Raw genomic sequence first — 126,671 nt, 5'->3', positions numbered from 1 at the left:
GATGTCTAATATGTCAGTGGTCAAGCCGTGACTAAGGCTAGTGAGAGCTTATTACAAAGCCTCATAATTCTAGATCGTTTGTGAAATATCTTATAATGGACTTCATCACAGAACTCCCCTCAAATGAGAGGTTTGATGCAATATTCGTAGTGATTGATTGATTTTTGAAAATGGCATACCCATCACAACAGAAGTGGATGTAGAAAGTGTGGTGAAGTTGTTCTTTAAACAAGTGGTTCAAGTGCAAAGAAGGCCAAAAGAGATTATCTCAAATCTAGATAAGATCTTCACCAGTAGGTTCTAAAGAACTCTCCTAAAACAATATCGCACCAAGTTGAAATTTAGCATAGTCTATCATCCACAGACAGGTAATGGGTATTAAGTCAAGTTTGATGGCACTAACACTTCTTGACAGATGAAAAAATAGAAAGTGTAAATAGGTAGCTGGAGGATTATTTGCGATGGTATGTCTTTGGAAACCAAATTGATTGGGTAAGTCATTTGGGACTTGCAAAAATGTGCTATAATAGCTCACCACATTCGAGTATTGGGGTGAGTCCATGAGAAGTCATCAATGGGCGAGTTATTGAAGGTCCTGTGAAATTCAATATGGCTGAGTATCATGGAGAGTTACCTGTAGTGGAGGCGTTCACAGTAGAAAGACTCAACATTTAGAATTTAGTGAGGGATTCCTTAGAACGGACTCAACAAATGTAAATTAAATATGTGAATCAAAAGCACCTAGATGTAGAGTTTTAACCTAGGGATAAAGTGTGGCTAAATACCAAGAACCTAAGGTTATCAAGTGGGATTAGGTAGAAGTTGACCCAAAGGTAAAATGCATGCATTTTTGGAAATGAATTGATCTTGAGTTCTTTAAACAGGTTCGTGGGGTCTTATGATATTGAGGCTCGAATTGGTAAGGCAGCTTATCGCCTTCGACTTCCTCGGGAGATGGGGAAGATGCACCTTGTGTTCCACATGAACTTACTCAAGCTATACTTTAAGGATCCATTTCGCAAGGACCAAATAAAACCTTTAGCTGAGGTTATCTAAGGGAAAAAAAAAAACGAAGTTGAAGGCATCCTCAATGCACGTAAGAGCAAGTAATAAGGACGCAAGGTTTTAAAGGTATGTTGATGCAAGAAAGCTTAAGTGTGCCTAGTCAATACCATTTTATTGTATATATCAACCGTACATTACAACTAGTGGAGATGAACTACTCTACAATAAAAAAAGAGTGTTTAACAATAGTTTGGGGTTTCAAGAAACTTTATACATATCTATATAGTTCTTGGACATTATTACAAAATGATCATATCGCAATTACTTTGTTATTGGTTGGTCATACTGCTTTGTGGGCATTAAAGCTTCAGATATATGATTTTGATATTTTCATCACCCAAGGAGTTTTATGACTAATGTTAATGCCCTTTCCTAAGCTCCTATTCCTTTTTCACTTCTCATATTTTTATAAGTTTATTATTCTAGCATTTGTAAATTTTTTGGATAAGGATTCAATGCTATTAGCATTTGTTGTACTTGATGTTTAGTGTCCATAAAGTGCGGAGCTAGAGTTACCTTCTCTTGACAAGGTTCGTGAGGCTCAAAAGATTAAACTGTTGATCTAAAGGCTTCACAATAAGTTTAAAAATTTTATATCACTTGCTAATAACTTGCTATGTTAGCATTTACATTCTTAAAATCACCTTAAAAATGACCTTTTTAATTTTGTAAAGACGGATTCTGATAATCATTTACAGCTGGTGGTGCCTTTAATCATTATTCCACACTTTTTTCATATGTACCATGATTTTCTTATTCTATGTGGGCATATAGAACATCGTTGTATGACTAAGAAGTTGCACAAGTTTTTCTATTAGTTAGATATGTGACATAATGTTATCTAATATATGTGTAGTTGTATTTGGTACTAAACTCATAATACTACCCTTCGTGTTATAGAAGGACAATTAGAGTCAATTGTAATTTTTTGTCCATTTAAGTTAGTGGCGTTTAACTTGATAGGGCCTTTTCCACATTTGACTATTAGCAATAAGTATGTTAATATTACTTCTGACTACTTACCTCACTAGGTGAAGTTGGTGCTTTTACTAGTGTGTTTGCAATTGTTGTTAAATACTTCTTCCTCAATCGAATAGTGTTTCAGCATTATTGTCCGGAGTGGATTCTTTTGGAGATCTCTACTATCGCCTGGATGTGGATCTTGTGGGAGACAATGATAGAGGCTTGAGCTAGGTTGAACTTTGCCATTCTAGGTTCTCTGAATAATAGTCTTGCATTTATAGATTAAGCATTTTATGTTTTAATATCTTGGTTGGGGATATGCCACCTATTTACAAGTGTTTATCATCCATAGTCAAATGGTTTGGTGGAACAACTTATACAAACCTTCAAAAAGATAATTGCAAAATACATGAACTTTTAACATTCGAATTGAGATGGTTATTTGCTATCCTTTTGGTATGCATATATTACAGTGGTGCAAAGTTCTATTAAGTTTTCACTATATAAACTTTTATATGGTCATGATATGATATTGTTAACAAAGTTGAGTTTACTTTCGCAATTGCCACGAACTGTTGATATTATATCTTAAGATCAGTATTTGATGAGCATTCTTCCACTAGTCTGAGCAGAGTCTACCAAACATTTGAGCCACATATAAATGGAACAATAACGGTGCTATAACTCCCATCATCATCCATCTATAAATTACAAAGTGGATGTTTTGGTGTTAATCTATTTCCAATCTTACAGTATACAGTTTATCTAAAGCGCTCCTTACTTAATAGAAAGGACCATATCAGGTGTTACAAGTTTATAAGGTTCAACATAACGTTAAACAAGTTGATCCTTTAAAAATTATGTATATGCAGCGATTAAAATGCTTTGTACAAAGGGATCAAGAACAATTGACACCACTTATAGATCCATAAATGCTTGCTTTTGATATTCTTCTAAATCCCGGCCCATCCACCAAAAGACTTTAACTGTCTTCTATCCTTCTAAAAGGAGGCAATGCTTTGAAGTCCAAATGTACAACTACAATGCCATATACTATTATTAACATATTGGGATTTTGATATCCATTAGATTGGTTTCAATCTTGACCACCCGCTATTATATTTAAATTAGTGTTTTTGGGTTAATTGATATGCATATTTCTATATTCTATTTTCATATTCCACACACTCACATATATATTATTACACCTTTACTCTAAAATCTAATCTATACTCTAGTGGAAGATTGAGGATGTTTTGGAGCTCTAGCAGCCTGGAATGGCCAAAGTTGAGCAGTGGATTCAGCCACAAGAAGGAGAGTTGGCTCCAGAATCCTGCAGTTGCTAGTGGCTTCACATTCTTCTCAGGGATCTGTTGTTTGGATATTATAATGTTATAAATAGTATAATGAATAATAATACATGTTTTTCTGCCAAAGGGTAGATGAATTTCTTCTGTTTTGCATAGGTAGAGAGGTGGTGGGAAACCCCTTGGTTGGCAGGGAAATCTCTCTCACTCCAAGGGTCCTGGGGAACTGGTCCCATCTCAAGACAGCTCTTGGGTGGTGCTAGAAGTTTGAGTGGAGCTGGCGTGTGGACATAGGCCATGTTCCAAGGATACCTCATTGTTGGATCTACTAGAGCTTGTAGCCACACGCATGAATCTCTGTGAAGGCACAGCACTCCTGCCCCGAGCGGTGCAGCTCGCAGGAGGCAGCTCTCCAAAGCTGGAGCCTGCAGTGAGACGAGCTGCAGCTTGCAGCAAGTCCACTCCAGCTCACGCTGGATTTGCCATTGTATGCAGTGCAATTGCCTAAGATCTCAGCAATAACACCGCTCACATTGAGAATCCTTGCACCCTGATCTAGGCCGCGCTGAGCTCCTCATCCAGAGTTTCTGAGGCAGCACACAGTATGAGACCATGTAAGCCTTGCAAGGATCCATGCCTCACAAGTGTAGCCTCCCAGTGTGTGTCCAGGCCACTGACATTCCTATACTGCATAGCAGAAGGACAAAAGTTTTTCTCCAACAGCATTGAGAGTGTTGTCTGTGGCATGAGGTCAAGCATACTGGGGGCCCCAGTCCTCAATGCAAACGAGGCCACTCCTCATGTCCCTGGGAAGCCCCACTTGACTTTTGATTCCACATTGAGTGCTTCACATACCTGGCATCTTGATGACACAAAATGTCTGCTATTTCCATGGAAATCCAGTCATGGGTGTTTAGCACAGCCATACGTTACAACCCCCAGGTTGCTTTCAAGGTATATTCATAGTAATTTAATATAAGCCACACAAACAAAACCATGTGAATGTTTATGAATAAAATTGTTAATCATGAGGAGGTACATGATGTACGGCCAAGAAAAAGAATGAACAGGTTAGCCATTGGCAGCGGCATGACTTTACCTAGTATGCAGTCATTCGAATTTTGGTTAGCGAGTGGTCTGAGTTGTACAACGATGGAGCTGAATGCAAGGGTGAAGCACTGGTATGATGGAGGCAATGGTGGCAAAGCACGGGCCTACAGTACATATCTCGCTCTGATAGTTTGCACTGGAACTCCTTTACCATGGTAATGTATACTTGAACTATGTAAGTCAACAAAGAAGAAAACAAATACCAGGGAAGCAAGCTCCATAAAAAGAAGAGAATCTGATGTGAATCCAAACTTGCCATAGAAAGTCAGGCCATCTAATTCTGACAAGAACCATAGTTACATTTTATATATCAGACGGTTGAGACTTTGCATAAAGAAAACAGGTAGCTTCTTGCTGCTTTCCTGCTCTTAAAACACGTGTTTAAAATGATGCATAAATACCGTATAACGCAAAACGAGTAGCAAACATTCTTTGACCACAAATTCCACTTGACTATAGATGACGTATGACATTGTCCTGCAAAAACCTTTGTTTCAAAAAGAAGGCTTGTCAAACACATCCTAAAGTTCTCAAGTTGCCAAAGACCACGTCTCGTCCTTATGGAGACAGGATGGCCTACGCTGGAGCGAAGCATGTAACGTGTTGTGCAGCTTGAGCCGCTTACAAAATTGGACTGAAATATACACAGCGTAAAACTTAGGCGGTGAATAGTGTCGGTATTGAGGAATTTTCAATCCAGGGCTTCTTCTTCACAACATTGATCCAGAGAAGGAGCGGAAGTAAAAGATTGTCAAAGTTAGTAGTGACCCCTATACTGCTGTAATGGTATTCATATATTTGTAGTAACAGAGGAAGCACTATACAGTCAACAATATGTTCTCTATTTCTTCTGTTTGTACGGTTCATTTTTAGAATTCCAGATGGAGACAAAGAAGTGAGAGAGAAAATGGTATTTACTCTTTTTAAAATTTACAAAAAAATGGGCCTGAGGGAATTTACCCAGAATCAAAACCGTCTATCACATATTAGCAGACACTGACCTGCCTGTAGTGGCTGGGTCTGCCGTCTGGATATGTCACCAGCGTCATTCTGTAGCCTTGACGCTTGAGAACCAACTGTTGACTCAACTCGAGCTGCTCACAGGCCATTTCTGTGGCCTGCATACTCGAACCTCGGATGACTTTGGAGTGCAGCAGCATGAACTTGCCATCTGCCAGCTCCACCACCGCGTTGTGCCATGGTGTTGGGATGTGGAAGTTCTTCTCCTCGGAAGAACGCTGCGCTGCCACTAGAGAGGAATGGATGATGTTGATGCCATACTTGGGACCTCTGTTTGGATGCGGGTGGATGGAAATGCGCAGCTGCAAAGGGAAGAGCCACTCCACCATGGCCGAGTATGCACGGTTCCTGAGGATCATGAGGAAGGCAACCTGGCTGCACAGCTTCTTCTTGGCCGACTTTGACGGGAGATTCTTGCAGCTCTTGTGTTCGTACAAGTCCTCGAGCATGAACCTGGAGAAGCCACGATATAGATTGCGTGTCTCCGGGTCCTCCTTGATCTCCTTGGTGACGGTTGACTCGTCACATCCAAACAAGCACATGAGAGCTCGCCTGGCATTCTCTGCATTGGCGGTGAGCTCAGTCGCAACGGGATGCTCCACGGTGGTGTTGGAGATAAGCTTTGCAATGTCTTTGTCACTGTGGTTGTCCAGCAGAAACTCATCCAGGCGAAAGAAATTGACAAGGCCGGGATACAGATTGTGTGCCATCTCCCAAAACATCTCGCCGTAAGAATCCACAGCAGCGTCGTCCGAGCCGACGAGATCAGAGAAGACATGGCCATCCGAGGCGACGTTGTAGTGCACGCCTGGAGCATACACGGCCTTGATGAGATCCGCAACAATCTTCATGGAATGGATGGCCAGCTCCTCGGCCTTGTCCGGGCACTTTCCCAGAGTCTTGTCGGGATTGCACGACTTGACTGGAAATGCGGGCAAGACGAACTCGAGTGGAATGTTTCTTGCGACGTGGTACCTCACCTTGTCCGCAAACCTCTGCTTGCCCCCACTTGTGAACCACTGGTCGTGCTTTGGGAAGTGGATGTAATTCTTCTCGATGATGTCCACAACTTGGGAGGTGATGTCGTCCACCTCTTGAGGTGTGTGCGAGCTGGAGGGCTCCAGAAGGCAATCTCTGGTCATGACGCCGTTGTCCAGCAGCAGAGAGGCCAGATAGCTCATGCTCTCGCTGTCCTCCTCCTGGAGATTGGGATCCTGGATGAAAACCACGCCCTCGAACCCGTTCCCAATGTATCTCTCGTAGACGGTGGCTGTCCACTCCTGGTCAGCTGCTGCTCCAAGCATGGAAATGGTGTACTTGTTCATCTCTGGAGCAACTGAGCGTGTGGCCTGCTTAGCAGCCTCTAAATCTTCCGCCTTGTCACTCGCGACCATGGAGGAGAACAAGAAATCACACTTTGCTGCTAGTACTGGGACATGCCTGGACGCAGATTGTGAGACGAAGCCAATCTCACCACTCTCTCTGTGGATGTACAGGAATGCAATCTTGTCCTTTGGATATGAACTTGCCATGGGTGTTATGAAGAAAAAGAGAAAATCTCAAATTTCAGGCTAGAGGATGGAAGATTGCAGACTGGGATCGATGAATTGTCTGGGTTTCCCTGGTTGGGCTTTTATACCAGGAAGCCGCCCGCCTTCCCGGTACCTACGCGCTTGACTGGAAAATTCTCAAACGTGGGCTGGGAAAATAGAACGCGATTGACAAAGTCACACAACTGACCATGAAGCTTCACACGTAGTTTCTTGTTTGTTTCTTTTGACAACGTTTGATTCTTTTGACAACCATGTAGAACAAGGAACTTTTGTGTACAAATGCTAGTCTCTAGAGAATGGTGTCCCAAAGAATCTCTATATTTCCTTTCTTACCTTCGCATGAATGCCTCTAGTATGATACAGCAATCGTTTGTTGCATCTTCAAACTGGAGCAGCTGCTGCCTTGCCTCTAAAATTGATCAAAGGATTTGCATTTGCCCACACTGCAGCATCCTTGTAGCCCAGGACATAGAGCTCATCTAATACTGCATCTCCAGCCGGTTCTAAAGCCCAGTTTAAAAGCTGCAAAACAGTCGAGAAATTTACTAAATACCTTTATTATTTCTGTACCTGTCTTGGAGAGGCTCGGTTGTCGGGATTACAGTCCGGGCTGATACCCACTGTGTCTTGAAGACCGAGGCGCTTGGCAGAAAAGGCACACACTCGTACCTGTGTAAAAGCAAAGCGAAAGTTTCAGAAGCCAACTCGAATCTTAGCAAGTGACACGAAAGAACCGTTGTTTCAGCAGCTGAAGGGGGCATGAAGAGCGTGAACCCGCCGTCGATGCACAGTCTGTTCTTGAAGACGGTAACAGGTCGTGGTGCTAGATAACTAAAAACCAGTCAAGCTCCCATCTTAATGGAACGCAAGAGCAAACTACTTACCCGGGAATGAAACACGACGTAAGCAACGCGTTGATCAGATCTTCTTTGGAATCAAACTGGTCAACGAGCAGGCCTCTTGGTACTCGAAAGAGTTGCGTGATTGCAACTGCAGAGAGAAGTAGTGAACTTAGCATGACACAAGGGAGAGAGAAAAGAGACAGCTCCATACCTCTGATCCTCCCGCTCGCCTTAACGTGCGCGTCATCGGGCATAACTTTGTACAAAACTCTCCTCAGCACAGCCTAGTGACGGAGACAATAAAGAGGAGCTCTGAGCAAACTAGACACAGACTCAGTACCTCGAGAGATCTCTCTTACCCCGAGCCTGAAAGCGGTCCCGTTGGCACGACAATCTTGTGCTAGATCCTTGGTTGCGACCAGTGCGTCTTGCATGCTCATCCCTGCCGCTACAACAGCGCAAACGAGCGCTCCAGCCGACGATCCAGCTAAAGGAGTATCCTCCTGCGAAGATAGAAAAGCAGAAAATGGAGAAGAGTTGGAGCTCGATCGTACCGTGATATAGTTCCGCTCCATGAGGCACTGGCACACGCCCAGGTGGTAAGGGAACAAAAGCCCAGCAGCTGAGAAGCTAAATCCCGGGTTGAGCAGCGCTCGACGCCGCTTCTCGGCTTCCACGTCTTTGACCCTTTGCTCCCAAGCGACCGAAGGGTCGGCTTGGTCGGCTACCACTGCCGCAATCTTGTCCTCCTGCTTCTCATCGCTCTTGCTCCTCTTGTCCGCGACAATTGTGACGCTCGACGAAGTTGGCTGCCCCCGGAAGTGGATGATCCTCTTCCAGATGGTGTCGGAGATCTTGTAGACCGACAGCCATGAAGTTCGCGGACGACTTGTCACCGCCATGCTACCACTTTCCCTAATTCTCCCCTTATCTCCATTTGCGTAAACACGAGGAAAGCTCGTCGTTCCTACAATCGCCATAGCACTGCCAATGGAAAAATCAGTCGAGCTAGCACCTCTTCATATCAAAAACTATCAAACCCTACCGACCTGGGAAGGCAGTACGATCTTTTTTCCTTGCGAATAAAATCCCGTTGACTTAAAAAACTAACATGAGTGTTGTCACTTCCTGGAGAGTAGTATCCTTGCACTGGAAAAAGGGAGAAAAAACAATTGAGAAGCCTTCCATGAATCGATCTCTACCTCGACTAGTGCTCCATGGTACAAGAACTTTTGGACCTGCCAGGCAAGCTAAAACCAAAATGAGAACCAGCCAAGTCAAGCTGTAATGACTAAAAATTGTTCGAATTGAAAAGGCTATGTCATTAGAAATCTCTCTTCAGCTTTGCAGATTGGTACTAGGACGCGCTGCTTCATCCTGAACAATAAACAAACCATAAGAATGAATAAAGACAGCGAAAGAAATTCAAGAACCTGTACACGCTTGATCGCGTTTGAGTTTCCGAATCACCAGCGTTTAACTGTCGAAACAAAACTTCATTCCAGGCAGAACCATCTATGAAGAGAGCTCCAATTTCCTGATTTCTTCCCTCAATAACGCCTCCTGCTGAAGCTTGCTCTTCTGTTCTTGAGATGGCGTCTGCCCACTTAACTTGTTCTTGAGTTCCTCTATCTGCCGCAGCTTCTTGTTCAGAGCTCGAATTTTCTTCGCAAACTCATCTCCTGTAAGCTAAATTTCTGAGCACAGCAAAAGGCAGTTTAAACGACTCTCAGTCTCACCTGAAGATGTCTCACTGTTGACCTCCTTCACGACTTCCTAGAACCAGGGATGAAAGGAGTTAGCTGCAGAAAAAGAATGAACTACTACTCACTGGTGCGTCGGGAAGTGTTTCAGACTTTTCTTTCTGTTTCTCACGTCGCTTTTTGTTCTTAAGAGCCGATTTGCTCAACCCACTGGGTTCGCAAAAAAAAAAAAAGTTAGAAAAAGTTCAGACAAAAGGATTTGCTCCAAACCTTCCAGCATTGGAGTCCTCTTCACCAAATAGCTGCAACAGAGTTTTCCATCACGTAATACAGCCCGATTTGTTCTGATTACTTACCTGAGCACGCACTGACGCCGACATGCTTGAATGAGGTGGACGGTAAGCTGCAGGTTTGGCTATAGCAGCCGCTAAAAAGCATAGAACAAACCGAGTAAAGAATTTTATTTTTTTTTATAATCAAAAACATACCAGATGGTTGTTTTTCTTTTTGTGAACTCTTGGCAGAAACTGGCGAAGCTGGCCTCTCAACATACTGTCCAGGCAGCCAGTCCGCCTGATGAAACAAACGAGGAAATATTACATCTAAAGCAAAATATAACCAAGCACTCACTTGATAAAGATCGTTGATCTTTTGTTCCTCCAACAGAGCTCCCGTGTACTTGAAGATCCTTATCCTGATGTTGCAAGTCGAGGTAATCGCCACTCACGTAAAATAGCAAACATATACCCGTTATCGACTCGCATTCGAGGAGCGGTCGTGGCCGTCATCAGTAGCCGGCCATCGGGTGCCCATTCACACGTTACTGAGCAGGGAGATTTCGTGTTTCCAATCGATTTTAGCGTGTTCCGGTCCCAAAACACCTGAAGAAGAAGTGGCAAAGATAAGCAGTGTATCATAAAACACTTATTGCTTACCATATCACCCGGAAGATTCCCGAACCCAGCCAAACAGATAACTTGAACCTGTCAGGAAGAACTAGCCAAAGTACAAAAAAGAAAAGAAACGCCACAAGGATACAGCTTCCAAAGGGATTCCACCGCACGGTGTTATAAGGTCCAGATCCAAAATCAAAAACCTGCCGGCATTGTGTATCGAAGAGAGCAGCTTTAGCAGGCATGTCTGGACGTCTCGTTAAGTGATACAGTATAGATATAAAACGGTTGAAAGGATACAGCCATAGACGACAATAAACTCTTTGCCGGTCGGGGACCACTGAGCGTCATGGATAGGCCCCTCTTTGTCTGCACAAGATTCATCACATTAAAGAGCTAGAACAAACATGAACTTACTCAGAGGAACCGTCCCTTCACAAGTCCCATCGCTTTTCAAGTAATACAATTTGGTGTCGCCGTAGTAGCTTTGGTTGGATTTATCGTCGTCAGTGACCGCTAGCACAAGCAATCCGGTCGAGCCCGCGTTCCAAGTCATGGTGACGCTACTCGACTTAAAGAAGCTACGTCGAGCCAGTGCTTGACATTTGCTAGCCTCTTTACGATCATATATTTGCACCACGGCCGGTTGTCCCTGATAAAACCAGAAAACCATGTAAGATATGAGAAAGATCGTCGTAAGTTAAAACCTTGCTCTCCGGAATAAACGTTGCGAGATAGGACGGAGAAGCTGGAGAAAGTTTCACAGCTTGAATTCCAGGCAAACGCAAATGATCGACAGCACCCTTTGCAAAGTTTTTGGCATCGTAGATCTGGACCGAGTTGGTTGCAAGCCGGCAAGCCACAGAATCGTCGTCGCTGAACTGGAGAATCGGCCTGTAAACACAACCAAAAGAATTCAAGACTATAAACAAGAAGAAAGGAAGAAAAAAGTTTTCTTACCAGCTTGACTTTGAAAAGTTTTTCTGATAGAAGAGAACCACTGCCTCCCCAGTTTTCACGTCCCAGATGCCAACATTCTTGTCTTCCGGACCGGTTGCCTTTCGAAAGATCTGTAGAAACGATCCGGCCGACGAGAAGACAGCAGCAACAACAACGTCCAACCGAAAAGATTGGATTTTGTTGCAAGTCACTGGATCAAAGACATCCACTCCATCGCCAGTGATCACAGCTAGCTCGCTTCCATCCTTGCTAACCGATGCTCCAGCGCAAGCAAGCCTTCGCAAATGGAAGAATGCGAAGAATGTGTGAGAGCTAAGAAACGTCAAGAAACCAAAATTCTACCTCTGCAGCTTCTCGCTCTCGCCGCCTAGCAGCGTCAGCCCTTCGGCGCTCCGCACTGCGATCGCCGCGACGAATCAACTTAACCTCGAGAAATCTGCGAAGAAACTCACCGATAAGTGGGAGAGGCGCCATCACGACCGCCAGAGAGAGCGCTCGTCAAATGGCCGCCATAGCTAGGGTTTTAGGAAAATTAACTAGAGTTTACTTTTAATCCTTGACAAGAGTTAACTTCAACCATGGTTCCTACATTTGGTGCCTACCATTGGAAGAGAAAGAAGGTAGCGAGACGTGATCTTCGGGATGAAGACCAACGATGGCTACAAGCATTCCCAGCAATGGTAGAACCACGAACCATTTGAGGAGTCGATAGTAGTGCATATGGAACGTTAGCGAGAATTCGTCGGTGAAAGCGAGGCCGTGCCTGTCCACCATCTCCAGCGTCACTGTTCCAGTGCTCCGGATTGGCACGCACGGGACTTTGAGCTTCTGGACCCCCGGTTGATCGTAGCGATGCCACTGCGTGATCCTTCGAGGCTCGTGGTAGTTCCCCGGGACCAAGAGCGTCAGCTGTGCGAGAGAAACAAAGGATAAGTTTTGGAGAAATGGAAAGGCCGAGCTTCGAGGAGGAACTTACAGTCACGTTGTAAGGCCCGTGCAAGTTGTGCTGATCCACGATTTTAAACACCACCCAGAAGCTCTCGCCGGCTTCGTCTCGAAACTTTCTGGACGAAGGTAGAGCATAAACGCCTTCGCGATTGTAGCGAGGTGACAGGACGTTCCTCCCCTGGTTTGCTGTCGGCCATGCCTGCAAATGGAGATAAGATCACTTTGAATACACGAGGCAATGCACATTCATACCTTCAAGGGGTGGTGTTTCACTGGGGTTTGGAAACAGTAGACGTTTCCATTCATGGTTGTAACTATCAGATCGAGATCGTCGCCTCCGTCAACATTCTCCACTAAAACCATGGTATATCTGTAACGAAAAAAAGAAACAGTACGTAATCACGAGCAGCTCTCGAGGCTTACGATGTTTCTCCAATATCTGTTGCGTCGGCACAGCCAGTTTTCCCATCGATAATGTACAGGTAGCCATCGAACGAAGTTGCAACCAAGACCACGTCGGCTTGCTCCGATTCCTTGTTACCAAAATCAAGTAGCAACACCGAAGCCATGATCCGGCCGTGCGTACGGAACGGAAACGGGGGAACATATGAGCCGTCGGTGCCCTTCAAAACGTAGATGTTGCCTGAAGCAGTCGGAACAACCACGTCAGTTATTCCATCGCCATTCACATCGCCCACAGTCGGCGCCTGCAAAGACAAGTTTGTTTCAAAAACTAGAGAAACGAATCAAAAACTTACTTGAGCTATCATACTCTTGAGATGAACTTCCCACAATAGCTTGCCATCGGTCTCCCAGGCAACAACATTGCCTCTTGTGTCAGCGGTGACAATCTCGACTTTCCCATCGTCGTTTACGTCAGCCGCAACAACCTGGGCGTGAATCTCTCCCATTTGTAGCGGGAAGTTTTTCCTTACAATACCTGGATTGCAAACAAAACAAGTTAAGGAAAAGTTTCTGAGGCCTGCGAGAGAACAGAAAAAAAAACCAAGTATTACCGTTGTAATGCAGAGCATAAACGAATCCGAAGGATGTCCCAACTACGATACTGAGGTATCCATCGCCATCCAGGTCGACTACCGTCGGCGATGAATAGATATACGCACGGAACGCCACAGAATCGGTACTAAGGTCGAAATGTATTTTCCACTTGACTTGTTTCGTGTCCAAACTAAAAACGAAGATGGCTCCAGCAACGTATTTGCTAATATCGACATCCTTGCTGAGCAAGTCAGGATTTGCTTCGTAATACCTGCAAAGAAAGAATGAATACCTGTGCTACCAAATGCAAGGTTGAAAAGCGGCAGGAGAGCTTACTCACGATCAAAGAAAAAGGAAGCAGCAACAATAAGTTCGTCGACTCCATCCTTGTCAATGTCTGCAATCACCTGGAGACAGTGGCAATATTAGCCATCTGCCAAAAACCAAACAAGACACACTTACCGGTGTGCAAAGAATATGTGCGTCTATGTCGATAAAGTCTTCTTCCCTTTCGTGGACAGCCTGAACCCAGTGATCATCGGTCCACATCGATTCGTCTACGTAGTCGTCATAATCGTAAGCATACTCGTCACTCAGCCCTCCCTTATCACGGAAAACATCAAACGTGGCCTCTGCATCCGCTTCCAGTTTCTCTCGGTTGTCACCGGCTGTGGCTTCCTGTTGGAGAAGCCGTCTCTGTGTTCCCTGCGTGTTATTCGGACTTGTAGTACCCATGCGAAGTTCTGACCCAGCTTCAGCGACGTCACTAACTTTCAAAGTAGCCGATCCATTCCCTGCAGTTGCAGTTGCTGAAACGTTCAATGTCTCCGGAGTGTTGCTTAAGGTTGAGTTGTCCAGTTTTCCCGAAACATTGCCGGGAGAGCTACCGTTCTGTCCATCCTTCGTCTCGATAGTACTAGAACCGTTCTGTCCATCCTTCGTGGCGATGGTACTAGAAGCATTCGCTACCGCGTGGTCACTTGACACGCCTGCAAGCCGCAAGAGCTAAACAAGAGCGAATGGATTTTACACAGAGACATTGATACGTACCAGGAGGAGAAGGAATCACTAAACCATCATCGTGAACATCAGGATGAGATCGGTCCACATGGTCAGGACTCAATCCAACATACCAGTCCTTTCGAACCCGTAACCTTGGAACTGTGATCTTCTCATTTATCGGATAGCCCGACGAACTTGACAAAGCAAAAAAGAGCAAAACTTGTTTTGAGCTTCAAACTTTTGCTTCAAGTTACCGGAACATAAGAACTTCTCCGTTGTAAGTCGGCAAAAGAATTTCCTTATATCCATCCTTGTCAATATCGTAAAGCAAGGGACTGGAATGCACTGTGGATTGGTGATAAGCCGGCCATCCTAAGCAGCGAGGACAAGCATAAATCAGTAGCACCATCAAGCTCCACGACTCAACACACCTTGCATTTTTTCCCCATCTGCTCCTTCAAGAACATCGAGGTAGTGAACGAAAGACGGCACAACAATGTCCAGTTTCCCATCCCTTGTATCAAATCAATCCACAGTTTTCTTCGCATCAAGAGAAAGAAACAAGGATACTCACCCGTTGATGTCTGCGATGAGAGGAGCAGCGTAGATGCTTGCGCTCGCTTCTGCCTGCCATCGCAATTCTAAGTTCCTCGGACACTGCGTGTTCGCCAAAGCTTCTTCGTCTCTAGATGGGAAAAAAAAAAAACTATTGGTAAGAGGAAAATTTCCAATCGATCAAGGAATGCAGCTAAGCAAGAAAGCGAGGTAAAAAAGTACTCACAGGTTTGGATAGCCGAGAAGATCGTCGCTGGCCTCGCGGCTGCGGAATTTGTTCTGCTTGACGCTCTCCTCCACATTGGAGTCGTGAGCAATCGGCTTGGAGATCTGCGCGTCGATCGATCCCAGAAGCAGCAGCACGAGCAGCGTGAGGAGCAGCATCCGCTTCTCCATCGCCCGCAAGAACCCTAATTAGGGTTCTACACGTTAGGGCTTTGTAGCATCGTCCCGAGCTGCAGCCACTCGCCCGGCTCACGGCAGCGCTCATGGCTCCTTCTACTCTGCCGCCCCAGCAGATCCAGCACAGCCAACCCCGAAATTGCCCGCCATGGACCGCAGCAGCTCCACGCCTCGATCGACCAGACCCGTGTGACCGCAGCACGGGAGAAGCGCCAAGAATGTGACACCATCAGAGGCAATGCCCAGCGCGATCGATTTGTGGAACGGACCACAGCGCCGGATTGGGATGGATGGATTGCAGTCGCTGGAAGAGCTGTGGATCTGGCCCAGGGCATTGCCGTGGCGACCTGTGATCCAAACCCATGCTCGTCGAGAATCAAGCCGCCGGTGGCGTGATCGGCCGAGCAGCACGGCCACGAAGCTTCATCCACATGCCCTCGAGTGATGATGATCTCCATCGCTGGCAAGTGCTGCCAGGACAGTGTTCCACGAGATCTCGTCGCGATCGCGATCATCCCAGCGCTTCCACACGCGTGGATCATCGCGTTCCAGATTGTACTCGGGCATTTGCTCGAAGCAATCTCTCGCTCGATGCAAATCCCCTCGATTGGCAAAGGCTTGGATCATTGCTGTCCACGGCACGACGCTCCTCTGCGGCATCTTCTCGAAGATCGATTGCGCCAAGGCCGTAGTGATCAAAACGGTCCAGGAGATCACGTCTCTCTGTGGCATCGAATCGAACATCGTCGTCATCCTCTCGCCCGATGCCCCGAGCATCGTGTTCCAGGTCACAAGACCCCACATTGGAGCTCCTCCGAAGATCGCCACTCTCGGTCCACGCGTTGGTGATCGCACAGCGCCATCAGTATCGTGTTCCACGATATCAAATCTCTGGCAGGAAGCAGCTCCTTGAAAATCCTCTCGGGAAGATCTGGAACAAGATGCCCTCTACTGGCACTTGCTGGAAGAAACGAGTTCCAGGAAGAACTTGTCCACAGCGGCGAACAGTCCATCCAAGATCTATGCGTTCGAAACGAAACAGTGCGACAGCCATGGTCATCCACAGCATCACGCTCCGCTGGATGATCGCCCAAAACATTGCGCAAGCGCTATCCATTTGCCCCTTGGCGGCAATGCTGTGATTGCAGCGCTGCCTGAGATTTCATTCACAATTGGCATTTTTTTCAAGAGATCAAGCGCTGAGTCGTAATTGCAGTGCGCAACACAAGAGTGGAGGATCGTGTTGAAAGCAATCAAACTCCACATTGTCATCGTAAAAAGGAAAGAAACGCTTGCAGAAATTTGCCCATTAATGGCAACTGCTGCGATTGCTAGATTCCAGGACAGTTCGCTACGATCTGGCATCCCCAAAAGAATTCCATCGCCTCCGCGATTCCGGATCATTGCCACAATCCTGAGGAAGAGATTAGCAATGAAATCCGGGCTGGAGCTCCTAATCATCCCGTTCCAACACACCGGATCCCGGTGGGGCATTCCCGCGAACAGGATAATCGCCTCTTCCAAGAGACCGGAGAAGACGTTCCTTTGCCACATCGCCAGGAAGATATGGAAAGCATCGTCGGCGTAGGCTTGGAGGAGGAGATTGGCAACGACCACATCGTGGTCTCGATCGATGATGAGCGCGGCGTGGATCTAGTTGAGCTGTGGAAGAGTTCGGCACCGGCGAAGGACGATGGACGACTTATTCACTAAACACGTGCGGACGCTTTAGGCTACAGCAAATGCCATGCATGGCCATCTTTCAAGTTGGCACGTACACATGAGTTTTAGGCTACAGCAAATGCTAGCCTTGCAAGTTGTAGCATTGGATTGACACTTAGCACGTAAAAAGCTCTGACCTTTCTCCAATCTTGACTTCCAAACAATCTAGATCCAAACCACGTGTTGAGAATGACCGAAGCCATGCGCAAGCGAATGCTCGCGATTCAACTTTGGAATGGGAGACTTTCGTTTGTCCGCGGATATTGCTTTGATTCGTAAGCCTTTGATCGTGTTTGACACAGCTAGACATGGACCCTGGGGGATCAAGGCCCACTAGCCGATCGGTGATCGTGGAGAAACAAAAGCATTGGACTTTTTCACTCCTTTCCAATGGAATCCACAAGAGTCGTGTGTCGATCGACGGCTTAAACTTAGCAGGCCTATGGATGCGGAGTCAATGTTGGGGGGGGGCGGGGGCAAACGTACAGCGTGATCAACTCGAACTGCGGAGGAACTTCCTCAAAACGCCGCTAAAACGTTGCTCTTTCAGGGGTCCGTACCTACGTACGGGACGATTCCATGGCGGGATGACTTCTTTGTTGTTCCGGGTACGTAACATTAAGCCATTGTGTGTGTAAGAAAAAGTTTGGCACTGGTGAGTTTGCTGAGTTTCAAAGGCGTGATTCCTTAGTTCTCTGCACGTCGGCTTTCGGCCGTCGACATGCAGGACCACCGTACTCTCCTCGACGCCATCAAGGCGAAGAAAGTGAGGGAGCACAGCACAAATTTACTCCTCCCCTCTCACATCGTTTTCGTGCGCGCCCAGAAGTTTCGAGCCCGAATGGATCGATGTGCTCGGTTCGGATCAAACAAGGGCAGCTCACATCAACCTGGAAAGAAAAAGAAAGAAAAAAACGACCAACTTTAAGGCTCTCAAGTAGCCAGCACAGGAACTTAGAAAGAGAAGAGAATTCGTCGCAATAGAAGATCCAGAGTTCCAAGCAACCGCCAAGCGCGAAAACTCAAAGATTCTCCCCTCCGCAAGAGGTGATTTGCGAATCGACGAAGCTGTACAAGATCACGGGGTCAAAGAGACAGGACAACACACAAGTTACTGCGCCATCTACATGTTTCTCTGTGCTTGCTTGCTCCTCCACCAGCAAATTGCGCCCCCGCGGAATCTCAACAATGTCCACAGGGGGTTGACCCGCATTAGAACAAAAGGTGGCGGAGGCGACGAGGGCGCGAATAGGGTTCATGGGCGAGCGAGGGGGTCCATTGCCCGGGGCCTGCCCTGCCAGACCAGCTGGGCACGTTGGGTACACACCCGACAAGCCCCGTCTTTTCTGCCGGCACAGCCAGACATTTCCCCCACTTCCAAATGCGTAAAAGACATCGCTTTGTTGGCTGGCCTTGCAAGACTTGTCTGCTAAAGAGCCTCACATAAGAAAGCACAACACTTGGACGAACGCGACTATTCAAGATTCCACGTCTGGGCCGGCCGATCTTTCCCCCTCATAAAAACCAGCCAACCACAAAAACACACACCACCACTGTGTAAAAAAATCGGCGTATAGCGAGAGCAGCAGCGACAGCACCAGAGCAGCCAGCCGCAGCAGCCAGCAGCAGCCAGCAGCAGCAAAGCAACTAGTACTATTACCAAAAAGCATCCCGCTTCTTCATCATCATCATCAACAACAACAACAAAACCCACATAGACAGGAAGAATATGGTACGGCCTGTTCCTCCGCTATGCTTCAATGCACTCCAATTCCCGTCGTGCCGTACTCGCTATACGACAAGATAGCTATCACGTCGTTGGCGAGCGTTCATCCATCCATCCATCGGTGGGGGCTGTGCAAACTCATGAATCAACTGTGCATTTCATTGAACGCACTGGAAGAAACGAAAAGGGATCCACCGAGTGGGGTTCCTGGCTTGGCACACACAAGCTTCACACACATCGTGTTAGGCTATACTATGCCACCAATCATGCATGCCAACCCAATCATTCACGTAATCATCTCCACCGCCCTTGATCAGCCCACTGTTTTGCTTGATCACCCGAGTGGTTTTGTAAGTTTAGAGGTTTTTGGAGGCGAGCGTGGGCGCTGTGGAGAGGGGGCGGGGGGTTGCTGCTGTGGCTGCTTATTGTTTGCTGGTTGTTGGGTGGCATGCTGACAGCACGGTGCTTTTGCGACGATTTGATGTGTCAACGGTGGTTGTGCAAAAAGCACCTAGGACGATGTCAATTGCAACAGTGGTACATCACTTGCACGCTTGGCTGGATTGGACAAACAGCAACAGCACAAACCCAACAACAACAGCAGCAGCAACACTCTGTTCATCTCATGTTGCACAACCTTATAAAATAACTTGAATAGATTACGCTTCTGATGAAAAGGACCATTTTCTCCACAAAACAAACGAATGTTCTGTGAGTTTCCGTAACTACCACCAAAGCCCCGTCCGGCCAGAGCTGCGGTGAGCCTGTAATCCTCATCCTGTAAACGCGTGCTGCTGGCCCCCCTTTAGAGCTTGCGGAGTATTATTCAATCTCTCTCGCTAGATTCGATCCATCCCCAGGACGGGGATCCTGTCTCCCAAAGAAAGAGCCCTCCGTACCAATAAACAACGCAACACAAACAAGGCGGGGAGAGATTTCGGTTGAGTGGATCACTCATGCAATCCCGGGGTCCCCGGACCATGCTTAAAAAGATAGTTCATATCACAAACAAACAGAGAAAACAAAGAAGAGAAAAGGTGGTGGAAGATAAAATGGTGGTCGCATTCCTGGCAATCCTTCTCCATTCCAGTCGCTGTTACTTTTGTTCCTCCTCGGCGCTCGCTAGCTCGCTTGCACAACTCCTCCTTTCGTGTTTCCTGCGACGCTGCGCAAAAGCATTTGCCATAAATCCACGCTGCAGGGTGGCGGAGTGCGAGTAATTAGGGCATTTGTTTGGCTGGCTGTGGCTGGCGGAGTGGCCCATCTCACGTGCGGTAGGCCTCCTAGATTTGGAGGAGGTCGTGTCGTACATTCTACGCGGTCAATGGGTTGACCAGTCAAAGCCTCCCCGAGTGAATTTTTTTTTATTTTTCTTTTGGGTTTGGTCCCCTGGTCATTAAATGCCACCTTGGGTCATCAAGTGAGATAGAAACTTGTGCTTGGTGTCTTACGCATGTAAATCTGGGCCACCTCCTTTAAACTTGGGTGGTGGAACTTCGGTTCTCTCCTTCGATCCATGGCGAGAGGAATGGAATGGAACAAGTTTTTACTTTGTAAATTGGCGGTGGCTGTGGCGGCGGTGGCGGTGGCGTTTATAGACGAACGAGTCCGTGTCTGGTGCCGGGCCATGCAAGTGAGAGAGAACGAGGAAGATGGAGTCGTGACGACATGGATGAACAGCGGCAAAACACTGAAACAATTTCCAACAATGCTTCCTTGTTGCCTGATAACGATGATGATCATGTCCCTGTGCAAGCCAGCAGCATATTCGCCCACGAATATCCCAGCCTCCAAGAGACGGGGACTATATAAACCATGGAGGAGATGTTAGCTTTGCATCAAGAGCCTTTCCGGCCTTCTCTCTTTCTCGATCGATCACGCGCTTGTTCGCTCGCTCGCTCTCGATCTCCTAAGAGATCCGGATCAAACAAAGATAACAAATCCCGACTCTTACGTTCACAAGTTCTAAGGAAGATCTCTCGCTAAAGGTGGGTGTTTTGTGTCATGGGTTCTCTAAAACATGGTTTGTTTTTCTTCGCGATTTGCACGCACTGGCTCCTGGCAGCAGCATAATCTGTGCTGTGCATTAAGAAGCCCTGCATTGTTTTCATTCTTCCTCGTCGTCTTCTTCTTCTTCTTCCATCTCGCGCTCCTCAATTGTATAAACAATGCTCTCCAAACAAAAGAGCGTGTTTTTATAAAGTCGGTCAGTCCTCCAACATCCCAGCTAGCTCTGCGCGCGAGATCTCGCCAAGCAAGAACACACCCCCATGACTCCTCCCTTTGAATGGTCAAAAGAGGTTTTTGGATTCAGGGAAATCTCTCTGGGCTCCTCCTCCTTGCGCGTATAAAAATTTCCCAACAATTCGCTCGCTCGCTCCCCGGTTGCATTCATTCATTCATTCATTCATTCATTCATCACTCACTCACTCACTCATCGGAGCTCGCCAAAAGCTGTTTTAGCCCCCTTTGAAAATTGCGACCTTCTTTTGCTGGGAGAGCGAGAGAGAGTAATACGAGTCCTTGGTCTGTGGTACTTTGGTTTGGTGTTAGTTCGCTTCGGTCCCACCGCAACGAGAAGAAGAAAAAAAGAGCTCTTTTTCTCTCTCTTTTTTATTTTCATTTTTCACGAAGGGTCCCTCCTTCGTCTCTATAAAATCCGTCCTTGTGGTAAACACCTCGCTCAAACACTCCTCTCTTTTTATCTCTTCTTTCTCTTCCAGTCTCTCAGGCTTGTGTGTGATCTTTCTTCCCAGAGTGAATAAGTTAGAGCTCGAGTTGAGCGAGTGAGAACTTCACTCCATATCCCTTGCTTGTTGTCAAAGACGCTAGCACTCTTTTTCTCCCTTTGCCGGTGTGCTTTTCCCTGGGCTTTTGGTCTCGTGGACTACCTACAAATACAACACACACGCTCGCTCCACTGGATCGTACATATACACGCTCTAGTCTATACACAAAGCGACGCTCTAGGCATAGATAGGCTGCCAAACACCCTTGCTCGCTCGTCTGCTCGCCAATAGAGATCTCTTCTCTTTTCCTCCACACTTTTCTTTTGCTAGTGGTGGTGGTATGTCTCTTGTGCTTGGCGCCCCTCCTTTAGGCTCCCCTCATCATTTGGAACATCCATTCCTTGTTGATCCATTGTCTGTGGTGGTGTGGTGGTGCTGGTAATGGTGGTGGAAGGGGTCAAGAGAATTGCATGAAGCATTTCACCGCTGGAACGATAATCTGAGCTCTATATAGTGTTGCAGAGGAGAGAAGATCACACGCGCCCCCCGCAAAACTCGCAGCAACTTCGCAAAGGCAAGATGAATCTGGAGCACAAGGAGCGCGAGAAGCAAGCCTTGCAGTTCATCGAGAAGGTGACGAGCGAGGCGGCGGAAGTCCAGTCGGCGGTGCTGTCGGCCATCCTGGAGCGCAATGCTCACACCGAGTACCTCAAACGCCACGGCCTCAATGGCCGCACCGACAAGGCCTCGTTCCGCCAATGCCTGCCCGTCATCACCTACGAGGACCTCGAGCCCGAGATCCAACGCATTGCCAATGGCGACACCTCGCCCATCCTCTCCGCCCATCCCATCTCCGAGTTCCTCACCAGGTAAGAAAGAAATTCTCGATCCTTCTTTCCATTTGCGATGTTGGGCGATGGCGATCTCGATGTTGGTACTCACAATTTTGCTCCTCCCAGCTCGGGAACGTCGGCTGGCCAGAGGAAACTCATGCCCACCATCTCGGAAGAATTCGAGCGCCGCTGCCTGCTCTACAGCCTCCTCATGCCCGTGATGAACCAGTGAGTGTGGTCTCGAGCTTGATCGCGCTCGAGCTAGCGATTGACAAACTCGTGCATGCGCTGCGCAGGTATCTCCCGGGACTGGATCAAGGCAAAGGGATGTACCTCTTCTTCATCAAATCCGAGGCCAAGACCCCGGGCGGCCTCCTCGCGCGCCCGGTGCTCACCAGCTACTACAAGAGCCGCTACTTCACGGAGCGCCCCTACGATCCCTGCAACGTCTACACGAGCCCCAACGAGACCGTGCTCTGCCCCGACGCGCACCAGAGCATGTACTGCCAGCTCCTGTGCGGCCTCCTCCAGCGCCACGAAGTTCTTCGCATGGGCGCGGTCTTCGCCTCGGGATTCCTGCGCGCCATCCGCTTCCTCGAGACCCACTGGCGGGAGCTGTGCGACGACATCCGCGCGGGCGGGCTCAACGAGCTGGTTGTGGACGCAGCGGCGCGCCGCGCGGTGCTGGCGCTCATGCCACGCCCCGACCCGGCGCTGGCCGACGACATCGCCGAGCAGTGCCGCAAGGAGTCATGGGCCGGCATCATCGCGCGGCTGTGGCCAAACACCAAGTATATCGACGTGATCGTCACCGGCACCATGGCGCAGTACATCCCCACGCTCGACTACTACTCCGGGGGGCTGCCGCTCGTGTGCACCATGTACGCTTCCTCTGAGTGCTACTTTGGGATCAATCTCCAGCCGCTGTGCCCGCCATCGGAAGTCTCGTACACTCTGCTGCCCAACATGGCGTACTTTGAGTTCTTGCCCGTGCTCCACCATGATTCCGACGAGGACTCCGCGGCTTCCTCCTCATCCGACCAGGACGATAACGTTGCCAAGAAGAAGATCAAGCCCAAGAGCGGCAAGAGCAAGGCGGCCAGGGTGCCGGATCCGTCCGAGCTGGTGGAGCTCGTGGACGTGAAGATGGGTCACGAGTACGAGCTCGTCATCACCACCTACGCAGGTAAGATCATCGATCTCGACTGATAGAGGGAAGCTTCTAAGCTTTCCTTTGGCGGATTGATTGATTGATTGATTGATTGATTGATCGTGACAGTGGGTGTGCTATATGTGTGTTCTTGGCAGCCATAGCTGAGTTTACTCTGGTCACCACCTTTGCTTTCTCTCTTCTTTTGTGGGGATCCTCCAAGGCTGATGATCACGCCGTCTGATTCGACAGGGCTGTGCCGGTACCGCGTGGGCGACATCCTCCGCGTCACGGGCTTCCACAACTCGGCGCCCCAATTCGCCTTCGTGTGCCGCAAGAACGTCGTGCTGAGCATCGACTCGGACAAGACGGGCGAGGAGGATCTAGCCAAGGCCGTGCGCAGCGCCACCGCGGGCATCGAGTCCAGCTACGGCGCCCGGCTCATCGAGTACACGAGTTACGCCGACACCACCACCATCCCCGGCCACTACGTCCTCTTCTGGGAGCTCCGGAGCTCCTCGCCCATCCCGAAGGACGTGCTCGAGGAGTGCTGCCTGGCCATCGAGGAATCGCTGGACAGCGTCTACCGGCAGGGGAGAGCCTCGGATCGAAGCATCGGTCCTCTAGAGATCAAGGTGGTGAAGCCGGGGACTTTCGATCAGCTCATGGACTACGCGCTCAGCCGCGGGGCTTCCATCAACCAGTACAAGACCCCGCGCTGCGTCAAGTTCACGCCCATCGTAGAGCTCCTCAATGCCCGGGTGGTGAGCAGCTACTTCAGTCCCCGGTTGCCAAAGTGGTCGCCCGTGCGGCCGCAGTGGGCGAACTCCAATGGCGTGCATTGATCATCGAGAGCTTGGATTAGAACCATCCTCTTCTTTTGGATGGATCGATCGATCGAGCGAGCGAGAGAGAGAGAGAGAGAGAGAAGAGATCCCACTGTTTGCACACTTGCTGCTGCTGCTAGACACCCTCTCGATCGATCGATCGATCGATATCCCAGTAGCAGCATGGCATGATTTGGCAAAAAGAAAACGAAGTGTCCAGACCACCAACCATACTAAAAAACTTTGAAATCTATAATATCATCATGCTTTGGATCATAGCCTGGATCTTGATATGCAACAAAGCTTGTTTTACATAGATGCTCGTTTGTTTGGATATATTGAGACGAGATTTGGTGTTGATTCAAACGAGAGCTCGAAATCTTGGCTGGTCCACGTAGAAGTGACGTGGGCATGATACTTGCCACGTGACCAACACATATGGCGCCCTAATGCTTAAACACCAAGACAAAAGCTCGTGTGTGTGTTGTGTAGCCAGCCAGCCAGGCCACATTGGACGCGCATGGGACTTTTTCCCAAGCTTTGTCTAGGGCAAGACGCAAAGAAAGTCCACAGAGCTTTCAGAGTTTGGTGGGATGGGAGAGAGTTATTACAACTTATAAGCAAGCAAGCAAGAGAGGGAGTGAAACTTGTTAGAATTCATGGGATTCGGGCAATGTAGTAAATTTGGTTGTAGTTTCATGAGTGAAGGCACCTAAGTGCTTCTTGGGGGAGTTGCAGAGTTGAAAGTGGCATAGTTCAAGAGTATGAAATCCATAGTTGTAACTTGTAGAGCCAAGAAGGATCATGGCCAAGTTTGATAGCCAACATTGAAACAATTGAACTAGCCCAATTGTATGGTCACACTCCTGCTCTTAAGAAAAATGCTGGCCTTTCTCTGCAGATTTTTTTCCCATGAAATGTGGAATGGAATGGATGGAGAGTCCACTTCAAAAGTGAAGAGACAATGTTGACTGGTGTGGTAACTTGATTGAAAAAGGGGGGTTGGGGGGGCTATCTAGTGGTAAAATGGCACGCCAACCAAACCCTCTGGATTAATGGTGGTCTGGATTAAACACAACAGTGCATGAGCTGGAAAGAGACCTGCTTTTGGAAGCCCCCATTTACTTAATTGCACACCACCTTTTATTTTCTTGCTTTCTCTTTTTTCTCTTTCTTCTTCCAGCCAGCAGCAGCAGCAGCAGCAACAACAGTAGCAGAAAGTAGCAGGCCTTTCCTTGAAATCCCTCTCTCTTGCAACAAATCAAAGTCAAATTCCCAGAGAAAGTGATGCTCTTTCTTGCCCACAAGCAAAAGCTTCTCATTCTTCTTCTACTCCCTCCCCATTCAAGCCTGACGAGGGATTGCAATTGCTATGCAAGATGATGATGGTGTTTGTGTTGACAATGAGCCAGGAAATTGTATTTAATATTGTAAAAGGTGGCAGGGGCTTGCTTGCTACGTCATGCATGTCGCTGATCACCCCGGCATCAAGTAAGGTGGCGGAGTTCAGAGTCAAAGTGGGCACGGGGGAGGCTGCGATGCGATGATGAGCCGAGATATCAATGTGTATCTCCTTTTTCTCTTTGTCCAAAGCAAGCAAAACCAAAGCGAGAAAAAAAGATGGTTGAATCGTTCAATGGACTGTGCGTGGAGATAGAACCATACGGCCGTGGCTGGGGCAACTAGGCGACGGCCGTACCAGCATTAGCTCCAAAGCGTACATCTCTCTATAATGCGGAGAAAGTTGCGAGACGAGAGAAGAATCGTCCAATCAATTCAGCGCATGTGTTCTTCATTGGCAGTTGCGACGAGATCCAAATTCAGTGCGAGTTAAGTTCTCGAGCAACCAACTCGACTCAGCTTTTAGCGAGCAACTTACAACCTTTTCCTTTTTTTTTGTTCCCTTGCTCGCTCGCCCGCTCGAATCAATCGAGCTTAGCTGTGCTTGCTTGTTTGACCGGCCTTTCTTTAATCGCGCCCCAATTGGAGCCGGACATTCTTTTCCCCGCCGCATGATCGCTGCAGCGGTAGAAACACCGAGAGAGAAAACAAACTTAGTTTCTAACCCTGCGAACAAACTCTCACCTTGATCGAAGCTTGCCTCAGCTCTTGAGAAAGAACCATTTCCGCCGCCTCGGAGCAGGAGCCACGCTCTTCTTCTTGTTGTTGCTCTCCTCGGAATCACTGGCTTTCTTGTCGTGGACCCCCTGCTGCGGTGACCGCGCCTGTTCCAACCACGAGCAGGGGCAACGAGGTGAGAAGTGCCGAGACATATAATACTAAGATAGCGAAGATATCATCTTTTTTCTCTTTTGTTTCTATCTCTCCATGAAAAAGGAAGAAAAGAACGAGACAAGGACAGAAAGAAGGAATTGTATATCTTACTTGGACCAACAAGGCCTGATTCGCTGCTGCATCACGTAAACGCCGGTACTTTGCAATCTCGGCTTGTTCAGATCGTGCAACCGAGAGGGCTCCACCGTGCTGTTTTAGAACTCGTCGCAGCGTGGAAATCAGCTCCAGCCCAGACATTTGACCATTCACCTTTGAAAAAGGAAACACATGAGAACAATAACATGAAAAACCAGCCAGCCAAGCCAAGGGGGAAGAACAATAAAACAGAGGAGAAAAAGCTAGGCGTCAGACAAAGGGAAGAAGACCAACAAAGAACACAAAGCAAAAGTTGGCCAGGGAAAAATATCACAAAGAATCAGGACGAAAAAAAAAAAGAAAGCGTGGAAAAAGCGAGCCAAGTACCTGCCTGTTGCAACACCAACAAATGCTGTGGCGAGGACGCTCCAACGACAGCGCAAAAAGGAAAACCAGGAGCTCGCAAGCTTATGCTCATCTGGAAGCCTTCGCTGCTCCGGACGTCCGCTCCCCACGACACAAAGTTGGCGTTGACAAACTCCACCACCTCCTGCGAGCACAGAGTTCTCCGGCAAAACTCGAGAGATCCCGCGTTCTCGGATGAGTGGAGGTACGCAAACATGAGCTTGTAATCCTGGACGGCCCGGGACACCGCCTCCACGAAGCTCGACTTCTCGAAATCCGGTCGGCCATGGCCGAATTCCATGTCGAAGTTGCGCACGAACGTCATGGCTTCCATGGAGCCGGCGAAGGTCCTGCGCACTGGCGGCGCTCGCGACTGGCCGCGGCCGATGCCGCCGGCGTCGAGGAGGAGGCGGCCGCCCTGGATCGCCTGCTGGACCACGAATCCGCCAGTGGCGCCGGTGTTCTTGGCGAGATCGCCCAGCGCGCCCAGTGCGCCTTCCGCCAATCCCACGGCATTGTGGACGAGGCTGGAGCTCCGGCGGATCACGCCACTGGGGAGATTGATGACCGACCACATTACCCTAGCCTGGAGCAATCCCGTGAGCGCCGCGTTCCGGCTGCGCTGCTGCATTGCCATGAGGATGCCGCGCTGGGACGGGCGGCGCGCGAGGCCCGAAGAAGAGGCAACAGTGATGCCCTGGCGGGGCGGTGGCGCCGACGGTGGCGCCGCGGCTTCTGGTGGTGCTGGGTCGCCGTCCTCCTCGTCTGCCATTTGCCCTAAATTCCATAGTCCCGCCCAAGTTTTAAAATTCAATAAAAGTTGTCCGATAAATATTTTTTAAAAGGAGAAAGAAGAAAGGTTTAGGGTTTAGTTTGACATGGTGACTGATGTCCAGGTCAGCGTTTGGTGTAAGCTTCCTCCATCACCTCTCACAAGGGATGTAAGCAAAGAAACCTGGAACCTGACAGTGGAGGGGATTCTGTCAATGGTCTTCGATGTATGCCTCTAACTGGCATGTAGTTTTCTCAAAGGCAGAGGGTATTCCAGACAAATGCGAGCATGAAGAATAGCTGAGATTGCTTGCGCTTGACATATATTCCTTGACATGAGGGCACAAGGGACTCGGGATGCTGTTGTGAAGTTTTACAACGGAGGAGTGTAAGGTCGTTTCAACAGTGGCAGGAGCTGGACAAGTAAAGAAGTGGATCTTGGTGTCAAAAGAATATGACCAAATGATTTGGAACGTTGTTGGGTACTCGCCCGAGCTCAAGGGGATCATCATTGACTGCATCAACAGCCTGAATGGCTCAAATTCACTTCTTAAGATGGACACAGTGCTTAAGGCAATTGGTGATGGCATTCTTGTGCAAATAGTTTATCTAGGTGGTGTTCAGTTGTGCCCACTGCTACAGTCCATATTGCAGTCTAGATTGATAGAAAGCTTAACAAGAACTCACATAGTTGATATGCCTCCCTCAACTAGCTTTTTGGCTTCTAACGTTTTAACTGTCATGGGAGAAATGCATTAAAACAATATTTGAAATAATACTAAAAATATGTTTATATAAAATATTCTAAAACAAAAACATAAATGAACACAAATTTAATAACATTTTACCACTATATCATACATTTTCTCATAAAAGAAAAAGATGGCATTTATGTAAATTGTTAAACATTTTGAAAAAAAAATTATCTCCCTTAGAGAGATTTCACATTCATCATCATTTAAATACAATTAAGACTCAAATGAATAAATGTAGCAAAATTTATCTGATTTAATTTTTAAATTATAAATGCAAAATTATTATAAAGTTTTAAAATGTGTCACATTTAGTTATAAAGATTAGGTTTTTTTTATCATTTGGATAATGAAGGTTCAAAAACCTTAAAGGATTTATATCCATAACATAAATAAAATAGATATAAACTTCTCCACCATTTCTTTGCCTACTTAAAAAATTAATTTCTTAAAAAAAACTAATTATCAATAATTTTTTATATGAATACAATTCCCCCATTTTGTTCTCATTTAATTAGTATTCAAAACTTTATAAGAGGTATATTAACAAATAAAACTGCTGTGTGTTGCATTGTAGCAATTCTTGGTTTGCTTTTGTTTTTAAATATCTTTTATTAGGATATATAATTTGTTATGATATGTCTAATATGCAGGTGCTATTCCTGCTTTTGTACATATTATATCTTTTATCCATATATTCTTTATTAATTTATTATTATGTGTATTATGTTATATTATTTGTATGTATCCTTCTTTCTCCATTGTTGTTTGAAGTGGTTTTGCTTCTTCTTTTTAGTAGTCAATATTAAAATCTACTGTAATTATTACTGGTTTTTTATATCTATTTTCTGTATATATTTTTGTAGTTTTTTTAATGAATATTTGTATATTTTTTCCAGGTTTTCTATGTAAATTTATTATCTATAATTTTTTTTAAAAAAACTTTCTAGTGATACATATGACATTGCCATTGTTTTTGTTTTTAAATGTTCTACTATTTCTGATTTATAGTCATTTGTATGCAATATTGCTATATGTGGGGGTTGTTCATGTATATATGATTTTTATTTTTTAAAATATAAATCCTCATGTTTTTGTGTTCTTACTTCTTGCATACATATTATATCTGATGTTAATAATTGTGAATCACTCTTTATATCTTCTTGATGTGCAGTAATAGATCTTGTATTTAGAACTTGTATAATTGTTTTGTTAGCTATTTTTTCTTCTTGTAAATCTATTAAATCAATTTGCCATGGTGCTTCTGTTGTCCATCAACTTGCTAAACTTAGGGTAGACAATAAACCAATTCTGCAGGTGACAAATATTTTCAACCTTTTCAACCTTTTTGTGCACTAACTCTCCTCATTGTAAACATCCTCGCTAAATACTTCTCATCATTGTCCAAGCTGAAACTAGAAGCAGCCTGACTCCACTCCTCAACTGCTACAATCTCCCTTTGTCTGTCACTTTAAAAAAGAGGAAGGAATAGGAATAGAAAGATTGTCATTTGCATAGACTTGTGTGTCCAAGTCAAAGCCCAACATTTATGTCATGGTTTCTTCCAAAGCTCAAGGTTTGGTCACCGTCCATCAATTGAGCCTCAATTTCCTCCCAATGACTCCTCTTTGAAAAGACTTTCCCTCCTCCACTGATCTTTGTTTTCTACCCACTACCCACTCACATAATAGGGAGCAATATAGAGGAAGATCTAAGCTCCATCCATGGATGCGTTCTAGGTTGATTGATTGATTTTGGGCAATTAATCAATATTGCCGTTGTGGGTTTCTGATCCTGGATCATGGCTCTCAGCTCAAACCTCCAAGGAGAGGCAATCCTCAATCAATTCACTAATCCAAATATGTTTTTCTTGATGCTTCCCAGGGACAAGAGCAATCTATTGGAGCCAATGGAGAATGCAATGGCTAGGAATGATGATAGCATTGTGATTGATCTCAAGGGGACCCTACTCAAATCCCCGAGCTGGTTTCAATACTTCATGCTTGTTGCAATTGAGGTTGGGAAGCCCCTATGAGTGCTCCTCCTCTTTTTCATTCTTCCTTCCATGTGAATCATTGGTTGCCTCGTCCATCCAGCCTTAGAGCTCCAGATTCTTTGCTTCATGATGGTGGCTGGATTGAGGGCCTTGGTAGTGGAACTTTGAGAGCTCCCTTGCAATTGCCATTCTAGACATAGAACCCAACCAATGCATTATATATTACATGGTTTCTTTGGCTCATGCTCCAAAAACCACTCATGATGATACAAAGTGGTTAGAAAAGTTTATAAATTATAAACATATTTATAAATTATAAATATGAAATTAATCTAAATGAATAACCACAAAAATATCCTAGAATATCCAAGAATATTCTAGGTATATTCATTACAAATAGGTTTGCCCAAGTAAACAATAAAACATAAAAAGAAAAAAATTCAATTATTAATATTTTAGTAAAATTTTACTTTAGTTATATTTTAATAGGATTGCTTAAAATGAGTTGTAATTAATCTTTAATAGTTTTTCAATATGTAACAGTGGTAAAAGAAATTATTATGAAACATGATATATGCATAACAATATTTAGAATTTATAATTGAAATAATAAATTATTCCCTTCAAAGAAGGTATAAAAATATTTTTAAATTATTTAAACTATTTCCATGATGCTATATAAAATATTTTATACCATGAGGTTCAACCTTCATAAACTACGAGACGACATTTTGGATCTGCTGAAAAACACCAACTATATATTGTAGAAACAGAAAATATGACCATTATCTTAATTTTATAATAATTTAATTTTTATTAGTTACTATAAAACTTTTAATTTTATTAGTTTTAATTTTGATTAAAAACATAAAGGACAATGCCAAATCAAAAATAACTTTTACATATATTAAAGCATTGAAGAGTACTTTAAAGAATAATTTTATTATATGAAAATTAAATTAAACTATATAGTTATTTAACAATATAATGGCGATTAGAACAAAATAAAAGATATTATGCAGAAAAATAAAAAATCTTTATTAAAACATAATAATAATTTTATCGATGTATGCAAAGTATGCAAGTCATATGAGTTTAGACTTAAATGAAATTCTTAAATGGATTTTATGAAAGCAACTAAATTTTAATAATAAAAAGTATAGACATAAAAATTGGAGTAAAAATATTTTTCTAGAAAATATCAGTAATTTTCAAAGCTTAGATTTCAGTATTTTGGAAAAAAAAAATTATCCAAAAAAAAATCTACATAAATAATTTAATATTTAGCTTCTTATATAAATCAATACTGGTTAAATAAAAAATTTTAAAGAAAAATATAATATTCTATGCAATATGAGGGCTAAGTGTATAGCTAAGATACCATATACTAATATTAGCGTAATGGGATTTTGGTAGCTGTTGGATTGGTTTCAATCTAGACCACTCAATCCTGTATATAAGCTAGGGTTTTTGGGTTAATTGATATATATATTTTCTATATTTCCTTTCTATTTTCCAAGCACTCACATTGGTGGAGGTGAGGGGCACCTTTGATTGTCCCTGATAAGTGCTTGGATTTAGGATTTTGGTTTAGATCTAGCTTTTGCATTGTCTAGATCTAGCATTTTCCATTTCTTTTCTTTAGTTCTTTCCTTTCAAGATTTTAGTTTAGATTTAGATTTTTGCATTGTCTAGATCTACCATTTCCTTCTAGCTTTTTGTCATTTCTCTTCTTTTGCTCTTTCTTTTTCATTTGTCTCCATGGCAGATAAGCAATCTCCTCCTTTGACTCTGGGCCAGTAGTTGGTACAATTGCTTAATGCTATGTGCTTGCAATTAAACAACCAAACTCAGTTGATGGCAGCGTTCACGGCATATGGTACAACTCCTCTTGCTTTTGGTGCCAATCTTCGCGTTTGGCTGGAGTTCTTTCGTGGGAATCCTAGGGATGATGTGTACTATTGGTTCGATCACTTCATGGTGATTACTGCATATCATTTTTGGGATGATGCTCGACGTTTGCATGAGTTTCCCACGTGTCTCCAACGGACAGCATTGCAATGGTATAACGGTTTGGGCACAGCCACTTGCGGGGATTGGAGTGTTCTTCCGAATGTCTTCAAACGCGCCTTCTGACATGCCAATAACTGTGATGATGCTTTTCAACAATTGCATCATCTTCGCTAAGGGCCATCTAAGTCGGTGATGCAATTTGGTGTTCGTTTCCGAAGTCTTTTACTTCGTGTGGAGCCAAATATGTTGGAGCAGATCAAGCTAGGAATGTTGTGGCCAGCACTTTGTCAAGATCTTGTCGGACTTGTGCATGCACTTGCTCCTGCCACCCTTGACAATGCTCTTTGCTTGGCACAATGTTATGAGACATCGCCTCTTCAACTTCTCACTACACGTCCTTCAACTCCTCTTCCTATAGGTGATGGTCTTGTTCCAATGGAGGTTGATGCTACTGCTGCTCGAGTCCAAGGACAAGGGCAAGAACGTGGTCATGGCCGTGATGTTCGTTGTTGGGCGTGTGACGAAGTTAGTCATACTTATCGGCATTGTCAGCGTTTTCCGGATTGGCAACCTCCATTTCCTGGGTGGAGACCTTGGCATTAGCAACGTCCTGTTGGTGATGTTGCAGTGGAAGGTTTGGACACCAAGATGCATCCGGGAAACAAAGAGTCGCGCGAGTAACGGAGGGACCTTGCTCGAATAAGTCAGTGAACCTTCCATCTTTCTTTCGGGAGTATCATCAAGGGGTTCACTCGACACCAGTTCATCCAGTGTTTACTTTGCAAACTCGTTTTTATAACAAAAGGTCTCCTATTATTCTATCTGTGTTGGTTGATATAAGTTTGAGTTTATCTTCTATTGCTCAACCTGTTGCTACACGTTGCCGTCTACACTTGTATCGTGAGGCGGAACTAGTTTTCATTCTTTATGGCAACAGCCGTACACATGCATGTGTACGGGATGAGGCGGACCTAGTTGTGCGTATGGGTGATCTCGAACTTTAGTTGCAGTTATTGCGGGTAGTGCCAAGTCAAGCTTTTGACCTCATCCTTGGTATGGATTAGTTGTAGCACAATCATGCCAAGTGTGACTTTAAAGCTTTTCCCCCTTCTTTATGTTTCATCCATTCTTCTTATTTCCATCCCTCTTCGTCCCTCTACTTCTACCTTTGCTTCTATTACTTTTTTTTCTCCACTATTTCCTCCTATGTTTCCATCTTGTTTTGCTCTTCCCTTTTTAGATCCCTCCAAAATCTTTGTGTTGCAATGGTTGACTGGCTCATGAAGGAGTATTCTAAAGCTGAAGCGGTCGAAGTGCATATTTGGGTCCAAGGACACAATTTATCTTGGGTATCGTATTTTTCGTGAGGGTTTGCAAGTTGATCCTGACAAATTTATGGCTGTTCTAAAGTTCCCTACTCCAAAGTGTGTGAATGATGTGCAGCGCTTATGGCTGTTCTAAAGTTCCCTACTCCGAAGTGTGTGAATGATGTGCAGCGCTTATTGGGCAAGGTGCAGTATCTCGGTTGTTTTGTGGATCATCTTTCTGATCGCACTGCACCGTTGCGAGCATTGCTGAAGTCATCAACATCATCTTTCATCTGGTCTCCAGATTGTGAGTGGGCATTTGTGGATCTCAAAGAGCTATTGATGACTCCTCCAGTTTTGGCATATCCTGACTACACTCGACCTTTTATTTTGTGCGTGGATGCTTCTGACATTGGTCTTGGAGGTGTGTTGATGCAAGAGAGCTTGAGTGTGCCATATATAAGCCGTACATTACAACCAGCCGAAATGAACTACTCCATAACAGAGAAGGAGTGTTTAGTAGCAGTTTGGGGTTTTGAGAAATTTCATGCATATCTACACGGTTCTCAGACATTACTTGAAGGTGATCATGCTGTTGTTACTTCATTATTGAAGCGGAAAAACTTGGTTGATCGTACTGCTTGATGGGCTTTAAAGCTTCAAATATATGATTTTGATGTTGTTCATTACCTAGGGAGTTCTTTGGCTGATGTTGATGCCCTTTCTCGAGCTCCTCTTCCTTCTTCATTCTCTTCTCATGTTTCTGATGAGCCTGTTATTTCAGCCTCTGTGGATTTTCTAGACGAGGATTCTGTACCGCCGGCAGTTGTTGTATTTGATGTTCAGTGTCTACAAGGTGCAGAGCAAGATCTACCTTCTCTTGATGAGGTTCGCGAGGCTCAAAAGATTGAGTTGTGGATTCAAAGGCTTCGAGATGGGTTTGAGAATTTTGTATCACTTGCTGATGACTTGCCTTTCCAGCATTTACATTCTCAATATCGCCTTGAAGACGGCCTTCTTTATTTTGTGGGGATGGATCCTAATGATCATTTACGACTAGTGGTGCCTTTTATCTTTATTCCGCGTTTTCTCCATACCTACCATGATTCTCCTATTCTAGATGGGCATATGGGACATCGTCATGTAACCAAGAAGCTACATAGGTCTTTCTATTGGCCGGAGATGTGACGTGATATTATCTGGTATGTGCATAGCTGTGTTTGGTGCCAAGCTCGTAATACTCTCCCTCAGGCTGTGGAAGGATGGTTAGAGTCAATTTTAGTTTCCCGTTCATTTGAGTTGGTGGCATTTGATCTTATGGGACCTTTTCCACGGTCGACTACTAGCAATGATGTTATTGTTGCTTCTGACTACTTGACTCGTTGGGTGGAAGTTGGTGCTCTTGCTAGTGCTTCTGCAACTACTGTTAAATACTTCCTCCTCAATTGAGTGGTGTTCCAGCATTCTTGTCCAGAGCAGATTCTTTCAGATAATGGTCCTGCATTTATGGCTGAGGCATTTCATGTTTTGACGTCTCGGTTGGGGATACGCCACACTTTCATGAGTGCTTATCATCCACAATTAGACGGTCTGGTGGAACCGCTCGTTCGGACATTCAAGGGGATGATTGCGAAGTATGTGAACTTTCAGCATTCGGATTGGGATGGTTATTTGCCATCTCTTCGGTATGCATATGTCACAAGGGTGTAGAGTTCTGTTGATGCTTCACCATATAAACTCCTATATGGTCATGATCCAATATTACCAACGGAGCTAGGTTTACCTTCGCGATTGCCACGAGCTACTGATGCTAGGTCGTGGGATCAGCATTTGATGACCATCCTTCCACTTGTCCGAGCGAAGTCTGCCGAACACTTAGGCCGTGTATAAGTGGGACAACAACGGCAGTATAACTCCCATCATCGTCCACCTGCGGAGTACAAAGTGGATGATTTGGTGTTAGTTTGTTTTCCCCATCTTACTGTACGTCGTTTATCTAAGGGGCTCCTTGCGCAGTGGAAAGGATCGTATTAAGTGTTGCAGCAAGTTGGACCACAAGTTTATGAGGTTTGGCATGACGTCCAGTAGGCCGATCCTCCAGAGATTGTGCATGTGCAACGGTTAAAATGCTTCATACAAAGGGATCAAGAGCACTTAATACCACCTACAGATCCGTCGATGCCTCCTCCTGACGTTCCACCAGATCCTAGCCCATCTACAAGAGAACCCTGATGGTCTTCCATTATTCCAAGAGGAGGGGATGATGTGAGGGCCAAGTGTATGGCTACGATGCTGTATACTAATATTAGCGTAGTGGGATTTTGGTAGCCATCAAATTGGTTTCAATCTGGACCACTCACTCCTGTATATTAGCTACGGTTTTTGGGCTAATTGATATGCACATTTTCTATATTCCCTTTCCATTTTCCAAGCACTCACAACAACAAATATTTTAAATTTAAAGTAAACTAAAGTTTTTAATTTATAAAGGTTTAAAATCCAACTATGATTTTATGGAGTGGTCAAATTATATATATTAATTTTAAGTACTATGAAAACATTAAATAGCTTCTAATTTAAAAACTATCATACATGTGTAGATGTATGCTACAAAATTACATTAAAGTCTTTAAAATAATAAAAGTTTTCAAAGTTTATATCTTAAATTTAACTCATTTTTATTCATATATAAATTTTTTATTAGATTTTATTCTGAAAATACATGTCACCATTATCAAATCTTTTTATAAATAATCAAAAATAAATATCTTAAATATTATGAGACAGATTTATTGTAATTTTACTTTCTTCTTTTTTATCATATCTATAAACCACTTTAACATAAAATTATCTTTATAATAGACTTATTGGTTCTAGATTAATAATAAATCAAAAACCATAAAATTATACAAAACTTATTGATACATTTTATATAGATATATACATATGTCAGAAACAAACAATAAAAATGTAAAAGATAAATTATTGTTGTACTATTAATTTTTTTAAAAGATATTTTAAGACAAATTCTTTTTTATTTTGGTTTATTTTAATTCTATCAATCAAGAAATCAATTTTGATGATAGATAGAGAGAAGCTTTTTGAAGAAATTAATTTTGGTCAAAACCACAAAAAGATAGAAAATGTTGAGTTGAGAGATTAAAGACTAAATTAAATTATAATTTTGGAAAGAAAAACCCAAATAAATTTTAAATCATTTATGCAAAATACCCTATTGTGACAGTTTCATCTATATAAGCAGCTATGTAACTAAATATGAGCTTGCTATTATAATATTGAATAAAATATCGTAATAGTATTCTATACTATGAAATTTAATATATATATCCACTAGTATTTTCCTAAAATTTATAATTATGCTAGCCCCAGACTCCATTCTACAAACAAATTCAAAAGGTATTCATAGCAATTTATAGCAATCAAGAAGGGGTGATGGATTATTAAAAAAAATCTAAGTATTATTTGATACCAAATGTAAACTCCTAAATTTCAGAAAGCCCATAACTACTTAAATCCAATTACAATTAACTCTAAATATCCCAAGACCTTTAACTAATAGAAAAAAAGGTTGCACTTTTACTTATGGGCTCTTTCCTTTTATATTTAATCTCTAATGGATGCTCTTTCAAGTTGTTCTTTTGGTTGTTTATAGTATGCTAATATCACCACTACAAACATTATAAATATTTGGATTATAACTACTCTATTGCATTATAGAGAAAGATTAAATGTATAGCCATTATTAGTGTTACAACTTGTAAGAAGGAATTGGATTGAATGTTATAGCCAAATAAGAAAGCTATACAAAATGATAAATTGAGAAATTAATGCCACTTGACATTCAAATATTTACAAATAAATAAGAATGTTATATCAAAATTTTAATATATACCTATTTAGGATATTCATGGGCCAATCCCTCTATCATTGTGTCATCAATGTTTTTTTTATGTTTTTGTCATAACAATAAAAAATGTTAGAGGGATTGAAAAGATATTTATGAAAGGATGGTTATATGAGATCATCAAATGTAGATTGTATATGGCTATTAAGGAAAATATGTCCTTACAACTACTGATACAAGAGTTTGCTTTTGGGATACATGAGAAATCTCTAATTTATATAACTTGTAGGGATGCATATAATAGGATAGTAGACTTGAGCTCAAGAGATGATTATGCCACTAGTGATATAGAAAAGGAAATTGCTAAAGTAGAGCAAAAGTAAGATGGCAAAATACTAATAATGAGGAAAGCTTATTTTGCTCCTAAAATAATCTGCCCCTTCATTAAATCCTTCAAATCGTAAACTTTATGAAGTTAGAAGGAATAATAGTCTTCATGTCTTTGTCTAGATTTAATATGTCTATTCCATCCATAATGTCCATACCTCTACTCATATATAAGCAATATGACCCTTTTATAAGGTTCATGAAGTCTTCAGAAGTTCTAGAAGTTATAAGGTATGGCATTTATGACAATGCATTGAAGTCCAGAAAATAAGTGTTTATTCTATTCAAAAGATTTTGAGATTTTATATATTCATTCAAGTTAATTCAGTAACATTGAAGATGAGTCTTTTATAAGTGTAATTGAGTTAATTATTTACAGATATAATTTTTTAAAAATTGTTACACTTAAAATAATATTTAGTTTTTTTAAATCTTAGAAATAAATAATATTAATATGTTAAATATTATTATTTAAATTTTAATTAATAATACAACATAAGTCACTAAGTGATAGTAATAACATTTTAGCATTGGTGTTTCTATTTAGAATATTTTTTTATCAAGTAACCCAAGATCATCTATGTTAGATCCCAAATCAATAATGTGCCTCAAGTGTAATGCTATCATAACTCATGTGGAACATCTTTGCCAATTATTATCTTGCTTAATACATTCTAAGACAAGGCATTGATGGCTAGAAATAGTGTGGGGTTCCCATGGATCACCTTGATTCTTTGCCACATTTGAGAAAGGTCATATTATAAGTGTAAAAGTAGATGCTAAATCTTTTAATCTTCCCTTCAATCCATTCTTACTAAAAGTAGAATAAATGCTGGGTTAAGGAGGATGATATGTAGAATTGCACAATGCAGTATACTAATATTAGCACAGTAAGATTTTGATATCCATTAGATTGATTTTAATTTGGGCCACTTGTTTCTATATATAAACCAGTGTTCTTAGGCTAATTAAATATACACATTTCTGTATTTTAGGTGGAGATAAAAGGTAGCTTTAAACAGAGCTAAATAGTGTTTAGCATTATTTTAACATACTAGTGGCTTAATGCAAGGATTTGAGTACTTCATCAGCTAGCATGGTATAGAGTTTAAGCTTAAACTTAAGCCAAATATGAAACAAAGATAAACATGCTATATAGAATGGTGTTAGATTATGAGGAAATACCACCATTATATTTAGGATATTCTCTATATTCTATAAGTTTTAACTTGTAAATTTCATAAATAGCTATTAAGACCAAAACAAGATTAACACATAGTGAGAATGTCTAATAAACATAGTAAGCTATAGAGGAACTAGGCTTATTATTATAAAGGTTTCCAACAGTAGTAAATACAAACCAATATATGAGTTTCTCATCCCAATCCGAGTACAATAAAAAACATATAAGAGTTCTTATATTATGTTTATTTGGTCCAAATGTATAGAGGATGACCAATTTCTCAACTAGTTTAATTAAAGATTAATAAAGGGTTGAGAAATACCAGCCTCCTACTATTACAGTAGTAAAAAATGAATATCTGAAATTTTTTTGCCAACAAATAACTTTTGATACTAATAGTCATATTCACAAGAAGTTCATTTAGTGGTTATTTTTCAATCTTAATTTTTGTGGTAAAGTTAATCTATATTATAGCAACAGCTATACATAGAATGAGCAAACTTAGTTATGTATGTAGATGATCTCGAGCATGAGATCCACTCCTCGTGAATAGTGCCAAGTCAAATTTTTAACTTTATCTTTGGTATGGATTCATTATAGCACAAAAATGCTAAATATAATTTTGAGGTTTCATCTTTTTGTTTTTACCTTTACTTCCATTGCTTTTATCTTTTTAATTGTGTTTCCTTCATGTTCTATTCCCTCTCCAAATCCTTTAGATAGTCTTTCTAATGTGAAAATTGACTAATTTAAGTAAAAGTATACTAATCTCCTCAATCTTGATTTGTTATCTAGGGTTAAAATTGCAGCACATCATCTAATGAGATTAAGATTTTATGACCAAATGTCTATAAAATGTTAGAAAAATGTGTTATCTATAAATCTCAAAGTCCTTGGGCCTTGTTTATGGTGAAGCTTAATGAGAATATTTGCTTTTGCATTAAAGATCATCTATTAAATGATGTGATGATTTTATAGATGTTTTTTAATTCTCACTTTTACAAGATTACACTAGCATGCATAATATATACAAATTTTTATTTTTTTCAAACCTAAATTTATTTTTTTAATTGATTTAATTTCCATAAAAACTATTTTGATACATTAGATCAAAGAAATAACAGTATGGAAACTTAGTTTATATGATTATGATTATTTATGGCCACAAATCCAATCTAGAATAAACTAGAATATATTAAGAGGTGCTTAAAAAGTTTAGAAATTATAACATATTTATTAAGTATAAATATGAGATTAATCTAAATGAATAATGTGAGTTTTGGCTTTTACAGTTGAAGCAAATTACATTGGGCTGCTTCATTTTGTGGAAGCACACCAGTGGTTTGAGGAGCTTATGCAGCATGAATACAAGCGACCCATCAGCTGCTATTATGTTTTCGAGTTTGCCTGACACTATCGGCCAGAATTGCATCGCAAAGGTAACTTGATCACGCTTGGCTCGTTCATGTCTCCTAGCCGATGGGCTGCACTACTTTGGGAGCTTGAGGCAAGATTTTACCATCGTTGCCAGTGATAAACTTGCCCACCGTTGCAAGTAAAGTGTTCCACGAGAAAACCTCTTTTAATATCAAAAGAAACCAGCTCGTCCGTGGTCAAGGCAATGCTCCTCCCAAGCAGCCACTAGATCATAGCAAAGCTGCGCGCTTCCCGGAACCAATAGCTGCGATATCGAAGGCGGTGAAAGAAAAACATTAGTAAAATAAAAAGGTTCCCAAGTGTTTGGCTAAATCGTATGGGGGAGAAGCTCGCGAACGCAAAGACAGGATTTCTTTTCTGGAAGTGCATTGTATCTATCGGCACATTACTACGTTCCGTGGCCTCATCTGGATGATCTTGTCAACAATTTACGCTGACAGGAGCTTGGCAATCCGGAAAGACGACTTTGCTCAAAGCACTTCGTCAGGAGCTGACGAGGGGTTACCTGGTAATCTTGAGAATATGCACGTCAAGTACGCAAACAAGATGGAGCTAGAAACGGCACGGGAGTTTTTCGCTCTGTTACTGGATGAATTGGTGAAGGGAAGTGATGGCGAGCTCAAGGCACCATCATCCGGGTGGAATAGAGTGGCAGACGTATTGCTTCACGCAGGGAAACGGGTGATATGGTTAGTGGACGATGCATCCAGGCTGTGGCTTTCGGTGCAGCAACTGTATCGGATTTGATCTGCGGCGCCAATGCAAGGGACTCTTGGCTGTGGATCTTCTGTCTGTGCGGTCTACCACCGTTGGCGAGGCTTATAGGTCCTAAGCACCTCTTAAGTGGGACGTAAGCAAAGAAAACAGGAGGTCGATGCTCTCGAAGTATGGTTCTGACTGGGACGTAGTTTTCTCTAAGGCAGAGGGTTCTCTGTGCATACACGAGCATGAAGAAGTGCTGAGAGAGCTTGTGCTCGACATATACTCTTTGACACGAGGGCACAAGGCCTAATGGCATAACTCCAGTTCTCAACATGGACACAGTGCTCAAGGCAATTGACGATGGTGTTCTTGTCCAAACAGTTTTGCTCAACGGCGTTGAGTTGCTGTGGGCGCTTCTGCAGTCCATTTTGCAGTCCAGGTTGATCGAAAAGCTCGCATGGTTGATATGCCAGTTTGGTTTTACTTGTGCGTCACCCGACACATCTGAGCGTCCCAAATTTCAGCTGGATCCTGATTCACCACTTCGCAAAAAACAAAAGCATTTTGAGCCAAGGGATGGAACAAAAGTACGGAGCTACAGAATTGCACGTTCTCTCACTGATTCTCAATCCAGAGCCCCAGATGGAACCAAAGGGCCCAGGCATTTTCTCATGCTTTTGGCATATGCCCTCTTTCCTGAGAGAATGTTCTCAGGAACGTAAATCACAAGACAAATCTTCTTCGTGTGTGCTTTCGATTGCGGCAAATACGATGAGATGAGAGGAGCTTGGTGTGATCGTCAAGCCCTCAACTCCCAAAGAAATCAAAGAGTGATTTTGCCGGGTCCATATACCCGGTTGCAGCAACTACAGAATTCCAAGAAATATCGTCTCCACTGGGCAATGTTAGTTGCATTTGATTTTTCCTGGGCATTCCAAAAACAATCCGTGAGCGCATCAAACGCGGGCAACGTGATCGCTCTAAAGGCACGAGAAAAGGCCTCGGCCTCTTCCACGCAGCCGCAAGATCCATACACCCATCCGGAAAAAGAGATTCCCCACGGATCCGCGAGCTCAAGAGGCACAGATCATTCCATCTGCGAGGAAAACTGCGATATCCCAGCGTGAAAAGAATCAAGAGGCACGATCATCGATGAGATGGGCGAACAAGAGCTCGTTCCAAGTATCGGGGACGCCGGGCAAGCACCAGTGCAAGCAATCCTGCTGCCTGGGAGAGGATGAAGACGAAGAAGAGGACGATCCAACGAATGCCGAGGAGATGTGAGCCTCGCCCCTCGTCCTGGAGAGATTGCTAATCTCCAGCAGCGTCACTGCTCCATTCGTGCTCCTCACGGCCTCCTGGGCGATCAAATCCCCGCCAAGCTCTTCCTCCTCCTCGATCTCTCGAATCCCATCACATCGCCCGCCAGAGTTCCAGTCCCCGCCCCGGAAGTGCCTGGGCGACAAGCTCCTCACGAATCCCCGGATCCTCTCCCGCTGCACGCCCAGCCACCGCGCCGCGCTCGTCAGCGCGATCCTCCTCGCGGCATCCACTCGCAAATTCGCGACCTTGCCATTGACATGGAGGACCCAGTTGTTCGCGCGGATCTTTCCCCGGTTCCAGTGGTGACCAGTGTTGACGATCACCACATCCAATCTCTGCGCGTTCCTGGCGAGAAACCCCGGCGCTCGATCGAGGTGGAGCGCCCATAGCCCGGCCTCGAGGGGCTGCGGATCGCCCAGCGACGCCGACCAGTGGAAGAGGACCGTCGTGTTGGTGGCGGCGAATCGTTGCGCGCCCTCGCCCTTGGCCACCAGCCCATACTCGATCGAAACGTCCGTGATCTTGGGCATGGAAGCGTCGCCCACCAGCATACAAATCATCGACTGGTACTGCTGCCGCCCCAGCGAATCGCCCACGAACGCTATCGTCTTGTTCCTCAATCTAGACACGGCCCCGTTAGCACGGCACACCGCGCGGTACAGCACGGTAAAATGTGATGCGCACTAGCGTGCGGTACCGCGCGGTACCCGTGGGCGAGCGAAGTGGAGGAAATGATTGTGTACTGACCTGTGGAGGAGCTGTGTGGAATCAAAGCCTGGCAAGTCACATCCGCGCGGCTGCCAGCGGTAGCTCTCGTAACTTAAGTTGTGATGTCGATCCAATCTACACATCCATGGCTTGGAAAGCCATGCCCGGCAGTGGTGGCCAGTGTAGCGCGGCTTTGTCTCGTCGAAAACCCATCGCCCACGCGAGAAATCGCAGCGATCACCACTGCCATCTGCGAGATCAAAGTTATCGCTTATAGTTTCTATAACTTTGAGAGCTTACTTGTGTTGGTGGTGTCATCGTCGATAGATGGGGAGATTCCAAAGTTCGTGGAGTGTGAGCTGTGTGAAGCCGCGATGGGAACGGCTCGGTCATTCTTTAAAGCTGCGCCATTAAAATACAAAGAGGGAGAGGAAGAAGGACAAGAAGAAAAAGGGTTTTAAAGAGAAGACAACGAAGAACATGAACGTACGTACCACTGCCGAGGTCCAGGTGATGGTCCTGTTGGAAAATGACTGCTCCAGCAAAACAAACAAGCCCACAAGATCGGTGAGTTGGACCATCGCTGGAAGGAAGATCGAGAGCAAAAAGGCTCTCGATCGATCCAGGGATGGCAATGTGAAGCATGGTAAAAAGCTACGCGCTTACCCGGTCGCCAGCGCTCGGATTCGAGCAAGGATGGGTTCTTGAGCAGCAGCAGGAGGCCACAAACGATCGCGAGCAGCGAGACGAGCATCTGCTTGGATTTGATCCCTGTCACGAGGAACAAGCCGGGCGATTTGGGCGATCTACAGCAGCTCACTTCTCCTCCTCCTCCGCCTCCGCCATCGCAAGAAGAACCCATCAATCAATCGCACGGAGAGCGCGCGATTGAGCGATGGAGCGAGCGATTGATCGAGCACACCTATCGCGCTGTGCTTGCCCGGGACTAGAGAAGCTTTTCGGCCCAGCTGAATCGTCGCCAAGGGATCCGTGACTGAGCTCGCGAAAGCCTGCCTCTCAAAAGAAAAAGGACGGGGTCAAAGATAAAATTAAAAGAGTGAATGAGAATTTACCGCGTGTCATTGTTTGAAGCTTCACACAAATATCGTCACCTTTTAATATAGGTTTGGCTTTGCTAGGATTAGGTTAACACATCTTTTGAACTTTCTTACATTGGTGACTCGTAACCCTAGTGGATGAAATTTTGTGGGAGAAGAGAGGAATCTTTTCAAAGTTTATGACAATGAGGACGAGGTGAAATATGAATTTATTCAACCAAGTGGAGCAATATATAAAACAGCTGTAGATCTTGAGGAAAAACTCTAGATAGAGTCTAAGGGCTATCAAGTTTTAGGCAAGGAGCCTGGAAGAATGGATTAAAACAAGCTTGAATAAAGTTTATGAGAAAGTGGGAGATGATTCTATGTCTATATGTTGATGACTCTTTGCTAGTCAGTAAAAAGCTTGTAGCTGAGATCAACAAGTTTTCTCTTCTCATTTTCAAATAAAATGGTGAGGCTTGCTATTGCTTTTGGTATCCAGCTAAATCGACAACATAATAGCTCTCTCTCCCGTGGTCTTCACCAAACCAAGTGGTGGAGATTTTTAGAACGTTCTTCATGGAGCGTTATTTCCGTCATAATAGATGTCAGTGGTTCTACCTTTCCAATTGGAAACTCCAGCAAACTATAAACTTTTCCCAGCGACGCACAAGTTGGAAAGAAGCACAAAGGTGGAAGAAGTTGGCGACCAAGCTTCAAACTCCATAGCCGCGATCTTTTGGCCTCTCCTGACATCGCCATGGCTTCTACAGCTCCCCAGCAAGCTCATCCAAGTGCAGCTATCGGCTTCGAATGGCATCATCGCAGAGATGAACTCCTCGGCCTCGCTCAGCATCCCGGCTCGTCCCAGAACGTCCACCACGCACTTGTAGATATCATCCGAGGCAACGATGTTGAAGTCTTGCCTCAAGCTTCCGAAGCAGCGGAGACCATCTCCCAGGGCTCCGGTGTGGCTACACGCGGAGATGATCGAGACGAGCGTGATCGAGTTTGGCTCCACTCCGTCGAGCAGCATTTGCTTGAATAGATCGAGAGCTTCGCGCGCATGGCCGTTTTGAGCGTAGCCGGCGATCATCGAGCTCCAGCGAGCTCGAAGCTCTTGAGGGCGCTTGTCAAAGATCTCTCTCGCAACTCGTAGGCTTCCACACCTCGAGTACATGCTGATGATCGAGGTCTCCACGCCCTTGAGCCGATCCAATCCAGCCTCGGCTATGCTCGAGTGGACGATCTTGCAGTGAGCAAGATCACCCAGGAGAGAGCCACAGGCCTCTAGAACAGCGACCAAGGATTTCGTGCCAGGCCTGAAGCCTTCCAAGTCCATCTCTCGGAAGATCATCAAAGCCTCGGCTCCAAGACCGGCTGCTACGTACGCACACAAGATCGAGCTCCACGACATAGCATCACGCTCGGGAAGCTTGTCAAACAAAAGCTTTGCCTCTTCGAGATTTCCGTTCTGGCCATAGCCGTGGAGGAGTATGTTCCAGCTCTCCACGCTCGGATCAACCATACTCTCGACGATGCCCCGAGCTTCTGCCATGCGATTACTGTGGATGTAAGCTGTGATCATCGAGTTGGAGCAAACCACGTCTGGTCGATCAAGCCGGCTGTACGTCGTCATCGCGTCATGCAAGCTTCCACACTTCCCGTACATCACAATGAGCGAGCTCACCACGCAGAGATCTTTGTCAAGTCCCGAGAACAAAACTCTAGCGTGAGTTTTTTTGCCGAGTTCCAAGAACACAGGGCCCGAGCAAGCGTCAAGAAGAGCAGTGTAAGAACTGCTAACGAGCTTGACACCTTCCAAGTCCATCCTCTTCAAGAGCTCGAATGCTTCAATACTCAAGCCATTGGAGCTGTATCCTCGAAGCAAGATAGACCAAGTCAGTCCACTGGATGAACCAAGAGCATAAATCCCGCTCTCCAACAAGCTTCTCGCTCGATCCATATCGCCCTCTTGAGCATAAGCCTGGATCAAGATCTTCCAGCTCACGACATCTCTTCGAGGCATCAAATCAAACACCGTTCTTGAACCAGGAAGATCATCATTTAGGACGAGAGCGACAAGGATCAAGTTCCAGGAAACGACGTCCCTGCGAGGAATCCGGAAAAACAAGTCCCTCGATTCCTCCAGAAACCCACCAGTGGCATTGTACGAGCTCATCATCGTGTTCCACGAAACAGTATCTCTCGCTGGAAGACTCTCAAACATGAGTTTGGCATTGTCAACTTTCCCGTTCTGTGCGAAACCCGCGAGCATCACATTCCAAGTCACTAAGTTGTGCTGCGGCATCCGGTAGAAGATCCACTCCGCTCGATCCAGAAGCTCCTCCGCAAACGCAGTGACTACCATCGTCCAAGTCACAACATTCTTGGAAGGCATAGCATCAAAGAGCTCTCTAGCAGGATCAAACAAGCCTTGATCCAAGCTCGCCTGGACCATGGAGGTCCACGAAACAACGTCTCGCTGTGGCATTGCATCAAACACGGCCTGCCGAGCAACGTGATCGTATGCAAGAGCTCGGATCAATCCGTTCCACGACACGGAGTCTCGCTGCGGACTGCTCTCAAAGATCAATCTCGAATCATGGGAGCAAGCAGGAATCTGAGCGTAAGCTGTGATCATCGCGTTCCAAGCCCTCAAGTTCCATGCAGGGAAAAAATCAAAGAGCTCTTTTGCCGAGTCTATATGCCCGGCTTGGGTATATACAGAAAGCATAGAATTCCAGGAAATTTCGTCTCGACTGGGCATTGCCGCAAATATATAGCTTGCATATTTAGCGTTCGCGCTGTCCGAGACAAGAGTGATTATTGAGTTCCACGAAGCTAGGCTGTGTGCGGGCATTCGAACAAAGATCTCTTGCACGTCTTGTATTTGCCCATTTCGGGCATTTGCTGCAAGTAAAGTGTTCCACGACAAAAGTTCTTTCTGAGGTGTGCAATCGAATGCATTCTTTGCTGAATGAATGTCACCTGTTTGGCAGAAAAACGTCACCAAAGTGCTCCAAGAGACAACGTCCCAGCTGGGCATCTGGTCGAATGCTTTTCTTACACCCAGAAAATACCCATTCTGGGTATATGCCAGAAGCATGAGATTCCACGAGAAAACGTTCCTCCCGTGAATCCCCTCGAACACAGCCTTGGCCTCCTCCACGCAGCCGCAAGCTCCATACATCTGGACAAGGAGATTCCCCAGCAATCGATCGTGGCTCCATCTTCTTTCCTGGATGAATTCGTGCACACGCTTCCCGGCGAGCAAAGCTCTGGCGCTGCTGCTCTCCCGCAGTAGCTGGACGCAACTGTGGTATGGATCCCGCGATCCCGAGAGGCGAAGATCATTCCAAAAAATGCGAGATGCCAGAATCAAGGAACGGAGGTACGATCATCCACTTGTCATGAGGCAGAGACACAGAGAGAGAGAGAGAGAGAGATAGACATGATGATCTGGATGATGAGGTGGAGTGGGTTACCTTTTAATTTTACCTTTAATTATATTTAGGTTTCGCTACGCTATAAAATTAGGGTTAGGGCTTTGCGGGTTGACATGGATATACTCTGGAAGATTTGGCGACCCAAGAGGGTGGATGTGTTCGTCGACATCGACGAAACACTACTCTATCCAAGAGGGCCATTTGTAATGGGGGAGCTTTCTTACCAGTTTGCTCATGGAGCTCTCGAGTTTCTAGTGGCTCTGGACAAGATGCCCAGTGTTTGGATCCATTTCTATAGCTTGGGCCACGTACAGAGAAGCATGGAGCTGGTTTCCAGGCTTGATTCGATTGCCAGGGAGAGATTTGGACATGCCTTGTCCAAGCTCGGGGTGGTGACGGATATTCCTCCCAAAGCTAAGATTCTCGAGGGTCGTGTGGAGGGCCTTTGTATGGAGAGGGCAATCCTGGTGGATGATACAAAGGCAAACGCCCGTATTGGAGAAGAAAGGAATTTGCTCAAAGTTTACGAGCGAATCTACAACGAGGACGAGGTGATCACAGATGTTGCGAAAGTGTATGAGATGAGGAGGAAGAACAACCTTGTTCGTGCCTTGGGGATAATTCTCAAGTGTATGGAAGACTGTAACGGCTGGAGGAAAAAGTTGACGCTGGTGGAAGCTATGGAGAAACTCTACCTTGAATCGAAGACCAATTCCCGGGAGATCTACGAGCTTGGCCTCAAAGAAATGAGAAAGGTGGATCCAAGCTTTTGTTTAGTGGAGGATGATTCCACCCCGCGCAAGCCTTGGACGGAATAGTCTAGTGTTCCTCATAGTCTTTGTTTACACGAAACTTATAAACGATCACGAAGCTAAAAGTGTTGTAAGAACCTTGTCGTTTAATCCTGGAACGAAATCCAGCAAGTGTCCAACGCCAGGGAGCTCGTGATAGTTGATCCATGGAAGTTTCTCCGCGACGTGTCTCTGGATACTCACTGGAACTAGATTGTCTTCGTCGCCTTGGAATACGTGAACTGGAACGCCGGCGTTTGCGAGGAAGAAATCCCATTTTCCAAACCCCACGGCGAGATCTCTGTGCAGTGACTCGGATGTTCCCTGCTGGATCGCGGTCTCTTGATGCTAGAAAAACCGAGAGTAAGTTCTAAGTCAATCAAAGTGATCCCAATAACTTACAGGAATTCCAGCGTTCTTCCTGGCTGCTGTGATCTCCAGGTCCATCTTGTTCATGAACTTCTCCTTGCCGATGCCATTCAGGAACGATGGAAGAAAAGTTTGCTTGGACCAGGTATGCATCAACCATGGCGCGTAGTGAGCGATCCGGAGAGTTATCTTGTCACCCAGGGGCCGCGAGGAGAAGGCCTCGCCAGAGATCTCCTTGCTAGCACCAGGCCACCAGTAATTCACCACTGGAGCCATCATAGCAACTCCAGCCAGCCTAGAAAACCAAACAAGGAAGAACTTAGATCGATCTCTATCGATGCGATAGAACTACTTACCTGTGTGGTATATGCTTGAGACAAGCCCAGCACGGATATCCTCCCATGGAAAGCCCAACAACGTAGAACTTCTGCCCGAGCTGGAGCTGGTCCGCGAGCTCCTGGATATCCAGAGCTTCACTCTTGACGCTTCTCTCTGGGAATGGATCGCTCTCGCCATAGCCAGCCCTGTCGAAAGCTACCATATACACACTTAGTCCCTCCAAAACTTCCTGTGATAGTTGCGTATGTTCGTTCATGGCCACCAGAAAGCAAAGAAGCACGAAGAATTTCAAGAGCCTTCCCCGCTAGCAAAAATGTAGCTTGCGTACCTGTGAGATTTGCAACAAGCTGTGCCGAGATCCCGAGAATGGATGCACAAAGATCACCTTGTGCTTGGCCAGATCCTTTGGAACTCCTTGCTCCTTGTAAGCCATGTATCGGCCATCGCGAAGTCGGATTCGAGGAGCCGTGATGGGAGGGCCGCGCCGCGTTCCACAGATCTTGGGCGGCGGCGGCTTGAGCAGCAAGTAGATCCAGGGTATGATAATTCCAGCGGCTAGCGCCACCACTGTCGGCCAGGGACCTGAGAAGCTACTGGATCGCGATTCCTGGATGGGATTGAAATGCACATACCTCCGACTGAAGCGAGAAGATCTGCCGCCATAGCCGAGCTCTCTACTCTAGACCTAGAGAAATAGTAAGAACACTCAAACTAGAGCGCGAAAGTTAATTTAAATTTTTAAATCGTTTAGTTTTCGCGAGGGAGCACGAGATTGGAGATGATCTCGTCTCCATAGCCTGGAACAAGCACGAACAAGTGGCCGACGCCCGCGATTTCGTGATAGTCGATCCATGGAAGCTTTTGGTGGACGAATCGCTGCAGCTCCACTGGGACTGGATAGTCTCGATCGCCTTGCCAGATCGAGACGCGAAAATCTCCGGGCTCCTCGAGCTCGAGCGGATCAAACTCCCACTTTCCAAATTGGAGGAGCATGTCTTTGTTGAGAGATTGACGATGAGATCGCTGTGTAGGTTGCAAACTTATCTCCTGAGAAGAAAAACGAAATGGCCATATGGATTGGAATGTTTTGTAGCAAAAGTTCTCACCTTTATGATTGGAGATTCCGTGAGGATTTTGATGTCTACCTCGTCGAGATGCATAGGACCGGATGGAAAGCTCCACCAGTTGAGAAGCCATGGAGTATGATGGACTGCATTCAAGATCAAGCTATCCAAAAGCACTCGAGAGCTAAGTGCTTGCTTTGACAGATCTTGTGGCAAGCCTGGCCACCAGAAGTTCACTGCTGGAGCGATCATCGAGACTCCAGCAATTCTGGAAAGTACAAAAACTCTCAGAAGACTCGGAGAAAAATCTAGAGGATAGAACCTGTGCGGTATGTACTTGAGGCATCCCCAAGCAGAGTAGCCGCCGATGGAAGTGGCTACAATGTAGAACTTGTCACCAAGCTGCAGATGATCTGCTAGCTCTTCGATATCCGAGACATCAGATCTGATCGAACGCTGTGGATTTGGATCACTCTCTCCATAGCCAGCCCTGTCGAATCCGACCAAACAAACTCCGAGCTCCTTGACAACTTTCTGGACAAACAGAGAAACACAAAGCCCTGAGAGATTGATAGGAAACTTAGGAAAAGAACCTCTGAGCAAGGGAGACGATGGTGCCGAGAACTCGCAAGTCCATGGATGACGATCACTTTGTGAGTGGCCAGTTTTCTTTCAATGCCATACTCGATGTAAGCAAGAGATCGTCCATCACGCAGCTTAGCAAGAGTAGTCTCGGATCCGCTCGCCATAGCCACTTGCTTTGCAATGAAGAAACACTGTAGAAATCAAAAGGAGTAGCTCACCTTTGGAAGACTTTATTACGAAAGAACACGCTTTCAGTCCACCAAAAAGAAGATTCAGTTCCACTGCAAGAGCTTTCGAGAAGATTTCTCAAGGACCGACAAGTCAATACAAGTGAGATTATTCTCGGAAAAGTTCCTATTCCTTCTTGATTGCTACCTAATGCATGAATGATCCATTGAATATTACTTCCTTTGGCTATACCCTATTTTCTTCCGATGTGATTGATAATAACAGGTTTTTGTTAGTATCTAGTCTATATCTGTAAGTCCAGATTAATCTTTAGTTGGAAATAATATATATTGAAAATCAACACTAACAACTTACAAATATCCTTTTGCAGCTAACCGAGCTTTAAACTTATCAAAAGAACCTTAAAACCCATTTACACTTGATAGCTTTTTGTTTTGAAGGAGTTATCAAGCACCTTTTATGAGCACAAATTTATATTTTCTTTATATTTTCTCTTTAAAAATATAATATAGAGTGTATGGAAATGAAATATAAAAATCTGTATATTTGATTAGCCTGAAAACCTAGTTGATATAAAAAAAAATATTGAAACCAATCTGATGGCTAACATTGTAGCCAAACCCACATAATTAATAACTAAAAACTAATTTAAAATATCATACCAGAAAAAACCATATATAAATCAAAAATAAAAATAACAAAAGAGACTTTGTAAAATGACTAGCCATTATATCTTGTGTAGTAACTAATGCCATAATGGCATCCTTCTTTCATACTTCAAAATGAATATAGTAATAGTATGTGTATTAATATATTTAAAAGTTGAGTGAAAATTTAAATATTTGGCAAAACAATAATAAATTGATTATCACAATATAAAGATTTAGGGAGTAATAAAGGATGTTTGAAGTCATAAGTAATTTATGAAGTTATATGATTTCTTGAGTGGCCATACTAACTATAACATATTCTGCTTCTATAGCAAATATTGCTATATAATGTTCACATATAAAAACCCAAGAGAACACAAAAATTTATGTAAACATAGGAGCTAAGAGTTATGAATTTCACTAACCCAATTTGAATCAATGTAAGCTATTAATATCATTGAACAAGTTCCAAAACGAGTATAGGCCATGATTAAAAGTATTGAAGAACTAAGCCAAATAACCCTAATATAGTAAAGTGAATAAAATGGAGATGTAAAATTTGACTACAATACAATCCATCATTCCAAAATATAGGAAAGTTTCATAGAAGAATGTAGTGCAATAGAGTCAGATTAAATATGATAACCTTAATGAAATTCAGAAAACAAAATGAAAGGAAAATACCTCGATCAAGGTTATGTATGAGTTCAATATCTAAGCAATAATGTATAGAGCCACTATTGACCATATCAAAAGTTATGCTTAAACTGGGACTTAAAATTGATAAAAAAAAACTCAAGCTATCATCATAAAAATAATATCATTAATATAAAAAGCAATAAGCACAAAAAAGTATGGTGTCCCTTTAAAATAGTATTTGAATTTACATTTAAATATTTAGTTTTGAAACTTTTCTCCATAAAAAAATAAATAAATCTTATAAAACCAAGCACATGCTACTAATTTTAGTCCATAAAGTGAGCATTGAGACTTATATACTAAATGTTCTTATCCTTCTGATTGTTGTATATACATTTATTTGATGAATGTTGTAATTAAATTCAATAGCTATAGCAAGAAACATATGAATAGTAAAATTTTGAACCACAGACTGAATCCTTTGGAATTCAGTTCACATAATGAGAAGAGACTCTATTAGTGCTTTTTGAAAATTACTATAATTCATATAAGTACTTAGGTTTATATTTTTTTTAACCATTCTGTTTTTGTTTGGATGACTAGATCATCACTCTCATGTACCTTGGATACTACCATGATTGATCCGTTATGGTGATTTTTTGGGGTGGACATGATAGTTGAAGTGATTATTTGGGATATATTAGTTTCATTATGGCCCTTTCAAACATCATTATCCTTTCTCTAGAGAGAGGATTGTGCCTTCACAAATTGATCTTATTAAATGATTTGGCATTGCATAGGTTTCTAAGATTTAATATTTGGCTTTGTTCTAATATTTTTGGATTTCATAGTGGCAATGAGAGTTTTCCAAATTCTTTAGTACCAAACTATCCTTGATTTTGAAGATTAAGATGATCTAGGCCATATTTTGAGTATTTTTCAATATCAAAGAGCATTTTTATTCAATTGACAAAAATTGTCACACTCTTTTTTAATAATTTGTTTTGACAATCTATTATCTTTTCTGACCTATTCTAACAATCTTTGTCAACTGAACGATAATCTTTGATATCAAACAATACTCAAAAAGTGCCTAGATAACTTTGATTATCAAAATTAAAGATAATTTAGCCCCACTCAAAATCCAAGATATTCAAATTAGATATTGTGCAAGAACTCAAAAACTCTAACCATTATGAAATCTAAAAACTAAAGAAACATTGAATCTCAAAAACAAATGCAATACAACCTAACAATATCAATTCATAGAGGCACAATCCTCTCTCTACATGATGTTTAAGAGAGCCACTATGAAAATACTTAATCCTTAGTTGATGAAATCCCTAATACATAATCCTTAATTAAATATATCCAAATAAAGACAAAATAGACTAAATCCCCCTTTAACTTCACGTCAACTAGTCTTCTACTACTTTACATTTTTATAAACTATATTTATATGTTATCTCTTTTGTTAATAGAAATATAAACACAATAAGCTTCCAAATAAAACACAAGATTAATAAAAACAACTCACTTAAACTATTAACCAAAAAACGTTTTACCTTTAGGTAGCAATGACAGTTGTAGTCTTAAGACTGACACAATGTTTCAAAACAAAAGTAATGAAAAAATATTTGTAAAAATATCACCAACTATATCCTAAGTAGTAACTAATTTTCCCATAACAATATTCCTCTTTTATACATCAAATAAAACATATTGATAGTGTATGTTAACATACTTAGACTTCGAGTGAAGTTGACCAAAGCAATAATAAATTGATTATCATAGTATGAAAACATGGGAGTGACAGAGGATATCCCAATTTAGTAAGTAGTTTATGAAACTATATAATTTCTCGAGTGGCTAAACTAGCTATAACATATTTTGCTTTTGGAAAAGATAATGTTATCCAATGTTGACACTTAAAAAAACTAAAAGACAACACTAGAATTTATGTGAAAACATAAGCCACTTCTAGATTGATGAGAGTCATAAATTACACCAGCCCAATTTGAATTAGTGTAAACTGTTAGTATCATAGAATGATTTTTAAAATGCATATAAGTGATCCCATGATTAATAATTCCTTTAAGATTTCGAAGAACTCATTTTTCTTCCCAATGGATAACTTATGAAGTTGAAAAATATTGTCTGAAAAAATTAGTAATATATATGATATCAAGATGAGTAACATTACTATGTACATTAGTGTACCCATTAAACTTTGACACTCTAAAACATTAGTAAAGGTAACAAAAAGAAGTGTAAAGCTTTGGAGATGTAGGAACAATTCATCATTTTAAAATATCATTATTGATATAGTTAATAAAATATGAAAAATTATGTTTTAGAGCTGCTCCAAACCCTTCAAATACCAACTACAATTTGACTACACTAAGATTTGAAGAGCTATCTTATAGATAAATATTAATTACCTTTCCTATTCCTCATTCATAATTGGTGTAGATTTTACACTTACAAGTTTCTCTAATACCATACATAGTTCTCATGCTGATAAGTGGTGTGATTCTAAATACTATTCTTTAATTGCCAAAAATATATTCCTTTTAAGTGGTTGTAGGGGGTCTTAATCTAGTTTTATCTAATCTTTTTTGGGTAAAAAACAGAAAATTCACTGTGTGAAGGAACATTTGTGGCTGGCCAGCAGCTGGAATCAAGATGTCAGCCTACACTTGTTCTCGAGTGAACCAGATGACAGTAGGCCCATTCTTCATTAAGAGCAACACAACAATTTTGCTAGACCAACAACAATAGCTTTCTTTTTCTCAATTGGGATTTTACTCCTTGGAGAACCAAGAAAAATGCACTTTGGAGACTTAAGTTTAGGAATGCAAACTTGAGAGGATCAAAGTTAGGAATGTGTTCCTAACCTTGACATGACCAGTAGTGACTATAAAAGTAAGACTTCGAATGTTTTGAAACTCATCCCTTATACAAAATACATTCTCTATTCTGCTTATCTTTTTGGCTCTTCATTGCAATGCCTAGCTTATACACTGCCTTCAAAGGATCAAAGGCATTGGACTAACATCTTTCAACTTGTCTTTTACAGATTCTACTTGGATTGGCACATCCAGGTAAGAGCAATCTTTTTGGAGTGTAGCTTTAGATTTAGGAACTAGATTAGAAACCTGGGAAGATCTCATGGAGAGGTGTTATCCTTCTCGGATCATACCTTGGGAGTGCATGGAATAGACGATGGCTCTCTTCCATTCATGCAAAGCTTTCCAATGTTAAAGGATGGAAACTATGCAAGTGTATTCCTCTTTAATGTGCTTGGGAAGTGGCCTGCGAATTAAAACTTGGAAGAAACATGAAAGAGAGAAAAGAAAACAAATACCATAGACGCCCATGTTCTTGTTTGAGCTCTCCTGAGAAGTGTCCTCCAGAAGATCCACATTGATGCATCTTCATTCTCACGTGAGTCTGAACCTTTTCACTCGCCCACGACCACAGCCACACCAGGGACCTTGAGCAACAACAAAGAAGATGAATCACTTTTGCGATGGCCATCCACCTACACAGAAAGCGGCACATACAGACTTAACAAAGAACCCTAGTTTCCAGGCATAAATTTTATGTACATTCTTTGCATAAGTCCAATCCAGATCTCGACATAAGATTCCAAGGACACTGATAAGAAGCTGCGCTGGAAGCGTCGTGGATCCATCCTTGTCGTTGGATGAGAGGAGGAGTCATGTCATTACACAGGAATACGAAATCCAATTTGGAGTTCTCCAGCTCGGGGTTATATAATTAGTAATGGCAGGCCATTAGCATCACTCGGCTGCCATGGGTTGCGGTCAGACGCCATCTAACGATCAGCACGAGCACCATCAGTGCAAGGTGATCCAGGGCAAGGACATTCCGCTCCTCACGCCGTTCAAGCTTGGCGGATTTCAGCTGAAACACAGGTACAGTTTGAAGATTTGGTTTAGACTAAGTTTCAAGGTGTGATCCAATCTCGCCACTGCAGAGTGGTGCTCGCGCCCCTGACCAGGTGCAGATCGTATGGCCATGTCCCGCAGCCTCATGCCGCCATTTATTACTCACAGCGAGCCACGCAAGGGGGGCTCTTGATCGCCGAAGCCACTGCAGTTTCTCCATCCGGATTGGGGTGAAAGCTGTTCTTCCTCCATTCTCTTGTTTTACTGAATTGCAAGCTTGGATTTCAGATATCCGCATAGCCCTGGAATCTGGTCCGAGGAGCAAGTCGAAGCATGGAAACCGATTGTCCAGGCTGTTCATGACAAAGGAGCTGTTTTCTTTCTACAGATTTGGCATGTGGGAAGAGTTTCTCATACATGTGAGTATGAATCTGATTCCTGATTCATGAAGCTCGAGCTTATATAGCGTTTTTGCAGCTTATCAGCCGAATGGACAGGCACCCGTATCATGTACCAACAGGAAAGCACCGGGCCAGTTGATGCTTCCACAAGGCACTCCCATGGCGGACTATTCGCCTCCAAGAGCCCTTGAAACGCATGAAATCGCTGGCGTTGTGGAAGATTTTCGACTTGCTGCTCGGAACGCAATGAGAGCTGGTTGGTGACTCTTATTTCTTAGATCGGTGATGGTAGCGTTTGTAATCTATCAATCTTTATGCAGGTTTCGATGGTGTAGAACTCCACGGAGCTCATGGTTACCTCATCGACCAGTTTTTCAAGGACAGCGCCAATGATCGGACGGATGAATACGGTGGCTCCGTGGAGAACCGATGCCGATTCGCACTTGAGCTAGTGGAAGCAGTCTCCAAAGAAGTTGGAGCCGACCGAGTGGGAATCAGACTGTCCCCGTTCTCCGACTATGTGGGAGCCGTGGACTCAAACCCCCTGCAGCTCGGCCTCTACATGGCAGAGGAGCTCAACAGATTCAACATCCTGTACGCACACTTTGTAGAACCCAGGATGAGAGTCGGAGCAGCAATCGCTCCAGAAGCCGCAGGCATATGGCCCTTGAGGAAGGCTTTCAAAGGCACTATGTTGGTGGCTGGGGGCTACGGCAGAGACGACGGCAACGAGGCAATCACGGCTGGGAAAACTGACCTGGTGGTGTACGGGAGGCATTTTCTGGCAAATCCCGATCTGCCCAAGCGATTTGAGCTGAATTCGGCGCTCAACGTGTACGACAGGCAGACGTTCTACACTCCAGACCCGGTCGTCGGCTACACAGACTACTCCTTCCTGGAAGTCAAAGTCGTTGCTTGAGATACTGCAATTTATATTGATAAAACATAAGGCCTGTGTGATGGTGAAAGTCAATAAGTGTGATGCTGTGGACCATTTCAGCTTCAAATCTAGCTTTTTGGATTTGCTGCAGTTGTGGGGAATGAGGACATTTAATTGCCACCTCGTTCCCTCTCTGCAGTGGTGCTTATCACAGGGATCACCAATCAACCGCTTGAATTTCTCTTGAAATATCCCCATCCAATTGTTTGCAAGGATGAAGAAACCATACCCTGCGTTTCAATCATCATCTGAAAGACAAGGATAGTCCAAGTAGAAGCCTGATCGAGCGCTGTGGATTTGGAATTCGACCAAGTAAACTCCGAGCTCTTTCTGGACAAACAGAAAAACACAAGGCCCTGAGAGGTTGATAGAAAACTTAGGAAAAGAACCTCTGAGCACGCGAGACGATGGTGCCGAGAACTCCGAAGGCCATGGATGACGATCACTTTTCTTTCAATCTGCCATACTCGTCGTAAGCAAGAGATCTTCCATCACGCAACTTAGCAACAGTAGTCTCGGATCCGCACGCCATAGCCACTTGCTTCGCAATGCCAAGAAAACACTGTAGAAATTCAAATGTCAGCCAAGGAGTGAAAAATTGTCAACTTCTCGGAAGACTTTTTGCGAAGAACGCTCTTCAGCTCCACTGCAAGAGCTTCGAGAAGATTCACCACGAAATCAGGCAGACATGAAATGTTTACCTCCTTTCAACTCACCGGACCGACTAGCCGATACAAGAACTTTCATGAGATTATTGCTGGAAAGATCCAGTTCCTTCTTCTGTGATCAGGCACCACTTGCAAAGGCTGCCTTCGCACAGTCGACGGTGTTACGTAGCAGCATTGCTATGGTCATGGGACCAACACCTCCTGGAACCGGACTAATCCAGCCAGCAACAGTTTTCACTTCCTCAAAATCCACATCACCGACAATTCTATAGCCGAGTTTCTTCGATGGATCACTCACGGCATTTGTCCCAACATCGATAACCGCAGCACCGGGTTTTATCCAGTCTCTTTTAATCTGGAAAAAAGAAAAGAAAAAGAAAAAATCTACCAAGTTAGAGAAAAGAACAAAGATTGCGAGCAAACGAAGTACCATTTGTGGCTGGCCAGCAGCTGCAATAACGATGTCAGCCTCCTTTACAATATCTTGCGGTTCGGGTGTTCTCGAGTGAACCACAGTGACGGTAGCGTCGTTCTTCATCAAGAGCAACGCAGCAGGCATTCCAACGATGTTGCTACGACCAACAACAACAGCTTTCTTCTTCTCAATCGGGATTTTGCTCCTCTTGAGAAGCTCGATGCACCCCTGCGAGTCCCAAGAGATGAGAAACTCACCATTATTATTCTATGATCATACCTTGGGAGTGCATGGAATGGACGATGGCTCTCTTCCTTTCATGCAAAGCTTTCCAATGTTTAAAGGATGGAAGCCATCGACGTCCTTGTCGAGGCCTACGGCGTTGAGGATGGCTTCCTCGTTGATGTGCTTGGGAAGTGGAAGCTGGACGAGAATCCCTGCCGATTAAAACTTGTGAGCAACACGAAAACTATGAAAGAAAACACATACCATGGACGTCAGGATTCTCGTTTAGCTCTAGAACTTGATCCAGGAGCTCTTCCTGAGAGATGTTCTCCGGAAGATCCACATTGATGGAATTAATTCCAACCTCAGCACAGGCCTTCCTCTTCATTCTCACATAAGTCTGCGAATCCTTTCGCTCGCCCACTATAACAACAGCCAATCCAGGGACCTTGAGCAAACCAAGGAAACAAACACATTACAAAACGAAAGAAAATGCCCTGTGTTCTACCTTGCCGTGCTGTTCCTTGAGCTGAGCGACTTCTTCCGCGATCTCTTGATGAATCGCCTTCGCGATTGCCTTCCCATCGATGATTTGCGCCACGGAAGCCGGATCCGCCTGCGCAGTGATCGATCAGAGAGCCACATCGCACGCATTCCATCACTTACCATGGAAGTAACGAAGAACCCTAATTTCAGGGAATCTTCTTATTTTAATTTAGGTCTAGGCCTCTGTTTTAGGGCTAGAATGGAGGAGGAGGAGCTCGCCAAGAATGCAGGAATGCTCGAGGCCGCCATTGCCGCGGCTCTCGATGCCAGGGACGCGCAGCAGCAGCAGGAGGCAAATCAATGGGTGAGCGCCTTCGTTTCCAGGCCGCAAATGTGGACTGTGGCCTTGTATCTCGCCTTCCCTCCCGATGGCTCCGCGCTGGGACGATCAGCGGAGGTGAAGTTCTTCGTGCTCAATCTGCTGCTGTCCAAGCTGCGATCGGACTGGGTCCAGCTGGATGAGATTGACGCGCACGAGATTTTCGATCTTCTTCTCTGGCAATTGCCTAAAAATGTAGGAGATAGAATCGTGGCGAGCCGGGTGTGCGTCGTTTTGAGCGCTGCTGCTGCTGTTGCTGGAGGAGAGGCGTGCTCCCAGGTTCGTTCTTTCTTTCTTCTTCGTTCTTTCTTCCAGTTTTAATCTTTCGATTGATCTTCTAGCTGGTGGCAGATGTAATCGAGAAAACAGACATGACAAACGAGGTAGCGGTGTCTCTGGCGCTAGAACTGTTGATCGCGCTCGCGGAAGAAACGCTACACAGGTCTCGAGCTCTTGCGTGGGAAGTAAGTTCTCCTCTTCTCTTTTTCTTTGTATCTCTTGAGCTAATGCAGGTTCTCTGTCAGGTTATGCAATGCATCCAGTTATCCTACCCGCGAGTTCTGGGCTTTCTTCAAAATGTAACTAGCGTCCCACTTCTGGAGAAAACGCTAACGTGCTTCGAGAGATGGTATGTAACAAGCTCCATTCTGAGCTGATTTTTAAGATGTTCCAGGTTGCAAGGTGGTGGCACTTTGTCTGAAACGTACTCGGATTATCCGAAAATCTTCAATGTGCTGCTGGCTTCCCTGGGATCCGATAACGAGTCCTGTGTGATTGCGTCGTCTGCAGCGCTGTCCGAGCTTATTTCAGCTGTCGATTGCCTTCCAGGCAGGGATGCTGCAGTGCGAGCAGTTATTTCCGGTGAGGATTACCTGTTTATTGGTTTTGGTTTAACTCAGATTTGCAGCTCTTCTCAGCTACAAAAGGTACTTCAACAGCTCCTCCCAACGACGCTCGCATGCTTTGTGCTGCGTTCTTGCTGCTCTGGGGGCTTCCGAGCCCGCATTGATTTGTAAAGGAGGTCCGGAAGATTTACTCTTGATCGACTGGATGATCGATGCAACCGGCGGCGGCGGTGGTCTTGGTATTGATGGAGCGGCAATGGTGGCAGTGGCGTGGCCCCGTTTCGCCACCATCTCCTCGGTAAATGTTCCTCGAGAGAAGATATTCCTGGCTATCTTTGAGGTCTGGTTATCAATTATCTTAACCATGAGCATGACAAGTAAGTCTTTGTGCTTTTACAGGCACTTGCAAAGGTTGCAAAGCATCCCTCCGACGATTTTGACATAGACGACGATGATTTTTGCGGGTAAAAGCTGTCAGTTTTTGTTGCAGATACTAACTTTTGTACTTCGATATAGATTTCGCTATGGCATAGCTGAGGAGGCTATTGCTTCCTGTTTCAAGGTGCTAAGGTGCGACCTTATAGTGTATATTTCTGACAATTTACTGCAAGCCTCTTGTTGGCAACACGCGGAATTCTATCTGTATGCAGTTTCTTGTCTACGAGAACAGATTACTTCCGCTGTTGACACTCAAAAGGCTGCCGTAGAACTTTTGAGGAGCTTGTTTTCCGGGGCTTTTGGAGGACACAATCTTCTGGAATCAGGTATGCATTCGTGGCTTTAGCTACCAATTTTCTGTTGACCATTGTCTTAACAGTCAGTGCGAGATGGCCGTCTGGGAAGCTTGTCAATACGGCTGCAAGGCTACTCAAAAGCTTCTCAGAATGGATTGCTGCCGATCCTGTAGCACTTGAGAAAGCTGTGAACTACAGCATTACAGCTCTTGCTGTTCCTGATGGTAAATTCCTTATCTCGTTAAACTTTTCTCCTTATTATTTTGGTTTGTACTTGTGTACAGCGAAGGCATCCGGTGCTGAATCCTTACGTGAACTTTGCCGAGCATCAGCATCGCAGTTAGCCGCTGTGCGTGCTCTGTCTCCACTGATGGGAGCTTGCGAAACAGCAATCACTACTTCATTAGGAGGGCTGCAAAGCAAGGAGAGCGTTATGCTGATCGAAGGACTTGCAGCCGTTGCCGCTGCATTGCCAGTCCATGAATCGGAAGCAACTATCCAGGGCTTAACAGCCTCGGCGGTGGCTACAATCAAACAATGCTCAGTGATGCAAGTAAGTTTTGCTAGCATGGAGATGGTTTTGACTTGAAATGACGTGTGCTTATTTACAGGTTACTGATGCGTATGGCAAACCTTTGGAAAGTGCCTTGAGAACGATAAAAGCTGTTGTGGACTTTGGGAGAAAATCAGACGCACATCCTGCGGTGCCAGTTTTGCGAGAAATTTGGAGTAGTCTTGATGTTCTAGCGACAAACTGGGCGACAAGCATTGATGTTGCTAGAAGTTTGTGCGACTTGTGGGGAGCTTTGGCTACTCGAATGGGCGTCATGATGGAGGATGTACTTCCCCGTGTGCTGGGACTTGTCACGGGCATGTTTAAGCAGCACCTCGTTCCTTCTTGCATCCAATGTTTGTGCAGCGTAAGTTCTTGTTGTTTTTTTCTTCGTCGAGCTTATATTGGTGGATTTTTACAGATTGTTGTCCTGGTATCGTCGTCTAAGACAATGCACGATGAGCTACACTTCTGTTTGTCAAACTGCCTACAAGAAGTCAGTGATGTCGTTGAATTCCTGGAGCTGGTGGTTTTAAGTCAGCAAGAATCTCGACAGCGCAAAGACAATGCCTTTGAATCGCTAGGTGCGATTTGTAGCCTCGGCAGCAGCTGCCTCCGGGACATCCCTCTCGTTTTTGTTCCGTCAAAGTCGCTGGCAAAGTTTTTCGGGTGTGCCATTGGTAAGCTTTAAAGTTTCCTGGGTGTCTTTTTTTACGACTTCAGCTCTGGCAGGTGTTTTGCAAAGAGGTGATTCTGAGCCTGCAGTTTATGCTGCCAAGTTCATAACGAGTACTATTTTTCTGGGAGGATTGAGCGAGACGGAGTCGTGGCGGATTTCTCAGGACCTTAAACCATATGTCAATGAAATTGTCGTCCCCAGCATACCAAGACTGGTAGAGGTACATTTGTAGTGGTACTCACTTTCAAGCCACTTAACAGCGTTACAGACAGTCGTCAGGTACGTGGCCTACGGACAACTGACCGTGATCTTCAGAGACGCCTTAGCAGACATCCTATACAGTCTAGCTCTGGAACACCCAGCCAGCACGGAACCTGTACTTCGTGCCTTTGTCACCTCTTCAGAGCTACCAGCAAGGCATGGAGTCATGGACGAAGCAAGCAAGCGGCAATTCGTAGCAGCAGTCATGCGAACACGCCTGAGACGAGCGTTTCAAGGTCAGCTTTGTTGGTGAGCGAAGTTTCAAAAAGACTGACGACAGTGTCCTTGTCCAGAGCTAGTCTTGGACTTTTCTCGAGTCCTTCAGGCGGCGAGCCCTGCTGAAGTTCTGTTCCAGTACTGAGAAACGCGGCACGACTTAGCCGTAAGACAGAGACTCTAGCATTCTTTACATTTTCTTCTATTGGCGTCATGTGTTTCAGGACGAGAAAACTACAGAGCGAAGGAATATCAAGAATGATCAAACATGCGAAGCTTCCCAGGAACAATAGAAAAAGGAGAGGATGTGACTTTGTCTTCCAAAGAGGAATCTAAATTGAACACGATTTCAAATGTAGAAACTCTTGTCAAAGATACTCCCCTTATATAAAGCCCTAGTGCTTCAACAAATCATTCATACAGCTGCTAGCTCATCCACAGCAGCAGTGGTTTCTACGCACACAATCTAGCAACTTCTGCACTGATTTCCATGGCTTTTCCAAAGGACAAGATTGCATTCTTGTATATCCACAAGGAGAATGGCGAGGTTGCCTTCATCTCACAGTCTGCCAGGAGATATGTCCCCCAAGTTGCCACTCAGAAGAGCAGTAGTGACGAATTCATGTTTTCTTCCATGGTTGCGAGTACAGCAGAAGATCTAGAGGCAGTCAAGCAAGCCACACGCTCCGTTGCTCCAGAGATCAACAGATACACGATTTCCATGCTTGGAGCCGATTCATGCTCTTCGTGGGAAGCCACCGTCTACGAGAGATACATTGGGAATGGATTCGAGGGCGTGGTTTTCATCCAGGAGGAGGATAGCGAGAACATGAAGTATCTGGCCTCTCTGCTGCTGGACAACAGCGTCATGACCAGAGATTGCCTTCTGGAGCCCTTCAGCTCGCACACACCTCAAGAGGTGGACGACATCACCTCGCAAGTTGTGGACATCATTGAGAAGAATTACATCCACTTCCCAAAGCACGACCAGTGGTTCACCAGCGGGGGCAAGCAGAGGTTCGCAGACAGGGTGAGGTACCACGTCGTAAGAAATATCCCACTCGAGTTCATCTTGCCGGCATTTCCAGTCAAGTCGTGCAATCCCGACAAGACTCTGGGAAAGTGCCCGGACATGGCCGAGGAGCTGGCCATCCATTCCATGAAGATTGTTGCGGATCTCATCACGGCCGTGTATGCTCCAGGCGTGCACTACAACGTCGTCTCGGATGGCCATGTCTTCTCCGATCTCGTCGGCTCGGACGACGCTGCTGTGGATTCATATGGCGAGATGTTTTGGGAGATGGCACACAACTTGTATCCGGGCTTGGTCAATTTCTTTCGCCTGGATGAGTTTCTGCTGGACAACCACAGTTACAGAGACATTGCAAAGCTTATCTCCAACACCACCGTGGAGCATCCCGTTGCGACTGAGCTCACCGCGAACGCAGAGAATGCCAGGCGAGCTCTCATGTGCTTGTTTGGCTGTGACGAGTCAACCGTCACCAAGGAGATCAAGGAGGACCCGGAGACACGCAATCTTTATCGTGGCTTCTCCAGGTTCATGATCGAGGACTTGTACGAACACAAGAGTTGTAAGAATCTCCCGTCAAAGTCGGCCAAGAAGAAGCTGTGCAGCCAGGTTGCCTTCCTCATGATCCTCAGGAACCGTGCATACTCGGCCATGGTGGAGTGGCTCTTCCCGTTGCAGCTGCGCATCTCCATCCATCCGCATCCAAATCGAGGCCCCAAGTATGGTATCAAAATCATCCATTCCTCTCTAGTGGCAGCGCAGCGTTCTTCCGAGGAGAAGAACTTCCACATCCCAACGCCATGGCACAACGCGGTGGTGGAGCTGGCGGATGGCAAGTTCATGCTGCTGCACTCCAAAGTCATCCGAGGTTCAAGTGTGCATGCCGGAGAAATGGCTTGTGAGCAACTCGAGTTGAGTCAACAGTTGCTTCTCAAGCGTGAAGGCTACAAAATGACACTGATGAGATATCCAGACGGTAGACCCAGCCACTACAAGCAGGTCAGCGTCTGCTGAATTGTGCCAAATGCGGGCCCATGCAATTTTGAAATAAAACACTTTTAGGGCTTGGAGGAGAAGATGATTTTGCCATTTCCAGGTCTCTCAAGTTGCGGTTCGAAGGCCACAAGAGTTTGTTTATTGTGAGCGTAGCGTGTTTCAAGACATCATACTTCATGCTCTTCAAGTGCTGACAGGACCCAAAGGCGGAGGGAAAAGCTGTCTTCTTAGAAATCTTGCAGTGCATATCTTGTACATGATAAACTAGGAAGATGAAACGGAAGACGACGTCAAGGAAATGCTGACGCGGCTGGTATCTGGATCTTCAACATGCATGCGATCGTCATGGCGGAACAGATTCGGGATGCCCTTTATTTCGCCTTCTAAGCGAGTGACGAGGTGTTGAGTGATATGGACTTCACAGGATGCATTTGATCAGCGTTCACAGAAAGGTAAGGTAATCTGGCTGGTAACGGACGGGGAAGACCCCTCTGGCTCTGCTTGTAACGAAGACGCAAAGAAGTTCTCCAGCGCACTGGAGGAGTTGCTATTTCAAGCCTCTCCTCCCTTATATATAGAAACTTTCTTCAATCCGACGGTTACAGGGAAATCAAAGGGTCGTACATCTTTGAAACAGTCAGACACTTCTGCAAGATAGCTTAGTTTGTTTTACTATAGCACTTTCAAATTGAATCGTAAACTATTGCACTCCAAGTCACTTGACAAGCAACTGCAAAGTCAAAGTTCAAGTAGGGATCTTGTTGCACAGTCTCACACACGGAACAACACCCCTTCTGAGAGTCCAATGTAATTGATCTCCCCTTCTTGGACGGGCTCACCCATCAACAAAGCCAATGGTTCAAGATCAAAACCGGCAGAAATTTTCGTGTTTTGATCTTGAAGCATTGGCTTTATTGATAGGTGAGCTCGCCCAAGAAGGGAAGATCAAGTACATTGGAGAAACTTTCTGCCTGCAAAAAAGAGAAACTTAAGATAAACGGCCTAGTGCTTGTGATCTCTAAGGAGCTTGGAATGTTGTAGTCATTGCTGTCCATTATTTGTTTGCTAACCTTAGCATAAAAAACATCGTGCTTCATGTCTATAAGAAAGACAGAAATGAGTGAAAACATCAAATCATGCACATCCTTGTAGAGACAGCAGAACAGTAAGGCAGATAATTAAAGAAACAAACCATTAGCAAGAAAAATAAACACCATCATAAGAAGATATAAGCTTTGAAAGAAAGTTACTACCACATTTCTACCTTTAACACTTCCACTCATAACCATAACCAGCAGCTCATCTTGAATCTAAGCCTAAATCATGTTTAACTAATCTAAGATTATGAGTTGAGAAAATGAGAAAAGCATATGAAAAACTACCCAAAACTTAGTTTTTTGTCTTAGCCTTCCTTGCACACACTTTTGTTCATTACTATAGTTTAAATCTTGCCACAAGCATAATGAATTGCTAGACTCCCTTAGACACTTCAATATCTATAAGCATCCTTTCCAATTGCTAAATTTCCTGCATGTAATCCTATGTGGGTTGTTGAAATTTCTCAATCTTGTTGGAAGTGGAATATTGACTAAGTTGTATAGCAATCTAAAATTTTAATTAATTGAGGAAGCAATAGAACTCATACTATATACCATAAAACTTTATTGGCATATCAATTGCTAATGTTATATATTTGCCATTTCTTTATATTTATTCAAGATTATATGACCAAGTAACCCTAGCCCTTTGGTAATGGGCTCAAGATTTATGATGGGCATTTAAGATTACTATTAACCTAAGTTTTTGAGGGTTGGATTATATTACTTTTAGAGCTATAAAATTAAGTTTTTGATAATTTTGTACTTAGACTATTTAATACAAACTCATTTTTTCTTCATTATTTTGATATTTGATTAATATTTTTGTAGAATCCACTTTTACCGACAATTAAAATTATAAGTAAATAGCTGTGTTTGATTACTCCAATGCTTGATAGGAAAAGCCATCAATCAGAGAGTGTTGAAACTATCATCGTTGTAAAAAGAAGAACACATGATAAAAAGTATTGAAAATGGACAAAGGAAAAGAAGAATGTGTTTCCTAGAAACTCTATTTTTATAGTGTTTTTAGAAATTAATTTAGTCCAAGCTTAAACTAATTTAGAAATTTAATCATAATATGGGTCCATCTTTTGTATAATAAGTCTTGAGTTTAGGCTTAAGATTCAAATCTCATTATGGATAATGGTGGCAGAAATACACTCTAGCATTTACAAAATTCAATTTATACAAATCTGTTTTTCTTTGGTCTTTCTTGCCATCTATTCTTTTTTTTGGTGGCAAGCTTTTGATAGTTTGAACACTTTGCTTTTATAGGGTCTCTAGAATTAATTTTCAAGCTAATCAAAAAATGACCCAGTTAATCTTCCATGAGCATCGGCAACGAGCAAAATCAGTGCTTATGTATGATAGGTTTAAGTTAAAATCCCTTAAGTAGAAATCTTACGTCAGAACCGGTCTTCACAAGCTCAGTCGAGCCAGTGGCTTTGTAACAAACTCATACTGCTCCAAAATATGCCTCACATCCTTTCAGATCGGATGCCTTGCACTGTAGTGTTTTCTCCTGAGATCCATGTTGTGCAGATTGCTTCATCCGCAAGAAAGACTTCTAAGTCGTCGACATTAAAACAAACGAATGCATCCATCCAGCCTTTCATGACTCGACCCTTCCTCTTCAAACGCTTGAGGGCAGCCGTTAGCCTTCAGCAGCGGTCTGATAAGTGGCATGTCTCCATCTTTCCCCCGTATTTAACCCACATGTTCTCGAGTGATAGAGCTACCAAGTTCTTCAGGCACAAACCCGGGCCAGACGGGAAAGGCACAACAGTTGACAACCGCAACCACTTTGATTGCAGGTAGGAACTCCGCAAAAATCCCTTTGCCTGGTATTGATATTGAAAGTAGCTCCTGGGTGCAGCAAGAGTCAGGTACTTACACAGGTGAACACTAAACCACGCAGCTGTCCATCCCAGGCCAGCCTCAGACAATGCAGCCTTGTTGCCCCTGAAAACGCAGCCCTCTCCAGCACAGAAGTATTGCGCTACAACCGTCTTGAGTTCCTCAATGAGATTTCCTCCATCGGCAATGCCTTCCGTCTCCCCCAACATGGAAACCCCATCATAGAACGTGAATATCTTCATTGGCTGACTTAACTCCCCACAGCGACATAAGCGCAGGCTCACGTCCTTAAAGATCATGATTTCCAAAACAGATGCCGGTGGCTGAAACTTTCCTCAAAAGACTTTATCCATGCTCCACAAGTCCGCTTCCTCGTCTTCTGTTAGTTCTATAGCCTGTCCAGCATAGCTTACCATGTCTGAGGCGCTCTTCCAGATGCCAAAGTTCATAAAGTCGGTATCTGCCATAAGCTCGAAGTCCAATACGTACCCTGTGCCTGAGAGTAGGACTACATGCTTTCGACTTGCATCCACTCTGCAGGGATCTTCCAGGCAGTGTGCAAGAAGCACGTAGCCACCCCTTGACGTCGACCAATACTTGTAGCCCTCGTTGAGCATCGCCTTCAAGAGCAATAGTTGGTATTGGTACCAAGGCGAGTTAGCGTAGGACAGGCTCCAACTGAGAGCCCACATCAGAACTTCATCACCACGCTCCTGAAAACCTCGTAAAAGGCAGTAGAGGAACGTCCTCTCCCTGTACTAGACCTTTGCATGGCAGCCACTGCCGCGACATAGTCCCCTTGCTCTTGCAGTAGAGGTAATTCTTCATTCTGCAGGCCAGTAGCAACGTCATAAGCACCCGGACGATGGTAAGGCGAACTCTTCAAGGCTTTCCTTCGGTGCCTTGACAGCTCCAGGTATGGAGCACAAAACAAAAAGCTTTCGGTCTTCACCAAGGTGAGTAAGTGTTCGAGATCTCAAGACCCACCGTTACCAGCGACAACGAAATAAAATCTATCTCATGCAAGTCATTATGAAGTATTTGCAGCTACTTACACAGAAAACCCGCATCCATAGGCACCGGAGACGATAACGCAATGGCGGCCTATACTTTCAGCCTTCTCGAGCTGCTCTTTAAGTTGAGCACGGTGGGAATAATCCGACTGACCAATCTGGAAGAGTAGCATAATGGGCATCTTGAGATAGACAGTCGCCAGCTACAGGAAGTGAAACTTGACCTTCCAAGTAGAAAGCCCTGCACTTCTTCTGGCAGTCGAAGAGCTTCGCCCCAATCCACCTGTCTTGTGACCTTAGCCGCGGTGTCGTCGCTCACAGCACCATTTCCCATTGGAAAAACCATCTAGAACTCTAATTCAAGACATGGAAAAATAAAATATGGTATTCACTTATTTCAAATTTGATTTTTGACCTAAAACGAATATAATCCGAGCAATTCTAGACACTGACTTGCCTGTAGTGGCTGGGTCTGCCGTCTGGATATCTCATCAGTGTCATTCTGTAGCCTTCACGGTTGAGAAGCAATTGTTGACTCAACTCGAGTTGCTCACAGGCCATTTCTCCGGTATGCATACTCGAACCTCGGATGACTTTGGAGTGCAGCAGCATGAACTTGCCATCCGCCAGCTCCACCACCGTATTGTGCCATGGTGTTGGGATGTGGAAGTTCTTCTCCTCGGAAGAACGCTGGGCTGCCACAAGAGAGGAGTGGATGATGTTGATGCCATATTTTGGACCTCGATTTGGATGCGGGTGGATAGAGATGCGGAGCTGCAACGGGAAGAGCCACTCCACCATGGCCGAGTATGCGCGGTTGCGGAGGATCATGAGAAAGGCAACTTGGCTGCACAACTTTTTCTTTGCCGACTTTGACGGGAGATTCTTGCAGCTTTTGTGTTCGTACAAGTCCTCGAGCATGAACCTGGAGAAGCCACGATAAAGATTGCGTGTCTCCGGGTCCTCCTTGATCTCCTTGGTGACTGTTGACTCGTCACAGCCAAACAAGCACATGAGAGCTCGCCTGGCATTCTCTGCATGTGTGGTGAGCTCGGTCGCAACGGGGTGGTCCACATCGGTGTTAGAAATAAGCTTCGCGATGCTGTCCTCACTGTGGTTGTCCAGCAGAAACTCATCCAGGCGAAAGAAATTGACCAAGCCCGGATACAAGTTGTGTGCCATCTCCCAAAACATCTCGCCATAAGAATCCACAGCAGCATCATCCGAGCCGACGAGATCGGAGAAGACATGGCCATCCGAAACAACGTTGTAGTGCACCCCTGGAGCGTACACAGCTTTGATGAGATCAGCCACAATCTTCATGGAATGAATGGCAAGCTCCTCGGCCTTGTCAGGGCTCTTTCCCAGAGTCTTGTCGGGATTGCACGACTTGACTGGAAATGCCGGCAAGATGAACTCGAGTGGGATATTTCTTGCGACGTGGTACCTCACCCTGTCTGCGAACCTCTGCTTGCCCCCGCTGGTGAACCACTGGTCGTGCTTTGGGAAGTGGATGTAATTCTTCTCAATGATGTCCACAACTTGCGAGGTGATGTCGTCCACCTCTTGAGGTGTGTGCGAGCTGAAGGGCTCCAGAAGGCAATCTCTGGTCATGACGCTGTTGTCCAGCAGCAGAGAGGCCAGATACTTCATGTTCTCGCTATCCTCCTCCTGGATGAAAACCACGCCCTCGAATCCATTCCCAATGTATCTCTCGTAGACGGTGGCTTCCCACGAAGAGCATGAATCAGCTCCAAGCATGGAAATGGTGTATCTATTGATCTCTGGAGCAATGGAGCGTGTGGCTTGCTTGACTGCCTCTAGATCTTCTGCTGTACTCGCAACCATGGAAGAAAACATGAATTCGTCACTACTGCTCTTCTGAGTGGCAACTTGGGGGACATATCTCCTGGCAGACTGTGAAATGAATGCCACCTCGCCATTCTCCTTGTGGATATACAAGAACGCAATCTTGTCCTTTGGAAAAGCCATGGAAATCAGGAGTGGAGGCTTGTAAATTAGAGAATACAGAGCTCTGGCAAGAAACTTTAGAGATGAGATCGCAAGCAGAAACGTTACAGTCTTGCTGCTGTTGACTGAGCTGGTAGTCGTTGATTTGTTGATGCCTAGAGCTGAGCTATATAGACGGGTCGACCATCTTTGACAAGCGTTTCAATTGAAAAACGTGTCCAATGGACAAAGTCACGTACCTCTGCGTGGAAGCTTCCTTCGCTCTGTATTTTCCAAGAAACACTAGAAAACCCTAGGGCAATGTGATAACAAGTGGAAGATATATTATATTTTACTATTGTATTTTAATTTTTTTACATGCTAGGATTTTTTTTGGTATTGGAAAAATCCAACCGGGGACAGATCTAAGAGTTTCAAAATGTACAGTGTTGTTGCCCAGTTGTTTATTTATTAGCAAAGCAAGAGGGCTTAAGACATCCTACAGCTTACGGATGAGATATCGAATCTACTTGGGCCTACACTAAGGAAAATACGGTACGAATGGTAGAAGAATAAAATCTTTTTGGACACTAGGAAGTCAATGCTAACGTTTGACAACTTTTACTCATTTGGTTGAGACCAAGTTTGAGTCTGAAGCACACAAAACTTTCCATTGTTCTGGGTCACGGTCAACTTACTCGGCTGAATGAACGTTGAATTATCCATTGCATTGGGATGGCCCACGCAGGACATCCCTGTTGCTTATTCGAAACAAATGGTTTTGCGATAAGCACGTTGGATCCATGTGTTTGCAAAACTTTGCATGATTCTAATGGTCTTTTAAGGCAAGCATAAACTATTTTACACGTGCTTATAGCGAAAGAGGATGATTCCCAAAAAATGATACAAGCAAAACGGTAATGCTTTTACTGTGATCGCTTGCTAGAGACCTAGTTCTAGCTTGAAGAATAATCTTGGCTTCGAAGAACATTCATTTTGCAATTCTCTATACGCAAGATCCAGTGTGCTTATCACAAAACATGCATTGAAGGAGCCGACTTTGACTTTACAGTACAGGGAATCTTCCCTCGACAAGACGTTTTCAAATATCACGTCAGTCAAAGATAGACGAACCTTTGGTTTTCCCGTATAAAAGACTCGGGCTCCTAAGATCCACACCACTGGCACTTGACGATTTAGCTCGACCTGAATTCTCAGTGACGAACTCAGAGTCATGGCTTATCCCAAGGACAAGATTGCATTCTTGTATATTCACAGGGAGAATGGCGAGGTTGCATTCGTCTCACAGTCTGCGTCAAGATATGTCCCAGTTTCTACCGCTCAGAGTAGTGACTTCATGTTTTCCTCCATGGTTGCGAGCACAGCAGAAGATTTAGAGGCGGCCAAGCAAGCCACACGGTCTATTGCTCCAGAGATCAACAGATACACGATTTCCATGCTTGGAGCAGCAAATGATCAGGAGTGGACAGCCACTGTCTACGAGAGATATATTGGCAACGGATTCGAGGGCGTTGCCTTCATGCAGGATCCCGCGAGCACAGTGGAGAGCGAGATGAGCTACCTGGCCTCTCTGCTGCTGGACAATAGCGTCATGACCAGAGATTGCCTCCTGGAGTCCTTCAGCTCGCACACACCTCAAGAGGTGGACGATATCACCTCCCAAATTGTGGACATCATCGAGAGGAATTACATCCACTTTCCAAAGCACGACCAGTGGTTCACAAGTGGGGGCAAGCAGAGGTTTGCGGACAAGGTGAGGTACCACGTCGCAAGAAATATCCCACTCGAGTTCATCTTGCCGGCATTTCCAGTCAAGTCGTGTAATCCCGACAAGACTCTGGGAAAGTTCCCCGACAAGGCCGAGGAGCTGGCCATCCATTCCATGAAAGTTGTTGCGGATCTCATCAAGGCCGTGTATGCTCCGGGCGTGCACTACAACGTCGTCTCGGATGGCCATGTCTTCTCCGATCTCGTCGGCTCGGACGACGCTGCTGTGGATTCTTATGGCGAGATGTTTTGGGAGATGGCACACAACTTGTATCCGGGCTTGGTCAATTTCTTTCGCCTGGATGAGTTTCTGCTGGACAACCACAGCGAGAACAGCATTGCGAAGCTCATATCCAACACCACCGTGGAGCATCCTGTTGCTACCGAGCTCACCACCAATGCAGAGAATGCCAGGCGAGCTCTCATGTGCTTGTTTGGCTGTGACGAGTCAACTGTCACCAAGGAGATCAAGGATGACCCCGAGACACGCAATCTTTATCGTGGCTTCTCCAGGTTCATGCTCGAGGACTTGTACGAACACAAGAGTTGCAAGAATCTCCCGTCAAAGTCGGCCAAGAAGAAGCTGTGCAGCCAGGTTGCCTTTCTCATGATCCTCCGCAACCGCGCATACTCGGCCATGGTGGAGTGGCTCTTCCCGTTGCAGCTGCGCATCTCCATCCATCCGCATCCAAATCGAGGTCCCAAGTATGGTATCAACATCATCCATTCCTCTCTTTTGGCAGCCCAGCGTTCTTCCGAGGAGAAGAACTTCCACATCCCAACGCCATGGCACAACGCGGTGGTGGAGCTGGCGGATGGCAAGTTCATGCTGCTGCACTCCAAAGTCATCCGAGGTTCAAGTGTGCATGCCGGAGAAATGGCTTGTGAGCAACTCGAGTTGAGTCAACAGTTGCTTCTCAAGCGTGAAGGCTACAAAATGACACTGATGAGATATCCAGACGGTAGACCCAGCCACTACAAGCAGGTCAGCGTCTGCTGAATTGTGCCAAATGAGGGCCCATGCAATTTTGAAACAAATATCATTAAAACACCTTTAGAGTTGTGGTTCGAAGACCGCAAGAGTTTGTTTATTGTGAGCGTAGCGTGTTTCGAGACATCATACTTCATGCTGTTCAAGTGCTGACAGGACCCAAAGGCGGAGGGAAAAGCTGTCTTTTTAGAAATCTTGCAGTGCATATCTTGTACATGATAAACTACAAAGATGAAACGGAAGACGATATCAAGGAAATGCCGATGCAGCTGGTATCTGGTTCTTCGACATGCATGCGATCGTCATGGTGGAATGGATTCGGGATGCCCTTTACTTCACCTTCTAGGCGGTGTTGAGTGATACAGACTTCACAGGATGCATTTGATCAGCGTTCACAGAAAGGTAAGGTAATCTGGCTGGTAACGGACGGGGAAGACCGGCTAGACCCCTCTGCCTCTGCTTGTGACGAAGACGCAAAGAAGTTCTCCAGACGCCGGCGCACTGGAGGAGTCGCTATTTCAAGCCTCTCCAGCCTGTTGAAACTTCCGGTGACAACGAAAACTCACAGCCAGCTGCTGCAATGGAAAAGGATGTAGTCTTGCCGAAGAATGGAGATGTTATATAAGTTATTGAAGTGATTTTGCTGTTATTATTTTGCTCAACATATATGTACCTTTATGAATCATCTCTCAAGTTGTTCCGTTTGGTTACTTACACTTAATATCCTTAAAATGCTTCCCTTGTATATAGAAACTTTCTTCAATTCGACAGGAAATCAAAGGGTCATACATCTTTGAAGCAGTCAGACACTTCTGCAAGATAGCTTAGTTTGTTTTACTATAACACTTTCAGATTGAATTGTAAACTATTGCACTACAAGTCACTTGACAAGCAACTGCAAAGTCAAAGTTCAAGTAGGGATCTTGTTGCACAGTCTCACACACAGATGTTATTGATTGAAACATCTCCATGAACAACACCCCTTCTGAGAGTCCAATGTAATTGATCTTCCCTTCTTGGACAAGCTCACCCATCAACAAAGCCAATGTTTCAAGATCAAAACCAGCAGAAATTTTTGTGTTTTGATTTTGAAGCATTGGCTTTATTGATGGGTGAGCTCGTCCAAGAAGGGAAGATCAAGTACATTGGAGAAACTTTCTGCCTGCAAAAAAGAGAAACTTAAGATAAACGGCCTGGTGCTTGTGATCTCTAAGGAGCCTGGAATGTTATAGTCCATTATTTATTTGCTAACCTTAGCATAAAAAACATCATGCTTCATGTCTATAAGAAAACATCAAATCATGCTTATGATAGCAGAACAGTAAGGCAGAGGAAAAAACACTAATTAAAGAAACAAACCATTACCAATAAAAATTAAACACCATCATAAAGTAAATATAAGCTTTGAAAGAAAGTTACTGCCACATGGACATAACTATATGCCTCATCATTTCTATCTTTAACACTTCCACTCATAACTATAACCAACAACTCATCCAAACTTGAATCTAAGAATAAATCATATTTAACTAATCTATGGAGAAATGACGAGAAAAGTATATGAAAAACTACCTAAAACATAGTTTTTTGTCTTGGCCTTCTTTGCACACACTTTTGTTCATTACTAAAGTTTAAATCTTGCTATAAGCATAATGAATTGCTAGACTCCCTCAAACACTTGAATATCCATAAGTATCCTTTCCAATTGTTAGAAATTCCTGTAAAGAACTATTATGCAATAGTGACTTAATTATTAATATAAGTTGTTGAAATTTCTCAATCTCCCATTGACTTTATGCTCTACCTCCTACCAACAAGCACCATGCCAAGATCAAGGAGTCAATTAGCTCCAATACTATGAAAGTAGTGGAAAGATACATATGTAAATGTAAGTTTCTAAATTTGGACTTCTTGAGAGGTAAACACTTAACCCTAAGTATCTTAACACCCTTAACCAATTGAAAAAAAAAAACTTTTGTTCATAAGCCATTTCCTTTTATATTTAACCATGGCTTTACACAAGCCTCGTCACCTTTTGCCTTTAGATGCCTTAGCCATATGGCTAAAGAGAGGTTCTGATGAGCCACATTAGGTATCTAAGTAGGTAGTGCCACCCATACTTAGATTGGAAGCATTAACCATTTGATCTTTGAGGGGAGTTAAAGCCAATTCTTTAAGCTACCCCACTTGTTTATCTATATTCACTCTAACTTTGTAATTATATTATCACCCAATACGTAAGTATACCTTTTTTTGGTCACACTAGCCTTTTATAGCCAACTAGCTCTACTGGAGTCCTCCCCCTACTATACTTTTGGATCTCACCAAACCCCCCAGGGTCTGGGAGACGAACGCTTTGGGCTTCCACCCTTGGACTCAGACTCGGACTCGGTCTCAGTCTCAGTTTTGGTCTTGGTCTCGGTCTCGGTTTCAGTCTTGACCTCGAACTCCATCTCAGGTCCATCTTAGACTCCATCTAGGGTCTTTCTCAGATTCCATCTCGGGTCCATCTCAAACTCTATCTTAGGTCCATCTTGAACTCCATCTTGGGTCCTTCTCAAACTCCATCTCAGACCCCATCTCAAGTCCATTTTAGACTCCATTTTAGGTCCATCTTGGACTCCATCTCAGGTCCATTTCAAATTCCATCTTGACACTTTTATGTGTCATGTGTTAGTCCTCTTGTGTCCCTTTTCTAGAAACTCACTTACTTCTTACTTCGTACTCATTCCTTGAGCATTTCATTAGGAGTTCCATTCCCACTCTCGACTATTCAAGTTGGAGTTTTTAGTTCAAATGTGTTACACTCATTTGGCTTCTACTTCGGTCACTACCACGTGGCACCTTTTAGTTCCACTTTGGGGCTTAGGGATTTGTGTCTCATATTGAAATTAACATTTGGCAAGTCTAGTTTGCTTAAAAGCAATACACTCAAACAGCCAAAAATAAAAGGTATAACCATCAGCCAACTGACTTAGTATTTGTTATTGGTAATAAATTTAAAATTGACTAAAAACTTCATAAGTATATTCATCATATAGTTCATTCTTAAAAGTTACAAAATTAGTTTTACCATTTCTAAGACATTTGAGCAAATTCTTTCTGAATTGATTAAACTTGATAATAGTTTGAACAACTAAAGAGGATCTATTTGGAGTCATATTCAAAGCATATCTTTCACCCTAGCAATCACAAGAAGGTGACAATTCATAATTTAATGACAATAACACCATAAAAATGATAAGTTTCAAATATAACTATTATTTTAAGAACCAAGCCACTTTACCCATGATTGATAACAAAAATAATATTGTTAATCTGGTGGAGTAGTATTTATGATATATCATGTTTTTATTGTGAATAATCCACTTCTATAGTTGGATTTAGTTGCAATAAACCATATTTTTAGATTTTAAGGATTATCAAGATTTAATAGCACAACCTAGTGGATTGCCTATTGAAGTTAAAAGTATTGGCACGGTCTTTTTGTTAATATTTGTGAAGTTTTTTCTATATTTACTTTATTGTCTATTAGACAGGTTGTATTATTTCTCACCCTATGTATAGAAATGTAAAAATGGGTATTAAGATTAGGAGATTGTTTAAACTTAACTGTGAACTAAAGTTTCTATCACCTTCAATTAGTACTATTTAAAAGTTAACATATTAGTAAGTGATCAAGAGGAGTAGAGAATTGTAAGAAAAAACTGATTTAGAAAAATGAAAAGTCTAATATTAAAGGTCAAAATGTAGCATTACCACTCAAGAATGATGGAAATCTGAGTAATCCATGATGATGCTATGTAAGGAAACAGTTAAACTTAAAAACTCCACAGAATCTTGATTAAAATTTCTTTTTTTCAACTTTGCAAAAAGGTGGTGCATTGAAGAATAAAGTGAAGATGACAATCATGTTCTTATTAAGTCTCAAAGAAGATGAGAATGTCATCAAGATAAATGACAATGAAGAGATTAAAGAAATCAGAGAAAATGTTATTTCACATATATTAAAAAATAACATGTATATTGATCAAACACAAAAATATCATTATATACTTGAAATATCCATAATAATTATAAAAGGTTTCCTTTCACTTGTTATCTAAACGTTGTAAATGCTGTATATATCAATCTTCCAATGAAGAACCGATCCTTTAAGAGCCACTCTAACATCTCAAAAAATACTGAAAGTTAGTCAGCCACCAAAAAATTGACCCATCCTTCTTAGATACAAAGAAAACAAATGCATCGGCTAAAGATGAAGAATGTTGAATAGAAAGATTCTCATTGATATATCTATATACTACTTTCACTTAGTTGGTGAAAGATTGTAAGTGGGATCAAATGGTGGTAATTTGATGCAAAAAATCATCTCTCTTTTTATCAAAACATCCTCAAAATTAGCATATTTAGAGGGAAAAGTGGGTTTAATCTTATAATATTAGATCATGGCAGCTATTAATGTCACATATTTGCTATTTTTTATTAAAGTGAATTTTTATCATTATTTTCCATAATGGGATTTTAACCTCAAACTTTTACTCAAAAAAATTCCCCACAATTGCAAATTCCCCACAATTGCAAACCCATTGCTATTGCCCTTCATTTTTAAATCCCACCATTGCACAATTTTTTTTCAGTGAACTTTAGAGAAATATTAATCTTATTGGAGTGGAATATTGACTAAGTTGTATAGCAATCAAAAATTTCATTTAGTTGAGGAAGCAATAGAACTCATATTATATACCATTGGCATATCAATTGCTAATGTTATATATTTCCCATTTCTTTGTATTTATTGAGGATTATATGACCAAGTATCCTTAGCCCTTTGGTAATGGACTCGATTTATTATGCATATAGATAGGCATTTGAGATGACTATTAACCTATACACAGATTAAGTTTTTATGAATTATGGACTATATTAATTTTAGAGCCCTTATAAAAGAAATGTTTCGATGATTTTTTATTTGGAGTATTCAATACAACTTCATTTCTTCTTCTTCATTATTTTTATATTTGATTAATAGTTTTGTAGAATCCTCTTTTATCAATAAAGAGCACTTGACAATTCAAATTATAAGTGAATAGCTGTTTCAATGCTTGATAGGAAAAGCCATCAATCAGAGAGTGTTTAAACTATCAATAAAAAGCACATTGTTAAAAGAAGAACACATGACAAAAAGTATTAAAAAGGGACAAAGGATAAGAAGAATGAGTTGTGTTGGACATAAAGTACTAGAAACTCTATTTTTATAGTGTTTTTAGAAATTAATTTAGTCCAACCTTAGACTAATTTAGAAATTTAATCTTAAGATTCAAATCTCATTATGGATAATGGTGGCAGAAATACACTCTAGCATTTACAAAATTCAATTTATACAAATCATCCTTCTGTTTTTCTTTGGTCTTTCTTGCCATCTATTCTTTTTGTTGGTGGCAAGCTTTTGACAGTTTGAACACTTTGCTTTTATAGGGTCTCTAGAATTAATTTCAAGCTAATAAAAAAATGACCTTACATGAGCATCCGCAACGAGCAAAATCAGTGCTTATGTATGATAGGTTTAAGTTAAGATCCCTTAAGTAGAAAGCTTACGTCAGAACCGGTCTTCACAAGCTCAGTCGAGCCCAGTGGCTTTGTAACAAACTCATACTGCTCCAAAATGTGCATCACATACACCTCCGGATCTTCATCCCTTCATTCAATTCGTATCGGATGCCTTGCACTGTAGTGTTTTCTCCTGAGATCCACGTTGTGCAGATTGCTTCATCCATTAGCCTTCAGCAGCGGTCTGATAAGTGGCATGTCTCCATCTTTCCCCCGTATTTAAACCACATGCTCTCGAATGATAGAGCTACCAAGTTCTTCAGGCACAAACCCGGGCCTGGCGGGAAAGGCACAACAGTTGACAACCGCAACCACTTTGATTGCAGGTAGGAACTCCGCAAAAAACCCTTTGCCTGGTATTGATATTGAAAGTAGCTCCTGGGTGCAGACTCATCCAGGTGAACACTAAACCCCGCAGCTGTCCATCCCAGGCCAGCCTCAGACAATGCAGCACATGTATCCTTGTTGCCCCTGAAAACGCACCCCTCTCCAGCACAGAAGTATTGCACTACAACCGTCTCGAGTTCCTCAATATCTTCCGTCGACACCCACCATGGACACCCCATCATAGAACGTGAATATCTTCATTGGGTGACTTAACTCTGTTATAAGTCCCACAGCGACATAAGCAGCGGCCTCCCGCAGGCTCACGTCCTTTAAGATCATGATTTCCAAAACAGATGCCAGTGGCTGAAACTTTCCTCAAAAGACTTTATCCATGCTGCACAAGTCTGCTTCCTCCTCTTCTGTTAGTTCTATAGCCTGTCCAGCATAGCTTACCATCTCTGAGGCGCTCTTCCAGATGACAAAGTTCATAAAGTCGGTATCTGCCATAAGCTCGAAGTCCAATACGTACCCTGTGCCTGAGAGTAGGTCTACATCCTTTCGACTTGCATCCACTCTGCAGGCATCTTCCAGGCAGTGTGCAAGAGGCACGTAGCCACCCCTTGACGTCGACTAAATCGAGTGGACCACTCGATTGGATGCGACCAATCGAGTGGATTGGTCGCATCCAAATCGACCGATCCACTCGGATGCTGGTGGATAGAGATGCGGAGCTGCAACGGGAAGAGCCACTCCACCATGGAAGAATGCATGAAAGGTGTTACGTATCAATCAAGTTCGGGCGTTTAGGTACTTCAAAATTGCCCAAGATGGGGCATCTTTATTTTTTATATAAAGAATGATGGAAGAATGAATGTGATGGAGCGATCTTTCAAAATTTTGGTCTTGGCCTAGAGCTTTGACATAACCTGCTTGTAGTGGCTGGGTCTGCCGTCTGGATACGTCACAAGCACCATCCTGTACCCTTCACGCTTGAGAAGCAACTGTTGACTCAGCTCGAGTTGCTCACAGGCCATTTCTCCGGCATGCACACTTGAACCTCGGATGACTTTGGAGTGCAGCAGCATGAACTTGCCATCCGCCAGCTCCACCACCGCGTTGTGCCATGGTGTTGGGATGTGGAAGTTCTTCTCCTCGGAAGAACGCTGGGCTGCCACAAGAGAGGAGTGGATGATGTTGATACCATACTTGGGACCTCGATTTGGATGCGGATGTATGGAGATGCGCAGCTGCAACGGGAAGAGCCACTCCACCATGGCCGAGTATGCGCGGTTCCTGAGGATCATGAGGAAGGCAACCTGGCTGCACAGCTTCTTCTTGGCCGACTTTGACGGGAGATTCTTGCAACTCTTGTGTTCGTACAAGTCCTCGAGCATGAACCTGGAGAAGCCACGATAAAGATTGCGTGTCTCCAGGTCATCCTTGATCTCCTTGGTGACAGTTGACTCGTCACAGCCAAACAAGCACATGAGAGCTCGCCTGGTATTCTCTGCATTGGCGGTGAGCTCGGTAGCAACAGGATGCTCCACGGTGGTGTTGGAGATAAGCTTCGCAATGCTGTCCTCGCTGTGGTTGTCCAGCAGAAACTCATCCAGGCGAAAGAAATTGACCAAGCCCGGATACAAGTTGTGTGCCATCTCCCAAAACATCTCCCCATAAGAATCCACAGCAGCATCGTCCGAGCCGACGAGATCGGAGAAGACATGGCCATCCGAGACGACGTTGTAGTGCACGCCTGGAGCATACACGGCCTTGATGAGATCAGCCACAATCTTCATGGAATGAATGGCAAGCTCCTCGGCCTTGTTGGGGCTCTTTCCCAGAGTCTTGTCGGGATTGCACGCCTTGACTGGAAATGCCGGCAAGACGAACTCGAGTGGGATATTTCTTGCGACATGGTATCTCACCCTGTCTGCGAACCTCTGCTTGCCTCCGCTGGTGAACCACTGGTCGTGCTTTGGGAAGTGGATGTAATTCTTCTCAATGATGTCCACAACTTGCGAGGTGATGTCGTCCACCTCTTGAGGTGTGTGCGAGCTGAAGGGCTCCAGAAGACAATCCCTAGTCATGACGCTGTTGTCCAGCAGCAGAGAGGCCAGATACTTCATGTTCTCGCTATCCTCCTCCTGGATGAAAACCACGCCCTCGAAGCCATTCCCAATGTATCTCTCGTAGATAGTGGCTTCCCACGAAGAGCATGAATCAGCTCCAAGCATGGAAATGGTGTACCTGTTCACCTCTGGGGCCACTGAGCGTGTGGCTTGCTTGACTGCCTCTAGATCTTCTGCTGTACTCGCAACCATGGAAGAAAACATGACTACTGCTCTTCTGAGTGGCAACTTGGGGGACATATCTTCTGGCAGACTGTGAAATGAATGCCACCTCGCCATTCTCCTTGTGGATGTACAAGAACGCAATCTTGTCCTTTGGAAAAGCCATGGAAATCAGGAGTGGAGACTTGTAAATTAGAATACAGAGCTCTGGCAAGAAACTTTAGAGATGAGATCGCAAGCAGAAACGTTACTGTCTTGCTGCTGTTGACTGAGCTGGTAGTCGTATGATTGATTTGTTGATGCCTAGAGCTGAGCTATATATAAGGAGAGTTGGACGGGTCGACCATCTTTGACAAGCGTTTCTACAATTGAAAAACGTGTTCAATGGAGGACAAGTCACGTACCTCTCCGTGGAAGCTTCTGTAGTTTCACTAGGAAACCCTAAAGATTAGGGCAATGTGCTAGTGAGGAGATTTTTGGTATTGGAAAAATCCAACCGGGGCAAATACAAGAGTTTTAAATGTACAGCCAGTTGTTTATTTATTAGCAAAGCAAGAGGGCTTAAGACAAGGTGAGATATCAGATCTACTTGGGCCTACAGTAAGGAAAATACAGTACGAATGGTAGAAAAATAAAATCTTCTTGGACACTAGGAAGTCAATGCTCACGTTTGACAACTTTTACTCATTTGGTTGAGACCAAGTTTGAATCTGAAGCATATGCTTAAAAGAACATTAGAACCATGCAAAGTTTTACAAACACATGGATCCAACGTGCTTATCGCAAAACCATTTGTGTTGAATAAGCAACAGGGATGTCCTGCGTGGGCCATCCCAATGCAATGGATAATTCACAAGAAGAACGTTCATTCAGCCGAGTAAGTTGACCGTGACCCAGAACAATGGAAAGTTTTGTAGCTCTTTTACACGTGCTTATAGCGAAAGAGGATAATTCCCAAAATTGGTGCAAGCAACACGGTAATGCTTGATAACTTTTACTCGTTTGGTTGAGTGATCGCTTGCTAGAGACCTAGTTCTAGCTTGAAGCATAATCTTGGCTTCGAAGAACATTCATTTTGCAATTCTTTATACGCAGGATCCAATGTGCTTATCACAAAACATGCATTGAACGAACCGACTTTGAGTTCACTTTCAAGGGAATCTTCCCTCGACAAGACGTTTTCAAATATCACGTCAGTCAAAGATAGACGACCCTTTGGTTTTCCCGTATAAAAGACTCGGGGATCACCAACACCGCTGGCACTTGACGATTTAGCTCGACCTGAATTTCTCAGTGACGAACTCAGAGTCATGGCTTATCCCAAGGACAAGATTGCATTCTTGTATATTCACAGGGAGAATGGCGAGGTTGCATTCATCTCACAGTCTGCGTCAAGATATGTCCCAGTTTCTACCGCTCAGAGTAGTGACTTCATGTTTTCCTCCATGGTTGCGAGCACAGCAGAAGATTTAGAGGCGGCCAAGCAAGCCACACGGTCTATTGCTCCAGAGATCAACAGATACACGATTTCCATGCTTGGAGCAGCAAATGATCAGGAGTGGACAGCCACTGTCTACGAGAGATATATTGGCAACGGATTCGAGGGCGTTGCCTTCATGGAGGATCCCGCGAGCACAGTGGAGAGCGAGATGAGCTACCTGGCCTCTCTGCTGCTGGACAATAGCGTCATGACCAGAGATTGTCTTCTGGAGCCCTTCAGCTCGCACACACCTCAAGAGGTGGACGACATCACCTCGCAAGTTGTGGACATCATTGAGAAGAATTACATCCACTTCCCAAAGCACGACCAGTGGTTCACCAGTGGAGGCAAGCAGAGGTTCGCAGACAGGGTGAGGTACCACGTCGCAAGAAATATCCCACTCGAGTTCATCTTGCCGGCATTTCCAGTCAAGTCGTGCAATCCCGACAAGACTCTGGGAAAGAGCCCCGACAAGGCCGAGGAGCTTGCCATTCATTCCATGAAGATTGTGGCTGATCTCATCAAGGCCGTGTATGCTCCAGGCGTGCACTACAACGTCGTCTCGGATGGCCATGTCTTCTCCGATCTCGTCGGCTCGGACGATGCTGCTGTGGATTCTTATGGGGAGATGTTTTGGGAGATGGCACACAACTTGTATCCCGGCTTGGTCAATTTCTTTCGCCTGGATGAGTTTCTGCTGGACAACCACAGCGAGGACAGCATTGCGAAGCTTATCTCCAACACCACCGTGGAGCATCCTGTTGCTACCGAGCTCACCGCCAATGCAGAGAATGCCAGGCGAGCTCTCATGTGCTTGTTTGGCTGTGACGAGTCAACTGTCACCAAGGAGATCAAGGATGACCCGGAGACACGCAATCTTTATCGTGGCTTCTCCAGGTTCATGCTCGAGGACTTGTACGAACACAAGAGCTGCAAGAATCTCCCGTCAAAGTCGGCCAAGAAGAAGCTGTGCAGCCAGGTTGCCTTCCTCATGATCCTCAGGAACCGTGCATACTCGGCCATGGTGGAGTGGCTCTTCCCTTTGCAGCTGCGCATTTCCATCCACCCGCATCCAAACAGAGGTCCCAAGTATGGCATCAACATCATCCATTCCTCTCTAGTGGCAGCGCAGCGTTCTTCCGAGGAGAAGAACTTCCACATCCCAACGCCATGGCACAACGCGGTGGTGGAGCTGGCGGATGGCAAGTTCATGCTGCTGCACTCCAAAGTCATCCGAGGTTCAAGTGTGCATGCCGGAGAAATGGCCTGTGAGCAACTCGAGTTGAGCCAACAGTTGCTTCTCAAGCGTGAAGGCTACAGGATGGTGCTTGTGACGTATCCAGACGGCAGACCCAGCCACTACAAGCAGGTTAGCACGATGTCAAAGCTCTAGGCCGAGACCAAAATTTTGAAAGATCGTTCCATCACATTCACTCTTCCATCATTCTTTATAAAAAAATAAAGATGCCCATCTTGGGCAATTTTGAAGTACCTAAACGCCAGAAGTTGATTGATACGTGACACCTTTCATGCATTCTTCCCGAAAGTGGACTTCCACTTTAGTGGGCTTCCATTCCTATCAAAACAACACGCAGCACAGTACCTAGAGGATGTGAGAGAGATCGAGGAGATCGAGAAAGAACAGTATCGTCTTTAAGATCCATGCGAAAAGGATGAGCTTTGCCGCCTAGCGTGCTTCATACTGCACAACTGCAATCACCCAAAAGCCGAGATGAGCGAATGGAAAGCTCTAAAAACAAGAGATTCGCTTACTTCTTCGAGTTCTCTTCTTGTAGAGGATGCGATAGCCGCATTCCCGGCACTGTATCACATCCCCAGGCTTGAGCGAATTGTCGGTTCCACAATCTAGCAAACAAAAAGATGTAAAAACCCACACCAAGCGAAGAAAAGCATGGCGCCGCTCACCTCCACACATGTAAGTCACTGGCTCAATCGGCGGTGGCGGAGCCAAGACCCCACTTCCACCAGCGCCTGATCCACCGGCGTTGTCCATCGCAAACAAGAACCCTAATCCCTCGAAGTTCCACACTTGGAAAAAAATTTCTTTGCTTGACAAACTTATACACTTGGGAAAAAACTCTCTAGATGAAGAACAAACTTAGTCTTCTTCATCCAGCAGGAGTTCTTGGCTTTGTAAAGCCATAGACTTGGAAACAAAAAAACTCTCTGGAAGAAGTCTAAGAAGTAGTTTCTTCCAGGAGTTCCAGGGACTACTTCTTAGTCTTCTTCATCCAAGAGTTCTTGCCTATACTTCACAGTGTCCATCCGGAAACTCCCAGAGGTCATGTCTAGACGCTTTTCTTTCAGGATGGCCACCACCTCTCGCATCGTGGGTCTGTTCTCCGGATTGCTCTGCGCACACAAGGTGGCCGCGTGAACCAGCTTCTTGAGCTGGAGCATGCTGAACTTCCCCTGGAGCTTGGGATCCACCAGGTCCTCGAACTTTCCCTGGAACACGAGCGGCGCGGCCCACTCGACGATGGTGCGCTTCATTCCCGACCCCATCTTCTCGATCGGCTTCCGCCCGCTGATGAGCTCCAGCAGCAGGATCCCGAAGCTGTAGACGTCGCAGCTCTCGGACACCTTCCCCCACATCGCGTACTCTGGGGCCAAGTATCCCAGCGTTCCTTTCACTCGGGTGGTCATGTGAGTCACTCCCTCCGGGACGAACTTGGCGAAGCCAAAGTCGGCGATCTGTGCCTCGAAGTTGGCGTCGATGAGAACGTTGCTGGCTTTCACGTCCCTGTGGATGATGTGGGGGTTCGCATCGTGATGCAAGTATCTGGCAATGCAAAGTTAGACAAAGATATCAAGAAAAGCCATGAACTTACTCGATTGCTTCCGCGGATCCCATCGCGATTTTCACCCTCTTCGGCCAGCTTAAGCACGCGCTGGAGCCGAGCTTTCCATGGAGGTGTGACAGGAGGCTCAAGTTCGGCATGTAATCGTAGACGATGATGCGCTCTTGGCCGTCTGTGCAGTAGCCGCGGAGCTTTAGAAGATTTCTGTGCTGGACGCGTCCCAATGTCTCGACTTCCACCGCAAATGCCATCTCGTTTGTGGTGGTCAGGTTCTTCAATCTCTTAACTGCAATCTATTATAGATACGAATGAGCTTAGCGCAGTCTTTTCTTTTGCCATGATAGCTTACCTGAGTACCATCACTAAGTTGTCCCCAAAAAACGCTGCCAAAGCCACCTTCTCCAAGCTTTCGATCGTCCGAGAAGTTGCTAGTAGCATTGATAAGTTCCTTGAATGTGAAGATCCTCCAGCTCGAGCTGCCTCCTTTGTGATCTTCCTGGTAACTATGAGGACAGGAGAGAAGATTTGTTAGGCGATTTAGAAATCTAGAGCAAGAAGCTTACCTGGTGAGAGGCCCATGGCAGCAAAACATCCGCAAGAACGCGCTCTGTGCTGGAAGCATTTTGGCAGAGGCACAGAAGTAAACTCCTCGGTGCCTGGTATAAATCACGAGGCACGAACAGGACCTGGGAAACCGAACGAGTGTTTCTAAATGGTTTAGACTTATCAAAACGGACAAAGAAAATCTCGGCCGGCTATTCTAGCTCCAAGACACTCAAGAACTTGCCAACATCTGCCACAGCCTTGTTTGCTCTTAAACTATTCTGGTCGGCAGATTATCCTCCAAAACAAGAGCGTAATTGTTGTTAACAATAGCACAAGAGAAATCAATGGAAAGACAAAAAGTACCTCTTGGACGAGGAACTTTCGTGATTTTGGTTGTCAAGAACAGGATCCAGTGTTAAGAACTACCGAGTAGGAGTTTCCACTCTCGTTGGCTCTGCGAGGAAAGTGGGAGCTTCGTCACCAGCCATGATGACAACGATTTCACGGCACTGGCCTGGTGTCAACTTGCTCTCGACCTGTTGGTGGTCATCTCCCGCGGCTGGCCGGAGCTGGAGATGCTGCTGGGCACTAGCGGCGGCTCTAAGATTCTGGGAGGTCCGGAGATACGAAATAAGCCGCAGTGTCTGTGTGAGGACCACGAGCAGCAGCATGGCTCCCAGTGCCGCCACCAAGTACGGCATTGGCGAATCGACGCAAGAGTCTTGATTGTCTCCACAGGGTGGAGCGTGACTATCGCGGAGATCTCTAGACATGTTGCTCTAGACTTCACTCGCTGCTGCAAGAACGAAAAGTGAGCAAGTCGAGCTTGCGAAGCAGTTACCTTCCATGGAGAAAGAAAATTTGTGCTGGAGTAGAAATCCAATGAACTCGGAACTTTACTTCCTCCAGCGCAACTGGTCATCGGGATATGCTTCCGGTTCTTGCGGATCATGTAAATAATGAGGAGGGACACAAATCTGTGGCACGGAAAGAAAAGAAAAAATTGTAAAAAAAGAGCACGAGCATCGTTGCACACGGAGAGTCATCCTTTTGTTTACAGTAACAACACCAATGCGATGCCGAGGATGATGACGATGTGCTGAAAATTTAGTTGCACTCACCAACACGGCACATCGCATTCAACCTGAAAGAAATATGAAAAAGGGTAAGTTTAAATTGGCACGTCCTTTGGATGATACCAAGACCTGCAACGCGATGCTTACATTCTTCCATTAGAATAACACCCTGTTGTCCAAATCCAATGTTTCCGAGGCTCTCCAGGTCGTCATCGAGAGGAAGCGGCAGCGGGCTCTCCTGTGTAGAAGCGGCAATTAGTACGACAATTGTCGTGAATGAAAGCGAGGAAGAGCACGACCTTTTCCTCCAAAAAAAGACGTTGCTTTGTTGCTTTCAGCTTGAACAAAGCCTCGCAAAGCAGCTTCAGCTTACCGACCTGCAATACACGCAAGCAATCGTTTTCGCTGCAAAATATGCACCACGCAATACCGTCATCGAACCAGGAAGCTTTCTAGTCACTGGTGCGATTTCTCCTAGGCTGGCAGCAACGCATTTGATCGTAATTGCTGTAAGTAAATAGCAAACGTGAAGTCACAAGCAATCGAGGTAAAAAGACGAGCTTACTTATGAGGCTAGCCGCCATATTTTGAGATGATTGTGACCCAGCTTGTGGCACCGATTCTTCTGAAATATCATACTGTTTCTTCAACTGCTCGAACCTGCAGACCAAAAAAAAAAAAAAAACAAAAAGAGAGAAAAAACAACAACTAACACGGATGCCGAAAACACACTGCTTGCCTTGGATGAGATCTTCTGATGTCTTCGCCTGGCGTCATAGTATTGAGAACGTGACGGACATATCTGCAGTAGACACCTTGAGCTGTGAGGTCTATCATACTGGTTATTATACTCGCCTGATCTCCGAGTCTTTCCTTTCCCGTGGTTTGACCTGTAAAATACCAATTACAACCGAGCATAATTGACACATTGCTTTACTTCACTCCCGTTGAGAACAGTTATTTTGCTGAGCCGGGCTACTAAAACGTATCTTGGTGCACCACCTTTGCTTGTATCTGCTATTGGATTCTCGCTCAGCCTTACTTCCTACAGGCACTTGTTATAAAAGAAAATGCAAAGTATAATGCATGATGACTACCGTGAGATTGGGAAACTTGTCAAGAGCATCCACAGACTCCCAGTCTGCCAATTGATTCTTTCCTTACATCCAGAACATAAAGTAAATTAGGAGTGAAATAAGAAACGAGAAACATACCTAGAAGAAGACATGATAGTTGCAAGAAAGGCCACTGGTCTTTTATGTTTTCCGGATAGGAAACTTTGGTGATCGCATTTCCAGAGACGTTTAGAGTCTTCAAGCTGCAGACGGCCAGTCAGCTTACTCCCAAGAAAATGAAATAGAAGACTACCTTCTGAGGCTTGATAGCTTCATCATTTCGTCCCAACTTTCAAGGCTGTTGCCTTCAAGGTTGAGAACCCGGAGCTCCTCAAATCCCTCAACTGCTTCGCCAGAAGTCTAGAGCATACACGCATTATTCACAGAATTGAAAAGCAAGGAAATAACGTAGAGCACAAACCTGTAAGAGACGGATATTGTTATGTCGAAGATGGAGCTCCTCCACAAACGGCAGCGACTTGCTCAGCATGTCAACCTACAAAAAACTTTCACAAAAGGTCTAACGCTAACGCTGTTGCGCACCTGTTCCCAAGAGAGAGAGCAGTAATTCAGCACAACAGTCCTCAAATTAAGAGGAGGCCGTGGCATCTCTGGCCGGATATCAATTCGATTATAGCTGAGGTCTACGGCTCTCAAACGCGGCAGCTCCTCGCAGAGACAAGTGACAAACTATACGCAACAAGCTGTAGATCATAAAGCTGCTAGAAAAAGAAGTAGAGCTAAATACTCACGTTCCAGTCGGAGATCAGATTCCCCGTCAGGTCGAGTTCTTCAATATCTGACATGATAACAACCGCAATGAAACTATCAGATAAGAAAGAAAGCAAGCCAAAAAAACATACTTGGAGCAGAAGAAGATATCTCTCCAGGTGGTCCGAGTGACGAAACACCGGCAAAGACTAGAGATGCGGCGCGGAGCTCGTTGAGTTTCTTTTGCTTCTCCTCCACTTTGCTCTGCCCAACGAGCTCCACAGCAACTTTTCTCTGCCTCACAGACATGAGATACATATCCTCTGCCACCACGAAGAACACACAGTTCACACTTGGCAAAGAAAGAAAAGAAAATGTAGTACCTGCATCGTCTTTGCTCATGCTGATCTTGTACCTAGAGACAAGAGCTTCGAGCAAACTCCACCCAGCGCTGAGATTCGAAGGCCTCACGAGCGATCCCGACTTCTCGCCGCTGGCGGTGAAGTAGCGAACGCCATTGACGGAGCCGTCGTGGCGAGATTGTCCGCTGTCCCAATCCACTCCAATCCAGACCCCGTGGTAGCCCTCCACTGGCCCGACATACCTCACCGTGCCGAGCTGCTGCGCCTCTCTCGCGCTCCGGACGCGCTGCCCTAGGTGGAAGCCCGCGCCTTCTTCCTCCTCCGCCATAGCCAACGAAATTTAGGGTTCTTGCTCTTTCGCATTTCTAGGGTTCTAACGTTCACAAAGAAAAATAAAAAAAGGTTCCATTGAATTTATGTCAGGTAGTGGCCACCAGACCGAAAGGCTGCCAAGCATTAAAAGAGAACAACGATGCGTTGGTACTGGGGCGAAGAAATCAATGAATCTGGAGCGCTGGGAGGAGAAATCCCCGAGAAGACGAAGAGAAATCGAATCCTTCTTGGTGATTATTCTTGCCAGGATTGGATTAGAAAGCTGAGAGAGAGAGAGAGAGAGGAGAGGAGAGGAGAGGAGGAAAGCGTCGATCAATCAATCTCTCTTGCTGGCATCCAGCGCCGATTCTCGGATGGATTCCAGGCCCGGCGATGATCGCTGCTGCTGGTGGTGGAATGGAGCGTCGGCCCTCTTTGGAGTCATCCACTCGCGGGGATGGCGGCAGAAGTAGGGCCAGTCGGGGACGATGACGAGCAGCGTCACGAACACGCAGCCGCCATAGACGAGGAACATCGTCTTGAGCGAGGCGGTGAGGTAGCCCGCGGCGATCGCGATGAGCGCCGAGGAGATGAGCGTGTACTGCAATATCTGCTCGGTGAGCCGCGGATCTTTCCAGTCCATGGGGATGGAGGGGATCGGTCGACGGCGCGGCGCGATGGATCCCTAGGCGACGATTCTTGGCCCCATGCCTGCTTCCAGCGCCAAAATCCCCGAGATTTCAGTCCAAGAATCCACCACTCACCCTGGAGGACGATGAATCGAGAGAGAGAATAACGATCTTGCGAGCGCTGCGATGCTCCGGTGTGTTCTTGTTTGCTCTCCAAAAACCCCAGGGGCCTCTTTCAGTGCGTTCAAATCGCCACGTGGCAGCCTGCAGTTGGCGGAGGCCACGGGTCGGTGAGGTTTTATGTTTCTGCGGTGGGTGGGAAAATTAAATTCTGCCGAACACAGAGGATATGCGAGAAATACGGAAAGAATATGTCCGGGTTTAGGGTTTTAATTTTTTAAATCATGTTTATGAAAGCTATCAAGAAAACCCTTTCTATGCCTTTAAAAGTTCTTTGGACCACAATCCTTCTCAATTTCTTATTTTGCTATACAAAATTTATAGTAATTTAGAAGATTTTCAACAATTTAAATAGCCTAGTAGCTTGTGGCCAAGAGAAGGTATGGTGCAGAGCGTCTTGGTTGCAAGTTCAAGGCTCTTTTTGCAGCAAAAGTGGCACCTTCTTGATCATGGTGACATCTACAAGCTGCAAGGAGGCACTTCCAACTGATCTCATCCGGTACAAAGGGCATATTGAGAATCAGTTCCCTTGCCTCTTTCAAGTACCCAGATCTACCAAGAAGATCAATCAAGCAGCAGTAGTGCTGGATCTCTGGGCTAAACCCATAGTCAGCAACCATAGAACGAAAGTGTTGCAATCCAGTGCTTACAACTCCTGCTCTACTGCACCCAATGATAACGCACAAGAAGGTAGAATCTGTTACTACTGCTCCCTCCACTGCCATTTTGTAGAAAAGAGCTATTAAACTCGTAAAGTCGCAAACTTGAGCATATGCAGTTAGCATGATATTCCAAGACACCTCGTTCATGGAAGGCATTGTGGTCATCACTCCTATCGCTCCACGCAAAAGATTTCTTTGTGTATATGCAGTTAATAGTGCATTCCAGGATGAAACGTCCAACTCTGGAGCTTGATACAAGGTTCTCCAGGCCAGACTAATAAAGCCATGTGTTATATAAGCAGAAATCAGAGTTGTCCAAGTTATAGTGTTTGTTTCTACAGCACAGGAAAACAAAGTTGCAAGTTTGTAAAGATGCCCGTGCCGGGCATATGCTGCCAGCATTGCATTTTGAGATGCAATGTCGTGTCTGGGCATATTCACAAACACGGCCTCGGCATCTTCTAGCCTATCGCCATTTGAGTAGGCACACAAGAGACTTGTGCAAAGTACAACGTTTTTCTCTGGCATAGAATCAAACACTGCCTTCGCTTGCTCAAGATGCCTGAGATGGGAATATGCCACAAGCATGATGCATCCTGACGCTTGATCCCAGGTTGGCATAATCTCAAACGTTCGATTCGCGTTTGCAAAATCTCCTTTCTGCACATACGCATAGAGAAGAGCATTGTAAGAGAGCTGACTCCTCATAGGAATTGTGTGAAACAAATCAATCACTCTATCAAAATTCCCAGCTTGAGCATATGCTGTCAAAGCAGTGTTCCAAGAGATAGAATTCCACTCTGGCATGGCATAAAAAACACGGCCGGCACTAAGATTATCCCCACTCTGGGTATATGCTGCGAGTATCGAGTTCCAGGCCACCACGTCTTTGGAGGGCATGGAATCAAACACGGCTTTAGCACCATCTAGATACCCAAGCTGGGAATATGCTGTTATAATGGCCGTATATGTAACAAGATTCCATTCGGGCATTGAATCAAACGTACGCGTTGCGTCATGAAGATGCCCCACACGGGCATATGCTGCAAGAATGGAAGTCCAGGAAATTAGGGTTCTTACAGGCATGGCACCAAAGAGATCCAGGGCGGCGTCCAAATCTCCTGTTTGCGCATAGAGCGCAAGCATTGCATTGGATCCCACAAGATTACAATCCGGCATTGCATAAATCACAGCCTGGGCAGCTTCAAAATGCCCATTCTGGGTATATGCAGTGATCATCATGACCCACGAGTAGCAATCTCGCCGATGGGCGATGGCATCAAAGGCCTGGCGCGCAGAGTCGAGATCGCCGAGCTTGCTGCAGTGCTGGATCAGGAGATTGATGGTGTGCACTGTATATCCCGCTGGGTTGCGGAGAATGTCAGCGTGAAGTTGCTGGAGTTGTTGGACTGTGGTTGCGAATTTGATGAGCTCTGCATATCGATCGGAGCGTGCAAAAAGATCTGACATAGAAACTCCAGGCGAGTTTCTCAAAGTGGAATGAATAAAGCCCCAAGATAAAAAATCTACTGTTCCAAATTTTAAGCTCGTCCTCGACTTGGCTCATCTCCTTGGTGTAGAGCTTTTCACAATTGGGAGCTTGCAAGGCAGAGATTGACATTGTTCAAGCAAATCCTCCAGCTGCTATACTTGTCATAAACTTTGCTCCCTCTGTTGTTTACATTCTTTTGTCTGAGGAGAGCACATACATCTGTTTTGTGTGGTCTTATGTTCCCAGCTAGGCACCAACATTGTTGATTGATGATTTAATAAACATATTAATGGTCTTGTATACTAGTATGATTTGATAAACATAATTGGTCTCTTGATTACGGTAAGGTTTGGCGTCAAGGATCTTTGCTAGGGGAGAGATTTGGGATCACATCTGGAGGATTTGGCTTGCTGGGACCATGGCTATATGGCAATGGCAACAAGGAGGGTCAGTGTTTATGGTGTGGAAGAGAGTGGCTCACGGCCTCCCTAACAATAAAAGGATCTAATCAGTAAAAGTGTGTTTTTTTATCTCTATCTTGGAGTGTTAGCATTCAAGGGCAATTGGGCCTTCTTTGGCCCCATCCCTGCCAGTCTATATCTTTCAGTAATATTCATCGTAAGAATACTTTCACCACCTTTTGCACAGTCTTAATGGCCTTGAAAGTTGAGGATATTATTACTTTCATATGCTTGATGTGATGATCACTATAAAGTGATTTTACCTTAATTTAATTAATTATATTAGCCACCGTTTTTATTTGTAAACAGCAAATTATTTAGAATCTGTCGTTTTTTTTTTTTTTATTGTGATGGTCTGAGTAGAGGAGTAGTAAGAAGCAAGGCTTGACCATCATAATAGAAAACAAAACTCTTAACCTCCTCTCACTCCACTTAATCCTTCTAAATGATTTAAACTATAGGCTCACTCCTGAATTTAATTTGCATGATCTTGATATTGTTGCAACTGGGAAGATGCAATGTTGTTGTGTTCAACCGGGTTTGCTTGTGAAGAGATCCAACACTACTGCTGCTTGATCGTTCTTCTCAGTAGATCTGGTACTTGAAGGAGGCAAGGGAACTGAAGTGCCTCCTTGCAGCTTGTAGATGTCACCATGACCATGCTGCAAAAAAAGCCTTGAACTTGCAGCCAAAACGCTCTGCACCATACTTTATCTTGGCCACAACTACATAAAAAAAAGTTGAAGGCTGACAATGTGGTCCAAGATATGATAGGTGAACTGAAGCAGCTAAAGATTTGTTTAAACATTGTGGTCCCAAGCATGGTACATATACACTGTTGAAGCTTTATTGCAGTGAGAGACACAGCTGAACAATGTTCTTTATGTTTTTGCTATATAAGATGCTCGTCAAGCCACCAAGAAACAGTGCTCTCTACTTCCCAGCTATGGTTAAGCTTTTGATCTTCTACTATTTCCTTGCTCTTGCCTTGGTTACCGTGTGCAGCGCGAGAGATACACTGCATTCTGGAGAAACCCTCTACCAAGGTGACGAGCTTCGCTCCCAAAGTGGCTACTTCTCGCTGCGAATGCAGAGGGATTGCAACTTGGTGCTGTATGGAGGCCAGGGGGATTTCAATCCTATCTGGGCAAGCAACACAGGCGGGAGCGGGAGCAATTGCTACCTCACCCTCCAACCCGATGGAAACCTGGTTGTATACGATGGCAATAGGCGCGCACTTTGGGCAAGTGGTACTGATAGAAGTGGAGGCAACACCTTGAGAGTTCAGGACGATGGAAATGTGGTCTTGTATCGTCCAGTCTGGTCTACAAACACAGGGCGTGTCAACTACGATTTCAAAGTTAATGGCGAGAAGAAATCATTCCTCCATGGCTCTTGAGTGAGAGAGGATTGAGATAAGATATGGTCCGCCTTCTTTGTTCAATGAAATTCATTCTTCTTATTCTTTTTTTAGAATATTATGTAGGAATATGTTCTTAATCTGACGGCTAATATTTGTACCCTATGAATTAACGGTCTAGATTTAAACACGGGTGGTAACTTTATTGTGAACCGAGTCTCTCTAAAGGAGGTTTCTCTGAGTACGTTGCTTCTATAGTTCCTTTTCTAGTGTAATGCTTTTGATGCAGTTCTTTTTCATCATCTGGGAAGATCTGGAAGCTTTCGAGAGCAAATTTAAGATTTCTATAGTTTTTTCTTTCGTTTATAGATTGATTTCTCTTGTCCGCAGCTAAGAAGGTTTTATTTTCGACGCTCACAAGAGTCTCCAGAGAGCTGCGAAAATCCCGTCACAAGAGCAACCAAAGACTTTTCTCTGAGTATGTTTCTTCTATAGTTCTAGACTATGTCTTCTACGATCAACTTAGTGTAAATGCCTTTGATGCACTGGACGAAATATCTATGTTCCATCACAGCTGGGAAGATCTAGAAGATTTTCTATAGTAGTGGCAAATGCTACAGTGGATCAATCTAGCTGCGACCAATCCATCCTCATCCAGAACAAGAGTGCCGAGGAGTTTCTCTCGAATCCAAGAGCAAAAGAAGAACAAGTCTGACATACTCGGTGAACGCGTGGTCGAGCCTTGCGAGACTTGGATCAAGGCAAGAATTCACTTGAAAGCTACCGAGGCCAACATCCACGTGGCAACTACGCTAATCGACATGTACTGAAAATGCAGTTGCTTTGGAGCTTCTTTGGAGTTTATGACAAAGTGATAATAGGATTTATAACGATGACCCACCACATGCATGATTATGAAATTTTTATACTGCCTAAAAGCTTTCTATTTTAATTTGCCACTTGTAAACCAGTTACTTTTCATCATTATCATCATATAACAAATAACCTTGGGCTATAACCATAATAAGCAACCATAGAACTGCCATTTTGTAATCTTAAAGTCACAATTTTGAGCACACACAGTTAGCATTATATTCCAAGGCAACGCAAAAAATTTCTTTGTGTATATGCAGTTAATACAGCATTCCAGGATGAAACGTCCAACGCTGGAGCTTCTCAATGCCAGAATAATAAAAGTCCAAGTTATCGTGTTTGTTTCTGGAGCACTGGAAAGCAAAATTGTATATTGGTGGAGATGCCCGTGGTGGGTATATGCTGCAAACATTGCATTTTGAGATGCTGGCATATTTACAAAACACGGCCTCGGCATCTTCTAACCTATCGCAATTCGAGTAGGCACATTGTGCAAAGCACAACGTTTTTCTCGGGCATAGAATCAAACACTGCCTTTGCTTGCTCAAGCTGCCTAAGCTGGGAATAAGCCACAAACACAATGCATCCTGACGCTTGATCCAGGTTGGCATAATCTCTCACTGGAATAGTGTGAAGCAAATCAATCACTCCATCAAAATTCCGCCTGAGCATATGCTGTCAAAGCAGTGTTCCCACTAAGAATATCCCCACCCTGGGCATATGCTGCGAGCATCGCGTTCCAGGCTACCACGTCTGTGGAGGGCATCCTTACAGGCATGGCATCAAAGAGATCCAGGGCGGGTTCCAAATCCCCTGTTTGCGCATAAAGTGCAAGCATTGCATTGGATCCCACAAGATTACAATCGGGCATTGCATAAATCACAGCCTAGGCAGTCAAGATGCCCATTCTGGGTATATGCAGTGATCATCATGGCCCACGAGGAGCAATCTCGCCGATGGGCGATGGCATCAAAGGCCTGGCGCGCGGAGTCGAGATCGCAAACCCTGCTGCAGTGCTGGATGAGGAGATTGATGGTGGTTGTGCAGAATGGCGTTAAGTTGCTGGACGGTGGTCGCGGATCTGATGAGCTCTGCGTATCGATCGGAGCGCGCAAGATCTGACATAGTTTCCACAAATTCTTTTGAGATCCTCCAGAGAACCTTATCTATGATCATACATTTTATACATTGTCAAGCTCAACCTTTAACTGGAAAAAGGAACATGGATGATAAATCACAGAACGATGCATGGTGTGATGAAACAAAGAACAAAGAACTCACTCTCTCAAGCGTCCGCGTCCTTGCTCTCCTGCGCCTTGGCCACCGCCGCTACCTGTTCTTCGATCGCCTTGAGCTTTTGCGTGTCCAGCTCCGGCGCTTTCACCGGGCCGTCACTCTTGTCACTGGATTCCTTGCCGTTGCCGCTGCCCTCTTTCTCGGCCTCCTCCACCACCTCCTCCAAGTTCTCGGGCACCGCTTCATCGCTGGTGGGCTTCTCCTTCTCCTTCTCCTTCTCTTTCTCCGCCTCCTTCTCTTTCTCCGCCTCCATAGCCACCGCGGGAGCTTCGTCCTCGGGGGAGTTCTCCGCGGACATCTTCTTCTGGCCAGCTTTGAGGCGGACTTTGAGCGGTCCCTGCGCGGCGGCGTCCTCGTCCGCGTAGCTGACATGGTTGCCATCCCCGGTCGCCAGCGACGAGAGCTTCTCCTCCAGCACCGCCTTGGAGCTCTCCAGCTCCGTCACCTTCCGGTCTCGCTCCTTGAGCGCGTCCTCCAGCTCCTGGACCCGCTGCAGCGACTGTTCCAACATCTGCTTGGAGACGATGTGTTCAAGCTGGTACTCCTGCTGGAGACTCGAGAGATGATCGTACTTGGACCACAGCTCCTTGGAGGCCGTGAGTGCCAATGTGTCGTCCGGAGGGGGAGTGTCGAGATCCCGCGGAGAACCAGTCGCCTGTGCGTACAGCCTCGACAGCCTCTCGGTGGCGGTGGACAAGACGATCTCGCGGCCCGACTTCCCAGTATCGCCGAACCTCTTCTTGAGCTCAAACGGGCCCGAGCTGACCGGTTCCTCCTCGCCGCCAGTGGTGCATGGCGAGATCGTGAATGCCGGAGTGTAGGGAGGTGACTGCTCCCGAGCAGCGGATGCCTTCTCCGACGTCTTGTGCTTCTTGGCCAACTTGACGCGCTGCTTGAGCCGCTTCCTCTTCCTGTCCTGCTGCTGCTTGGCCGATGCCGCGGGTGGCTCCTCCTCGTCCAGAAGGCTCTCGCCAGTGAGCATCCTCTGGGCCCTCGTCATGGCTCCGACGTGCCTCCTCACGGCTTCCCGCTTCTTGGGCGGACCAGAGTCTTTGATGAGACGCTGCTCCTTGGTCCTCTCCTTCTCCCGCTCGCGCTTCTTCCCCCTCTCGGCATCCGCTGCAGTGATCCTCTCGGGCGTCTGCGGCGAGATGAGCAGTGGCTTGTTGACGAGGCTGTAGTCCACCTGCAGCGCCTTGTAGATGAGAGCCGTGAGCGTCCCACCGAAGTAGAGAGGACAAGGCCCGGCTTTGTACTTCCGCAGCTTGTCCTGGAAGTTCTGGAGGAGGTACCGGTTCCAGTTGACGGGCTTGCCCCGGATCATCAGGTCGATCGCTCGGTACTGGGTGAGAGTTATCTGGCGCTCCGAGTGGCCTCCACAGCAGTAGGCCTGGATCTGGTGAGCCATGTTGACGAAGTAGGAGTACTCGGACTTGAAGAGCTTGAGATAGACACCCCGGTAGTTCTGGCAGAGATGGACGTACTTTGGTTTGATGTAGAAGGCATGGAGCCCGTTAGTCTCTCCTTTCGGTTTGGATATGTTCTCCCCGTCGTCCACCAGCCCAAATGCCTTCTCGATGAGCTCCGCATTGAGCACCACCTCCCGGCCAGCCACGGTCCCTTTCATCTCATCCTGGACGATCTTGCGCTGCTTGGTCCTCTTGAACTCTTCCAGCTCCACGCTCTCGATGAACTGCTTCACGGCCGGGCCGTCGGCGAAGTTGAACTCCATGGTGAAGAACTTGTAGGCTCCAACCTTTTCGAGGATGGGCTTGAGCGTGGCGAGCTCGGCATCTGTGAGTGGGCGGCGGCGGGTCTTGACGTCGGCGTAGCTTGGGTCGTCCGGGTCCGTCACGTCCACAATGGTGATGAGATCATCCTCCTCGGCCATGGCTCACAAGGTCTCCCTCGCCCAGCTCCCACACTGGACAAGAAAATGCGAAAACGTGAGAGCTGCGCGAGCGAAAATGCGAGCTGGATCTCAAATGCCAGGCAAGAAACCCCAAGAACGGCATTTGCAGAGACAGCGGCAGGCATTCCATGGCCAAGAAAGGAAATGCCGAGCTGTGCGGCTCGGCAGCGCGTAATTCGTGGCTTACCTCCTTGCCAAGGCGCTTCCCTGCCGCGATGCCGCTAGAACCCTAACCCCAGCCAGATGCCGCCCTCCCTATCGAAATATCCAAAGATTGGGCATCAAACGCGAAATATCTTGCCGATGCACGGCCCAGATGCCCGTAAGAGATGGGCGGCTGGGATCGCCCAGGGCTTTAGGGCTTGGGCTAGCTCGTATACGCTCAAATGTGAGTGATCTTCTCTACTCTGGAGTCGATTTATCACTCCACATAGATTCTTTAGCGCTCGCCAGTGCTATCTGTTTCTTTGGAGGCATTGAAGGAGATTTTTTTCTTCGATTTTCTCAAATGCTCGATCGGTTTCTCTAGTCTACAGGGTCTGGAATAATTTCTACGCTCACAGGAGTCACACTAAAATCCATTACACAAGGAACCAAGGATTTTTCTCTGAGTACGTTGCTTCTATAGTTCTAGGCAATGTTTTCTACGCTCATCTAGTGTAAATGCTTTTGATGCAGTGGAGGAAAGATCTATGTTTCATCACAGCTGGGAAGATCTGGAAGCTTTCGAGAGCAAATGTAAGATTTTTCTGTAGTTTTTTCTTGTGCTTATAGTAGTGGCAAATGCTGCAGTGGAGCAATCTAACTGCGACCAATCCATCCTCATCCAGCACAACAGTGCCGAGGAGTTTCTCTCGGATTCAAGAGCAAAAGAAGAACAGATCCGACATACTCGCTGCATTGAAAGTGTGCTCGAGCTTGCGAGACTTGGATCGAGGCAAGAGAATTCACTCGAAAGCGATCGAGGCCAGCGTCCACACCGACATCCACGTCGCAACCACGCTGATCGACATGTACTGCAAATGCGGCAGTACCAGCGACGCTCGCAGAGTTTTCGAGTGTATGAGCCACCGTGACGCCTTCTGCTGGAACTCTCTCATGCAGGGATACGTCTCCAACGGTGATGAAGAGGTTGCTTTGGAGCTCTACGCTTCCATGCGATCTTCTTCTCCAGGCTCTTGCTTTCCAAATTCTCGGACTTTCGTTGCTGCTCTAATGGCCTGTTCTAGCCTCGCAGAGAAGGAAGAAGGAAAGGTGGTGGAAGGCAAAGTGGTGAAAGCCAGATGCTTGGAAAGAGGGATGGCTCTACACGCGGATGCAAAGGAGGCAGGCTGCGAGTCTCACACTTTTGTGGAGAATTCGCTGGTGGACATGTACGCGAAGTGTGGAAGCTTGGCTCGAGCTCGGACCGTTTTCGAGGGGATGTTTTGCCGGAGTGTGGTGTCATGGACGGCTTTAATCCAGGGATATGTGGAGCACGGTGAAAGCGAGCTGGGCTTAGAGATCTTCGATCGAATGCTGGAAGAAGGCTGTGCAGCAGATGCTCGGACTTACGTCGCTGCTCTCACGGCTTGCTCGAGTCTAGCAGCAGCGAGGGAAAAGAAAGATCTGGACGAAGAAGTCGTGAAGAAAGGGACTGGGATTCACTCTCGAGCTTCGAAGGCGGGCTGCGACTCGGACTTGTTCGTGACGACTGCTCTGGTGGAGATGTACTCCAAGTTTGGGAAGATGGTGGAAGCCCGAGAGGTTTTCGACAGTATGAAGCAGCACGACGTGGTTTCGTGGAACTCTTTGATCCTTGGCTACGCCGAAAACGGGGAAGCCGACGTTGCTCTCGAGCTCTTCTCTCACATGAGCTGTGAAGCTGATGCCCGAACGATGGTGGCGGCACTGACGGCCTGTGGAAACTCGGCAGCGCTGGAAGCTTGCAAGAAAGTCGACGACGAAGCGAAGAAGAAGACGATTGTATCCAAGCCAAAGTCTCTGGAGAAGGCTTTAGCTCTGTGCTCTCAGGCCGCGAAGAAAGGCCTGGACTCGCAGCTCTTTGTCGGCAACGCTCTCATCACGACTTTCGCAAAGTGTGGAAGCATGGACAACGCTCGCAGGGCCTTTGAGAGGATCTCCCAGCGCGACGTGGTCTCGTGGACGGCTCTCATCCTCGGCTATGCCGACAACGGCGAGGCCGAGCAAGCTCTAGAACAGTTTTCCCGGATGGATGCCGAGAGCTGCAACGCAAACGCTCTAACTTACGCTGCCGGGATCACAGCCTGCGGGAAACTCATCGCCGCAAGCACCACTGCTCGACAGCTCCACGCCCGAGTTTGCGAGTTTGGTTTCGAGAGCAACGCCGCGGTCGCAAGCTCGCTGCTCGAGTTCTACGCCAAGTCTGGAAGGATAGAGATCGCGCAGCAGATCTTCGAGACGCTGGACAGGCCTGGAGTTCTCGTTTGGAACTCGCTCCTGGCTGGCTATAGTCGACAGGGAGACTCCAGTCGAGTTTTCGAGAAACTCTCCTCCATGCGAGAAGAAGGATGCAAGGAAAACTCCGGGACGTTCCTCGCCATCCTCACAGCTTGCAGTCACTCGGGCTTGATCGACAAAGGCGAGCGCTACTTCCAAGCGATGTCTCGAGAGTTTGGGATCCGGCCGGGGATCGATCACTACCACTGCATGGTGGATCTTTTCGGACGAGCAAACCGGTTTGATCGAGCGCTGGCCTTGATCGAAACCATGCCGGTGGAAGCGGATGAAGTTACGTGGACGATCTTGCTGGGAGCGTGTCAAAAGTGGAAGAACGTGGAAGTTGGAAAGATCGCGTTTGAGAAGCTGCTAAGTTTTGACAGGCAAAGATCTTCTCCTTTTGTGTTGATGGGAAACATCTATGCGAGCACTCAAGAACAAGAACTTCCCAGAGTATAGATACAGTATCAATACGAACTTCCAGTACAATATTAACACTAAGAATTCCAATCTACTATAATACCATTTATACAAAACACGAAGAAACACAGGAGAAAAGGAAAAAAAACGCTTTACACCAGAAAAGAATACCAGAATCTCTCGTATCTACACTTGGTTTTTTCTTTCTCGTTTAGTGCTTCTTCTTGGAATGCTTGATGAGCCAATCGATTACTGCATCAATGTTTGTGGTGTTCTTGCAAGAGGTCATGTAGTAAGCGACTTCTCGGTGTTGGATTCTGTGAAGATCCCTGCGAGAGCAAGAGAAACGATGTGATTCTTTCAAGTTCGCAAAGACGAGAGAGAAAGAACTTACATCTCTTCGGCGAATGCTTGCTTGGATAGACACTCGGGCTTGTCAACCTTGTTGCCGAGAACGAGGAGAGGGATCCCATTTAGAGATGGCTTGCTCAGTATATCGTGTAGCTCGCTCTTGGCTATTGGAATGTTTTCCGGGTCAGCAGCATCCACCACGTATCTGGATCATCACAAGCAAAAAACTCGTGAAAACCATGCGAAGAGATAAATCGAAAGAGAGCTCTTACACAATGGCTGAGACGCCACGGCAATATCGCTCCCACATACTTCTAAACCGCGCTTGGCCTCCAAGGTCCCATAGCTTGATCGTCACATTGCCTTTAGAAACCTTTCTCATGTTGAAACCAACCTGGGAGAGAGAGAGAAGCAGCGTAAGAGAAGGAACTTCCAGCGAGAAAATCGACTACTCACTGTAGGAATCATGTCCTCGCTAAAGCTTCCAGTCTAGAAAATCGATAACCATCAGCGAAAGAGCGAGAAAAGAGAGAACTTGGAACTTACAGCGATGGAGTTGACAAGGGACGTCTTGCCAGCCTTTTGTAGTCCTATTACTGATAACTCCATCTCTTGCTTGAAGAAGAGGCTACAGAGCAATCAATCCAAGAGAATTGTGAGACCCAAGCATGGATTCGACGCTCCATACCTTCTCAACCAGCTCAAGAACGCTTCCCAGATCCCCATTGCGCCTGGAAAGGGCTGTTAGGGCTGAGCTACAGATCTAGACCACGCCAATCAAGAGCGCCAGAGACCTCGATTCGATCGGAATCCACGACGCGCGCCCCAAAGCCCGCCAGCGATCACCTCCACAAGCGCAATGCGAGCTCGATCCGCACGGCCTTCTTTCCCTCCTCCCGCGAATCCCTGGAAAAGGTGTAAAAGGCTGGGATGAGAATATTCCCAGGTATATCCCCTAGCAAATTACCAGGGGCAATTTTAGCCCGCCGCTTGGCCGGTGCCGTGCCGACACGTGTCCCCTGGACGGCGAGGTGGACCACACCACGTGGCACGACCGCGGCCGTACAAATCGTACGGCCGGAACTTCAAACGCGGCTATCGCGTTCCATAGTGACAAAATGGATCACACCTGCAAGAATTTCTTCCCTGAGAATGAGAATTGCCGAGCGAAAGAAAGCAAAGAAGAAGAACGAGAAGATCTCTCACCTCTTGACGGGAACTTAGAAGTGAGGAGCTCCTCCACTCCAGCGTTGTTGAATCCAACTCACCACTGGGCTCCAAATTTGCTGCTCGAGTGTGCCAGAGCTGTGTCCTCCAAGGATGTGTCTCGGGTCCAGCGCCTCATGTGGCTACTCAACGAGCTCTCCTCTCCATACGGTGACTTCGACCAGAGAATCGCCTCGAGCTTCCTCCAGGGACTCTTCTGCAAGATCACCGGGACTGGAAGCCGCTGCCACCGCATCCTCAGCTCCGCCGCCGAGAGAGGCTACTCGTTCGACTCGACTCGGAAGATGATGCTCAAGTTCCAGGAGGTGAGCCCGTGGTCAACTTTCGGCCATGTTGCTGCGAACGGAGTGATTCTCGAGGCCGCCGAAGGTGAGTCTCGGCTCCACATCGTCGACATCAGCAACACCTTTTGCACCCAGTGGCCGACTTTTCTGGAAGCGCTGGCGACGAGGCCGGAGGGCGCACCGCATTTGAGGCTCACCACCGTCACCACCAACAGCGAGGAGTCTGCAGCCAAAGTGATGAAAGAGATTGGAAACAGGCTGCAAAAGTTTGCGAGGCTGATGGGAGTACCTTTCGAGTTTAAGGCTCTCCAGGAGCCAGAGATGGAGAGGCTCGACGCTGAAAGGCTCGAGGTCCAGCCGGGTGAAGCACTTGTCATCAACTGTGTCAGCTCCCTCAATCGCGTCCACAAGAAATCCTGTCAAAGCCCGATGAGTTTGAGTTCCGGGAGCTCCTCGAGGAAAAAGATGCTCGCTACTTTCCACGGCATGAAGCCCAAGCTCGTCACGATTGTCGACCACCAGGCCAACTTCGCCTCGACAGACTTCCTAAAGTCCTTCTGCGAGGCTCTCAGGTTCTACTCGCTTGTCTTCGAGTCGCTGGAAGAGAGCTTTGTCCGGACCAGCAACGAGCGGCTTATGCTGGAGCGAATCGTCGCTCGGAACATCCTGACAATAGTTTCTTGCAGTGAGGATGACTTCGAGCGAGAATACAGCCATTCCCAGTGGTCCAGAGTCTTGAAGAAAGTGGGATTCCGACCGAGTAACTTCAGCGACGATGTCCGTGACGATATACGAGCGCTGCTGAAGCGGTACAAGGACGGCTGGGGGTGTCTACACCAAAGTAGTGCCTTGTTCCTCACTTGGAAGGACCAGTCCACGGTTTTCGCGTCTGCCTGGAAACCGTGCTGATCTCGACGAAATAGAATATGAAACACGCCTCGCTTCCATCTGCTCTTGGTGCTTGGTGACGAGAGTTTTCAAGGATTCTGGCGAGATTTGTCTGCTGGTTCCCACCACTGGACCCAGATGGTAGGGTAGTTCTTGACGCGTCTCTAAAAAGTTGCGAGGCTGCTGCTAGCCACCAAAACATCACCGTCTTGGTTGCTGTGCCTCCCCGTTTTGAAATGGCCAGAGCTCTGGACATATGAATTTCCGGTTTTGGCATTTCGTAGTCCCCACTTGTACTGAAACTGGCCTGTTTTGACGCACCTGTTGGCTGCTAGTACTGTAAGCTTTTCTCTTCCCGGGCCTTCCTCCTTACTTAAAGCAAGAATTCCTCGATCTGCGACTTCATCCACGCCTGACCGGCTCGCCTCGCTTGAATGTGGCGAGGAAGTAAGTTGCAAACTTTGCTGTCGTCTACAATCTGCAGCGTGCAGCTCCGACAGTAGCGTGGATCATCCTCTAACTGCGAGCGGCCATCTACTGGAGCTCGACACAAAACGCACAGTGCCTCCATGTTGCTTCCACTGTTTGACAGCTCCGTCTTAACGCCCCGTCTCTTCCGCATGGACCGAGAATCTCCGTTGGACGGCGCGAGATGGTTGAAACTGAATGGCGTCAGCTTCCCGGCAGTTCTAACGATCGTGTGATCCCTGGAAGAGTTGTCCTCTCGTAGCGTGAACACAAAGTTGCTGCACAGGCTGTTGATGGTGCTGGCGCTAGGCTCCACAAGAGTAGAAAAGTTCCTCAAGAACAGCGTCTCGAGGTGGAAAAAGTGGCACAGCAGCGCTAGTTCCTTCGTAGCACAGTCCCTGAGCGGAAGCACGACCGGAGCATGCCACCTCGAATCAACGTACTGTACTCCAGCTGCCAAAGCGAAGCCTTGGCCTTTGGCTGTGGCAGACACCACCCGAGCGGCAATCCTTGTCGTCGACAGTCCCAGCACCAACTTAGTGTATCCTTCCTTCTTTGCAACTTGTTCCAGCAGTTCCATGCGAAGTATCTCCACTATATCCTCCTTTCCAGTTCCATCCTTGACAGAGTCGAGCAAATTCTTGAGCTGTGTGGCACAATCCTCCTGATTATCGTCGTCGAAAACCTCTTCCAGTCGCCTGACGACTAGGGGAAGCTCTAGCCTGGAAACTATCTTTTCCACTACATCCACTGCACGGCTCCTTTCTTCCCTGGAAGTTCCAATCGCCAGCCCCTCGTCGATAAAGACGACACCGAGACCAAACCCCGGAGCATTCAAAGCCCTGGATGCCAGTGCCTCGGATCTTATCTCGGCCAGGAACTCGAGCGCTACCCGCGACGACGGACCCCCAGAAAATCCCAGCAAGATCCTATCCTGCGCACTCACCAGCGCATGAGTGTTGAGCACCGTCTTGAATTTGCCGAGAATGCTGGATCGAAGGCACTGCGCGCACATCGGTTCCGTCTGATTCGCGAGCGCCACGGCTGCTTCCTCCTTGCATTTCATGCACACTGACCTCGCAATATCGAGCCTGCGATCGCCGATCGCGTGACTCGCGTCACCGGCAGAGCATCCATCGCACGCGCCAGCGCATGCCGCCATCGCCAGAGTAGCGTAAGAACCCTAAATTCTTTTTGTCTCAAAAACCCTAAAAGTAGGTTTTAATGGTTAAACATAGCAGCTTATGCGTGTTAAAACCTCCATTCTTTGATCATTGTGAAAATGGTTATTTTATTTTATGTATCTCTAAGGTTCATTCGAGTATTTTCATTCGGTAAAAGTTGTCTAATAAGTTTTGATATAAATACCAGGGTTTCAAATTAGGGTTTGAGGCATGGGGATGATGAAAGGTAAGATGTGGCGGGCGAGGAATGCTTGGCGGGAGGTGGTGCAATGCATGACCGGGGTTGAGGCCGCGCAGTTATCCTCGCCCCGAATGTCAGTCAGGGTGAGAGTCCCAACAGTTGAGAGCATGCCGGGTCCTTGGCTTGACTACATGGGACGCCCCTGTTTCCTCGATGCTCTTGCATTCGTGGAGAAGCAACAAGTTGGCGATTTCGGCTGCATTGCAGGAGCAGCAGGATTAGGGAAGTCGTTCCTTCTCGCTACACTTGCTGCTTTCTTGGCGTTTAATCGACCGGTACGTGAAGGAACTTTTTCGAGTCCTTGAAGTGATTCTATGTTCTCCAGGAAGTTGCCGTCGTTTACATAGAGGGTGCATACTTCGCTGAGGCGCCTCTGGAAACTCTTTTGCTCGGCTTGTCCGTCTCATATGGCAGGAACGAGGCAGCGCTTGCCGAGCTGGTGGACATTGAGACTTGGGAGGCTGCAATGCGGTGGCTCGAGCAACGCAAGGAAGCCATCTACTTCTTCGTTAACCGTGCAGATACCTTTGCCGAGAAGTGGGCGTTGGAGAGCGCGAGCAAGTATGCCATGCCACTTCTCACGAGTGGTGGTGCGACTGTCATCTATGCGGCAAAGTCGCCCTTGTGCCTTGGTCGACCTCCATCGTCGGTTTTCCAAGTGCCTCCTGGCTTTGGGGGCATGGAGGTGCATTGCTTTCTGGAGAAGCGAGGCCCGGGGGGGATGGACTTCTTGGAGGAGAGTATGGATCTCGACAGCTTGTGGTACAACACGGGTGGTGTACCGGGTTTGCTCGAATGCTACGCCAGTGGAAGTCCCAACCTATGGCTGGATCGTCACCTCCTGCTGCTGGATGGCTTTCTCAAGCAGCCGCTAGACGAGAGGGAGTGGAGGCTGGTCTTGAAGGCACTTTCAGGTTGCAAGATGCCTCCTCCTTCAGACGCTGTATATCAGCTCATGGGGAAAACAGGTTGCGTGCTTTTCATGGATGGATCTGGAATGGGGGGGTGCCTTTCTCGCTTCCAGGCGCACCTGTCGTTCCGATCACTGCAGCTTACGAGCCTAGACTTGGAGGAAGTGCTAGATGTTTGGTTGTGGCCTGTAATGCACCAGACCAGCAGCAGCAGCAGCAGCGGGCGCAGCTACTCGTGGAACTGCTTGATGGCATTAGCCACAGTGATCAAGTTGCGGAAACGGGTGCACCTGGAACCTGTTAGGGAAACCATGGTTGTAAACAGCGTCAAGTTGGAGACTCCCAGTTGGATGTTGCCACACGGGGATCACGGGCAAATGCTGCTGGATGACATGCCAATGAATTGGCCACGGGTCTTGGTTAACATGCCAGGCAAGGCTTTTGTCATTGGCTTGGACGAGGACTTCGCCTCTCACCACGAGACCAGAGCAGCAAACTTCATGTCCGAGGTGACTAAAGCGTGCGACGTCCCATACCACGTCTACTTTATCTGGATTGGCTTTGGAGACCGGGTACCAGCCTCTGGTGTGGTGTGCAACTATGATCACTACACGGACGTCTTCATGGGTTACGGAGCATTTGATAGCGCACTGGCACCTCTGGATAGGGTTATTCCAGCAGCAACACATCCTTCGTGTCACTACATGCCTCCTGGGAAGCAGAAAGCATGCACATTATACACACAACGACGGGGTGGTATTTTGTGTCACTTACACTCGTCTATGGCCTCTCCTCAACAATCACTCTCTTAATCTCTACCTATCCATTGATGTTTCTTTTTTTTCTTTCTATCTTATGTATGTATCTTCTCAATGCTATGCAATCTTGATTTTGTGGCAAACTCTTTCTTCACGCTCCTCGCTGCTGCTGCTGCTGCTCGGGCTCCAGTTGCTCAGCCCGCTTGATCCCACTCGATCGATCCCGCTTGCTCCAAGCTCCATGCTAACCTTGGAAGTTGACGACCTTTGCCGCTCCAGCTCCACGTCCTTGACGGAGTCGAGCAAAAGGTTGAGCTGTGTGGCATGATCGTCGTCGAAAATCTCTTCCAGTCGTAAAGGAAGTCCAGAAACTATCTTTTCCACTACATGGCCCTGGAAGTTCCAATCGCTAGCCCCTCACACCGAGACCAAGCCCCGGAGCATTCAAAGCCCTGGATGCCAGTGCCTCGGATCTTATCTCGGCCAGGAACTCGAGCGCTACTCGCGACGACGGATCCCCCAGCAAGATCTTATCCTGCGCGCTCACCAGCGCATGAGAGTTGAGCATCGTCTCGAATTTGCTTGGTTCGCCACGGCTGCTTCCTCCTTACATTTCATGTACACTGACCTCGAAATATGGAGCTTGCGGTCGGCGATCGCGTCACCGGCGGAGCATCCATCGCACGCGCCGCCATCGCCACAGTAGCGTAAGAACCCTAAATTCTTTTAGTCCCAAAAGCCCTAAGTGACAGCACTAGTAGGGTTTCAATGGTGTGGACGACGAGGCGCTCGCCAGGTACACAATGAGAATGCTGTGAAGAGTCGCGGCGCCGAGCTGAAGAGAAGGAGGCGATCTCTCTGAGGGAGATGGCTCTAATCGCGCTGAATTGCAAGTACGTGACGAGCGAGCACATCCGGGAATGGAAGTCGACGAATGCCGCGACTAAGATTCACGCTGCTGTTCCTCCGGATCGATTTATCTACGAGCTCTGCTGGACGATGGTATGTGAGCTCTTGGATTGAGAAAATATTTCTCATAGCGATTGAGTTGGAAATGCAGGTCCGAGGAGACCTGCCACTTAGTAAATGCCGAGTAGGCCTCGATGCTGTGAATTTTCTGGAGTCGACTCTTAAGGAAGATATCGCTTCCAATTTTGCCGATGCTATTGCTCACATGAGCTTAGAGGTATAGCTTTTGGTTTTCTATCGATAGAAAAAATGATTTGGAGGTCACCACGATCTTCTATGCAGCTCACTGTACCTGGGGAATTTCGATCGCGGCTTGTCGACCTTGTAAGTTTTTTTTTAATGTATAGATGGTCTTGTTTATACTGTGCTTTGCAGGCGAAATGGCTTGCGGAATCTGGTTTGGTCCCTGTTCGTCTCTTCCAAGAGCGCTGTGAGGCTGAGTTCTTGTGGGAGGTGGAAATGATCAAGATCAAAGCTCCGGATTTGAAGTCGAAGGAGGTACGCTGACGCTGTTTATCTTCTTTAGATTATCTTTGTGTGTTTTCCAGGTTAGAGTGAATACACGACTGTTATACCAACAGACGAAGTTCAATCTGTTGCGGGAGGAGAGTGAAGGATATGCAAAGCTGGTAATACTATACTGCTGTTGCTTGTCATGGTTGCTGACTTTAGCTTTTCTTGTTAGCTAACTCTCTTGAAACAAAGTGGAAGTGATAGTTCTCAGAGCAGTTCTGCTGTCGCCAGCTCTATCAAGGTATTTATAGGCAATAGACGAAGCACACGGTATTCACTGTATTCGCGATCATGCAGTCTCTTATCGGGCACTTCGACCTCGATCCCAATAGAGTTTTTGACATTGTAAGTTTTGATGAAATTTTTAGTTTTTACTTGATAGTGTGAGTACTGCAGGTTTTGGAGTTTTTTGAATTACATCCTGAGAACACTTCCTTTATTGGCTTGATGCCACTTTTTCGAAAGGTAGTAAAGCCTTATTTTTTTCGCATTCTTGTAACGTGCTGATATATGTTGCAGTCTCATCTTTGTCATATTCTTGGTTTTAAGTTTCAATACTATCAACGTCCTGAGATTGAAGAACCAGTGCCAACTGGTCTTTATAGATTGGCTGCGACTCTAGTGAAGGCTGACTTTGTTGACCTGGATAGCATGTAAATGACTTCCTTTTTTGCTTTCTCATACTCATTTTTGTTTTAGATATGCTCATTTAACACCTAAAGATGAAGAAGCTTTTGAACAGTACGAGGAAATTCTTAAGAGGCGCATGGAGGAGGTAATTTGTAATTTATAAGTTTTTGCCGCAACGTTTTCTGCAGGCGAACAGAATAGGAAAGATAAATCTTGCGGCGACTGGAAAAGATCTCATGGAGGAAGAGAAACCCGGAGACGTAAACATTGACCTTTATGCCGCATTAGATGGCGAGGTTGAAGCAACAGCTGAGCGGGTAATGGAGCTTGTAACGAATCAAAAGCTGGGGCTGCTTGATGGGTTTCTGACAGTCGACGATTGGTAAGCTTGAATGTAGTGTCTATCTTAATTGAATCCGGAGCTGATAGGCATCACGCAAACATCCTGTTCGAGCGTCTAGCTGCTCTTAATCCGGTTGCGCACGAGCGAATATCGAGCGGGTTGATAAGGTAACGTCTTGACTGTTGTAAGATTTTAATTGACATTAGCTTACAGGATTATAGAAAACACTATTGCACCAATCTACAATCGTCTTCGACCTTCGTACTTTTCAAAGTTGAACCAAGAGGTTTCTACCCGAAAAGCTCCTGTGACGGAGCTTAGGAAGGAACTCTTTCAAATGCTTTCTTGGATTGGTCCATACCTATATCGAGATGTAATTCTTTTACAGAAGGTGCGTCCACATGGCCTCTATTGTGATTAGACTGACATACACATTGCAGGTTTGTAAGGTTCTTAGAGGATATTATTCTTCGGCTGTGTCTGCTGTTAATTCTACGCGCTCTCAAGAAGCTGAGCACAAAGATGCTAGGGCAGCTCTCAAGGAAGCACGTCTGAAGGTTGAGGAAGCATTAAGCGCTTGCTTACTTCCATCATTACAGCTTTTACCAGCTAATCCAGCTGTCTGCATTGCCATATGGGACGTTCTGAGTTTACTTTCGTATGAGGTAAGCGTTGTATTTCTCTTTCTCTAAAAATTGTGTGACGATCTTATTCGTAGGTCCGATACCGAATATATGGTGAATGGGAAAAAGATGACGAATCATTCCCAATGCTTTTGGCTGCTCGTCAGACTGCTAAGGTAAGGTGAGCTGAGGTGTTTTTGTTGTTGTACTTAAGAAACGTGTTTCAGCTGGACACAAGACGCATATTAAAAAGGCTTGCCAAGGAAAATTTGAAGCAACTGGGACGACAGGTTGCCAAGCTTGCCCACGCAAATCCGTTAACTGTCCTTAGAACCATTGTCCATCAGGTACAGTAAACTTTAAATTTATACTTGTTTTACTTTTAGTTTTTCTTCTTCTCAGATTGAAGCATACAAAGATATGATTGCTCCTGTAGTTGACGCTTTTAAGTACCTCACTCAGGTATAACAAGATATGGACATATTTTTACAGAATCAGTATTTTGACAATGTTTTCTATTAGCTCGAGTATGACGTCCTAGAATACGTGGTGTTGGAGCGCCTAGCTCAAGGCGGCCGCGAGAAGCTTAAGGAGGATGGATTAAATCTCTCAGATTGGCTTCAATCTCTGGCATCTTTCTGGGGTACTTTGTAAGTACTAATATCGATATTTTGGACTGGGACTCAGGTTTATCATTACAGATGCAAAAAGCATCCTTCAATGGAACTACGTGGCCTGTTTCAGTACCTTGTCAATCAGCTAAAGAAGGGTGATGGCATAGAACTTGTTGTACTACAGGTATTTTCTTCCTGGTACGGTTTTACATTGCTCTTGACCTTCTGATTTAGGAATTGATGCAACAAATGGCCAACGTAGAATACACTGAAAATGTTACTGAAGATCAACTGGAAGCCATGTCCGGCGGCGAGACCTTACGGTATCAAGCTACAGCATTTGGGTTGGTTAGGAACAATAAGGTAAGAAATTACAAGTGAAACGAGTGCCATCCTTACTGGTGTTATTCAGGCGTTTACTAAATCCACTAATAGGCTGCGGGACGCCCTACTTTCCAAGGAAGAGCCCAAACTAGCACTTCCGTTGGTACTGCTCATTGCTCAACACAGATCTAAGTAAGTCAAGGCATAAATGAAATTTTCTCATAAAACGCTCTCTTGCAGTATCGTAACGAAATGCAATGCACCACATATTAAAATGGTCAGCGAGCAGTTCGATAGATGTCACGGCGCGCTCTTGCAGTACGTGGAATTTCTGTATGTTGCTGTGACTCCGTCCACGGCTTATGCTCAACTCATGCCATCGCTTGATGAACTTGTACACAAGTATCTTATAGAACCGGAGGTGTGTTTATCCGTTCATCATCTTCTTCTAACTTGTGAATATTTTCAGGTGGCTTTCCTCATTTATAGACCGGTCTTGGGACTCTTTAAAACGCCAAAAGGGTCAGATACAAGTGGGCAGATTGATGAAAGCCAATCTTCTAAGGATCTGGTACTGGAGTTGCCACATCGAAAAGCAATAACGTATGTTCCATTTATACAAATTTGGAGGAAAGCTTACTTGTTTGTTTGTATAGGTGGACTGATCTTCTTTCGACTGTCCATACTATGCTACCTCTGAAAGCCTGGAACAGCCTCTCGCCGGAACTTTACCTCACATTTTGGGGTCTATCGTTGCACGATCTATACGTTCCTAGACAACGTTACGAACTTGAGATTGCAAAGCAACGGTCTTCGTTGAGAGCGTTGGAGGAGAGCTCTGACAACTCTTATGCTGCAATCACAAAGCGGAAGAAAGATAAGGAGAAAATACAGGAAGTCCTTGACAGATTGTCATCAGAGTTGCAGAAGCAAGAGCAACACGTGGCTACTGTTCAGCAACGTCTTTTACGTGAGAAGGATTCTTGGCTGACCTCATGCCCGGATAGCCAAAAGATCAACATGGAGTTCTTGCAACGCTGCATTTTTCCAAGATGCGTATTCAGCACGATCGATGCTGTTTACTGTGCTAGGTTTGTTCAAAACCTTCACTCGCTTGGTACTCCATTCTTCAACACTGTCAACCACATCGACTGTCTCATATGTAAAACGCTGCAACCAATGATTTACTGTTGTACGGAGTATGAAGCGGGAAGGCTGGGCAGGTTCTTGTTTGAGACGTTGAAAATGGCATATCACTGGAAGGTACACATCATTATCAACTTTGACAACATAACAACCTCTGATGTTTCTGCAGAGCGATGAATCAGTTTATGATCGAGAATGTGGAAATATGCCTGGTTTTGCTGTTCTGTACAGAGATCCGAACAGTCAACGGGTAACTTTCGCACAGTTTGTTCGGGTAAGCATTTTCTTTTTGAAGTGCCTGGACAATGACATTTGATTCAGATACAATGGAAATGGAGCTCCCGATTAACGAAACTGCTAATACACTGTCTGGAATCTTCGGAGTATATGGAAATACGTAACGCGCTTACTATACTTACTAAAATTTCTAGCGTCTTTCCAATCACCAAGAAAACAGGCATCAACATAGAGAGACGGGTAAGCAAACGGGAGGACTAGTGAAATGCTAACCCCGGATTTTCAGGTTAACAAAATTAAATTGGATGACCGTGAAGATCTTAAAGTTCTTGCTACGGGAGTGTCTGCTGCTCTGGCTAGTCGCAAGGTAAACAGTCCTGTAAAATTGGAACTTCTTACTCAACACTTCAACTGGTGTAGAATGCATGGATGAGTGACGAGGAGTTCGGAATGGGTTACATTGACCTTAAACCCCCTCCTGTCCCCGCAAAAGCAGCACCATCCTTGACTGAGCCGCAACAACAGCCTACTCCTGGCGTTGCTTCGATGCCAGTGAGATCAGATGGGAAAGCAGCAGCTTCCAGGCCAGCTGTTCCAGCAGCTTCAACGGAGTTAAAGCAAGCTAGTCAGACCAAAAGCCGTAAACCCTCAAGCGAACCAGCAAATGGTATAGATGCTCGAAGCACAGAGGTGCATCATTCCAAACAAGTTGCCGAAGAAGAGGTGAGTAACTTGTAGTTTTTAAGTGAAAGCATTGGTTGAAGATCATACTTTTCATGCAGGCTCGTTTGCAACCTCGCAAGGCGACTCAAACAGCTGTGTCTACAAGAAGCAAGCCGGAACAGGTGCGAGACGATCCGCCAAGTAAGACGCCAAAGGTGGATACAAGCTCCAATGCCGCAACTGTAGAGAAGGAAGCGGGTGCATTCGATACCAGCAGACGTATGAGCAGCAGTTCTCACACGAATGCGGGTGCTTCATCCACTCGGTCACCGGTTGTCACATCATCTCGACCAGGAGCTCAGGACTTACCACCCAAGCCACGGATTGAAACAACCTCCAGGTCTGCGGAACCGAAGGCTTCGATTGAAAGGGAGAGGGACAGGCAGGATGCTCACGAAGGAGCAATGAGCAATCACATGGCAGCGTCATCAAAATCACCTTCGCACCGGGACGATGGTGCGCACTTCCTTGACAAAGATAGGCAGATCAAACGAGCAGGCAGTAACGACGAGTCCGAACGAAAGCGAAGGAAAGCAGAGCCCGTTGAGAGAAATGTGGAGGCTGGTGAGATTCGTACAGGAGAAAGGTGGCTAGCTTCTGAAAGACCCCGGTCTGCGGAGCACGGGGGATACGACGACCGTCCCAGCCTTGAGAAGGGGCGAGAGAGACCAGACCGAGATTACAGGATGGAGAGGTCCGACCGAGATGACTATGGCGATAAGTTGTCGAGGGATAGATTAGTGCCCAGGGACAGGTCAGTAGATAGAAGTTCGGATAGAGCAGGCGATTGGAATTTTGACACTAGAAGCAGGGACGAGAGAAGCAACAAGGACGAGCGGCCCAGGCCCAGACACACTGACTCTGCTGGAGAACAGTCACATGGTGACGACCGGTTTTCACAGGGCTTGCCTCCTCCGCCACCTCTCCCGCCCAACATGGTACCGCATTTGCTATCGTCGGCTCCAGGAAGTAGACGAGAGGAAGAAGTCGAGAGGAGGAGAGCCATGCAGCGTTTATCTCCTCACAGGGACGAGAAGCGCAGAGCGGATGAAGGCGGTATGATGCTCATGGATGAGAAGCGGAGGAGGGATGAAGATAACAGGGAGCGGAAGCGAGACGAGAGAGAACTTCTAGCGATCAAGGTAAGAGTTATTTCCAGTTTTTCGTCTATACTGTGTTTCTCATGCTTTGGCTCTTCCAGATGGAGAAAGAACGTGAGCGCGAAAGAGAGAAGATGGCGATGGCAAAAGACGAGCTTGACGGGGCTGCTGGATCCAAGCGCAGGAAACTCAAGCGGGATCACATCTCTGGAGAGGGATTCTTACCGCCGCCTCCACCGCCGCCACCCCCCGCGGCAGCGTCGCAGCAGCAGTACGAGAGAAAGGCTGTGGTACCACAACAGGCCAGGAACGTTTACATGGAGCCACCTCTCAAAGACGTTCCTTCCAAGCTTACTCGCCGCGACCACGAACAGTGAGTTCTCCTCTCATCTTTCTGGATTGACGCGAGAGTTCTTTGTGTCTTTGTTCTTCCAGGATGTATGATCGAGAGTGGGAGGAAGAAAAGAGGCAGCGCGCAGAGCTCAAGAGAAGACACCATAGAAAGTAAACTCAAGGCCTACAGTTTTACGGTTTTAAACTACGGTGCGATTACAAAAATTGTTTTAGGGTAAATGCACGTCGGGGGTTCGATTCCTTGGGCTTAAGAAAATTATTTAGGGCAAGGGTTCGATTAAAATAATGTCGGTGATGGGTCGTCCTCTCCAGGCGATGGCGCTAGCGTTTGGGGAGCTCGCGGCGGATCTCGAGGCCGCGGGAGAGCTGAGCGTCACAGATTTCGCGAAGGCGTGCTCGCTAGTGTCGGTACTGTTTGGATCGCTGGGCTTCGCTTTCAAATTCGCGGAGAAGGATTACACTTCTAAGGTGTGCCGGCATTTCTCGTTCTCGGCCGATATTTCGATGCGCTTGCAGGTGGATGATCTGGTCCAGGCGTCCGAGAGATTCAAGACGCTGGGATCGCTGCTGGAGGTGGATGTTGAGCAGGGCACCGTGAGAAATGGAGGCAGCCATTCGAGGAACTTGCTCCGTGTCAAGCGGGGGATTGAGATGGTGAAGATTCTCTTCGAACACATCCTTGAATCAGAGTGAGGTCTCTCTCTTTTGCTTGTTTTCTTCTCTTTTTCTTCTCTTTCATGACAGATTGCGACTTTTTTTTTCCTGTTGTTTTTTGCTCCAGATGCTCTCACTTGCGTGATTCCGCGTCAAAAGCCTACGAAGCAGTTTTCTCGCAGCATCATCCATGGGCGATTCGCAAAGCTGTGGCTGCTGGCACGTATACACTGCCATCAAAATCACAGTTTTTAAAAGTTCTCAAGGAAGATGGTGAGTTTCTTACTACACACAGGGTTTCTATCTGATACCATGATTTTCTACAGATGCCTCGGCAAGAATTCACATGTCTGGTTATGTGGGTGGTGTCAAGCCTGTGATTCATCACGTAGAGACCTTGTTTCTCTCGAGAAACTTGGGCCTCGATTGGTAAAACGATCCAGGTTCTATGTTTTTTGTCACACACCATCTACAATATAACTTGGCAATCACAGCTATGAATCGTCCAACAGTGCTCCCATTTTCTTGTGGAGTTGCTCCACGCTGATACGCATCGACATCCTTGGAAGAACTTCCTGGAACAAATTCGAGTTATAGCAACCGAGATAGCAAATCAAGGTACTTACTTCCAGCCCATCGTCTTTGATCCGAGCTAGAACAGGTATCTCATACTGGTAAGCCTTCTCCCATTCCGGATTGGAAGTTATGTCTCTCACCTATATGAGCCTCGGCGCAAGGATTTTAGCAGGCAATGCGAGGGACAAGCCGTGTTTTACCTCCAAGAGCGTCCCAGCGAGGGAACTCGCGTCACCCCCAATCAAAAACGCGGCTTGGAGCTTTTCTTTGAGCCCATCGCAGAGGCAGCAGCCGGGTTTGCTGTACAAGACGAGCCTCCGATTCCTATGCGTCGCTGCTGCGGAAGAAACCGCTCGGGGAAATGCCCATTGCGGCAATCGCGAGCTCAGCCCCGCCATTTCTTCCCACCGGATTGTTGGAACCCTACAATCTACGGTAGTTTAATCAATAATAGACCTTCCTTTTATTTATAATTTAATCATGTGTGTTTTCTTAGATTGAAAATATATTTGGATATTTTCAGATATTTTACCATCTAATATCTGATATTCATTTAAATTAATTTTATGTGTATAATATATACATGTTTATAATTTATAAACTTTTCTAAACACTTTTTAGTATATTTTAGGAGCCACCAAGCCTAAATTAATCTAGAAATATGTAAGTGTAATGGTTTACAAAAAAACATGTTTAATATTATTAATTAATCTAATTGATTGATAAGTGAGAATTCTAAAATGCTTGCTAGAAGTGAAGCCAAATGAGTATTCATGTGGGAGTTCAACATTTACATTTGACTGGTGACCTTATATTATAGTTCACAATAAACTTTATTAACCATATTATGTGAATTATACTTTAGAGTATTAAAGAATCAGCTATTAGGTTGAAATTTATAATTATAAATATATATAAGTGATTAAATTTACTTTAGCCACTTATCCACATATTTGACCATTTGGAAGAGTCTCATTCATAACCTCTATGGGTTTGGGAAACAATCACTTTAAGCTTTCACCCCTTGGATTCAAACTTAAATTTGGTTTTAAACTTTTGGACTTGTTTTTGGATTCAGTCTTAAACTCAATTTTGGATTTGTTCCTCAAGCACTTTTTTTGGACTTCCATTTTTGCTTTTGATTTTTTACATTAGAGCTTTTAAGTAAAATATTTTGCACTTGTTAGACTTCTACTTTAGTTAGCACACTCTATTTTAAGACTAAGAGATAATTGTTTTTATAATTGGATTGTAAGTAACTAAAAGAGAATAGAGAGATGATTTATTGGGGTTCAAATATAAAAGAAAATGGCTCATAAATGAGAGTGCACCCTCTTTTTTAATCGATTAAAAGTTTTAAGATACTTGAGGTTAAGAGTCATTGGGTCATAATCCCGTGTATAGTATCTTTGTGCCATTGGGTTTTCAATCAAGCACAATTACCAATTATGCAAATTAATAATTTCTTTTATACTAAGTTGAATTATTATTGCAATATAGCTCATCAATATAGTAAAACTAACATGTTTTACAATGGTCTAAACCTAACTCATGTCCCATATTGGTGGATGAACAATCCAACACTTTGGTGAATTTTGCTTGACAATTATAGGAAGAGTTGATAACGAAGGATCAAAAAGTAATATTGTTATGTCATATGTTATTAAGTACAAATATAAATTGTGAAAAAAATTCTTATTGATCTTTTAGTGTTTCCAAATTTGAAGTTGGAGGTGTCAGAAAAGTTATCATAGGGATAATTAACTTATGGTAGCCAAGTGTTTATAGTGACGTTGCTTTTTGATCCTTTAATATCAGCTCTTCCTATCATTGTGAAATAAAGTCTAAATTCAATTTAAATTCAGTTTAAATTCAGGAGTTTAGCATAGAGTCTCAAATCTAAGATTCCCTGATATTCACTGATAATTAAGTCTCTCAGATATCATTATCTTTAATTTTGATATTGTCCATCTATTGATCTTTGAGTTTGGGCCAATATAAGTAGACTAGCTTCAGCACTTCATCTTCATAGTGAAATCTTTAGTCATGCGGTAGCTACTGTCGACTGGTCATATCACTCGCCTCTCTATTGATATTCTTTATTTCGTTTAAAGGGCGTTACCATGTAAACAACTTTAATTGCCTATTTACAATAGTTTATCTAAACCTTATCAATGGGTTTGGTTTCTTTGCTCATGAGGGTTAGGGCCTTAGAAAACAAAAGTATTCCAAGTAAGTTATCATCTGATAAATCAAAATTATAGTATACAGGATCCACTAAGGTCATCATAATTGTAAAGTTATAGGATTAACTATCTAATAAAATTCAATAGCAAGTATATCATTAAGAAAACTCAATAATAAAGCTTAACTAGCAAACATTGTAGATAGTATGCCAAACAACTCACAAAAGAAGTATCAAAGAACATAAAGTATCATTGATGGGCAAGCAATATGCTCACAAATGTATGACCCAAAGGAAATATCATTCAATCTATCAAAACCATAATCAATAGAATAGAATGAATGTCGCAAAGCAAAAAAATAGTTGTTCATGCTAAATATCACATCAACCAATCTAAATAAATCTTAATTAACTATACTAAGGAACTCAAATTGCTCAAACAAGCGTTAACAACATCCTATTGATATCTCAAACTCAAAAGACTAATCCAAAGCAAACCACAAAGAATATGTGGAGCCAAAAGCTATCAAAGAGAATACTTAACTATCATGAAAGATCATTAATCATCCTATAAATAAAAAGATGTATAATCATTGTTAAGAAATAATTATCATCCCAAAGAAAGGTAATCATTCCAACATCAACAATAATCAAGCAAAACCTTTGACAAGGATAATCAACTATCCTAGATGATAGTCAATTATCACCAATGAGTGCCAGATGGGGAAAATAACTTCAACATTAAAGCTAATAAGCTAAAATGCCTTCCCCTAACAACTTATAACAAATGAAACAATGAGCATGAAACTCAAAAAACTAAAAGCTCGAAAAAATTTATAGCTAAGTCTCATTTAATAATGATCACAAGTCTCACATGAATTAACTTCAATGTTAAAGAAGAAATCATGGTACAACCCTAAATATCCTCTTCAACATATCCAGAAGCTAAACTTCATAATGCCAAAGCTAATGAAGAGCATATTTATATTAATCCAAAAGCCAAGCACAATGAAGATATGCCCAACACGTGATCAACAAATGATCCTCCACAAATCTATCTTCTATAACAGGACATAACTCACTTTATAACAAGTATAAGAAAAATCATTAATGATCGATATATCCTTAACTCAAATCCAACAATAAACCACCAATTTCAATATTAATCACTTCAATCACTAACTTTTTCTCTCGTAAAGCTAGCATAGTCCACGACTAAATCATGTTTCAAAAAAAAGCCAAAGCTCAACCCCTACTAAATAATCTTATTCAAAACACAATTAACTCAAACTTGCCACTCAACTCATTTGAACACTAATATAGATACTAACTAGTAAATTGCACATATGCCAATTTCATTTCATCTCAATATCAACAATATCAATGACAAGGTGTCACTTCATTGCTATCACCATCAGGACAAAGCTAGAAGGAAGAAAGAGCGAATCATCACCTAAAACTTTTTAGCAATCAAGCTAACCAAAGTCAAAGATACTTTACTTAGTATCCAAGACTAATTCTTCAACAATACTTAATTACAAATAACACATCATCAAGAAGTGAATCACCACATCTAAGACTTAATGAAATCTAACACCACGAACTAAACGCAACTAAAGGATATTGGCAAAGGAATTAATATGCTAACATAGAAAATTCATACAAGCTTATGACATGATGCTCTGCAACACCATTTGGTAAAGCAAGTCTATCACTGCTAAACCATTATCGAGCGAAGCAAGTGTCAGCATCCTCACTGAAGTCTACAAGCAATCACTAGTCACAAAGCAACTAATAATCACTCTTCAATTTGCCTTCACAAAACTCAAATACTAAACTCATGTCATTAAGTCATATACTTGTCCAAGAAGAATGTATCACCCTAGGTACATGGACAAGCACAAATTAATGACCACTCAAATCCAATCGAACCACAATAAGCTCACCAACACATTTATCCAATAGCTCCAAGCAGGCCTTGAAGAGGTTAACTATACATAATTAACACTTAATGAAAACTAAAGTGAAGACCATGAGATGAAGTTATATTAGTACACAACCTCCTCACAAATAAGACTATAATACAGGTACTAACACCTCAACCACAAATAACTTAATTAGACATCACTATCCTCAGCCAAGGTGCAGGGCTACCAAGACCAAATCAAAATTAGTAAGAGCTCACTACTCTTATAGAGTTTAACGAAATGTAAAGTGCAACCTACCACCAAACATAACACTACAAAAGAAAAACATAAAGGTCACCTTTTTAGAAAAGTGTAATGGCCACTTTTTTACACCAACTCTAGATTCTATCCAACTCAATTACTTTAGCCCTAAAAGTCAGTATCCCTTTTGGGTCGTATCATATAAATTACATACTAAGGTTTAAACTAACTGAAGTCAATTCCGTTTGTATTGGCTTATGAAAACGAAATGGTTTTCGGGCAAAATGATCAATAGATCAGCCATTGGAAAAGTCTAAAAAACTTTGTGGAAAATTCTATCCCAAATAAAGAATGACTCTTAGTCTAGGAATGCAAACTTTCAAGACTCAACTAATTTCCTCCTACCAACAACTTCATATAAATTCACCTCAACACAAGTTTTTATAACCCAACAATATATCTAAGTATCAAACATCTTGTTTATATTTCCAACATCCAATATCAACTTTCATAAAATGCAAATGAATACCAAAGACTCAATTACGAAGACCATATTTTCAAATATCCACATTGCATTAACACTTTTCTTCAATCACCTTCAAGATTTAATGTAAAGCTAAAACACTAACAAGATAATTGACATGGAAAATCAAGGTTTAAAGAGAATTCCTCATCACTCAAGATAACAATGCCATTTCTACTAACACAAATGTTAGCAATGTCAATGCCTTAGTTACACACTTTCTTCATCTAACAATCTACTCCAAATGTTAACAGATAAACCAACAAGCCATAGCAAGTGAATGTTATAACCCTTTTCAATACCTCAATAGGCAAACTAAAAAAACCAAAGAACCAACTTAAGTTTAGCATAATATATCACTATAGAGAATTTAGTCAAATCTATTATAATGCTACTTTGTGCAAGTAGATTAACTTCACCATCAACCACTTTGGGGTTGATAATTGTTTAACGATGCAACTTTGTAAACATATTGTTCATTATCACATGGATATAATATAAGTATCACAATGATTTAATCATTAATTGAGCAACACCACAAGTAACGCCCATGTCATTATTTCAAAAATTTATGTGAATATCAAGTGCCAACTTGATTCGACAAAATGTAACATAAATGCCACACTCCACCGATAAAGATTTACAATATTTAACATCACTAACTTTTGCTCACAACATAGATAAGCTTATGCCACTCCTTTTCTAAAGTTAACTCAACACTAATCTAACACCAAGTTATTCAAAGAGTAATGGCAAAATTCCCCAAAAAATAATTGAGCATTGAAACCCAAATCTTTAATAACAAGCTTAAACAAAATGATTTAGAGCTTCATAGCTATCCATCCCACAACTTACCACTTATAAAACCACTATAACCAACATGCATTAAAATAGGGTCTCTTGATTGCATAATGTGAATACAAGCATTGAAATCACACTTCGTTACAAATCATCTCTCCAAAAAAAGAAAATGATGTACATGTTTGATCCTTTGTCTCTGAAAACTCTCTTTTCAGTCTCATCTTTGACCAAACCTCAAACTTGCTTTTGCATTGCATTTAGTCCAATCCAAGAAAAATTTATGAAAAAGCGCGGTAATGACTACTTGAACCAATAGACTAAGCATGGAAAAAAGATGGAAAAGAAGGAAAAAAAAAGCTGTTTATAAAACATAGTACAAGCCAAGCATGAGATCAACAAAAAAGTCAGATAACTTCCATTAAGTAATGAATCAAGCTTTAGAAGTAAAAAATCTGGTTGTTTCATAGATCTTAAGCATCAAAAACCTCTAGAAGAAGGTTCAAATCAATTGGGTTTAACATTATAATTTCATCATTTAACTATCCAAAGAGGAGGTCTACTAGGTGAGGTCTTCAAGAGTTTTTGAACCTGCATTGCCAGAAGGAAGAGCAAAATCTGCTGATATAGGGTGGATTTTGTAGTGCTAAGCTAAAAAGGACTCTTTTCTCACCTTTTTAATGTCATGTAAATTAGCAAGGTTGGAGCTATTGTGCCTATGGATGATGCTCTTGCTAATCTAGACTTTAGCAGAGTTGATCATTCATCCACCATTTGGCTTTGAAAATGTGTCTTCTCTAGATTGAGTAGTCAAGGAGGAGAGTATGAATTTGATACTTGTCAAGAGGAAACTAAATGAGAAGGGACAAAATAATGATCATAGTTCAATAAGCTTATGTGGTTTTTTAGATTTTAAGCATGGTAGGAGAAATATCACTTCCAATATTAAAAAACATGTGTTACTATATAAGATTCATAATATTTATGTTATAATTATTTATTTATAGTATAATATTCTTTTATAGAATAAATACTATTGAACTATATGTTTTTCTTGTGGAAAATGTATGCTTTCAAAGAAAACAATGTAAGATATCACAAGTTCTGCCAATGTCCTTTTGGAGCATAGTTGTAATTGCTCAAAAGCTTGGAGGTGGCCTCAACAATATCAAACCCCAAATTTTCCAATTAATTTACTCAGTGAAGATGTTCATTCTGCTTGTAAAATGCTTAGAAAACACAGCAAAGGCCATAGTGGCCAGCACCATGGGCTGTAACAGCCCAAGAGCTCTTCCTACAACAGCTTAGCTGATGAGAACTTCATCTCCAACCTCTTGGTGCTAAGGATCCTAAACCTCTAGAACAACAATTTAGGTGGCGAAATGGCAATGTTGAAGTTCTTTGCCTACCAAACAGCCAGTGCTATGGCCGCTGATGCAAAATTATTATTATTGTTTTTATTATAGGCTTAAATTTCGTTTATGATATATACAAACTGAACTGTAGTAGATTGTGCTTAACATTGTATTTATCTGAATAAATACTTATGTGTTTTGACATTAGAAAAATCTTAAGTAACCATTCTCATTTGAAACAAAATCATCAAGAGGGAAGAATGTAGAAATAGACTCGCCTTTTTTATTTTTAGTTTCCCATTGGAATCCCCGCATGATTTCCAGAAATCTCTGCCAAGAACAAGCTTGCCATCGTCATTACCTAGGTTAGTATCCAAAGGTAAATTAGTGTAGAATAACTTTGATGGAGCACAAAATGACCATAGAACGCCAACAAAATTGACTCTAGAATCATTACAAGATTTAGAGTATCCACTGCAAGCCTAAGAAAACCAAAAGGAAAAGAAAGAAAGAAAAAGCATAGTGATCCATAAGTATCATACATACCTCAAGTGAAGTTAACAAAGTAAAAACCAAAATCATCACCTTGTAAACTCTAGCTTGGCCAATCAGATAATATTACTCTGCTCACACAAAATAAAATTATTGTAAATATCTAGAATAATTTAATTACCTCGGCTAGATTAAATGGCCATCTTTGGCTGTCAGAAAGCTTTAAAATACTGAAAAGACAAACTTGTGCTTAGAAGTTTTTATCCGAGTCAAATTTTAAAAGAGCAAATCTTATTAGCAATAAAAAGCCTCTTGAAAACACGGTTATACCGCCACTCACAACACTCAATATTGCTCCAAAGCCACTCACAACACTCAATATTGTTCCAAAGCAAGAATTTGTTTCGCTTCCACAATTGCCCCTATCATGGTTAAGTTACAAACCTTCAATATAAGAGCGTCCAGTAATAGTGGGGAACCTCGGGACCTTTCAGCGTGGGAGGTCCCATATCCACTGCAACCTGTGCATTGAATTATGGATACTAGACTACCTGTCCATCGGGACGAAGCTCGGGAATAAATTTTGTTCCAGCAAGAGTCTGTATCTTGTAGCTGCAAGTTCAAGAACAAAGAAGAAAGAAAAAACCAGAGAATCGAGGTTCCAGAGTTCCTTCCAGGCGAGATTTGGAGGAAGTCCAAGGTCCCGAGAAGACTTTCAAGGCTGTCCCCGAGACCGTGAAGGATGAGCAAGGACGGGGGAAGGCATGGAAACACGAGAACGGTGGTGCCAACTCCATTCTCGGACGATCCAGAGGCCTTCGGTAACGACAGTGCTGCCACGTCATGTCACGATTCTGTGATTCTGTGCTCAAGTTGGCAGCGAAAATCCATTCCACTGCCAGGGCCTCCTCCATGCCAGGCGAGCCGTTTTCGTAGCCGCCAAAAGCGTCCTTACCGGAATCCTCGATGTCTTCTTCGCAGAGATAGAGCCAGTCCAAGGCACCACTCACGTCAACGACCTGAGTCCCAGAGTTCTCAACGGGCAGTGGCTCCATGGCGGCCGATCCTGAGCTCCCTCTCCCGCGCAAGCTTAACACATCCGGCCCCAACGAAACCTACATCAATCTTCTTCCTATCTATCACAAGCTAATTGATGTCGCATTACCTAGATACAGTCTGCTTCGATGAAGTGATTGGACTGTTGCGGACGAGGGTTTGCAGGCATATGAAGGCTACAATGCTACAGTATTGTCGGTCTTACAACCTCAATTGAGAGGCGTGGAAGCCCTTATCATCTGAAAGCGAACAAGCAGCTATTGAATCAATTCAGTACCGGCAAGAAAGAATTATTAACCAAAATTTTTAAGATGTCTATATAAAATATCAATAAAAACATTTATAAACAAATATTGCATATGTATTCATCTTAATTACTGCATCACAATTATTATATACTTTTCCTGAAACTAAACAGATTCAGTAGTAATTTCCCCACCTCCTTATAGAACATGGTTCAAGTATTGCAAAAGAAAATCAATGTAGATGTACAAG

General features: G+C 44.7%; 28 protein-coding genes across 35 annotated transcripts; 10 read left to right on the top strand and 18 right to left on the bottom strand.

The window, feature by feature from the left end:
* Positions 1-7,213: 7,213 nt before the first annotated feature.
* LOC9630583 (patatin-like phospholipase domain-containing protein 2) lies at positions 7,214-8,896 on the bottom strand. Its single transcript, XM_024680490.1, is given in 7 exon segments — positions 7,214-7,540; positions 7,589-7,708; positions 7,711-7,849; positions 7,903-8,008; positions 8,072-8,144; positions 8,220-8,363; positions 8,415-8,896. Coding segments are annotated over 7 exon segments (1,149 nt in total). The 5' UTR covers positions 8,841-8,896; the 3' UTR covers positions 7,214-7,399.
* A 249-nt stretch (positions 8,897-9,145) lies between these two features.
* LOC9630582 (eukaryotic translation initiation factor 2A) lies at positions 9,146-11,942 on the bottom strand. Its single transcript, XM_024680489.1, has 17 exons — positions 11,869-11,942; positions 11,759-11,813; positions 11,417-11,692; positions 11,164-11,350; positions 10,874-11,108; positions 10,757-10,825; positions 10,602-10,703; positions 10,499-10,539; positions 10,311-10,444; positions 10,194-10,257; positions 10,052-10,136; positions 9,920-9,990; positions 9,834-9,865; positions 9,692-9,773; positions 9,600-9,636; positions 9,294-9,542; positions 9,146-9,237 (listed from the first exon to the last, which is right to left on the bottom strand). The coding sequence occupies exons 1-16, from the start codon at positions 11,888-11,890 to the stop codon at positions 9,376-9,378; spliced, it is 1,659 nt and encodes a 552-aa protein (XP_024536257.1). The 5' UTR covers positions 11,891-11,942; the 3' UTR covers positions 9,146-9,237; positions 9,294-9,375.
* Positions 11,938-15,347, bottom strand: LOC9645478 (protein DEFECTIVE IN EXINE FORMATION 1). The gene is made up of 13 exons (XM_024680488.1): positions 15,147-15,347; positions 14,940-15,050; positions 14,797-14,879; positions 14,620-14,737; positions 14,414-14,559; positions 13,826-14,352; positions 13,700-13,770; positions 13,381-13,634; positions 13,123-13,304; positions 12,788-13,071; positions 12,617-12,734; positions 12,393-12,563; positions 11,938-12,325 (listed from the first exon to the last, which is right to left on the bottom strand). Exons 1-13 carry the CDS (start codon positions 15,314-15,316, stop codon positions 12,002-12,004), a joined length of 2,559 nt encoding a protein of 852 aa, XP_024536256.1. The 5' UTR covers positions 15,317-15,347; the 3' UTR covers positions 11,938-12,001.
* Positions 15,348-20,648: 5,301 nt separating this feature from the next.
* Positions 20,649-24,585, top strand: LOC9630581 (indole-3-acetic acid-amido synthetase GH3.5). Of its 3 annotated transcripts, none has more exons than XM_024680588.1 (5): positions 20,649-20,758; positions 22,022-22,368; positions 22,459-22,560; positions 22,629-23,518; positions 23,735-24,585. In XM_024680588.1, exons 2-5 carry the CDS (start codon positions 22,079-22,081, stop codon positions 24,325-24,327), a joined length of 1,875 nt encoding a protein of 624 aa, XP_024536356.1. In that variant the 5' UTR covers positions 20,649-20,758; positions 22,022-22,078; the 3' UTR covers positions 24,328-24,585. The 3 variants fall into 3 exon arrangements, with proteins under 3 accessions (XP_024536356.1, XP_024536355.1, XP_024536354.1); XM_024680587.1 differs by having other exon boundaries at positions 22,014-22,368; XM_024680586.1 differs by lacking the exon at positions 20,649-20,758 and having other exon boundaries at positions 21,474-22,368.
* A 1,490-nt stretch (positions 24,586-26,075) lies between these two features.
* Positions 26,076-27,856, bottom strand: LOC112348284 (plant UBX domain-containing protein 10-like). The gene is made up of 4 exons (XM_024680513.1): positions 27,071-27,856; positions 26,695-26,853; positions 26,395-26,534; positions 26,076-26,328 (listed from the first exon to the last, which is right to left on the bottom strand). Exons 1-3 carry the CDS (start codon positions 27,854-27,856, stop codon positions 26,412-26,414), a joined length of 1,068 nt encoding a protein of 355 aa, XP_024536281.1. The 3' UTR covers positions 26,076-26,328; positions 26,395-26,411.
* A 14,525-nt stretch (positions 27,857-42,381) lies between these two features.
* LOC9630579 (protein trichome birefringence-like 14) lies at positions 42,382-44,622 on the bottom strand. The gene is made up of 5 exons (XM_002975577.2): positions 44,195-44,622; positions 44,023-44,061; positions 43,829-43,930; positions 43,568-43,778; positions 42,382-43,441 (listed from the first exon to the last, which is right to left on the bottom strand). The coding sequence occupies exons 1-5, from the start codon at positions 44,388-44,390 to the stop codon at positions 42,631-42,633; spliced, it is 1,359 nt and encodes a 452-aa protein (XP_002975623.2). The 5' UTR covers positions 44,391-44,622; the 3' UTR covers positions 42,382-42,630.
* Positions 44,623-45,214: 592 nt separating this feature from the next.
* LOC9630578 (pentatricopeptide repeat-containing protein At1g62260, mitochondrial) lies at positions 45,215-47,761 on the bottom strand. Its single transcript, XM_002975576.2, has one exon. It carries the CDS (start codon positions 47,759-47,761, stop codon positions 45,215-45,217), a length of 2,547 nt encoding a protein of 848 aa, XP_002975622.2.
* A 1,003-nt stretch (positions 47,762-48,764) lies between these two features.
* On the bottom strand, positions 48,765-50,210 carry LOC9645477. Its single transcript, XM_002975575.2, has 5 exons — positions 50,149-50,210; positions 49,845-50,098; positions 49,534-49,745; positions 49,211-49,472; positions 48,765-49,156 (listed from the first exon to the last, which is right to left on the bottom strand). The coding sequence occupies exons 1-5, from the start codon at positions 50,177-50,179 to the stop codon at positions 48,881-48,883; spliced, it is 1,035 nt and encodes a 344-aa protein (XP_002975621.2). The 5' UTR covers positions 50,180-50,210; the 3' UTR covers positions 48,765-48,880.
* Positions 50,211-50,240: 30 nt separating this feature from the next.
* LOC112348340 lies at positions 50,241-51,465 on the bottom strand. Its single transcript, XM_024680674.1, has 5 exons — positions 51,384-51,465; positions 51,174-51,334; positions 50,903-51,114; positions 50,623-50,848; positions 50,241-50,563 (listed from the first exon to the last, which is right to left on the bottom strand). Exons 2-5 carry the CDS (start codon positions 51,327-51,329, stop codon positions 50,264-50,266), a joined length of 894 nt encoding a protein of 297 aa, XP_024536442.1. The 5' UTR covers positions 51,330-51,334; positions 51,384-51,465; the 3' UTR covers positions 50,241-50,263.
* A 4,978-nt stretch (positions 51,466-56,443) lies between these two features.
* On the top strand, positions 56,444-58,171 carry LOC9630577 (12-oxophytodienoate reductase 2). Its single transcript, XM_002975756.2, has 5 exons — positions 56,444-56,584; positions 56,647-56,787; positions 56,846-56,976; positions 57,035-57,214; positions 57,279-58,171. The coding sequence occupies exons 1-5, from the start codon at positions 56,463-56,465 to the stop codon at positions 57,875-57,877; spliced, it is 1,173 nt and encodes a 390-aa protein (XP_002975802.1). The 5' UTR covers positions 56,444-56,462; the 3' UTR covers positions 57,878-58,171.
* Positions 58,172-58,623: 452 nt separating this feature from the next.
* Positions 58,624-59,896, bottom strand: LOC9645476 (bifunctional protein FolD 2). The gene is made up of 6 exons (XM_002975574.2): positions 59,873-59,896; positions 59,715-59,822; positions 59,471-59,654; positions 59,261-59,418; positions 58,997-59,209; positions 58,624-58,921 (listed from the first exon to the last, which is right to left on the bottom strand). The coding sequence occupies exons 1-6, from the start codon at positions 59,873-59,875 to the stop codon at positions 58,685-58,687; spliced, it is 903 nt and encodes a 300-aa protein (XP_002975620.1). The 5' UTR covers positions 59,876-59,896; the 3' UTR covers positions 58,624-58,684.
* A 54-nt stretch (positions 59,897-59,950) lies between these two features.
* On the top strand, positions 59,951-63,717 carry LOC9645475 (importin-13). The gene is made up of 15 exons (XM_024680685.1): positions 59,951-60,350; positions 60,413-60,535; positions 60,596-60,699; positions 60,745-60,932; positions 60,979-61,256; positions 61,316-61,380; positions 61,433-61,680; positions 61,734-61,874; positions 61,935-62,203; positions 62,262-62,570; positions 62,625-62,883; positions 62,936-63,102; positions 63,151-63,379; positions 63,437-63,525; positions 63,584-63,717. The coding sequence occupies exons 1-14, from the start codon at positions 59,952-59,954 to the stop codon at positions 63,502-63,504; spliced, it is 2,847 nt and encodes a 948-aa protein (XP_024536453.1). The 5' UTR covers position 59,951; the 3' UTR covers positions 63,505-63,525; positions 63,584-63,717.
* A 6,079-nt stretch (positions 63,718-69,796) lies between these two features.
* Positions 69,797-71,347, bottom strand: LOC9645474 (spore wall maturation protein DIT1). The gene has a single exon (XM_002975573.2). The coding sequence runs from the start codon at positions 71,345-71,347 to the stop codon at positions 69,797-69,799; it is 1,551 nt and encodes a 516-aa protein (XP_002975619.2).
* A 1,192-nt stretch (positions 71,348-72,539) lies between these two features.
* LOC9630575 (spore wall maturation protein DIT1) lies at positions 72,540-74,680 on the top strand. The gene is made up of 2 exons (XM_002975753.2): positions 72,540-74,078; positions 74,450-74,680. Exons 1-2 carry the CDS (start codon positions 72,540-72,542, stop codon positions 74,678-74,680), a joined length of 1,770 nt encoding a protein of 589 aa, XP_002975799.2.
* A 5,716-nt stretch (positions 74,681-80,396) lies between these two features.
* On the bottom strand, positions 80,397-82,429 carry LOC9645473 (spore wall maturation protein DIT1). Its single transcript, XM_002975572.2, has 2 exons — positions 80,948-82,429; positions 80,397-80,651 (listed from the first exon to the last, which is right to left on the bottom strand). The coding sequence occupies exons 1-2, from the start codon at positions 82,427-82,429 to the stop codon at positions 80,397-80,399; spliced, it is 1,737 nt and encodes a 578-aa protein (XP_002975618.2).
* Positions 82,430-83,622: 1,193 nt separating this feature from the next.
* Positions 83,623-85,185, top strand: LOC9630574 (spore wall maturation protein DIT1). Its single transcript, XM_002975752.2, has one exon. It carries the CDS (start codon positions 83,623-83,625, stop codon positions 85,183-85,185), a length of 1,563 nt encoding a protein of 520 aa, XP_002975798.2.
* Positions 85,186-86,030: 845 nt separating this feature from the next.
* Positions 86,031-87,933, bottom strand: LOC9630572 (PTI1-like tyrosine-protein kinase At3g15890). Its single transcript, XM_024680459.1, has 5 exons — positions 87,587-87,933; positions 87,178-87,270; positions 86,964-87,117; positions 86,645-86,823; positions 86,031-86,556 (listed from the first exon to the last, which is right to left on the bottom strand). The coding sequence occupies exons 1-5, from the start codon at positions 87,931-87,933 to the stop codon at positions 86,031-86,033; spliced, it is 1,299 nt and encodes a 432-aa protein (XP_024536227.1).
* LOC9645472 (tubulin-folding cofactor E) lies at positions 87,305-90,775 on the bottom strand. Of its 3 annotated transcripts, XM_024680462.1 has the most exons (18): positions 90,446-90,775; positions 90,215-90,385; positions 90,104-90,150; positions 89,895-90,041; positions 89,773-89,847; positions 89,605-89,711; positions 89,451-89,554; positions 89,334-89,395; positions 89,174-89,281; positions 89,092-89,126; positions 88,976-89,038; positions 88,802-88,896; positions 88,667-88,743; positions 88,536-88,613; positions 88,384-88,474; positions 88,002-88,304; positions 87,524-87,956; positions 87,305-87,455 (listed from the first exon to the last, which is right to left on the bottom strand). In XM_024680462.1, exons 1-16 carry the CDS (start codon positions 90,750-90,752, stop codon positions 88,300-88,302), a joined length of 1,572 nt encoding a protein of 523 aa, XP_024536230.1. In that variant the 5' UTR covers positions 90,753-90,775; the 3' UTR covers positions 87,305-87,455; positions 87,524-87,956; positions 88,002-88,299. The 3 variants fall into 3 exon arrangements, with proteins under 3 accessions (XP_024536230.1, XP_024536229.1, XP_024536231.1); XM_024680461.1 differs by having other exon boundaries at positions 87,353-87,956; XM_024680463.1 differs by having other exon boundaries at positions 87,353-87,953.
* Positions 90,776-91,901: 1,126 nt separating this feature from the next.
* Positions 91,902-94,867, bottom strand: LOC112348272 (pentatricopeptide repeat-containing protein At4g02750-like). The gene is made up of 2 exons (XM_024680458.1): positions 94,696-94,867; positions 91,902-93,670 (listed from the first exon to the last, which is right to left on the bottom strand). Exons 1-2 carry the CDS (start codon positions 94,865-94,867, stop codon positions 91,902-91,904), a joined length of 1,941 nt encoding a protein of 646 aa, XP_024536226.1.
* A 194-nt stretch (positions 94,868-95,061) lies between these two features.
* Positions 95,062-95,559, top strand: LOC9630571 (mannose-specific lectin). Its single transcript, XM_002975751.2, has one exon. It carries the CDS (start codon positions 95,062-95,064, stop codon positions 95,557-95,559), a length of 498 nt encoding a protein of 165 aa, XP_002975797.2.
* Positions 95,560-97,517: 1,958 nt separating this feature from the next.
* On the bottom strand, positions 97,518-99,877 carry LOC9630438. 2 transcript variants are annotated; one of them, XM_002975568.2, is made up of 2 exons: positions 99,789-99,877; positions 97,518-99,613 (listed from the first exon to the last, which is right to left on the bottom strand). In XM_002975568.2, the coding sequence occupies exon 2, from the start codon at positions 99,578-99,580 to the stop codon at positions 97,679-97,681; it is 1,902 nt and encodes a 633-aa protein (XP_002975614.1). In that variant the 5' UTR covers positions 99,581-99,613; positions 99,789-99,877; the 3' UTR covers positions 97,518-97,678. The 2 variants fall into 2 exon arrangements, with proteins under 2 accessions (XP_002975614.1, XP_024536228.1); XM_024680460.1 differs by having other exon boundaries at positions 97,518-99,642; positions 99,789-99,869.
* A 122-nt stretch (positions 99,878-99,999) lies between these two features.
* On the top strand, positions 100,000-102,572 carry LOC112348354 (pentatricopeptide repeat-containing protein At1g11290, chloroplastic-like). Its single transcript, XM_024680743.1, has 3 exons — positions 100,000-100,212; positions 100,260-100,339; positions 100,394-102,572. The coding sequence occupies exons 2-3, from the start codon at positions 100,265-100,267 to the stop codon at positions 102,518-102,520; spliced, it is 2,202 nt and encodes a 733-aa protein (XP_024536511.1). The 5' UTR covers positions 100,000-100,212; positions 100,260-100,264; the 3' UTR covers positions 102,521-102,572.
* Positions 102,569-104,142, bottom strand: LOC9645471 (ADP-ribosylation factor-like protein 8a). 3 transcript variants are annotated; one of them, XM_024680745.1, is made up of 9 exons: positions 104,039-104,142; positions 103,800-103,961; positions 103,627-103,738; positions 103,521-103,563; positions 103,379-103,460; positions 103,289-103,321; positions 103,105-103,226; positions 102,876-103,037; positions 102,574-102,810 (listed from the first exon to the last, which is right to left on the bottom strand). In XM_024680745.1, the coding sequence occupies exons 4-9, from the start codon at positions 103,556-103,558 to the stop codon at positions 102,693-102,695; spliced, it is 555 nt and encodes a 184-aa protein (XP_024536513.1). In that variant the 5' UTR covers positions 103,559-103,563; positions 103,627-103,738; positions 103,800-103,961; positions 104,039-104,142; the 3' UTR covers positions 102,574-102,692. The 3 variants fall into 3 exon arrangements, with proteins under 3 accessions (XP_024536512.1, XP_024536513.1, XP_002975613.1); XM_024680744.1 differs by having other exon boundaries at positions 102,569-102,810; positions 103,521-103,738; XM_002975567.2 differs by lacking the exons at positions 103,800-103,961; positions 104,039-104,142 and having other exon boundaries at positions 103,627-103,773.
* Positions 103,951-105,290, top strand: LOC9630437 (protein SHORT-ROOT). The gene has a single exon (XM_002975750.2). The coding sequence runs from the start codon at positions 103,951-103,953 to the stop codon at positions 105,250-105,252; it is 1,302 nt and encodes a 433-aa protein (XP_002975796.1). The 3' UTR covers positions 105,253-105,290.
* Positions 105,291-105,604: 314 nt separating this feature from the next.
* Positions 105,605-106,861, bottom strand: LOC9645470 (cytoplasmic tRNA 2-thiolation protein 2). Its single transcript, XM_002975566.2, has one exon. It carries the CDS (start codon positions 106,859-106,861, stop codon positions 105,605-105,607), a length of 1,257 nt encoding a protein of 418 aa, XP_002975612.2.
* A 2,662-nt stretch (positions 106,862-109,523) lies between these two features.
* Positions 109,524-116,609, top strand: LOC9645468 (THO complex subunit 2). The gene is made up of 31 exons (XM_024680741.1): positions 109,524-109,795; positions 109,854-109,979; positions 110,045-110,086; positions 110,138-110,260; positions 110,311-110,391; positions 110,448-110,516; positions 110,573-110,620; positions 110,672-110,740; positions 110,795-110,928; positions 110,975-111,050; positions 111,094-111,287; positions 111,335-111,415; positions 111,462-111,639; positions 111,689-111,913; positions 111,967-112,047; positions 112,099-112,218; positions 112,274-112,333; positions 112,394-112,521; positions 112,573-112,669; positions 112,720-112,848; positions 112,898-113,001; positions 113,050-113,230; positions 113,279-113,412; positions 113,466-114,072; positions 114,125-114,229; positions 114,277-114,432; positions 114,479-114,559; positions 114,613-114,915; positions 114,975-116,057; positions 116,117-116,388; positions 116,451-116,609. Exons 1-31 carry the CDS (start codon positions 109,661-109,663, stop codon positions 116,521-116,523), a joined length of 5,295 nt encoding a protein of 1,764 aa, XP_024536509.1. The 5' UTR covers positions 109,524-109,660; the 3' UTR covers positions 116,524-116,609.
* Positions 116,610-116,646: 37 nt separating this feature from the next.
* On the top strand, positions 116,647-117,529 carry LOC9630436 (accelerated cell death 11). Its single transcript, XM_002975747.2, has 4 exons — positions 116,647-116,837; positions 116,886-117,058; positions 117,151-117,296; positions 117,350-117,529. The coding sequence occupies exons 1-4, from the start codon at positions 116,655-116,657 to the stop codon at positions 117,454-117,456; spliced, it is 609 nt and encodes a 202-aa protein (XP_002975793.2). The 5' UTR covers positions 116,647-116,654; the 3' UTR covers positions 117,457-117,529.
* Positions 117,383-118,149, bottom strand: LOC9630435. Its single transcript, XM_002975565.2, has 3 exons — positions 117,800-118,149; positions 117,650-117,739; positions 117,383-117,598 (listed from the first exon to the last, which is right to left on the bottom strand). Exons 1-3 carry the CDS (start codon positions 117,995-117,997, stop codon positions 117,518-117,520), a joined length of 369 nt encoding a protein of 122 aa, XP_002975611.1. The 5' UTR covers positions 117,998-118,149; the 3' UTR covers positions 117,383-117,517.
* Between the last annotated feature and the right edge of the window lie 8,522 nt (positions 118,150-126,671).

Source organism: Selaginella moellendorffii, unplaced genomic scaffold (assembly GCF_000143415.4).
Source record: "Selaginella moellendorffii unplaced genomic scaffold, v1.0 SELMOscaffold_28, whole genome shotgun sequence".
Classification (NCBI taxonomy): domain Eukaryota; kingdom Viridiplantae; phylum Streptophyta; class Lycopodiopsida; order Selaginellales; family Selaginellaceae; genus Selaginella; species Selaginella moellendorffii.
The sequence above is the reverse complement of the archived record's forward strand: the minus strand, read 5'-3'. Positions and strand labels throughout refer to the sequence as shown.

Excerpts from the sequence above, each read along its gene's own strand:
- LOC112348284 (XM_024680513.1), bottom strand. The coding sequence starts at position 27,856 with ATGGCAGACGAGGAGGACGGCGACCCAGCACCACCAGAAGCCGCGGCG. Across the intron at positions 26,854-27,070 it reads ATTTGTTGGTGTTGCAACAG|GTGAATGGTCAAATGTCTGG; the intron begins GCAGGTACTTGG and ends CCTTTTTCAAAG. Across the intron at positions 26,535-26,694 it reads ATCAGGCCTTGTTGGTCCAA|GCGCGGTCACCGCAGCAGGG; the intron begins GTAAGATATACA and ends TGGTTGGAACAG.
- LOC9630582 (XM_024680489.1), bottom strand. The coding sequence starts at position 11,890 with ATGGCGCCTCTCCCACTTATCG. Across the intron at positions 11,351-11,416 it reads AACTTTTCAAAGTCAAGCTG|GCCGATTCTCCAGTTCAGCG; the intron begins GTAAGAAAACTT and ends TTGTGTTTACAG. Across the intron at positions 10,826-10,873 it reads TGAAGGGACGGTTCCTCTGA|ACAAAGAGGGGCCTATCCAT; the intron begins GTAAGTTCATGT and ends AATCTTGTGCAG.
- LOC9645475 (XM_024680685.1), top strand. The coding sequence starts at position 59,952 with ATGGAGGAGGAGGAGCTCGCCAAGAATGCAGGAATGCTCGAGGCCGCC. Across the intron at positions 60,351-60,412 it reads GAGGAGAGGCGTGCTCCCAG|CTGGTGGCAGATGTAATCGA; the intron begins GTTCGTTCTTTC and ends TTGATCTTCTAG. Across the intron at positions 63,103-63,150 it reads GCATACCAAGACTGGTAGAG|ACAGTCGTCAGGTACGTGGC; the intron begins GTACATTTGTAG and ends ACAGCGTTACAG.
- LOC9645473 (XM_002975572.2), bottom strand. The coding sequence starts at position 82,429 with ATGGCGAGGTGGCATTCATTTCACAGTCTGCCAGAAGATATGTCCCCC. Across the intron at positions 80,652-80,947 it reads GACCCAGCCACTACAAGCAG|TCGACGTCAAGGGGTGGCTA; the intron begins GTTATGTCAAAG and ends CACTCGATTTAG.
- LOC9645478 (XM_024680488.1), bottom strand. The coding sequence starts at position 15,316 with ATGGAGAAGCGGATGCTGCTCCTCACGCTGCTCGTGCTGCTGCTTCTG. Across the intron at positions 15,051-15,146 it reads CTTCTCGGCTATCCAAACCT|AGACGAAGAAGCTTTGGCGA; the intron begins GTGAGTACTTTT and ends TTTCCCATCTAG. Across the intron at positions 13,072-13,122 it reads TCAAGAGTATGATAGCTCAA|GCGCCGACTGTGGGCGATGT; the intron begins GTAAGTTTTTGA and ends TTGTCTTTGCAG.
- LOC9630581 (XM_024680588.1), top strand. The coding sequence starts at position 22,079 with ATGAATCTGGAGCACAAGGAGCGCGAGAAGCAAGCCTTGCAGTTCATC. Across the intron at positions 22,369-22,458 it reads ATCTCCGAGTTCCTCACCAG|CTCGGGAACGTCGGCTGGCC; the intron begins GTAAGAAAGAAA and ends TGCTCCTCCCAG. Across the intron at positions 22,561-22,628 it reads CTCATGCCCGTGATGAACCA|GTATCTCCCGGGACTGGATC; the intron begins GTGAGTGTGGTC and ends TGCGCTGCGCAG.
- LOC9630435 (XM_002975565.2), bottom strand. The coding sequence starts at position 117,997 with ATGGCGGGGCTGAGCTCGCGATTGCCGCAATGGGCATTTCCCCGAGCG. Across the intron at positions 117,740-117,799 it reads TCGCTGGGACGCTCTTGGAG|GTGAGAGACATAACTTCCAA; the intron begins GTAAAACACGGC and ends AGGCTCATATAG. Across the intron at positions 117,599-117,649 it reads TCAAAGACGATGGGCTGGAA|GAAGTTCTTCCAAGGATGTC; the intron begins GTAAGTACCTTG and ends AATTTGTTCCAG.
- LOC9630438 (XM_002975568.2), bottom strand. The coding sequence starts at position 99,580 with ATGGCCGAGGAGGATGATCTCATCACCATTGTGGACGTGACGGACCCG.
- LOC9645477 (XM_002975575.2), bottom strand. The coding sequence starts at position 50,179 with ATGGCGGCAGATCTTCTCGCTTCAGTCGGAG. Across the intron at positions 50,099-50,148 it reads TCTTCTCGCTTCAGTCGGAG|GTCCCTGGCCGACAGTGGTG; the intron begins GTATGTGCATTT and ends GTAGCTTCTCAG. Across the intron at positions 49,746-49,844 it reads GCTTGTTGCAAATCTCACAG|GAAGTTTTGGAGGGACTAAG; the intron begins GTACGCAAGCTA and ends CAACTATCACAG.
- LOC9645472 (XM_024680462.1), bottom strand. The coding sequence starts at position 90,752 with ATGGCGGAGGAGGAAGAAGGCGCGGGCTTCCACCTAGGGCAGCGCGTC. Across the intron at positions 89,712-89,772 it reads ACAATATCCGTCTCTTACAG|ACTTCTGGCGAAGCAGTTGA; the intron begins GTTTGTGCTCTA and ends TGTATGCTCTAG. Across the intron at positions 89,396-89,450 it reads ACTATCATGTCTTCTTCTAG|GAAAGAATCAATTGGCAGAC; the intron begins GTATGTTTCTCG and ends TCTGGATGTAAG.
- LOC9645474 (XM_002975573.2), bottom strand. The coding sequence starts at position 71,347 with ATGGCTTTTCCAAAGGACAAGATTGCGTTCTTGTATATCCACAAGGAG.
- LOC112348272 (XM_024680458.1), bottom strand. The coding sequence starts at position 94,867 with ATGGTGCAGAGCGTTTTGGCTGCAAGTTCAAGGCTTTTTTTGCAGCAT. Across the intron at positions 93,671-94,695 it reads TCTCTTCACAAGCAAACCCG|ATCTTTTTGCACGCTCCGAT; the intron begins GTTGAACACAAC and ends TTTCTATGTCAG.
- LOC9630578 (XM_002975576.2), bottom strand. The coding sequence starts at position 47,761 with ATGTATGGAGCTTGCGGCTGCGTGGAGGAGGCCAAGGCTGTGTTCGAG.
- LOC9630575 (XM_002975753.2), top strand. The coding sequence starts at position 72,540 with ATGGCTTATCCCAAGGACAAGATTGCATTCTTGTATATTCACAGGGAG. Across the intron at positions 74,079-74,449 it reads GACCCAGCCACTACAAGCAG|ACTTCACAGGATGCATTTGA; the intron begins GTCAGCGTCTGC and ends TGAGTGATACAG.
- LOC9630437 (XM_002975750.2), top strand. The coding sequence starts at position 103,951 with ATGGATCACACCTGCAAGAATTTCTTCCCTGAGAATGAGAATTGCCGA.
- LOC9630574 (XM_002975752.2), top strand. The coding sequence starts at position 83,623 with ATGGCTTATCCCAAGGACAAGATTGCATTCTTGTATATTCACAGGGAG.
- LOC9630579 (XM_002975577.2), bottom strand. The coding sequence starts at position 44,390 with ATGGGTTCTTCTTGCGATGGCGGAGGCGGAGGAGGAGGAGAAGTGAGC. Across the intron at positions 44,062-44,194 it reads ATCCGAGCGCTGGCGACCGG|TCATTTTCCAACAGGACCAT; the intron begins GTAAGCGCGTAG and ends TTGCTGGAGCAG. Across the intron at positions 43,779-43,828 it reads CGATGACACCACCAACACAA|ATGGCAGTGGTGATCGCTGC; the intron begins GTAAGCTCTCAA and ends TTGATCTCGCAG.
- LOC9645471 (XM_024680744.1), bottom strand. The coding sequence starts at position 103,558 with ATGGGGATCTGGGAAGCGTTCTTGAGCTGGTTGAGAAG. Across the intron at positions 103,227-103,288 it reads GCGAGGACATGATTCCTACA|GTTGGTTTCAACATGAGAAA; the intron begins GTGAGTAGTCGA and ends TCTCTCTCCCAG. Across the intron at positions 103,038-103,104 it reads CGTGGCGTCTCAGCCATTGT|ATACGTGGTGGATGCTGCTG; the intron begins GTAAGAGCTCTC and ends GTGATGATCCAG.
- LOC9645476 (XM_002975574.2), bottom strand. Across the intron at positions 59,655-59,714 it reads TCAAGGAACAGCACGGCAAG|GTCCCTGGATTGGCTGTTGT; the intron begins GTAGAACACAGG and ends GGTTTGCTCAAG. Across the intron at positions 59,419-59,470 it reads CGAGAATCCTGACGTCCATG|GGATTCTCGTCCAGCTTCCA; the intron begins GTATGTGTTTTC and ends TTTAATCGGCAG.
- LOC9630436 (XM_002975747.2), top strand. The coding sequence starts at position 116,655 with ATGTCGGTGATGGGTCGTCCTCTCCAGGCGATGGCGCTAGCGTTTGGG. Across the intron at positions 116,838-116,885 it reads AGAAGGATTACACTTCTAAG|GTGGATGATCTGGTCCAGGC; the intron begins GTGTGCCGGCAT and ends ATGCGCTTGCAG. Across the intron at positions 117,059-117,150 it reads GAACACATCCTTGAATCAGA|ATGCTCTCACTTGCGTGATT; the intron begins GTGAGGTCTCTC and ends TTTTTGCTCCAG.
- LOC9630577 (XM_002975756.2), top strand. The coding sequence starts at position 56,463 with ATGGGTTGCGGTCAGACGCCATCTAACGATCAGCACGAGCACCATCAG. Across the intron at positions 56,585-56,646 it reads GGATTTCAGCTGAAACACAG|AGTGGTGCTCGCGCCCCTGA; the intron begins GTACAGTTTGAA and ends TCGCCACTGCAG. Across the intron at positions 56,788-56,845 it reads GTTTCTCCATCCGGATTGGG|ATATCCGCATAGCCCTGGAA; the intron begins GTGAAAGCTGTT and ends CTTGGATTTCAG.
- LOC112348354 (XM_024680743.1), top strand. The coding sequence starts at position 100,265 with ATGCTTTTGATGCAGTGGAGGAAAGATCTATGTTTCATCACAGCTGGG. Across the intron at positions 100,340-100,393 it reads GGAAGCTTTCGAGAGCAAAT|TGGAGCAATCTAACTGCGAC; the intron begins GTAAGATTTTTC and ends CAAATGCTGCAG.
- LOC9630571 (XM_002975751.2), top strand. The coding sequence starts at position 95,062 with ATGCTCGTCAAGCCACCAAGAAACAGTGCTCTCTACTTCCCAGCTATG.
- LOC9645470 (XM_002975566.2), bottom strand. The coding sequence starts at position 106,861 with ATGGCGGCATGCGCTGGCGCGTGCGATGGATGCTCTGCCGGTGACGCG.
- LOC112348340 (XM_024680674.1), bottom strand. The coding sequence starts at position 51,329 with ATGGCGAGCGGATCCGAGACTACTCTTGCTAAGCTGCGTGATGGACGA. Across the intron at positions 51,115-51,173 it reads ATCGTCTCCCTTGCTCAGAG|AAAGTTGTCAAGGAGCTCGG; the intron begins GTTCTTTTCCTA and ends CTGTTTGTCCAG. Across the intron at positions 50,564-50,622 it reads CGGAATCTCCAATCATAAAG|GAGATAAGTTTGCAACCTAC; the intron begins GTGAGAACTTTT and ends TTTTCTTCTCAG.
- LOC9645468 (XM_024680741.1), top strand. The coding sequence starts at position 109,661 with ATGGCTCTAATCGCGCTGAATTGCAAGTACGTGACGAGCGAGCACATC. Across the intron at positions 112,334-112,393 it reads CTTTTAAGTACCTCACTCAG|CTCGAGTATGACGTCCTAGA; the intron begins GTATAACAAGAT and ends GTTTTCTATTAG. Across the intron at positions 112,849-112,897 it reads GGTTGGTTAGGAACAATAAG|GCGTTTACTAAATCCACTAA; the intron begins GTAAGAAATTAC and ends GGTGTTATTCAG.
- LOC9630572 (XM_024680459.1), bottom strand. The coding sequence starts at position 87,933 with ATGTCTAGAGATCTCCGCGATAGTCACGCTCCACCCTGTGGAGACAAT. Across the intron at positions 87,271-87,586 it reads AGAGTGGAAACTCCTACTCG|GCACCGAGGAGTTTACTTCT; the intron begins GTAGTTCTTAAC and ends GATTTATACCAG. Across the intron at positions 86,824-86,963 it reads AACTTAGTGATGGTACTCAG|CACAGAAATCTTCTAAAGCT; the intron begins GTAAGCTATCAT and ends GGACGCGTCCAG.